The 144,179-nt window shown below is 44.9% G+C and overlaps 1 long non-coding RNA gene across 1 annotated transcript; it reads right to left on the bottom strand.

Annotated features, from left to right (window-relative positions):
- Nucleotides 1-56,456: 56,456 nt before the first annotated feature.
- Nucleotides 56,457-143,873, bottom strand: LOC144772038 (uncharacterized). Its single transcript, XR_013599610.1, has 3 exons — nucleotides 143,739-143,873; nucleotides 91,235-91,340; nucleotides 56,457-58,779 (listed from the first exon to the last, which is right to left on the bottom strand). It is a non-coding gene; the product is annotated as an uncharacterized LOC144772038 (long non-coding RNA).
- Nucleotides 143,874-144,179: the final 306 nt, after the last annotated feature.

The raw sequence follows: 144,179 nt of genomic DNA, 5'->3' as shown, positions 1-144,179 counted from the left end.
TCTCGATAAATCCATTTACTTCTATCCCCCATGTTGTAAAATATCTGAATCACATAATGTGTGATCGGTTCTTATACCTGAATTTTAAATAGGTTTTGGAGTATTCATTTTTTGTGCTCATAGGTGAGAAAATCACCAGGGGGAATATTATAACCCTAAGTGTTGGAAAATCTAATAATTCACCACTGACAAACTAATCCCTTACTGTGGACAGACCCAAATCACTACAGGAGTGAGCCTGACCAGGGTGAAGCCACCCAATCTGTGTGGAAAGTTCTAGCTGAGGAACTGCCCGGACATAGGGCAAAACTGGGTTGGCGATCACTCAGGTACGATTAAAACACGATAGTGCTATGCCAAATAATGTGAGATGGCGCAACTGAGGATATCTGGTGGAAAATAACGACAAGTACAGTGAGACATCACTGTGTTTAGATAGATAGATAGACCCACGTTTGGGGATGAGATCGACCCATCAGCCATTGAGAAACCCATTGTAGCTGTGCAGCAAGATAATATTGTTAAAATTCCGGAAGGCCTAGATGCCTGCCTCCACCGATAATTTAAAGGTAGATAGAGCCACCGTACTGCATCACCTCCCCAAATTAAACTACCAAGCAACTTATCAATGTCTCAAAAAATGAACATGGTATAAGTAATGACAGATTAGTAAAGTAATATAACAGTCGGGGTAGTACCGACAGTTTAATCAGAACAATTGGACCCTTAACCACCAGGGGAATAGTGGGCTATACAGTCAATTGTCCTCAAAAAGCTCGTACTGCTCTGCTCAAATTACCATCCCGTAGGTCTTCAGGTGAGTGGTAGACATTGATCACCAGGTATCAAAATGATACCGATTTATGTTTTTACCTGGGATCTAATTGCAGAGAGAAGAGTGATTAAAGCCTGACCTTAAAGGGAAAATATATGATGTGTGAAATTTACACAGAGACCAGAGATCTCTGCAGATTTGTTCAACAGTATTGCGCCAAGGAATAACTCCAACCTGGTCTTCATGTTTTAAATGTGGAAGTATGGGTAATAAACGAGTGGCTAGCAATTTATCTAAAATCTTGTAATCTGTATTCAAGATAGACAGGAAGCCATATCTGTAGGATCTTTATGGGATTTCAGCATTGTGGAAATATTTGCTTCATTCATAGTTGGAGGACGGGCAACCATTTTAAAGGCTGGTTCATAAAGTACCAATAATGTAGGTACTATCTGCGGGGATAAAGTTGAATAAAACTCAGTCGTAATGCCGTCTCAGACAGGAGTCTTGTTGCGTGGGAAACCCTGAAGAGCCTTTTGTCACGACGTCAATGGTGATATACCACTAACCTCTGAGAGATGTCAGCAGGAACGATGGATAGATGAATATCCCCCCTCCTCTCCAGGACGCACAACACACAGTGTAAGGAAAACACAACTATGTATGTATGCCCCCCGGGGAAAAGGGAAGTGGATAAAATAACAAAAGGTTGTCCAGAGGGGCTTCTGAAGGGATGTAGTATGCCGTCCACCCACTCCCTCGCCGGTCTCTTAGAACCCGCGATGGTATACTGCAGGTGAGGGAAGAACAAACAATTAGAAGCCCAGCACTTTACAGTCAGGAAAGTAATATAACATAACTCGAAGAGCAAGTACTAACTGTTGTGGTGGACAGGAGCGCCTGTAACCCTTCAATGAAGCAAACCACGAACAGCAGATATCCTGGACAAAGTAACTAGCCTCCTCGGCGGTAGCCGGATAGTTGGTGAATGCAATATACAGCAAGGGTTCCCCAACGTAGGCAAAATCAGCAAGGAATGAAAACAAAGAAAAAACAAAATCAGCAAGGAGTCTCGTGGACTTGCACGTACCGGTACCGGCACGCCAGGATACACAAAAGGTCCAAATGAAGGCACACAGTGACGGAGACGACAACGCGCTCCTGCGCGGGTCTCACAAACGTCACTCAACACAACGCGAGGCCACCCGTCTTATCAATGCGGGGGCTCGCGTATCTGGAAAACAAACGGCAGTCTACGCGAAGTGCAGAAAAGCAGATCCTTCTGCTCAAGGCCAACTAAGCACCAAAATCCACTCCAAGAAACAAGCAAGGCTCCGTCCCGGCCTCACTCACGGTCCTGATTGACAAGCCCCGAGCCGTTACCTCGGAAGGCTTTTGTTGACACCACACTTCCGCTTCCTTGGCTGCGGGGCTTCTGGGGATTGTAGTTCTGCAACCGCCAGGCTCCCTCCAGTGGCGAGTTGCGGTTAACACATCGTCTGACCATCGCAGTTTGTCCCTTTCCGGATCTAGTACCCCTGATAACCGCTACAGAGCCCCCTCTCGAGGACCGACGTCCCGGCGGTCGACCAGGCCTGCCAGGATTCGCTGCATGAAACCGTTCCACCAACAAGGGACTATGCACATTGGCGGAAGGCTCCCAGGTCCTATCCTCCACCCCATACCCTTTCCATGCCACAAGGTACTGCAACCTCCCACGGTTCAAACGGGAATCAAGGATCTCCTCCACCTCGTACTCCTCATCACCATCCACCTCAATGGGACCAGGACGCGAGGGAAGACGCATACCCACCCGACAGGGACGAAGGAGAGACACATGAAACACTGGGTGGATACGCCAAGAACGGGGGAGAGACAAACGGACCGCCACAGGGTTGACCACCCCCTCAATGCCATAGGGCCCAATAAACTTAGGCGCCAACTTCCCTCTCCCTTTCAGACGCAGGTTCTTAGTTGACAACCAAACCTTATCCCCAACCTTATACTCGGGTTCGGGGACCCGCCTCCGATCAGCATAACGCTTTTGGGCCGCCTGAGACAGAGCCAATTGGCTTCGGGCATCAATTAAGACCGCCCGAAGGTGAGCATGATGCTCCTGAATGGAAGGGTGAGAGGAGGTGACTGGCCACTCGAAGGGGAGCATATCAGGATGGAACCCATATAAACAAAAGAAAGGGGAGCACCCTAACGTGGAATGTTCAGCGTTATTATAGGCGAACTCCGCCATCCATACCAAAGGGAACCAGTCATCTGAGTTCTGCAGTGTGAAGCAACGTAAGTATTGTTCCAGGGACTGGTTAAGCCGCTCGGTTTTACCATCAGTCTGGGGATGAAAACTGGTCGACAACCGAGCCTCAATATGTAATGCCTGACAGAGAGCTTTCCAGAAGCGAGAAGTGAATTGGGATCCTCTATCAGTGATCAGGACTCTAGGTATACCATGAGCTCTTACTACATGCTGGAGAAACACCAAGGCCAATTCGGAAGAGGTAGGTAGTTTTTTCAGAGGAATGAAATGACCCATTTTTGTCAAATTATCAATCAAAACTAGGATCGTGGTATAGGTCTCACAAGGGGGCAATTCCACTATAAAATCCATCGATACTGTATGCCACGGTGAAGGAGGGATCAAAATGGGACATAGCAACCCCACAGGTTTGGAATGACTGGATTTACTCTGAGCACAAACAGCACATTTCTGTACATAGTCTTTGACGTCTTTTCACAGCGAAGGCCACCAAAAGGACCGTTCTATACTGGCGATGGTCTTATATTCTCCCAGATGGCCTCCCAACGTAGAATCATGACACCACTGCATGATCTGTTCCTGGAGCGTGCTCGATGGAATATATAAAGCATGGTAATGGTACAACAGATCATCCTTGGTGCTTCTGTGTACTGGTTCTTCTTGAATCCATGAAGCGCCATCAATCCCAGACACCGCGACTTTGACGTCTTCCAGGAAGTCGTTTGAAATCACAAAAGCCAGCGTCGTTTCTGGAAAAGCCGAGGGAGAAAGGATGGTAGGAGGTGCTGTATCGTCATCGAGAGGGGGTCCTGTGAGGTCGACCCTTCGGGAGAGAGCGTCTGCCTTACCATTCTGGGGTCCAGGTCTGTATTTAATGATAAAATCATAGTCCGAGAAAAAGAGCGACCACCTTAGTTGCCTTGGTGTCAGTGCTCTTGCAGTTTTCAGAAACAACAGATTCCGATGATCCGTATACATCTCGACGGTATGCAGGGCCCCCAACAAGTGATGCCTCCATTCCTCACAGGCCCGCTTGATAGCCAGCAGTTCTTTGTCTGTGATAGAATAGTTCACCTTCCATGGTGTAAGTTTTCAGGAATAGAAGGCCACTGGATGTAGTTGCCCCGTATCTGGATGTCGCTGTGACAACACCCCACCCAATGCATACTGTGAGGCGTCCGTTTCCACCACAAATGGCAGCTTGGGATCTGGATGCCGCAGGATAGGAGCTTGAGTGAAACGCCTTTTTAGCGTTTCGAATGCCTGGTCTGCTTCAGGCGTCCACTCAAAAGGTACATTCTTTCTCAGCAGCCTGGAAATTGGAGTGATAATGCGAGAAAAGTCTTTGATGAATCGTCTGTAGTAGTTAGCAAACCTAAGGAAACTCTGTACAGATTTGACATGTGTCGGGGCTGCCCACTGTGTAATCGCTTCCACTTTGCTCATGTCCATTTGGAACCCCTGGGCGTTAATGACATATCCCAAAAAGGCCACCTCGCTGACATGGAAGAGGCACTTGTCCAACTTGGCGAACAGGGAATGGACCCGAAGACGATCCAGAACCGTTTTAACATGGCAGATGTGTTCTGAGATGTTACGAGAATAGACCAAGATATCATCGATATACACGATGCATATTGTTTCCAATAGTCCTCTTAAAACTTCATCCATGAAGTACTGGAAAGCGGCAGGAGCGTTGCATAACCCAAAAGGCATCACTTGGTACTCGTATAAACCGAACTTGGTACGAAAGGCAGTTTTCCATTCATCGCCTGGCTTCACTCGTACCAAGTGATAGGCCCCACGAAGATCCAATTTGGTGAACACCTGCGCCCCACGAAGCTGGTCCAAGAGTACGGGTATGAGGGGCAACGGGTATCTGTTCTTGATGGTCACTTTATTTATAGACCTGTAGTCTATACACGTGCGGAGTTCGTCGCAGTCTTTCTTCGATATGAAGAAGAGTGGAGAAGATGCCGGAGAGGTGGAATGACGAATAAACCCCGAAGCAAGGTTTTCCTCCAAATATGTCTTCAAGTAACGCGTTTCAGGCTCAGTAAGGGCATACACTCGACTGCAGGGGATGTCCGCCCCTGGAACAAGATCAATCCGGCAATCATAAGGTCTGTGAGGTGGTAACTGAGTTGCTTTCCTTTTCAGACCCTCCAGTTTATCGCGATTTCGCGATTCACCAAAAAATCGCGAAATCGGCAGATTACCGCGATGGCCGCGATAAAAACCATATTGGCCGCGATATTAACAAGTGAGACAGCAAAACAAAGAATGCCTGGCTGTGCGCGCCCCCCCCCCCCCCACTCGTGTGTGTCAGCAGCTTCCCGGGACACACACAGAGAGTCAGACTAAGCCTCATTAACAAGTGAAAGGTCTTTAAATGACCTGTGAAGTACTCGGGTGCGGCTGGCAGTTCAAAACTGCCAGCCGCACCCGAGTACTTCACAGGTCATTTAAAGACCTTTCACTTGTTAATGAGGCTTAGTTTTTCACGCCCCCGCCTGTTATCCTCGGCTCTGGCAGGTGTCATGGGATTGCGGTGGTGCAAGCTTTCATCAGACAGTCGGCTTCCTGCACGGAGGATCACAGACCGGAGGGAGAGAGAAAGAGGGGTTGGAGGTACGTGTGAGGAGAAGAAAGGGGTGAAAGAAAGGAGGAGTGGCTGGGGGCACATGTGTGAGGAAAGGGGTGAAAGCAAGGGAGAGTGGGGCGTTTAGAAGGAAAGGGAAGGGGTAAAAGAAAATGGGAGGATAAAGGTGAAAGGTGGAGCGCAAAGGTAAAGAGGGGGGCAAGAATGAAAACTGAGGGTATGGGGCAGGTGAGACGAGAAAGAAGGGGTGAAAGAGAGGGGAAGTGAGTAAAAGAGGTCAGAGAGATGGAGAAAGAAGGAAAGGGTAGGGGTGAGAGAAACTGGGAGGATGAAGGTGAAAGGTGGAGCGCTAGGTAAAGAGGGTGAGCCAGAATGAAAACTGAGGGTATGGGGCAGGTGAGAAGAGAAAGAAGGGGTCCAAGGGAGAGTGAGTAAAAGAGGTCACAGAGATGGAGAAAGAAGGAAAGGGTAGGGGTGAGAGAAACTGGGAGGATGAAGGTGAAAGGTGGAGCGCAAAGGTAAAGAGGAGGAGCAAGAATGAAAACTGAGGGTATGGGGCAGGTGAGACGAGAAAGAAGGGGTGAAAGAGAGGGGAAGTGAGTAAAAGAGGTCAGAGAGATGGAGAAAGAAGGAAAGGGTAGGGGTGAGAGAAACTGGGAGGATGAAGGTGAAAGGTGGAGCGCTAGGTAAAGAGGGTGAGCCAGAATGAAAACTGAGGGTATGGGGCAGGTGAGAAGAGAAAGAAGGGGTCCAAGGGGGAGTGAGTAAAAGAGGTCACAGAGATGGAGAAAGAAGGAAAGGGTAGGGGTGAGAGAAACTGGGAGGATGAAGGTGAAAGGTGGAGCGCAAAGGTAAAGAGGAGGAGCAAGAATGAAAACTGAGGGTATGGGGCAGGTGAGACGAGAAAGAAGGGGTGAAAGAGAGGGGGGGGTGAGCAAAGAAGTCATAGAGGTGGGAAAGAAGGAAAGGGTAGTATGGGGTGAGAGAAACTGGGCGAATGAAACTGAAAGGTGGAGAAAAGTAGAGAGGAGTGAGCAGGAGAGAAAGAGGGAGGGTGAATGCGCGAGAAAGAGGGCGAGAGAGGAAGGGGAAGAAAGACAGTGTCTGGAAGAACGAAAGTATGAGAGTTAGAGAGAGAAGAGAGGGCGAGGAAGGGAGAGAGGGAGACAAGAGAGAACTAGAGAGGCAGGGTGCTAGAGAGATCCGAAGATGGAAAGAGAGAGGGACAGGGGATAAGAGACTGGGCTGATGAGAGAGATATCGATAAGGAGAGAAAGATGTGTGTGTGTGTGAGAGAGGATGAGTGAATGAGGCACAGAAAGGAAGGGGCATGAGAAACAGAAAGCTGAATGGGACAGTGGAAAGAGTGTAACAGGAAGGAAGATAGAGGAGCTAAAAGCGGCAAAACACAACTAAGAGAGGGAGAAATGGGAGGCAGAAAGAGTGTAAGGAAGGACGGGTGACAAATGGGGTCACTGGAGGCCGCTTTATCAAGGTCCAGGGCCAAATAAAATGCCGCAAAATTGCCGCTAAATTTCCATTTTTGTGCCGCTAAATTTCCATTTTTGTGCCGCTAAATTTGCTAATCCATGCCGCTATATCCTGGGGGGTCTGCCTTTTGTCAAAGACATCTTGGTAATTCGCGTACTCTCCTGGAAGAGTGGTAGCGCAACAGTACCTTCCATCTATACATCCCTGGGCGAGAAGAGTTGCCTGTGTTTCATTGGTTTCATTGGACACCTCGAGGGGGCAGCAATGTTCTTGACAGTACTGGGATGTTAAAGACACAGAACGTGCAGCCCATTTCACCACTGGATCATGTAAGGTTAACCAGGGCATGCCAAGGATCAGGCGAAACTGGGGAGCGTCAATGATATCAAATTGGATGAGCTCCTGATGGTTCGTACCTACATACATTGCAAGGGGTATTGTATGATATCGGACTGGTCCTGAGGTCAGTGCCTTTCCATCCACGGCTTTCACCATTTCAGGGACCTTTTTCTTCTCATAGGGAATGCTCATTCTCCTGGCATACTGTTGATCAATGAAATTCCCTGTGGCCCCTGAATCCAATAAGGCAGACACTGTAAACGACTTATCCTCTGTTGTTTTTAATGCAACTGTAATGTTCATATGAGCCACTGAAGGTTGCATGGTGTTAGCAAGATATAATGGGATCTTTTCCTCTTCCACCGAACCCAAGACGGGGACCCCGTCCATACTTGGGCTCTTCAGTTTTCCGACTCCTGTGTTACAGCAACTTGTTTTCGGGGACCCATACCAGGGTTTGACGTTTTTCCGCGTGCTCGGCATTCTCTGATGAAATGGCCGCTTTTCCCACAATAGTGATACAGCTTTTGTAGGCGTCTTTTCTCTCTTTCCTCGGGAGTCAAAGGACCCCTGACCCCTCCAATTTGCATGGGTTCCACTCCCATCCCAGGTTTGGTGTAGTCCTCCGGAGGAGGGCGAGCTTTAGGAAAGTAAGACGTATTTCCCCTCTGTTTTTGTCGCCTTTTCGGTCTTGCACTCTGTGGTCAAGCTGAACAGCAAGGTCTATCATTTCATCGCATGTCTTGGGTAATTGCACAACTTGGGAGAGCACATCTTTCAATTCCCCTCGTAATCCTTGATAAAACAGAGAGGTACGTTTCTCAGGAGGCCATTCCGTTTCCACTATGAGCCGATTGAAGGTGGTGATATAAGTCAACAAATCCTGTGATCCTTGACGAAGAGTCATTAATTCACGGTCTAGGGACAGCATGTGTGTTTTCCTATCAAACAGCTTCCTCATCTCACTACAAAAATCCTGGAAGTTGTGTAGCACTGGGTCATTCCTTTCCATCAACGGAATAGTCCAACTGGCAGCGTTGCCCCCATGTATGACATTATGAATGAGGTTTTGGAGGCATCGTCCATGAAAACAGTTGGTTTACAGAGGAAATGGAGTCTACATTGATTCAGAAATGTTTCAAACTTCTTGGTGTCCCCATAGAATCGTTCAGGAGGTGCTAAAGGTATACCAGGGTTTTGGATGACATGGCCTGTGGGAACGGAACCTGAAGGAGAGGGAGTAGTGGGTTGCGTAGCAAAGAATCCACCCCCCACAGACGCCCCATCCGGGTTTTGTGTTGGGGGGGGGAGTGTTCCCTCTCTGATGTAACTCCTCCCCTTCCGAGCGATGCCAGCCACCTCTCGTCTCAGAGAACCTACTTCGTTTCTAAGGTCATGGTTCTCCTGTCGTGTGGCGTGTACCTCCTGCTGGAGAGCAGACAAACTCTCCAACAGGGAAGTCAACACAGTATTCGTATCCATTGCTCAGGCTGAAAACGTTCGTGGGCTTGTCAATCTGTCACGACGTCAATGGTGATATACCACTAACCTCTGAGAGATGTCAGCAGGAACGATGGATAGATGAATATCCCCCCTCCTCTCCAGGACGCACAACACACAGTGTAAGGAAAACACAACTATGTATGTATGCCCCCCGGGGAAAAGGGAAGTGGATAAAATAACAAGAGGTTGTCCAGAGGGGCTTCTGAAGGGATGTAGTATGCCGTCCACCCACTCCCTCGCCGGTCTCTTAGAACCCGCGATGGTATACTGCAGGTGAGGGAAGAACAAGAACAAACAATTAGAAGCCCAGCACTTTACAGTCAGGAAAGTAATATAACATAACTCGAAGAGCAAGTACTAACTGTTGTGGTGGACAGGAGCTCCTGTAACCCTTCAATGAAGCAAACCACGAACAGCAGATATCCTGGACAAAGTAACTAGCCTCCTCGGCGGTAGCCAGATAGTTGGTGAATGCAATATACAGCAAGGGTTCCCCAACGTAGGCAAAATCAGCAAGGAATGAAAACAAAGAAAAAACAAAATCAGCAAGGAGTCTCGTGGACTTGCACGTACCGGTACCGGCACGCCAGGATACACAAAAGGTCCAAATGAAGGCACACAGTGACGGAGACGACAACGCGCTCCTGCGCGGGTCTCACAAACGTCACTCAACACAACGCGAGGCCACCCGTCTTATCAATGCGGGGGCTCGCGTATCTGGAAAACAAACGGCAGTCTACGCGAAGTGCAGAAAAGCAGATCCTTCTGCTCAAGGCCAACTAAGCACCAAAATCCACTCCAAGAAACAAGCAAGGCTCCGTCCCGGCCTCACTCACGGTCCTGATTGACAAGCCCCGAGCCGTTACCTCGGAAGGCTTTTGTTGACACCACACTTCCGCTTCCTTGGCTGCGGGGCTTCTGGGGATTGTAGTTCTGCAACCGCCAGGCTCCCTCCAGTGGCGAGTTGCGGTTAACACATCGTCTGACCATCGCAGTTTGTCCCTTTCCGGATCTAGTACCCCTGATAACCGCTACACCTTTTTAGTCTCTTGCTGTGTAAGTGGTAGTTCCAGGGCCTGTCTTCATTCCTCAGTTGAAGGGGCTGGGTGACAGAATTGAAGCAATGAAGATGTTAATGGTGATATCCAAAGTTGTGATCGGGGCACAATAGATCTCTTTATAATATGCATAGAAAGCATTGTTAATTTCAGACTAGCTGGCAGCTACGGAACCTGATGGCAGTGTTATAAGAACAGCGATAATGGCAGAAATGCAGAGGTTACCCAAATGGGCAAGCAGTTAACTGGATTTATTTCCCCTCATGGTGCACTTTATTCCAGTAAGAAGAAGAATGATATCCAAACTTTTCCTATCTATCAAAATAAGTGGAACATAGAGCGCAAAAGAGACTTTTCTTCATATCTGAATGAATACCATAATCTCCAGGGTAGGGGGCAGAAATAAATCATTTACATACTACTTTCCATGATGGTGGTCTGTCCATTGCAGGATGTTTGAGTCGCCGGGTCCAAGATGTTGCAGTTCCTGTTTTAAGTACATATAATGGAGGATTTCTGAGAGGTAGTTGTAGCACAATGAAATTTGTTCCCTGATTTTCCGTCGCTATTTTCACCCCTTCATACTATTTTTGTCCCTGATTTTTGCTTCAGGCTGGTTGGATAATTTTCCTTCTGCAATCTTCTCTTGGCATAGCCTGGCTCTTTTGTTCTTCCTGATATTAGGAGGAATTTGGTGCCTTGTTCATTTCTCCAGTGCTACCTCCATCTTCATAAAAAATTGCCAAAAAGGTTTTTCCCCTTTTGTGAGTTTTCCTGTATCTGTGACCTGTAAAAGAGACACATAACACCTTTCACTTATATTATTCTGTGCATGGTGGATACTGGAATCAGTTGATCTTTCCTTTGCCAATCTATAAAGGTAGTACTCAACAGACTTGAGTGTCCAGACCTTGACACAAACACATTTTCTGTTCTTCGGAAAAAGAGAAAGTGTCAGGAGTGTCTTTCTTAATGAGATCCTAAATGGATGTTTTATGACATTAGCAAGTCCATTGATGGCAATAGCCCTCTCTATTCTCTTATTTTCCAGGGCTCAGGCATGTCTTTGATAAAATGAAAGGAAAAGTGGAAACTGGTGCACCAATACCACGTGGTCAAGTTTATGCGCAGAAAAAGAATATATAAAACAGAATTTTGATGAGCATCTGGCTAAAAGGTTCATAAGGAACTCACAATCACCCTCACATCCTCCATTATTTTGTATTCCGGAGAAAGGGGGTGAATTAAGAACATGGACAGATTAAAGAGTCCTCAGCTGAATCTTAATGAAGAATCATTACCCATTGCCATTGATATCTCTTTTGATGTATCAGATCCATAATGCAAAGATATTCACAAAATTATATCTCAAAGGAGCCGCCATAATATGCAGGACATGCTTACCTTTGCATGTGTAGTTTCATTAAGACACATCACTCCGAATCGATTGAACATATGCGTCTTCAGGAACAGAAGAGGATGTCAGGGTGCACAAATAATAATAATAAGAAGTCCAGATTTGTAAAGTGCGATTTATCATCCCTAGGGGTATCCAGGCGCTGGGGGCCGTCAGGGAGGTTAAATGAGCTATTGCCTAAAGTCACATGATGCTGAGCTGAGCTGCCGCTGGTGCCGGGGATCACACCACGGACTCCTCATTCTGGAGCCAGCCGCTCTGCCTGCTGCGCCACACCTGCACCCCACTTCTCCCATACACAGTGTGTCCACAGTCTAGAAAGATGCTACCTATGTGTGAATTGCGACTTTACACTGAACACATGAGTGAAGACAGGAAGGACTGCATGTCCCATGGAGCCACAAGACTCTGAAAAGAGTTGTTATAGTTACAGAATTCTTGAATGCTAGGGGGCCTATTCAAACACTGCATGCTGTAGTATGTAAAACAGTACTACAGTACTAGTACTCATGTACTATCAAATGCTAGTCACGAACCCACATGCATCCACCTTTCCTATCTTCATTGTGTTTCGATCCCTGTCCCTGGGGCAAAGATCACAGCAAACATAGGTATATGTGACAGTAGTAAACATAGGAGGGATAAAGAGGAGGGGCTGGACAATGGGGAATACTTACTACTAATTCATAAGAGTTTAGGGAAATCTAACGAAGTGTTTAAGAAAAGACATACTAATACAAACACACATCTGCAAAAGAGAAAGACCATTGCTATTCAGAGACTAAACTTCTAAAGTTAGTACAGCCCTCAAGGTGTCAAAATAGCTGTAAATGAACTCCAGTCAATCCTTGGAGAAAGTCAAGAACCACACATAGCCACTCACGAGTACTACAACACACTTACATAGAAAACAATAGCGGCAGGACAATAAAACAACCCCTCATGGGAACTAATGGTAATATATATATGTATGTGTATATATATATATATATATATATATATATATATATATATATATATATATATATATATATATATATATATCCAGCGAATCGCTGCTAGAGCGGTTCCCCTCCTTGCGACGTTGGCGCCTGCCAGTGGCAGCAGCAGCCACTTTTCTTATCGTCAGGTTTTCCAATTCAAAGCCAGATGACTGAATTAAAAGGCGGCACACCAAAGAACTACCATCATTCACTTTCTTTTATTGTTCAACATATAATGATTTTCAAATGTACCATTGAAAATTATTGCTTTTGTTTTTAATTATTGTCGTAGTCATTAAGATCTAAAGTTTTTTTAATATAACCTTTTCGTGAACTCCTTGTCTTACATTGCCTATGTTCCACACTGCCTGGGAATGTTGTTTTTCACTGGACGGCACAGCAAGGAACTGCACAACAAGTTTATTGTGCATCAAAACATATTGTGTGCATAATAGCAGAATAAAGCTCAATAATATTGAATCGCATAAAAAGCCGAAGTCAGAAAAATCGAAAGCAAGGAGTGAACTGCGCATGCGCGGGTTTGCTTCAAGAGTCCATAACAGTTGACCCGAACACAGAGTTATAAATCATGGTTTTTCTGAAATGTATAAAATGAATTATTGCACATGATTTCAAGGGAATTCAGTGAAAGTATAATTACCATGTTTCACAACTAATGAAATGGTGACGTGATCGGGTATATACTGTATCCATTGACAATAGCGGTATGGTTTTTTTATGTCTATGAGCAATTGTATCTATTTCTATGGATGGTAGAAGTAAGGAAATCGACTTGACAAAAGCAAAACGCCGAAACGCGTTGTCCCTAAACGTTTTGGTGCACAAGAAACTTGTTGTGCAGTTCCTTGGTGTGCCGCCTTTTAATTCAGTCATCTGGCTTTGAATTAGAAAAACGGACTATATATATATATATATATATATATATATATATATATATATATATATATATATTCTCACATCAACAAAGTTACCCTTGTGAAGACGCCACACACTTAGGGGAGCTTGAACCTTTCGTTTATTAAGGATCGCTGGTAAGTCGCAAGTGCTGACGCCCCTTGGGGCGGGGACATTGCTGCTTTGCGGATACTTAATCAACCAAGCATGCAGGTGACTGGACAATGGAGCCTTCGAAAAAGAACGAATGCCGTTCGAAACGCGACAGGCTTTCTTGGTGTGAGGAAGCACTTGCGACTTACCAGCGATCCTTAATAAACGAAAGGTTCAAGCTCCCCTAAGTGTGTGGCGTCTTCACAAGGGTAACTTTGTTGATGTGAGAATTTTTTGCGGCCAGCCCGGTCGCGAAGACGCCCCACTGCCACGGCGGATCCAGCGGTGACTCACTGGGGTTACTGCAATTGGAGCAGGGGAGTTCCGGTGTTAAGGACTTGTAAAAGCAAGAAGCTGCTCCGTGTCTCCTCATCCCTAACCCACATGGGTAATACTTTGCATTGCCTTTCCTGCAGCACTCACTGGAGAAACTACGAGTACCAGCGGCACTAGCAGTGCTGACGCCCCTTGGGGCGGGGACATTGCTGCTTTGCGGATACTTAATCAACCAAGCATGCAGGTGACTGGACAATGGAGCCTTCGAAAAAGAACGAATGCCGTTCGAAACGCGTCAGGCTTTCTTGGTGTGAGGAAGCACTTGCGACTTACCAGCGATCCTTAATAAACGAAAGGTTCAAGCTCCCCTAAGTGTGTGGCGTCTTCACAAGGGTAACTTTGTTGATGTGAGAATTTTTTGCGGCCAGCCCGGTCGCGAAGACGCCCCACTGCCACGGCGGATCCAGCGGTGACTCACTGGGGTTACTGCAATTGGAGCAGGGGAGTTCCGGTGTTAAGGACTTGTAAAAGCAAGAAGCTGCTCCGTGTCTCCTCATCCCTAACCCACATGGGTAATACTTTGCATTGCCTTTCCTGCAGCACTCACTGGAGAAACTACGAGTACCAGCGGCACTAGCAGTGCTGACGCCCCTTGGGGCGGGGACATTGCTGCTTTGCGGATACTTAATCAACCAAGCATGCAGGTGACTGGACAATGGAGCCTTCGAAAAAGAACGAATGCCGTTCGAAACGCGTCAGGCTTTCTTGGTGTGAGGAAGCACTTGCGACTTACCAGCGATCCTTAATAAACGAAAGGTTCAAGCTCCCCTAAGTGTGTGGCGTCTTCACAAGGGTAACTTTGTTGATGTGAGAATTTTTTGCGGCCAGCCCGGTCGCGAAGACGCCCCACTGCCACGGCGGATCCAGCGGTGACTCACTGGGGTTACTGCAATTGGAGCAGGGGAGTTCCGGTGTTAAGGACTTGTAAAAGCAAGAAGCTGCTCCGTGTCTCCTCATCCCTAACCCACATGGGTAATACTTTGCATTGCCTTTCCTGCAGCACTCACTGGAGAAACTACGAGTACCAGCGGCACTAGCAGTGCTGACGCCCCTTGGGGCGGGGACATTGCTGCTTTGCGGATACTTAATCAACCAAGCATGCAGGTGACTGGACAATGGAGCCTTCGAAAAAGAACGAATGCCGTTCGAAACGCGTCAGGCTTTCTTGGTGTGAGGAAGCACTTGCGACTTACCAGCGATCCTTAATAAACGAAAGGTTCAAGCTCCCCTAAGTGTGTGGCGTCTTCACAAGGGTAACTTTGTTGATGTGAGAATTTTTTGCGGCCAGCCCGGTCGCGAAGACGCCCCACTGCCACGGCGGATCCAGCGGTGACTCACTGGGGTTACTGCAATTGGAGCAGGGGAGTTCCGGTGTTAAGGACTTGTAAAAGCAAGAAGCTGCTCCGTCTCTCCTCATCCCTAACCCACATGGGTAATACTTTGCATTGCCTTTCCTGCAGCACTCACTGGAGAAACTACGAGTACCAGCGGCACTAGCAGTGCTGACGCCCCTTGGGGCGGGGACATTGCTGCTTTGCGGATACTTAATCAACCAAGCATGCAGGTGACTGGACAATGGAGCCTTCGAAAAAGAACGAATGCCGTTCGAAACGCGTCAGGCTTTCTTGGTGTGAGGAAGCACTTGCGACTTACCAGCGATCCTTAATAAACGAAAGGTTCAAGCTCCCCTAAGTGTGTGGCGTCTTCACAAGGGTAACTTTGTTGATGTGAGAATTTTTTGCGGCCAGCCCGGTCGCGAAGACGCCCCACTGCCACGGCGGATCCAGCGGTGACTCACTGGGGTTACTGCAATTGGAGCAGGGGAGTTCCGGTGTTAAGGACTGGTAAAAGCAAGAAGCTGCTCCGTGTCTCCTCATCCCTAACCCACATGGGTAATACTTTGCATTGCCTTTCCTGCAGCACTCACTGGAGAAACTACGAGTACCAGCGGCACTAGCAGTGCTGACGCCCCTTGGGGCGGGGACATTGCTGCTTTGCGGATACTTAATCAACCAAGCATGCAGGTGACTGGACAATGGAGCCTTCGAAAAAGAACGAATGCCGTTCGAAACGCGTCAGGCTTTCTTGGTGTGAGGAAGCACTTGCGACTTACCAGCGATCCTTAATAAACGAAAGGTTCAAGCTCCCCTAAGTGTGTGGCGTCTTCACAAGGGTAACTTTGTTGATGTGAGAATTTTTTGCGGCCAGCCCGGTCGCGAAGACGCCCCACTGCCACGGCGGATCCAGCGGTGACTCACTGGGGTTACTGCAATTGGAGCAGGGGAGTTCCGGTGTTAAGGACTTGTAAAAGCAAGAAGCTGCTCCGTGTCTCCTCATCCCTAACCCACATGGGTAATACTTTGCATTGCCTTTCCTGCAGCACTCACTGGAGAAACTACGAGTACCAGCGGCACTAGCAGTGCTGACGCCCCTTGGGGCGGGGACATTGCTGCTTTGCGGATACTTAATCAACCAAGCATGCAGGTGACTGGACAATGGAGCCTTCGAAAAAGAACGAATGCCGTTCGAAACGCGTCAGGCTTTCTTGGTGTGAGGAAGCACTTGCGACTTACCAGCGATCCTTAATAAACGAAAGGTTCAAGCTCCCCTAAGTGTGTGGCGTCTTCACAAGGGTAACTTTGTTGATGTGAGAATTTTTTGCGGCCAGCCCGGTCGCGAAGACGCCCCACTGCCACGGCGGATCCAGCGGTGACTCACTGGGGTTACTGCAATTGGAGCAGGGGAGTTCCGGTGTTAAGGACTTGTAAAAGCAAGAAGCTGCTCCGTGTCTCCTCATCCCTAACCCACATGGGTAATACTTTGCATTGCCTTTCCTGCAGCACTCACTGGAGAAACTACGAGTACCAGCGGCACTAGCAGTGCTGACGCCCCTTGGGGCGGGGACATTGCTGCTTTGCGGATACTTAATCAACCAAGCATGCAGGTGACTGGACAATGGAGCCTTCGAAAAAGAACGAATGCCGTTCGAAACGCGTCAGGCTTTTTTGGTGTGAGGAAGCACTTGCGACTTACCAGCGATCCTTAATAAACGAAAGGTTCAAGCTCCCCTAAGTGTGTGGCGTCTTCACAAGGGTAACTTTGTTGATGTGAGAATATATATATATATATATATATATATATATATATATATATATATATATATGAAAACCAAGTCTTCAATACCGCAAAACTCCTGCAACAGAAGACACGGACCCCAGGCTGCAGTAAGGTAGATTTTATTCACCTCTCAGGCGACGCGTTTCGAGCAACTAGTGCTCTTGATCACACACCATACACCTGGTCAGCACACATTTAAATACATTTTTTTCCCTTTGCAGTGCTCCACCTCCTAAGTGAATCACGTGGTGCATAGACATAGACAAAATACTTTTCTATGTTATTGATCACCGCACCCACCATCATTAAACTAGAAGGGCAAGGAAAACAAATATAACTGCATGAATGCAAAAAATCCAAATTAGTCTCATATATCACTCTTTGTCTATAAATTCATACAAAGATTATATTGTCACCTCCTATAAACCATACCAAAAAACAATAATATAGATTGTTAAAACCATATATATACACATAGAAAAATATATATATATTTCCTATATACATATATTTACATATGATGCATCCCTATACATCTATATACAACATCTACAGATATATACATCTAAATTTTGTGACTTTTATGCCAAAAAAGAATTCTAAATTATTATTGAAATTGGTCTATAGGATGGATATACGAGAACAAAAATTTCGTGGATTAAATATATTTAACAGTTCCCCTAAAGCCCATACTGAAACCCTAAGTGACAACACATACTGAGTGATATTAGATGGTTAAAAAAACAAAAAAGTATAAAAAACACCTTTGTGTTTAGTAAATAACAAAAAAGTGACTATTCTCTAAATTGTACATGATTGTTGGATGAGAGTTTTACAATTTTATCCGTTCATTATCAATTTCATTGTCTTGAAAGATGTAATTTCACAGCTAGTTCCCAATAGGTGCAACTTGATGCAGTTAATGTGCCTGTATTTCATAAAATGTTTTTGAATCCGAAAGACCCTTAAAAAACAAAAAGAACAAAAATCCACATAAGGATTTATTTCATGTTTTTTATATAAAAACATTTCCTGTATACTACGTAACACAACACAAATAATGTGAATAATTATAACAAATGATGTAAGTCTTCAGTTGTATTCAGCCCATTAGGATATTTACTATCCAGCTCCACTATGTACTCTGTTTCTTTTTTCCTTAAGAGTCCCTCTCTGTCACCTCCCCGACTAAGAGGAGCCACCACATCTATAACAAAATATGTCAACTGTGACAAATCATTGTTATGGGTTGATTTGAAGTGGCGTGCTACTGGGTATGTGTTATCATTGTTTACTATTGCACGTAAGTGTTGCAAGATCCTGACATGCACCTGTAACTTGGTGCTGCCCACATAACGCAGACCACAGGTGCATGTCAGGACGTATATTGCAAACTCACTGTGACAATTAAAATTACCCCGAATAGTCTTACTGATGGGACAAAACGGCGTGCTGTAGTGAGTAGTGTTCACACCGAACTTGCACGCCCTACATGTGGAGCATTTGAAAAAGCCTTTGTATTTGAGCCAGGTACTGCCACTACCTGACTCTGGGCTGGTTTTCACTAGACTGTTGTGCATGCTGTATGATTTTTTATAGGTTATCGTTGGAGTAACTTGTAATAACTCACTATAAAAACCATCTGTCATCAAAATGGGCCAATGTTTTCTAACAATAGACCTAATTTGTCTTTCCTGTATGCTATAGGTCAGAATCAAGCGAGGAGTATTATTCTCAGTTGTGGGTTTTGGTGCCTCAGGTCTAAGTAATGATTCCCTGGATTTTTCTCGGCTTCTTCTCAGAGCATTATTCAAAACCTTATCACTGTACCCTCTGGCTTTGAGTCTATCGAGAGTGTTTCGAGCTTCTCGTTCAAATATTTCAGGGGTACTACTTATTCGCTTGACCCGCACCAATTCTCCATATGGGACATTATTAATCACATGTTGCGGATGGTTGCTACTGGCATGTAATATGCTGTTTCCAGCTGTCGGTTTACGGAAAAGAGAGGTGGTCACAGCATTATTTTCAATGATTAGATGAACATCTAAAAAATCTGCTTGTACCTTACTGATATTGGAGGTGAAGAAAAGATTTTCTTGATTATTGTTAAGTGCATCAACAAAAACCTGAGCACTAGCCTCATCCCCTTCCCATATGCAGAAAACATCATCTATAAACCGTTTCCAGTATCGCACATGTTGAAATCCCGGTGTGGCAATGAGGCCGCGCTCCTCCCATCAGCCCACGTGGAGACACGCGTAGCTGGGGGAGAAGCATGATCCCATCGCCACACCTCGGACTTGTCTCCATATGCTTTTAGCAAACATGAAATAATTGTTATGCAAGCACCAATGTATTAATTCACATAACATTTTGTTGTGAGCATAGTATTCACATGATCGTAGACCTAGATAATGTCTGATTGCTTCTAGACCTTTAGAATGATCTATTGACGTATACAACAACTCTATGTCTAGAGTAAGTAGACACCAATTCTCTTGCCACATAATGGAGGACAGTTTCTTCAAAAAATCCCCTGTGTCCTTGATATAACTCGGTAAGTTTTTTACAATGTCTTGTAGAAAAAAATCAATATAACTAGAAATGTTTTCTCCTACACTGTTGATGGCCGCAATGATAGGTCGGCCAGGTGTTGGAACTTTCTGTTTGTGTATTTTAGGAATCAGATATAAAATGGGTATCACTGGATGTTCAACATGTAAAAAATCAAACTCAGTTTGTGAGATCAAATTGTTTCTTTTGTATGACATCAGCATCTTTTTTACATCATCCTTTGCTCGCTTGTATGCCATTCCATTTGATCTATCATAACAAGAGGTGTCATTTAATTGTCTCATGGCTTCTACAATGTATTCTTCCTTATTCCATAACACAATATTTCCACCTTTATCAGATTTGTTGATCACCACTTCTTGATTCTGACTTAGTTTTTTCATTAATATGTTATATTGATTTACTTTGGCATTGTTTTTGTAAGTTTGAGCCTGCACTGTGCGGTTTAATTTTTTAAGATCTTCTATGACACATTCATGGTAAATGTCTACCGCATCTTTTGGCATTACAGGCAAAAACGTGCTTACCGGTTTGAACGGGCTGTCACCAGCTCCTTTCTGGCAGATGTCCACGTTGTAAAGTTCGCGTTGCGTAAATGGAGCAACATCATCCTTTGTAGTTAAATTCCCGGATTCCCCCAGGTCACACAGGGTCAGAAGCAATCTGGCATCTCGTGCTGCTGGCGCTGTTGCATTGCCAGCAGTTTTCATCGTTCGTTTGGCAGTCTTTTCTTTGTCTTTAATTGCCGGTTTTGAAGAAAAGAATTTCTTGAGTTTCAATTTGCGAATGAACTTAAAAACATCCGCTCTGGGGTTAGTGTAGTTAAAAGAACTCTCAGGACAAAAGTTTAATCCCAGGGCTAAAAGTTGTTCTTCAGCCGCTGATAGAACCACGCTGGTGAGGTTCGTAATGGTACAGTCCCTTATTATTTCCTTTTGTTGTACCATTGCCTCTTCTTTTTTTGTGGCTGCTGCTGAGGCTTTTCGTTTTTTTCGTCTTGCGTGACGTTTTGCATTGCGCCTTTTGAATTGTGATTCTTTCGCACTCTGGGTCGCAATGTTTGCAACCGGTCCTCCACTAAAAAATCAATCTCTTCCGCAAGGTTGAGGATTCTACCCATATTGCCTCCTTCTGCATTGCTGAGCTCTGAAAGCGAGGTGCTCGACGTGCTGGCCAGAGAGAGCGATTCTACATCAGAGTTCTCACTCTGTTCAACCACTGGGTTGGCACTTGCTGCGCCGTCGACCCTGACAGTTTTCTTGGTCAGTTTAGATTGCCTCGCTTTATCAAACTTGCGGGAAAATGTATATATTTGGCCAGTTGTATAGTCATTCAGATCCCTCGCAAATTTGTGAATTTTTCTCACTTTAATGCGCTCCTCATGTTTATGGAGCCGTTCACTTATTTCCTTGCGTGATGTCGTTACCAACGATTTAGTGTCAGGATCGGTGATAGCGTCCAATAGGTCATTCAGACTTTTAATCTCCTCCAGTAATTTTCCCCGGTCTATCACAGCATATTCTATGAGAACTTTCACCAGGTTCATTGAAGCATCCAGATTCAACTCGCCCCACTTCTTCAGCATTGCCGGGTTGGGGTCTTCAAAACTAGGCGCCAGCATGATTCGCAGGCCACGTGGAATCCTGCCTGCCTCTACGTATTTGGTGAGCGATTTGTGCTCCCACCACTTCGTAATTTCCGACTTGGTCTTTTTTTCGAGGGTCTTTAGTAACTGCTTTGCATTAAGTTGTGCACTGTTAGGCTGACTGACAGCTGCGGTAGCATTCGAAGCGTTTTTCTGTACATTGTTAAACAGCGCTTCTGCCGCGTCTTCACGCTCTCTCTCCAAACTCGCTGACATGGTGATTACGCGAGGGTTTCGATATTGTTCACCGATGACAAACGCCAATGTCGGTCTTCTAACTGCCTTACGCCTTGCACTCGTTACCTGGAAATCCCGGAATGACACCACCGTTGTAATTGGACGACACCCGCTCTCAGCTCACCTATCCGACCAGCTGCTAGCGCGTCTTCCTCCAATACTCGTCGTGGTTGTTATATATATATATATCCACAACACTCGGTCCCTATCCTCGGACTGTTTTCCAATAAAGAGCACTGAAGCTGTTTTGCGCAGTTCACATGCCATATTTATTCATAGCATTTGCAGTTTTCAAAGGGGTTTAACAAACGCGTTTCGGCGTTTCCGCCTTCGTTAGTGTAAGCCTACTTTACATTCAGTGTGCATTAAATAAAGTTTCATTGTGACATTCAGTCACGTGGATTAAAGGAAATAAAAAACGGCACAATCTATACAATTCATTCATTGTGGCGGACATCTTTCAATGGTCAAAAAAACACTTTGTAAGTATCAGTGTCTTCATCTACTGTCTACTATTTATACATCATACATCTGTGACATTTGTCATACTGAGACTATATTACATTATACAATTCTTTTGCAATTATCATTTTGTTATTCTGATTTCATAACTTTTACTACCTTGTTGGCCTAAGTTTGTTGTGCCATTAGTTAACATTCTGCCTGTACTGATGTTGCCCTGAATGGGCTGTGTTATTTTGGGTAGAGTGTAACATTATTAAAATTCGGACTTGGGTAAGGGAGTTCAGCTGGAGGGATGAACAGAAAAGGTATTGATAAGGCAATGTTATTGATAATACCGGAGTCTATCCTATGTGTGTCCACATCTCTTCTTCATTATTTAAGCCACCTGGGGTCTTAGTCTGAAGCATTATGATAAACCTAGACTCTAGGGTTCTGAGTTTTTTGACCCAGTCTCCCCCTCGTTCTGTTTTTACCAGTTGATCTAGGACAAAGAAAGTAAGTAAATTACTGTTGCTTTTATGCATTAGTCCGAAGTGACGAGCAACAGGATAGCTCTGGTCCCTTGTAGTGATTGCTCTCATATGCTCCAAGACTCTCAATTTCGTTTGTTTCGTAGTGCTCCCCACATACTTTTTCCCACATGGGCACATCAAGCAGTACACAGTGAACTCCGAATTGCAATTTAGCAATTTGGGTATCACTGTTCTGCCTATTTTTCCTGGTATTTGGTAGTCTTTGACTTTATGTGAATTCTTGCATGCTTTGCATTTCATGCATGGATAGAATCCAGAAGTGGCAAGAGAAAAAGGAGGAGGGGCAGGAAAAGTCGGAATGGGGCGTTCAACCCCAATGGTAACCCGGAGCAAACGGGGGGGCCGAGGCTACTGAATGAATCAACAGTCATTCATAAAACAATAGTGAATCTGTCAGATAGGGAGCTATCGGACAAGGAACGACAAGTATTGCAATTAGGACTGACCTTCTGTCCAACACCAGCTTTCAACTATACACAAACTCGCATTGACCTGTACAAGTTCATAAGGAAAGCGAAATTGATGAAAATTCATACCTTACATCCGAAAAAGAACACACTAGAAGTACCAGAAGAGGAAAGCATATTTGATCCCTTGACATAGATGGATCTGGGAGCCATCGCCGCAGCACACATATTGACAGATGAATTGAATGTCACAAAGAATTGGGAAGAACAACCAACACAGATGTTGGAGGAAACAGGAATCCAACAGCAAGGCTGTAAGAGCCTAATGACCTTCAAGTCCAAATTCATTCCTAGAAGCCCACACGACGCAATAGACACCTTCCAAGAAGTGATGATTGAGGAAATGAAAAATCTACAAAAAAAGAAATTCAATGGTGAAAAAAGGAATTTAAAAAGAGACGAATGGGAAATAATCAAAAGAGTCAAGGAAGATGAAAATATAATAATCAAGCCAAGTGACAAGGGGGAAACGTTGTGATTTTGAACCGCCAACAATATGAGGATGAGGCACTTTCACAATTGGGGAGAAAGGACCACTATGTTGTCATTAAGAGAGATAAATATATGGAGAGCATTTCAAATTTAAATAGCCTCATCATGAAATGGAGAGATGAGGGTATTCTGGACCAGAAACATTGGCAAAATTTAAAATGCGAGCATCCTCAACTGGCAACGTTCTATCACTTGCCTAAAGTGCACGAAAGCAAAATCTGGCCACCAGGACGGCCGATTGTGTCGGCAAAGAACAGCCTACTAGAGAACACTTCAACCTATATTGGCAATTTTATTTCCCCACTAGTGAAGGACCTAAGTTCCTACTTGAGAGACACTAAAGACTTCTTACGGATTATCCAAGGAGTGAGATGGGAGGATGACATGATTTTGATAACATTGGACATCTCAAGTCTCTATACCTCGATTAAACACGAGGATGGACTCAGAGCTATGACATTTTTTCTGGAGAAAAGAGCCCTAAAATATAGGACCCACAACCGTATGTTGGTGGAATTGACGGAGTTTTGTTTGCAACATAATATTTTTTTGTTTGCAGGTCAGCTCTATCTGCAGCTCCGGGGTACCGCGATGGGCACGCGCTTCGCCCCCAGCTACGCAAATCTATTCTTGGGCTGGTGGGAGAACCATGTGGCCTGGGCGGGAACCAATGAGAAATGGATGAACAAAATTACGCTGTTGACCCGCTACATTGATGATTTGTTCATCTTGTGGCGGGGACCACAGGATGAGGCAGAAGAGTATATCAAATGCTTGAATGTAAATCAGCTAAACCTCAGCTTTACTAGCAACATCAGTAAGAAAGAAGTCTTCTATCTGGACCTAAGAGTCTATGTGGAAGACATTACTATCCAAACTGCCCTATATCGAAAACCCACGGCGGGAAATACCATCCTGCATGCCGGGAGCTGCCATCCACGAAGTGTGGTTAACAATATCCCACTGGGAGAGTTCCTTCGAATGAAGCGGAACTGCTCCACAAATATGGAGTATGAAAAAGCAAGAAGTGAATCAAGAGAAAGGTTCAAACAAAAGGGGATATTGTAATGGGGTTTTAGATCAAGCTGAGGCCAAAAGCAATGCAATGAATTATTAATTGACAAACCAAAGAGTGGAGATTCGAAACTGAGATTAATTACCAACTTCTCAGAGAAATCTCCAGAGATGTTTCAAATCCTTAAGAAAAATTGGAACATTCTTAAATCAGACAATGTTGTGGGAAAAGAACTATCAGATTACCCACTAGTGACGTATAGGAAAGGAAACTCTCTTAAAGATCATTTGGTCAATAGCCATTATGAATGCAAAAAGAAAAAGAAGCCACCAGTTGTAGGATTCTATCCATGCACGAAATGCAAAGCATGCAAGAATTCACATAAAGTCAAAGACTACCAAATACTAGGAAAAATAGCTAAATTGCAATTCGGAGTTCACTGTGTACTGCTTGATGTGCCCATGTGGGAAAAAGTATGTGGGGAGCACTACGAAACAAACGAAATTGAGAGTCTTGGAGCATATGAGAGCAATCACTACAAGGGATCAGAGCTATCCTGTTGCTCGTCACTTCGAACAAATGCATAAAAGCAACAGTAATTTACTCACTTTCTTTGTCCTAGATCAACTGGTAAAAACAGAACGAGGGGGAGACTGGGTAAAAAAACTCAGGACCCTAGAGTCTAGGTTTATCATAATGCTTCAGACTAAGACCCCAGGTGGCCTCAATAATGAAGAAGAGATGTGGGCACACATAGGGTAGACTCCAGTATTATCAATAACATTGCCTTATCAATACCTTTTCTGTTCATCCCTCCAGCTGAACTCCCTTACCCAAGTCCGAATTTTAATAATGTTACACTCTACCCAAAATAACATCCGCCCATTCAGGGCAACATCAGTACGGGCAGAATGTTAACTAATGGCACAACAAACTTAGGCCAACAAGGTAGTAAAAGTTATGAAATCAGAATAACAAAATGATAATTGCAAAAGAATAGTATAATGTAATTTTTTTTTAAAACAGATTTTATCGAGGTTTCAAGCAGTAAAAAACATACATCATTTTCAGAGTATCCCCAGAGGCATGTTGCTCGATTTATGTCCTATGTGACTATGCAGACATAATAGAATATTGCGTCACCCTTCTGCGAGTCAGTTGCACTTCCGGTAATCTCAGTGTGCAGTGCCCAGCCGTTTTGGTGACAGGTGTCACATCGTCGCCACCTAGCAGCACATTTCCTCAGGGCACCAGCCGTTTAATCCTCAAGCATGGTAGACATAGTTTCCTTGCCTTTCAATAGACCAAGTAACCGAACATCCAACTCTCTCTCCCCCCTCCACTCAACATACTCACACCCGACCCTTCCCCACCCCTCCCCCTCCCCTCCCCCTCCCCTCACCCCTCAGACATGCCGCTTCTCCAGCACTACGTGTGCCGCCCACAATGTATTCCACCCTCTCCAATGGAGTCCTGTGTCAGTGGCCTAAGCGTCCTCCGAGGGAAAACGCCCGATCACAAGACCTCACCGCCCGTCTACTTGGTCATTGCACTGCCCATACCCTGGGTCCTGCACAATCTACATGGTAGGGAAGTTCAGGGAAATCCGTCCTCGTCATCAGTCGGGTCCTTAAGTAGGTCTGTCAGTGCTACCCAGGCTCTGGCTGTGTCCCACAGCTTGTCATTGTCAGATCTTCGAGCTAGTTGGAGTTAGAGCGTCCCCTCATAGTCCGCCCACTTAAGGAATTCTCTGAGCCAACGCCCCGCATTAGGGCCAGCAGGCGCTTTCCAATGACTGGTGATCTTGCGCTTGGCCAGGACCAGCCCCAGATCCAAAAACCTGCTGGTTGTTTTGTTGCGGGCAGTGTGGGGGAACCAGTGCAGCAGGCATACAGCCGGGGTACTTTGCAGGTCCCTCTCTGTTACCTCAGTCAGTTTGGTCAAGATTCCTCCCCAGTAGTCCCGGAGCATAGGGCAATCCCAGAGCATGTGTATGTAACCTGCATCCTCCAGTCTGCATCGTGGACAGGCGGCATGGGAGTCGAAGAACTCATTGAGTTTGGAAGGAGTGAGGTACGCTCGATGGAATACATAGAATTGGATGAGTTGGAACCTGGCGTTCCGGGAGCATTTTCACGCTCTTTCCATCAACATTTCCCATGGCTTAGGTTCGATGGGGATTCCCAGGTCTGTTTCCCACTTGGCGCGCAATCTCTCCAGCGGGGTCCTCAAGCCCTGTGTTAATCTGCGGTACAGGCACGTGACCGCCTTAATCCTGCCTGCAGAGGTGACTACATATTGGCAGGGGGGGAAAGCACGCTGCTCCTCCAGTCCACCCTTCCAGTGTTTGCGAACCGCAGCCGCCAAGGCCGCGTGTAAGAGAAAGTCCTGCGCTGGCAGTTAATGCCTGTCCACCAGGTCTTGGGATGGTAAGAGTGCCCCGTCTTCGTATAGATCCCCGAGGGTGGAGATCCCGAACTCTTCCCACTCATGTAGCCGCTGCCAATTCCTCCATGGGGAAGCTCCATGCAGAGCCATATCGGGATCTCAGGTGAGTACGCCAAACCACCTTTCTGGTGTCGTAGGGCCCTCTTCCAGCAGAGCCTCATGACCCAGAGGTCCCCAGGGACCTCTCTAGCCCGCAGGGGGAGGCATAAAAGGATCCGCCCTAAATGGTGCATCTCTGCGTCCCAACCTCTCTGTGCTATGTCCAGACCTAATCTCCCCACTAATCTTTGGGTAAGAAAGAATAGTATAATGGAATATAGTCTCAGTATGACAAATGTCACAGATGTATGATGTATAAATAATAGACAATAGATGAAGACACTGATACTTACGAAGTGTTATTTTGACCATTGAAAGATGGCCGCTACAATGAATGCATTGTATAGATTGTGCCGTTTTTTATTTCCTTTAATGCACGTGACTGAATCTCACAATGAAACTTTATTTAATGCACACTGAATGTAAAGTAGGTTTACACTGACGGAGGCGGAAACGCCGAAACGTGTTTGTTAAACCCCTTTGAAAACTGCAAATGCTATGAATAAATATGGCATGTGAACTGCGCAAAACAGCTTGAGTGCCCTTTATTGGAAAACGGTCCGAGGATAGGGACCGAGTGTTGTGGATAGTAATACGCACTCCACCGTGTGGTAAGAGGCACCCGTGGTGAAATGGAGCAGCGGTTGGTGGAAGAGAGTCAAGGAATATATATATATATATATATATATATATATATATATATATATTCACTGAAAAAACCATAGGTTATAGACCATATATAGTTAGGAATTAGCATTTACAAAACCTTGAAAATTCACTGAAAAAACCATAGGTTATAGACCATATATAGTTAGGAATTAGCATTTAGAAAACCTTATTTTACTCACACAAAACCATTGAAATTCCATATATAGTTAGTTGCACTAACTATATATCGCGCACCCGCAATCCACTGCTGATGATGTCACATATTACATCATTCATGACATGGTCAGTGACATCACTGATGCATCGCGTGATACGTCATATGACGTGCTACGTTAGCGAACTGGTACGCTTACCGAGTCGCAAAGCACAGGTTTCTGGAAGCAAACCAGGAGGCCCTGCAAAGCGCTTAACGTAAACACAGCAGGTCATGTGACTTGGTAATAACACTTTTCATTGGTTCATTTCACTTTTGGTTTCCTAATGATGTAAGACTAGGTCATATAATCTAAAATGAACACTTTTCATTGGTTGAGAACTATTGTTTTTCCCAAATGATGAAAACCCCTCCTTCTTTCCTCACTCTGACTTTCATCTTTGTGAGAGAAAGACCCTTTGTTACCAGTGAGCAATGGCTTCTTTAGTAGCTTCAGCTGGTGCTTCCCCACCACCTCCACCACATCCAAGGAAGAGTGGACCACCTGCTCAAGTTATAATTCAAATGAAGGGAATGAGGCGCATGTCGCCCCAACCAAACGCACTGCCGAATCAGCCGCATTATAATTCAGCAAGAAGAGGAAGAAGAAGAACAGGACGACGAGCACGAAGAGAGGCACTTTTTGCCTGAGGAGCCCAGGACGTCTCACCGGAAAGAAAACTTCATTTGGCAATTTTTTAAAATTCCCAAAGGTCAGAAAAAAGTAAATGCAAGATACGTAACTTGCCTTATATGTCAAGATAGACTGTCCAGAGGGACCGACAAAAAATACAGTTTCGGAAACTACACAATGCATCGCCATATGACTAGGTGGCATCCTAACAACTACAGTGCTGCACAGTTTCGTAACGACCTAGATAATCTCCCTATTATGGCCAGAAGATCTGTTGTACCGGAAGTAACGGGACCAGAGGGCAGGGAGATGGTGCCAAATATACAAACGAGATTTCATGAAGTAAAACAAGTCTGCGTACATTGCAGTGGATTCATTTGCTACGGAGAAAGAAGCATCACTCTGATCAACAGAGCTATTGACTATCATATGCAAGTTTGTACGAAACGCCCCAAATAATAAATACTTTTTTTTTGTTTTGTTGCTCCTGTTGAGCCCTTTACAATGAATCGTTTTCATTGCCCCCTCCAAGAAAACCCCCCAAAAATATAAAACTGTTCAGAAAAATTCAAAAAAAGTAAAAAAATGTTCAGAAAAATAATAAAAAAAATATAAAACAACAAAAACAATAAAAAAAAAAGTTCTTTTCAGAACTACCTCCCCGTTATTAAAAAATTGGTACAATATTTTGAACTGTGCCAACCTCTATTTCTCGTAGTTCGCTTCCCAGTTCGCTCGCCGGTACGCGAACCGGAAGTGAACCAAAATTTTTTTAAAAAAAAAAGAACAGTAAGTGTAAGGGAAGGAAACAGACACTTATGTTAAAAGAAAGACAGCTATAGGGGAGTAAACTAGAGATACTATTACCCGTAATCCACTGCTGATGATGTCACATATTACATCATTCATGACATGCTCAGTGACATCATCAGCAGAGGATTGCGGGTTTTTTGGCAACGTGCCTTATCCACGGTTTAATAACGCTGCCTTTTGCTTTATATAAGTTTTCAAATTGTATGAAATATATACCAATAGGTCGTTATGAACCTTTAGGTAGTGCTTTTCTTCATGAGGTCTGGTCGCTTCCATACACATACAGATGTTTCAAAGATGATCAAGAAGTTTATCTGAATGGAGAGGAATGCACTGAGACGCCAGATCATTCACTAATGTGTAGGCACATACAGTTACACGGTTCATGCAACAAACACCGACCAAATATGGCTTGCGTGTTGCAAGGCACGCCAGTTCCTGCTATCATCCCCACGTTCAAGTTGTTGGAAAATGGTAGTTATTTGATGCTCAATAATGAAGATTGTTCTGGGTTAATTAAAAGTATTCCTTTTATCGTAACAGTAAGTGAACGGCTTATTTGCTGCAGAAATGTTCTATTTCCTCCCACACATGAACATAGGGAGTTTTCAATCTGGCCACAAATACCAACCTTGGGAGCAGATTTCAACGGCATGGCAAGAATAAGAGCTCTTTTGTCTCAGAGAGAGGTGGCCTTGAGTTCGGCCCGTGAAACTTTCGTGCTTCACATAGCGAACACCCGTACAGAGGTGCAGACCCTTTTCAATACTGATTCGCCTTTGCATTTCAGCAAGATGGTTCGGACTATCTTTAACGCGTCCTCCACAAAGGCCCTGGCGCACTTTTTTAAAGTTGTTACCAGTGGTCTCGTGACTTCATTTGAGAAAATCTTTGGAGTCATCCCTGCTTTCTTTCATTCTATTTTCTCCACTGTGCTTCGTGGATTCCCATTTTTACTTGCATTACCAGCGGACGCTCTTGTGCTTTTTTACATTTTTAAATATGGATGTCCCTCCTGTGCAAGCTCCCGCCCTGCAGCTGCTGACACTGTTCCGCAATCGCATGCTAGAATATTATGGCACAATGCCGTTGGCGATATTAAGCACGGCATATGGATTATCTTTTCGATTCTCCTACTTCACCTGTGTCCAGCCTGTATTTCACTGCCTGACCTGTGATTTCGATTGGGCCATTGATTTGTGTCTCTGCGGACCGGTTTCTCCTGACGTCGACTTTAATCAGCTGATGGCTCCTATCATTACTCACGAGTTGGTTTGTCCTGTCGAAAGGATTATGGCTGTGGCATTGATGCATGGACTAATTGGTCCCTGGAATTTACTGGCGGCAACACAGTCTTTCTTGGAACAGAGCTTTCTTGAAAACCCACCGAGCTGTCCTCTGATGGTGATAGAGGATCCGGTGCTGGGAGAGCACGTATGTTCTTTTCCGCTTTTAAATTGGATGGCTGAACTCTTTTCGGATGAAGACGGTGACTTCCTATTGGAGGCTGTTGCAGCTTATTTTGCATACACAGTTATGTCATAGACCTTTTTCATGTTTGATATGCTGAGTACTAGCATTTCATTGACAATTCATTGAGTTATTTGTCAAGTTTTTATTATTTAGCTTGCCTATTGCCTTAAGACTCGATAAAGTACTTGGCTGTTTTATTTTTCTTTAGCATTAAATTTTCCTAGTTTTTAATGTTTTACCTTGCGGACCGTCCACATATAAAGTTGCAATCTGCTCTCATGAGATGGCACTTCTATTATCTTATTCAGTTCGTTTCCGGATCATGGGGAGGTGTCATCTAGGTCCTGGATATCTTTACACCGTGTTAAGTTAGCATGGGCTCATTACCTGTTTAAACGCCATTTTTCCTTTTTTGCAACTTCTGCACACGACACTTAGTTGTTGCTTTAGCTTTCAACCTAGTAGTTCATCGTGGTTTACATAAGAATAATATGTTATTGCTCTACTATCTGCTTTGCTTGTTAAACTATATCTGTACAGCGAGTGCTGAAGTTTCAAGAACAACACAATACAGAATTGTTATGAGGTCTGATCTCCACGACTTCATACTCATAACATAAGTGCAGCTTCTGCCAATTCTGGGCATGAGGCGGGTTTTATATTGCTTTGCCGAACACACATACACAACAGTTGATGCGGTTCACATGAAGAGAGAGCTGGTGTATGCTGATGTGATTCCTTCAAATCTAAGACACTAAAGTATGGGCACGCCCTAAACCAACACAAACAGACCTTCTTAGCAAATAATATAATATGTGTATTAGGGAGGGTGAGATATAAGCAGCCGCGGGCCGTGGAGGGAGTTACGGTGGGGCAGGGAGGCGGGGAGGGGGAGGGGCAGGGTGGAGCCCTCTCCACCCTGCCCCTCCCCGCCTCCCTGCCCCACCGTAACTCCCTCCACGGCCCGTGGCTGCTTATAAGTGTTGCTAACTCTTATTCATTTACAGCATGTTAACATACTGTCACCATTCGCTTTTTATGTACTAGTAACTATGCTGGTAATTTTGCTACTGATAATATGTGTACTTGTATTATCTAAGATACTACGCCTGAGAAGACGGCATTAGTAAATAAACATTTCAAATACACATGTGTTCTTCTTAACTCCATGTTCTGGTTTCTAAGAAATATATAACGACCGACTGTTCATGAGTTCCACGTATCCTGAGGTACTATAAGTTCATATTCTGGATTGTCTAAACATTAAGAGTTTGTTATATCCAATGTGACACTGTACCTAGCTTGCTAAGGGGTTTTTGATTACTAAGGTGAGTTTTGGGGCACCCTAATTCGCCGAGGTTCCAATCCTCTGTCCACAGTTCTGTGTGAGAACAGAAACCCTGCGACAGGGGCACCCCGACCCTTGCTGGAGCTTCATCACACTTGCGATACAACTCCAGCAATGCGCCACCTTTACGGCACAGATACATCACGCATCTGTGCTGTTTTTGCCCCATGATGCGTCGCATTGTAAATGCAGCACACCATAGGTGACGGAACAGCGGCACAGAATGACTAACACATCCCTGGTGATGCGCCAGTCATCATAAATCTATCCCTATGCTTCTTATCTTGTTAGAGATGAACCGCCATATGTATCATCAAAGTTTTTTGCATTTCCTAAATAGCGAACTTTAAGGAATAAATAGCGATTCTTTACCATTCCTAGTTTGCGATGAGCTATTTGCTAATTACAAATTACCCATTCATTTCCTTCATTTCCATAGGGCGGTTGGACTCACTTTTAGCTCGAACGGCTGAATGGATTTCCACGAAACTTGGCAAAATTGTAGGGACTGGTAGCCCGATGTGCCTTTGCTATGTCTCAAGATATATGCTCCAGTGGTTTTTACGAAAATTAACTTTGAAAAATATATATTGGGCTACATTGGCCTATATATATGTCGGAGCCCAAATGTAGCCCAATGTAGCCCAATGAAGCCCAATGAAGCCCAATGTAGCCCAATGTAGCCCAAAGATGGCCGCCAGAGACAAAAAAACCAAATGTAGCCCAAATATCAGCCAGATGTAGCCCAACTATAGCCCAGTGACAGAATGACCAATCAGCTTCGCAAACCTCCGTTACGCGAAGCGGAGCGCTGTTACAGATATATATCTTTTTTTGAACGTTAATTTCTCAAAATCCACTGGAGCACATATATTGAGACCTAGCAAAGGCACATCGGGCTACCAGTCCCTAATTTTTTACCAAGTTTCGTGCAAATCCATTCAGCCGTTCGATTATTATTATTATTTTTTTTTTTTGCCCCGCGGGGCCCTTTTAAAACCTCCACATCAAACCTAGGGGGTCAGCGAGGATCTACTATGCCCCCTTATGGTCATTTACCCCTTCGCTTTGGCCTCCTCTTGTCTCTCGATCCTACCGAGAGACAAGATGGCGGCCGCTACGGACTGTTTGGAATGTTTACAGACGCCGGAGAACCAATCAGCTTCGCTTCACAAAGCTCCGTTGCGCGAAAAGTACGCGTACTGGAGCGCTGCCCGGTCCGCTGTTACAGATATATATCTTTTTTTAAACGTTAATTTCTCAAAATCCACTGTAGCACATATATTGAGACCTACAAAAGGCACATCGGGCTACCAGTCCCTACAATTTTGCCAAGTTTCGTGCAAATCCATTCAGCCGTTCGGGCTAAAAGTGAGGCCAACCGCCCTATGGGAAACTCAATGTTTTGGGACCCCCCTTTTTTCTCGGCCCCCCCTTGACGAAACCCCCCCAAATTTTCAGGGGCTGCTCAGAAACAAAATGTTCCATTTTCCTGAAAATTTCAGCCAATTCCGTCCACAAACGCCAAAGTTATTAGACATAGAATTTTCAAAAATCCCATAGAGAAAAAATCCTAACTATATATACCTACTGGCGACCGCCAGTAGGTAATATATATACATATATATATATATATATATATATATATATATATATATATATATATATATATATCAAAGCTCCAAGGTTCCCACCAGTTGGAGACGCACCCTGACATCCACTGAAGCAACCTTCAGGAGGTAAAAGCCGGATCGGCGAGCGGATCCAGTTTACAGCATGCCTGTCGATTCACGCCGGACGCGTTTCGTGCTCATTGCACTCTTCAGCGGCGCGACAGTCATTTTGGCATAGAGGCCACACCTCCCACTTAAAAATATGAGCCCTCCAATGGGCAACTCAAATGAGTCCGCGTTGGTTTGTGGGTCTTGTAGTGAGTGCCTCAGTTATGTACCGCTGTCTGATTCAAGCCCACCAATGGGCCTCCACGCGCACATCCGGCATGCTGTAAACTGGATCCGCTCGCCGATCCGGCTTTTAACTCCTGAAGGTTGCTTCGGTGGTTGTCAGGGTGCGTCTCCAACTGGTGGGAACCTTGGAGCTTTGATATATTACCTACTGGCGGTCACCAGTAGGTATATATAGTTAGGACCTAGTTACCATAGGAAATTCCGAACATTCTATTGGGAATAACTTTGGTGCCGATTGAGGGATCTGCCTGTAATTTCCCTTAAATTTGCCTCGCTGCGCTCCGCTCCTTCCCTGAAACATTCGGGGGGATTCGTCAAGCGGGGGCCGAGAAAAAAGGGGGGTCCCAAAACGTGTTTTCTCCATGTTAATTTCCATAGGGACATTCTGACAAGGCTACAGCTCGAACGGCTGAACGGAATTATACCAGATTTGGCAAAATGGTAGGGACTGGTATGCAGCAGTGCCTTTTGTATGTTTGGTGTAAATCCCTCCAGTAGTTCTTGAGAAAATTGAATTTGAAAATTTTCAAATGGCATTTTCTATGGGACCTTTAGACACAGCTACAGCCCGAACGGCTGAACGGAATGACACCAAACTTGGCAAAATGGTAGGGACAGGTATGCAGTAGTGCCTTTTCTATATTTGGTGAAAATCCCTCCAGTAGTTGAGAAAATGAATTTGAGCAAATTATATATATATATATACGCGCTCAACATTCTATTTGGAATAACTTTGGCGCCGATTGAGGAATCTGTGTGTAATTTTCCAGAATTTTGGCCAGCTCCGCTCTGCTCCTTCCCTGAAAGTTTCGGGGGGATTCGTCAAGCGGGGGCCGAAAGGGGGGTCCCAAAACGTGTTTTCCCAATGTTAATTTCCATAGGGACCTTTAGACACGGCTACAGCCCGAACGGCTGAATGGAATTACACCAAACTTGGCAAAATGGTAGGGCCTGGTATGCAGATGCGCCTTTGCTATGTTTTGTGAAAATCCCTCCAGTAGTTCTTGAGAAAATTGAATTTGAACATTTTCAAATGGCATTTTCTATGGGACCTTTAGACACGGCTCCAGCCCGAACGGCTGAACGGAATTACACCAAACTTGGCAAAATGGTAGGGACAGGTATGCAGTAGTGCCTTTTCTATATTTGGTGAAAATCCCTCCAGTAGTTGTTGAGAAAATTGAATTTGATCAAATTATATATCTATATGCGCTCACCGTACGCGCACCGTACGCGTACGGTACGCGTACCGTACACGTACGTGCCCGTACCCTTACATTCGCGAGCGAGTTTCTGATTAGCTGGAAGTCGACTGTCAACATTCCAAACTGTCCAAACCAGGAAGTGTTGGCCACCATCTTGTTTTTCAGGAGAACTGAGGCACAAGAGAGCCCAAAACAAGAGTGGAAAACACGAAAAGGGGGCAGGGTAGAGACCCCCCAACCCTCTAGCCCTTCTCAGGGGGTCCCAAAAGGACCCCCAAGGGCAAAAAAAAATAATAAAAAAAAATAAAAAACGCGGGGTACGCGCACCGTACGCGTAGGGTACGCGTACTGTGCGCGTACACCGCGATTTAAAAAAAAATACAAAAATTATTTTCACTTGGTGGTCCTTCTGGGACCCCCTGAGAAGGGCTAGGGGGTCAGGGGGTCTCAACCCTGCCCCCTTGTCACGTTTTCCACTCTTGTTTTGTGCTCTCTTGTGCCTCACTTCTCCTGAGAAACAAGATGGCTGCTGAGGTGGTCCCAGAAGGATAATAACATATATAAACGTTATCCGCTAATAGAATTAGCATTTACAAAACCTTTGAAATTTATTGAAAAAAAATATAGGTTTCACGCCTGATATAGTTAGAAATTAGCATTTAAAAAACCTTGCGAATTCACTGAAAACACCATAGGTTTAAGCCTTATATAGTTAGGAATTAGCATTTAAAAGACCTTGCAAATTCACTTAAAAAACCAATGGTTTCAGGACTTATATAGTTAGGAATTAGCATTTAAAAAACCTTGCAAATTCACTTAAAAACCATAGGTTTCATGCCTTATATAGTTAGGAATTAGCATTTTAAAAACCTTGCAAATTCACTTAAAAAACCATAGGTTTCAGGCCTTATATAGTTAGGAATTAGCATTAAAAAAAACATTGAAATTGCTCCTATATAGTTAGTTGCACTAACTATATTTCGCGCACCCACAATCCACTGCTGATGATATCACATATTACATCATTCATGACATGGTCAGTGACATCACTGATGACATCACTGATGACATCTCAAATGACATCACTGATGACATCACTGATGACATCTCATTTGACATCACTGATCACATCACTGATGATATCATTCATGTGATAATACGGTGCACCTCCTCACACTCCAATATAACCTTTGATACACCCAGTGTTAAATACAGACTATCATTCTTGAAACCATTGACACACCAATACCAGTTACTACATACACACTCACTGATTCCTAGGTCTACACACACATTCACTCATTCACCCATAGAATCACTCATACATACAGTCACTCATCAATACAACACTATCATATGCACTCATACACCTATACAGACACTCACACACTGCCACTCATCCATGGAGTTACTCACACACCTAGTCAGTCATGCAAAGAATCAATCACACTTCCATTGCCTCAACTATACAGTTATACACACAACACCTTACTTATTCAAACATATACTAACACATACTTACTCTCTTATACAATCACTGATACAAGTACACAATGATCCATATAGCCACTCGCACATTCACTGGCTCTCATGTATAGTCATTTATAAATGCCAACTCTCACATGCACTGTGTTTTACATATGTACTTACTTGCACATGTAGCACTGAGATATCCATTCACTCACCAACACACCCATGCACACAGTCAACCGCCCATATAGCTGTTTCCACATGCACTCTTGAACTCATACACCTAGTGAATCAACTGCTCACACATCTATGCACAGAGTCACACACCTCCTGCCACCCACACACACACTCGGTCTCCCAATCAAATACTTGGGCAACCAATCAATAACCCATATAGCCACTCATATAGCTACTGATCAACACATGCAGCAGCTTACACAACAACAGACATACTGATGCACACATTCAGACAGTTTAGTCACTAACCCATGCATTTAGTAAGACACATTTAATCACTCACTCATACAGTCAGTCACACACCTACTAAATCCTTCAACCAGACACTTATACATCCACTCATTCTTCAATATGTAAAACATATTTAAACTTTACTGAAACACACAGTCACTGGATGATGTCATCAGTGATGTCATCAGTGATGTCAAATGAGATGTCATCAGTGATGTCATCAGTGATGTCATTTAAGATGTCATCAGTGATGTCATCAGTGATGTCACTGACCATGTCATGAATGATGTAATATGTGACATCATCAGCAGTGGATTGCGGGTGCGCGAAATATAGTTAGTACAACTAACTATATAGGAGCAATTTCAATGGTTTTTTAAATGCTAATTCCTAACTATATAAGGCCTGAAACCTATGGTTTTTTAAGTGAATTTACAAGGTTTTTAAAATGCTAATTCCTAACTATATAAGGCATGAAACCTATGGTTTTTTAAGTGAATATATATATATATATATCCAGGGCCGGTCCTAGCCATGGGCGGTATGGGCAGCTGCCCAGGGCCTCGCGCTCAGGGGGGCCACGCCGCCGGCCCCGCAGTTGCGGGAATAAAACTGATAATCATGGGGAAAAGCCTGCGCACAGCGCTCGCCTCGCGCAGGGGCCGGGCCGGGCCGCAGGCAGTAAGTAAGTAATAGTAAGTAAGGCAGGAACTGAACACTATCTCGCACGCACGCAAACCTGACCGTGACGCCTGCACGCACCCCACCACCTAGCTTAGTGGTGGTGGTGGTGCCTTAGTGGTGATGACGTGACGCCTGCCTTGCCATGATGCGGGTGACAGTGGGTCCTAGGGCCGTCAATCTGGTAGCGCGCGAAAGCGCTACCAATGACGGCCCTGGACATGATTTTATGGCCAGCCCCCGCTCAGTGTGACGCACTCAGCATGCGCACAAGCCATATGTGAGGCAGCAGTCAGTCACTACTCGGATCGGGCGGGTCGCGTGGGCAGGGATGCTGCAGGCAGGAGTCGGTCGTCGCATTGTTGAGTTCTGTACGTTAAGGTAAGAGACCTGCGTCACCTGCTTCAATCGTATATATTATATTATTATATTAAAATGTTTCAGTTTCAGACAAGACACCGTCAGCACATTTCAAAATTATCAGTGCTTTGTGGACCTCTTCGTTTATGAGCAAAGACATGGCAAAACAGGAACCCTAAACATCTTGAAAAAACTTATTTCTTACTATCTCTGTCAGCCGAAGGTGCCTGCAAAACTAAAATGGCACCCGATGGCCGATATTTTGGCCCTAACTACTCAAAACCTTTGACATGTAGTTAGGTAGTCAAAACCAAGAGCCCCCCAACCAATCAGGGCTGCCACTTGCCCGCAAAGCCTACCACCCACCCAAAAATCCCGGGGGTAGGGCCTTCTGCCCACCCCCCTAAAACTGCAAAGTCTTTGACGTGGAAGTTCTATGAGGATATATAGTCGTGTTCAGTGTTCTTCTTCTTTTGCACAATACCACTTAGGAAAACTCTGGAAAAGTAAACTTGCAGAGTAAAAAGGCCACACACATTTAACCAGTGGTTCAGTTCCAGTGAAAATCGTCTCACTTCGTGGTAACACACATAGAAAACGTTTGCACAGGTGAAAGTAAACTGGGTAATTACCAGGATTCATGAAAGGTGAAAATGGGAATCTTCACAAAACTTCGTCAGCAGCCAAAACTCGTTCACACTACAAAATCACATCTGTAGCATAGATCCACTTGTCTATATCACTCCCGATGGTAAGCATGGCTCACCAAAGTATACAAAAGGGACTATTTCTTCACTTCAACGTAAACCACATGAATACATCTGATCTGAATAGTATTGCTTGCTTGTTCTAATCACAGCCTGGTCGTGAATGTCATATTTTGAGCAAAGGTGTTTACCTTCAGATACTGAGGTGCACGAGTTCAGCCACTTCAGAGTCACCCCACACATTTGACTCAACTCCTGGGGTGCCAATCCACCATCATCACCAAATACCAGCGTTCAAAGTCAGATATAATACCACTTTGGTGACTCTAAGATAGGGTAACTCCCTCACTCGATAGGGGCACTGTCACTCGTTACGGTCACTCCCTCCAGCCCTGGCCATTGTTTTTTGTGTGTGAGTCTAATTAGTGTATTGGTAACAAAACGAGACTAGTACTACAATACCCAGAATGCATAAGGCTATCACACAAAAAACATCCAGGACAGTAAAAGAGTGTTGCAATGACCTAGAGGGGGGTGGTCGCCCTCAATGTCCTTTCCTTTGACCCTCCCATCTGCCCATATCGCCCTCCACCAACCCCCACCCCAGACTCTTTGCCAAATGTCCCCTAGATTTTAGTTTGAGACTCGCACTCTGCTCTGCCGGGCAAAATCTGCTGTGGTTTTGTGAATTATCATACTCAGCTCTGATAGCCAAGGAGGCTGTTGTCTTCTCAATCAACTACGATGCACAGCTGAGAAATAAACTGGTATTTGTGAGCCATGCTGCACTTCAAAATGGAACTGAGCAGAATATCAAATATTGTGAAGGTGCTCTGGAGTGGAATGCTTTTGGGACACAGGTGTTCAGTGGGAGGGTCTGTTTTAATTATTCATTTAGCTATATAAATATGCAGAACCACCTTGGGAACAGCACACATTACACATTAGATTTAGGGCAGCGTGGTGGGCATGTTTTAGGAGCGAGGGAACCTAATTTTGACCTGCGTTGAGTCAATATCAGGTAAGCTGAAGCTCAAAAAAGAAATTGGAAAGATTGCAGCTGTTGATTGTACTTTCGTTTTTTATCTAACGGTGTCAATCATTTTTTGTTTGATGGGGAGGAAGTGGCTGATAGTTTCATAATTCACACGCACATTTATATATTCCCTTAGGATGCATGATGCATTTTCTGCAAGTGAATGCTTGTTAGTAGTGTTTTATGTAGAGTGCAAATAGCCCTTTCTCTACCATACTGGGTGCATCTGAGCACCATGTGTTTTTAAATATTGTCTTTTATTTCAGCTTTTTAATTGTATATTCGGCACACCTGTAAGCACTATTTGCCACTACACTGTGCTTCATAAGAAAATGGGTTATTTACCACAAATGGCAGGTTTTGACACTACTTCATCTTTAAGGCTACTGGAATACTAAACTGGAAGCTTTCGTGGTTGAGTAAAGTGTCTTGCTGTCCTCTTGTCGGTGTCTTTAAATTCAGTGCCAGTTTATGCATTTTTTCTGCCAACGAGCCTTTGTCTTTAATTCTAGTTGAAGCTTATCCATGTCTTTCAACAAATGCTGACTGGCATCGCCAGCACTACCGGGAGAAATGAGGCTTTATTTGCTTGTCTGTGTTATGTACTTTAGAGGCCTTTAAGGCACTGTTTCGGATTATTTTGGATTTTCAGCTACACTACACTGACATGTTTGCAGCGGGAACCAGCAATCTGTTCTTCAAAATGTATTTCTTTTTCATTAATGCAAGGGGAAGCTTTTCTGAAAGGAGCTGTACATTATTACAGAAAATTACATAATACAGGATATTAGGTTTTTTAGGCTATTTTTGCTGCATAGGAAAAGAGGTCACTGCATTGGTATTTATTTTTCTCTGTTTTATGACTGAGTGCTGGTACAGAAATCTCAATTCCCACATGACAATGTGCAGAGTGTGCTGTGCTAAGTAGACACTGTGGGATTCAGCTACTCAGCTGTTCTGCGAATATCCTTTGTAAATCAGACTATATAGGCTGGTTTTGTTTTGGCAAATGAAATATCACTGTCAGCTCCTAAGTGGCCTAATCGATGCTGCAACGTGTATGGCCTAAATCTGACTCTTGCCCAGGATGGTTGGTTGTCTCATGTCCTAAACCCCAGAAGTATGTAGAGTAGGTCATGATGTATAGATTAGCATGATATACCAACTGGATGTTTCGAATAGTGTATCCTTTGCAGATGAAGTAGAGTAAGAGTTGACTGTGGAACATGATGAGTGCTAAGCACGTGTCTCAAGGCCACTAATGTCATAAATACACCTCTTTGCTTGTAGCTTTAGGTGTGTGAGGAAAAAGATGACAGTGTGTGCCACGTGATGCTTGAGTATGTTGGTGATTTGCCGTACATTCTCACCAATTAATTTGCGAAGTTACTTTCTGTGATGTCACTTAGAGGGACCTCACATCTTCCCTTTCGCCCAGGGCCTCAGAAGGCCTAGGACCGGCACTGTATATATCTATCAAGCAAACTCCTTGCGCCTTCTCTCCTCGCAGCGCTTCAAGGACGGAGGACGGACCACAGGTAGGTGCAACAAAATGTATTGTGCTCCCTTACACCACATTGCCAGCATGACGCGTTTCGATCCCTACAGGAATATATATATATATATTACCTACTGGCAGTCGCCAGTAGGTAGTTATAGTTAGGATCGTTTTCCATAGGAAATCTGCAACATTCTATTGGGAATAACTTTGGCGCCGAATGAGGGATCTGCCTGTAACTTTCCTTAACTTTGCCTCGCTGCGCTCCGCCCCTTCCCTGAAAGTTTCGGGGGATCCGTCAAGCAGGGGCCGAGATAAAAGGGGGGTCCCAAAACGTGTTCTTCCCATGTTAATTTCCATAGGGCGGTTGGACTCACTTTTAGCCCGAACGGCTGAATGGATTTCCACCAAACTTGGCAAAATTGTAGGGACTGGTACCTCGATGTGCCTTTGCTATGTCTCAAGATATATGCTCCAGTGGTTTTTACGAAAATTAACTTTGAAAAAATATATATTGGGCTACATTGGGCTATATATATGTTAGAGCCCAAATGTAGCCCAATGTAGCCCAATGTAGCCCAAAGATGGCCACCAGAGACAAAAAAACCAAATGTAGCCCAAATATCAGCCAGATGTAGCCCAACTATAGCCCAATGACAGAATGTCCCAGAGTGTTCTAAAGAACAACTAGAGCGCTAACAGTCTTACTTATGACAAAAGTATGGCACACCTGAAGTCATCTTGATTGGAATAAAGTGGTAACACTTAAAACATTAAATTTGCAAAGGAACAAAATGAGGGGGTTCATTTTGCCATAGAAATTATGATTAGTGCTGAAGAAAGAAAAATTAGGGCACATTTTGAGTGACTTCTCAAATCCTCTTATATTTCATTAAAAAAATTCTGATATGCAGTCTCCCAAGATGGCCACCAGAGACAAAAGAGCCCAAATGTAGCCCAAATATCAGCCAGATGTAGCCCAACTATAGCCCAATGACAGAATGTCCCAGAGTGTGGTACCCCGATGTGCCTTTGCTATGTCTCAAGATATATGCTCCAGTGGTTTTTAGAAAATTAACTTTGAAAAATATATATTGGGCTACATTGGGCTATATATATGTTAGAGCCCAAATGTAGCCCAATGTAGCCCAATGTAGCCCAAAGATGGCCACCAGAGACAAAAAAAATGTAGCCCAAATATCAGCCAGATGTAGCCCAACTATAACCCAATGACAGAAAGTCCCAGAGTGTTCTAAAGAACAACTAGAGCGCTAACAGTCTTACTTATGACAAAAGTATGGCACACCTGAAGTCATCTTGATTGGAATAAAGTGTTAACACTTAAAACATTTAATTTGCACATTTTGAGTGACTTCTCAAATCCTCTTATATTTCATTAAAAAAATTCTGATATGCAGTCTCCCAAGATGGCCACCAGAGACAAAAGAGCCCAAATGTAGCCCAAATATCAGCCCGATGTAGCCCAACTATAGCCCAATGACAGAATGTATGGCACACCTGAAGTCATCTTGATTGGAATAAAGTGGTAACACTTAATACATTTAATTTGAAAAGGAACAAAATGAGGGGTTTCATTTTGCCATAGAAATTTTATATATATATATATTCACTGAAAAAACCATAGGTTACACACCAGTTATAGTTAGGAATTAGCATTTAAAAAACCTTTGACATTCACTGAAAAAACCATAGGTTTCACACCAGTTATAGTTAGCTGGAAATTTTACTCACATAAAACCATTGAAATTCCCACGTTATAGTTAGTTGGACTCACTATAACTTGCACATCTGCAATGCACTGCCGATGACGTCACATATTACATCACTCATGCATAAATTTAAATATTTAAACATTACTCGTTAATATATGTATTCACTAAGATACACTTAATAAGCCAGTTAACCAATCAATTTTTTTTTAAAAAACACTGTCATGAGTGATGTAATATGTGACGTCATCAGCAGTGCATTGCAGACGTGCAAGTTATAGTGAGTCCAACTAACTATAACGTGGGAATATATATATATATATATATATATATATATATATATATATATATATATATATATATATATATATATATACCTACTGGAAATCTGCAACATTATATTGGGAATAACTTTGGCGCCGGTGGACGAATCTTCGCGAATTTCTCAAAGAAGATGGCCCGCTCCGCTCTGCTCCTTCCCTGAAAGTTTGGGGGGGATTTGTCAAGCGGGGGCCGAGATAAAAGGGGGTCCCAAAACGTGTTTTTCTAATGTTAATTTCCATAGGGCGGTTGGACTCACTTTTAGCCCGAACGGCTGAATGGATTCCCACGAAACTTGGCAAAATTGTAGGGACTGGTAGCCCGATGTGCCTTTGCTATGTCTCAAGATATGTGCTCCAGAGGATTTTGAGTAATTTAGGTTCAAAAAAATATATATATCTATAAGCGCGCCCCGGTACGCGCACCGGGGCGCGTACCAGCGCGCTACGCGAGTTCACGACCGGAAAGCTGATTGGCTCTCGGGTGTCTGTAAACATTCCAAACAGTCCGGAGCGGCCGCCATCTTGTGTCTCGGTAGGATCGAGACACAAGAGGTGGCAAAAACAAAGGGGGAAATGACCATAAGGGGGCAGAGTAGACTCCCCCTGAACCCCTAGGTTTGATGTGGGGGCTATAAAAGGGCCCCGCGGGACAAAAATAAAATTACTTTTTTTCTCGATTTGCGCGGGGGGAGCGCCCGGTACGCGCACCGGGGAGCGTATCATGGGGAAAAAAGAATGACAGATTTTTTTTAAAATTTAGCCTTTTTTTTATAAATTGGAGGTAGTTCTAAAAAGAACTGTTTTTTTTTTCTTTTTGTTGTTTTATATTTTTTTTAATGTTTTTTTGAACATTTTGTACTTTTTTTGGATTTTATGAACTATTTTATATATTTTTTGGTTATTTTTATGGGGAGAAACAAAAAACAGGGAATAGTAAACGGCTCAACTGGAGCAAAAAAAAAATAAGGAAAAAATTATGGTTTTTTGGGGCAATTGTGGTTGTCACCAGCACGGTTGATGAGCATTATGCTCTGTTCACCATAGGTGATGGTCTTACCACAAAAAATACAAGTGATCTTGAATTCATCAAACTGTGGTTGTATGTTTGGGACCATCTCCCTTGTCTCTGGTCCCGATGGAGTGGGTTGCTTTCTTTTGGAGGTGCTGGGTGAAGATTGGGGAGGGTTACTGGCCAGTTCTCTAACCTCTGCCGCAGCATAGTTGTTGGGATGCTTGCGCTGCATGTGCCGAATCATGGTGTTATTGCCAAATGAATATTTCTTATTAGGGTTCCCTCTTGAAAGTTCAGAACCACAGATTTTGCAAGTCACCTTTGGCGCATTCACTTTCTTCTTGCCCTCAGGGATGGAAAAAAACTCCCATACAATGTGCTGCTTTGGCCTATATGGGGTATTGTCTTCTGGCAGGAATGTCCTACTCCCCTCCTCCTCCTCCTCTTCCTCTTCTTCTTCTTGACCACCAATGTGATGTTGTGGTGGTCCTCTTGGTGGTGGTGGTGGTGGTGGTGGTGCAGATGCTCCAGCTGCTGCTGCTATTGTAGCCATTTTAAAGTACAAAATATTAGTCACAGATTTCCAAACAGGTCTTCCTCAGTCAAAGGACAAACTCAGAATAAGGAAAAAAGGTGGGGGCTTTCATCATTTGGAAAAAAAAATGTCCTGGACCAATGAAAAGTGTTATTTTCAGGTCACGTGACCCGGGCTTTCATCATTTGGAAACCAAAACTGTCCTGCACCAATCAAAAGTGTTATTTTCAGGTCACTTGACCCGACGCGCTTACGCTACGTGACCCCGGGGCGCGTCGCGTAAGCGCGTCGGATGCTTACGTTGCGCGATCGTATGCGCTCGAGTGCTTTCGGGTACGCTTACGCCGTGCGTATCACGCGGACGCGGCTACGCGATACGTCACAATGATGTTTTCGTTCGCAGCAATAGCGGAAACGGGACGCTCCCCGGTATGCGCCGCAAAATTGCGCTGACCGGGGCGCTCCCCGGTACGCGCCCCGGGAGCGCTGCACGGCAAAAAATAAAATAAAAATAGTATTATGTAAATATACAATATAGGATTCATTATAAAAAATATTACATTTCATAGGTTTGAGGCCCTATATATAGTTAGGAATTAGCATTTACAAAACCTATGAAATTCACTGAAAAAACCATAGGTTTCACACCAGTTATAGTTAGGTATTAGCCTTTAAAAAACCTATGAAAATCACTGAAAAAACCATAGGTTTCACACCAGTTATAGTTAGGAATTAGCATTTAAAAAACCTATTAAATTCACTGAAAAAAACATAGGTTTCACACCAGTTACAGTCAGATGGAAATTTTACTCGCATAAAACCATTGAAATTCCCACGTTATAGTTAGTTGGACTCACTATAACTTGCGCGTGCAATGCACTGCTGATGACGTCGCATATTACATCACTCATGACATGGTCAGTGACATCACTCATTTTTTTTTTAAACAGAATTTTATTCATTTTGTGCAAACAACTTACAATCACGCACCATGTGTATCTCCAGCGCCATGGTGCTCATCAATGCAGCTTCCATAATACCCCACATTAACTATGCCCTAACCAACCCTCACCCCCTGCCCTCCCTACCCCCACCCCCCCTTGTCAGTGTACCCTCTACTGTTTCTTCCACAGTGCATCATAAATCTACATGGAATAGCGTGTGACTCCTCCTTGGGCTTCCTAATCCTGGCTCCCCAGCTGGGTGGACATCCAGATGTTGCCCATAGCAGTGCAAGTTACCCAGTCCATCCTCCACATCTCTTGACATAAGCATCCAAATCCTCACCTGCTGCAGGGTACGCAGGCCTAGCATGCCACATCCCCAGCCAAAGTCCCCATACTCTCCGCCCCTGTCCTCCCCTCCTGACTCGCCGGCGCTTCGTCCTCACCATCCCCAGCGGCTTCTGACAGCGATTGTAGGTCCACCACCAGCGCAATCCACGCCCTGGCCGCATCTAGCGCTTTATCATTAGCGGCGGGCCTGGCTAATTGTAATCTAAGAGTCCCTTCACTAGTCGCCCATTGCTGGAAACACCCCCACCATCTCAGGAAGCTGGGGCCCCCCCTAGATTTCCAATGCAGCGTGAGCTCCCTCTTGGCCAGGATTAACGCCAAGTCGAAAAATTTACTGGTAATCTTTGTAGCTGGGGTGTGTGGAAACCAGAGTAAGAGGCAAGCCCCCATGTCCGTGTCAATTTGACGTCCTGTAACCTCATTCAAGCAAAACATAACATCAGCCCAATACGTGCCAAGCCCCGCGCATGACCAGAACATATGCCCAAAGTCAGCACCCTCCGTATTACAGCGAGGACACACCGAATGCGCCCCTCCAAAGACCCGTTGGATTTTGTCCGGCGTCCAATACGCCCTATGTAGTGTGAAGTATTGGACCAGTTGAAACCGAACATTGCGCGTGCCTTTCCAGGCCCTACGCACGAGCTGGGGCCAGGTCGTCTCTGGTATCTGCCGGCCGAGGTCTCCCTCCCAGCACTCCCGCAACCTATCTGGGGGGGCGGTCCATCCAGCGCCAGTCTCCTGTACAGACAGATGACAGCCTTGAAGGTGCCAGCGGCCATCATAACGTACTGGCAGCCCAACGACGTGGGGGGTTCCGCCAGGCCCATCTTCCAGCGTTTCCGAATCCCAGACACTAGAGCCGCATGGAGCAAAAAGTCACCCCTCGGCAGATCGAAGGCCTCTTGCAGGTCGTGAAACGACATCAAAGCACCATCCCTATATAAGTCCCCTATCATGTGGACCCCACGGTCCTCCCAAGTGGCCAGTGCCGACCAATCCCCGCCATGCGGGAGGGCAGTACACATGCCCAAGGGGATCTCCGGTGCATAAGGAGTATGAAATCCCGCCCGCTTCTGGCTGCGAAGCCAGCATTGGCGAAGGGTGCGCTCCTCCAAAGTCAGCTGATCCAGCCGAAGCCCCTGCTGGAGCACTATGAAGGACAGGACATGTCGCTGTATAATCCTGCCCAGTGGGCCGCCTGGGCCCCGAAACTCCCGCGCCACAGTCTGCGTGAGCCACTGTAGCTGCGCCGCCAGATAATACCATTCAAAATCCGGTACCGCTAGGCCTACTTCCTCCCGTGACCTAAGCAGAGTGTTCAAAGCTACACGTCTCCTGCCAGAGCCCCAGATAAACCCTATCACCATCGACCGCAGCATCCGGAAGAAAGAGAGCAGAAGCCACACCGGTAGTGTGCGAAAAAATAAAGCAAGAGCGGGAGGACCACCATCTTCAGTAGCGCTATTCGCCCGGCCACAGACAACGGAAGAGTGCGCCAAAACCCCACACTACCTCTAACGCCTCTCATCGCTCTGCCCACATTCCCCTCATACAGGAGCGAGTGGGTGTGATAAATGTAGACCCCGAGGTACGGTAGACATTCCGATTCCCAGCGTAAACCCTCGAGCTCCGCAGGCTGGGTACAGCGGGGGGTCAAGGGGAATAAACAGGTCTTGGACCAGTTAACCCGTAGCCCTGACAATGCACCAAACTCGAGGTGTCCACATCAGCCAAGTACATCAGGAGGTCGTCGGCATATAAGGAAATATAGTGCAGAACGCCGCACAGTAGCACCCCCTCATAAGACTGTCCCTGTCGAGCCCGTGCTGCCAGTGGCTCAATCGCCAAAGTGAAGAGGAGCGGGGATAAAGAGCAACCCTGTCGGGTGCCTCTTTCTACCGAGCAGGCGTGGTCAGCGACAGTATCGTTGCACCCCTAGATTGGGGGTTGGCCAACCACGCCAAGAGCGAACCAACCCGGTCCCTCTCGGCGTGGGCCCGGACCATGTACTCCCGGTAATCATGGCAGCGAAGCCTCTCCACTTGGGTGGCTACCCGCTCCTGAGCCGCCAGCGCTTCCTCCCTATTGCCCCCCTCCGCGTGGCTAGCCCTCTCCACCCGCCGCAAGGAGGCCTCCTCTCGCTCTACATCAGCCAGCAGTGTCCCACGTACCCCCACCGAGGACGAGAGGCACGGGCCTCGTACCACCACCTTAAAGGCGTCCCACTCGATCGCCCTGGTAGTCGCGGAGCCCGTGTTCTCCAGAAAGTAACGCTCAATGCACCCCTGCACCTCTGTGTGAAACATCGGGTCTTCCAACACCAGTGGGTTTAGCCGCCACGTGGAGATCGGCTGCCGCTGTCTGGACCAGAGGACTGTAAGTAAGCAAGGGTTGTGATCCGAGATGGTTCTCGCCAGGTATTCGCTGCTGCGCGTGAGTTCCTGGGCCCCAGGCGTACAAAGAACAGTGTCAAGGCGCACGTGGAGCTCATGAGGGGCGGAATAAAACGAGTAGTCCCTGTCAACGGGGTGATGCGTCTGCCAGGCGTCCAAGAGTCCCCACTTCTCTTGCCAATCCCTCCGACCCTTGGCCACCCTGCGCACCACCGATTGAGCCAACGGGGGATGAGAACGATCAATCTCCACATCTACCACCGAATTAAAGTCCCCCCCCCCATAAACACCGTGCCCACCAGCATAGACGCCAACCTCCTCGATAGCGCAGAGAAGAACGCGGCCTGATCAAAGTTTGGGACATAAACACTGCAAAGCATAACGTCTCGACCGTCCAGACGCCCTAGTACCGCCACAAACCTCCCATCTGAATGCACCCTCATCGTCATGGGCTGGAAGGGGACACCTGCTCGCACCCAAATCAACGCCCCCTCTAGCATGAGCGGAATAGGTAGTATAAAAGAGTTGCCCCCTCCATCGCCGCTGCAGTGATTGCCCCTCTGCCAGAGTTAAGTGCGTTTCCTGAAGAAAAGCTACCTGAACCCCCCTGCGCACCAGGTAAGCATGCACCTTATATCTCTTCCTCATGGAGTTGAGCCCCCGCACATTCCAGGTAACACATTTCAGTTCCAATCTAGCCGCCATCTATAGGCCTATAGCGGAGTCCAGTCCCTGACAACCCCAGCGGCACACTGACAAACCCCCGCAACATGTAACAACCCCAGCCAGCCCCCAACCCACCCACCCCCATAACAGGCGCCAAATAGTTGTTACCCATCCAAACCTTACCCCCGTCTACGAGGGAAACTCTGGGAACTACCAGAGACTCACAAGTAATGTGAGATAGAGGGGGTGACTCCACACCAGCCAGGCCGGACAGCAAGAGACCCACCACACCGTGACAGGCCGATCCCGACTAATATATGGCCTCCCCCCCACCCCCCCCAGCAGCACCCCCGCCCAATTGAAGTCACAGTTCACTAGGGCCCCCGTGCGCTCCGGCAATACCCCGGCAAAGCAGGGGAAAGCGTCAGTCCCAGCGCCCCAAATAGCAGGCCCCCATCATCCCCGGTAATGTCATCCCCACAGGCTGAGCATACCCCCTTACTGTCCTTCGTTCAGCCTCCTGAATATCATTCGTCCATTAGTCCATCAGCCGTCTGTGGGGTGACCTGAGGCAGCTCCCCATGGTCCTTCTCCGAGCCCCCATCCGAACCTCCTAGTTCCGCCTCATCAGAGCCCAATCGGGAGCCCGAGTCCATCAATGGGGCCTCCGTCGCCACTCCAGAGATGATCGGCACCGCCTGCAGGGCAGCCTGCCTCTCCAGTTCCGTCTGCGACGCCGATGGGGACCGCCTGTTCTGCTCTCGCCTCCGGTTGCACCTGCTCCTACGCGGCTTCTGTCGGTCCTCTGTAGCCTCCGCCCAGGTACCCGTGCCATCCTTGCCCGCTCGGTACCGTTCCAACCACTGCCAAGCGTCGTCCGGTGTGTCGCAGAACGTCGCCACTCCATCCACCAGCACCTTCAGGCGCGCCAGGAACAGTAGAGAGTACTGCACCCCTTCGTCGCGGAGGGCCCTCTTGACAGCGATGAAGGAGAAGCGGCAGCGCTGGACCTCCTGGGAGTAGTCGGAGAAAAGAGACACCGATGTGTTGTCCACCTTGTATGGGCCCGCCGACCTAGCTTGCCACAGGATAATGTCCCGGTCTCTGAAATGTAGCAGCCGGGCTATCACTGGCCGCGGAGGACGGCCCGGGGCTGGAGGCCGGGCCGGGACCCTGTGAGCTCTCTCCAATGTGTAGAAGTGCGTCAGGCCCTCAGGGACCACCACATCCCACAGCCAGGTTTCCAGATACGAGACCATGTCGCCCCCTTCAACATTTTCGGGCAGACCCACCACTCGGATGTTATTGCGCCTGTTGCGCCCTTCTGCATCAGCCGCTCTCCTTTCCAGTTGCTGCACCCTGCGCGCTAGGTCCTCCAATGTGGCGTCCGCCGCTTTCCGGGCCGGTTCTAGCGTCTCCAGCGCCAGCTCCGTAGATTTGACTCGGTCAGCGAGCTTGTCGTGGTCCGCCTTCAAGAGGCCGAGGCCCGTGGAGACCTGCGCAATGTCCTGGCGCAGCGCTTCTCTCGTGTCCCCTATGGCTTTGAGGATCTGGTCCATCTGTTGCTGTTGCAGCCCTGTTGTCTGGCCGTCCGCCGGATGTTGCCCGTGGGCCTCAGGGGAGTCCTCAGCCTGATCCATTGGCGCCGTGCCCGCTCCCTTCCGTGGCTTCCCCATGGTGCACCACCGGGTCTCGCAGTTACGCCAGACGCCAGGAGTCTGTCACGTGGTGGGCCCCGGGCTGCGATGGGAACCGCCGGCCCACGGGTCCGGCCGAGCAAGGAACCAGGACTGCGTCTGCAAGCTATCTCATGGCGGTGCTGCAGGCCCACAGGTGCTCGTTGCTCCAAAAGGGGGCTCCACTCGCTAGGCCCCACGTCCGCTGGCCAGGTCCACCAGTGTTAAGCCGCCCCGGCCCCCGATGAGCGCCGGGAAATCCAGTCGGCAGACCCCACACCTAGGGGAGCTCCAATGCGACCCCAGTCCTCACACCCGTGCACATTGGGGACCGCGGCAGGAAGTCCGTGTCAGGGGGCTAACCCTGTTGTTGCAGGACGTCCAGAGGCCCTCTTAAGTTCGGGTCCCCTGGTGCAGACACCAAAGCGCCACCACCCGCGTCCGCACCGGGCCAGGGGCAGTGCCCCCTTCAGCTCGATCTTGGGCAATCCTCGAGCGCTGGCCTCTAGTCCTCCAGCACAACGACAGTGTCCCCAGTAGGCCGAGCGCCGCTCACCGCTCCTGTCATCAAAGCGGCTCCGCTCCTAGGTTGGGACCCGCGGCACCGGCGTGCCAGACAGCCGGCCACAAAGTAGAGGCACACCACACAGCGTCAGCCCCGCCGGGTCCGCCGTAGCCGATGTCCCCCTCCGGGAGCACTCCACATCGCCGCAGGGCGCGATGACGCCACAACCCTTCCTCGCCGGGGCCCTCCGCTCTTGGCCGCCGTCCAGTTGACACTGCAATTACGCGGGCACTACCGCTGGGTGCCCGCGTCTGCCCCCGCCAGAGGGCCGTCTCCCGGGCCGCACCGCCCTCCGCACACCTAGGCGGCACCTCAGTAATCGGGGCCGGGGATCCGAGGCCAGCAGTGGGCCCTCGGCAAGATGGCCGACCGCCGCTGACTGGGCTCCTTTGTAGCCGCCGATTTCAAGGCTGCTGCGGATCCCTCCTTATGCCCAGCCGCCGCCGAGGCGCCCCGTGTCTTCCAGGAACCACGCCGGGTCAGTGGCGCCGCCGGGGAAGGTCTCGGACAGGATAAATACCGAGATCGGCCCGGAGCTCGGGGCTCAGGCGACCATGCTCGGCGGAGTCCAAGCCACGCCCCCTCAGTGACATCACTCATGACATCACTGATGACACCATCCTTGTGACAGAGTGACAGACCTCCTTTCACTGAAATGTAACCCTTGAAACACATATTCAAAAATAAAAACTAACATTTTCAAAAAAATGGAGATAGCCATACCAGTTACAACAACCAATTCAATTATTCCACCATCTATATACTCATGCACTCATTCACCAACAGTTCTATATAGTCACTCATACATATAATCACTCTTCATATGAAGTGATACACCTATACATCCTCTTACACACCGACAGTCATCCTAAAGATACTCTCACACATACTCACACATGCAAATAAACTATTGAACATCCATTTATTTGCATATACAGCTACACACACACTACCACTTTACTTCTAAAGAAACTTACACATACTTGCTCTCTTAAACAATCACTTATAGAAACACATACTAATTTAAACAGGAACTCTTACAATTCCTCACTCTCACATATACTCACTTATATAGATCAATCTTCACATATACTAGATTAAAACATATGTAGTTACTGATAAACACACTAGTGAGACAGTCATTCACTCACTAACACACACATATACACACTCATCCACCCATACAGTCCTGCACATATGCTGTCTTCAAAACACATACAAAGAGAGAGTCAGTCATTCATGCATCTATGTGCTAAGTAATACCCCCACCAAACCATACAAACACTCATACTGATATTAAAAAAAACATCTAATAACCCATATACATACACATGTAGCAACTCACCAACCCATGTAGGCACTTATACACAAAGTGAAACACTAATACATATATTTAAATATTTAAACATTATTCTCTAATATATGTATTCACTAAGATACACTTAATAAACCAGTTAACCAATCAATTAAAAAAAACCATCCATGTAAACACTTATTTAAACATTTATTCTACCATCAACTTTTATATATACATATATAACACATATTTATTTTAAAAAAAGAGACACATTCACTGGATGGTGTCATCAGTGATGTCATGAGTGATGTCACTGACCATGTCATGAGTGATGTAATATGTGACGTCATCAGCAGTGCATTGCACGCGCAAGTTATAGTGAGTCCAACTAACTATAACGTGGGAATTTCATTGGTTTTATGCGAGTAAAATTTCCAGCTGACTATAACTGGTGTCAAACCTATGGTTTTTTTAGTGAATATATATATATATACGGCAAATATAAGTACAGCAAAAGAAAAAGGAAAAGTTTTTTAAAGACACATGACTTTTGATTTATTGACACTGCACTGAAATTTAGAATTTACTTGAAAGACTGATTTAGAAGCTATTATAGCGACGCACTTTGATACTGCAATCTACCAAATAATGCTATTTCATCACCAGTGCATTTTGGGAATCGTAGGAGCATTTGCCAGTCACGTGTTGATAGGATTATAAAACGTGAACACTGACCTGTTGTTCCTTTGATACTGTGATGGATTTTGGGACGCTCCATGCCCTTAACCGAAGCCGCCCTGCAGGGTGGAGGCTCCCATCAACATGGATACTGTTGCTGAGAATTATTGAAATTAGGGAGCAGGCCCGCTCTTCCATCTTGGGACACCATGGATTTTCCTTGTATTTCGGCATGGAGGTGAGAGAAAGGGAGACAGGCGAAGAAGTCAATTGAGTAAGTACGGCAAAAGAAAAAGGAAATGTTTTTTAACCCGTTTACGGCGGCCGCAAGTTTGCGGAAGTGCGCACTTCAGCAAAACGGACAGGGCCGCGTCGGCCATTGGCCGACGGCAGCACTGGGGAGGTAGTGCCGCCGTCGGCCAATGGCCGACAGCAGCACGGAAGAGGTTAATGACAAGTGTCTTTTGATTTATTGACACTGTGCACTGGAATTTAGAATTTACTTGAACGACTGATTTAGAAGCTATTATAGCGACACACTTTGATACTGCAGTCTTCCAAATTATGGTATTTCATCACCAGTGCATTTTGGGAATCGTAGGAGCGTTTGGCAGTCACGTGTTGACAGGATTATAAAAAGTGAACATTGGCCAGGTATTTGACTCACCTGTGAACAAGGTTGAAGGTCAGCCGAAACGCAGCAGGACAATGACATGTTGCCACTGGATTACTGAATAAACATCCGTTTTTCATAGAGTCGGGCTTCGGTATTGTTGCTTTGTGTACTGTGATGGATTTTGGGACAGTTGTATCTGCAAACACCAATGGATGCAATTGACATCTTCGCAGATAGAGTAATTCAAGATCTTCTCAGGCTACGGGAGGAGAAGGACAAATTGAAGAATACGTTTAACATCACTTATGCACAAAGACAGGCCCTCAAGAATCTTGAAGCAGACGACTCAATTGTGATTAAGCCCTCAAATAAGGGAGGAAATTTAGTGTTGCAAACCAAAGAGAACTATTGTAAGGAGGCGTATCAACAACCTAGAGAACTATTTACCAGTCATGATCACGGAATACGCAAGTAGTATAACAAAGTAGGAGAATGATTTCGAAATGGTATGCAAGGGGGATGCTCTCCACAGAGCTAGAGAATACACTACAGCAATATATTTAAGAAGGCATTCAAAGCTGTCCCATTAACGGGGTGATGCTAGTGGATACAACAAAACAAGTAAATGACAGCTTTTACTGGTTGCAGCGTAAACTGCTCTTGAGGATTCCAGATGTTCTCTCAAAGGTACAGCGTGTGGCTCTGTAAGCGCTGTTATACCTCTGCTCCCCTGCAGTGGCTGGATTCAGGTACGGAGTCAGGATGAAGTCATGTACAGCATACGCACTGTCACCTGCAGGGTGACAAGAATTAGGTTAAACACAGTCCTACCACTTCAGACCTTTACTGATTGTGTGAATGGAAGCCGTGCATTTACCTAACAGGTAGCCCTCACCAAACTCGCTATCTGTGAGTCGTTGGTGTATTCCACTGTGGCAAAAAATTAATGAGTTGTGTGTGCTGCCCGGGTACTTAGCAATAATATCAATGATGACATATTTGGCATTGCACACTACCTGTATGTTAAGAGAATAATAAGATTTGCGGTTCCTGAACACATACTCATTCTGTGATGGGGTGAGAGTGCGACAGGGGTCCCATCTATGCAGCCAATTACGTGGGGGAATTGGGCTATCTGGTAGAAGTACAGTTTGGTCTGATCTAGTGCCTGTTGTGTGCTGGGGAATTGGATGTGGTGATGCAGCCTCTGTACCATTGCATCCAGGAATGCGTGAAAGAAGCATGACAGGTCACTCTGGGAGAAACCTCCTGCTGCAGCTATCACCCCCTGAAAACTCCCTGCTGCCAGTAAGTGCAGTGAGCACAGGACCTGTACATGGGTGGGAATGGTGTGTGCCCTGCGTGTGGGGTGTTCTAGTGTGGGTTTGAGATCCTCTATTAAGTCCATGATGCTGTCTGCGTCCAGCCTATACTTCACATGGATCTCCTCCTCGGTCTGCTGGAACAGAGTGATGCGTGCTCTGAAGGTCCTTTCCTGGCGTCTCCTTCTCTGTGCAGCAGCTCTGATTCGCAGCCTCCTGGCCATCACATACAGCACAGCCATTGGGTATCCCCCTGTAGCATTGTGGTCCTGTTTAAATAGGCTGCACCTGGTTACCACCTGCTCAGAGTTGGTGGTAATTGCGATGTGCAAAATTGCGAAATTCACATAATCGCAATTTGCAATTTTTACATACATCTGTAACGACTGTACTCCCAGATCTAGCAGACTACCAACCGTAGCTGACCCAGTCGTCACGTAACCACACTCTTCTCAGGGCACTATTTACAAGATATCAAGATATCTAGAAGACTCACCTGAGAAGGTGAAAAGAAGCTATTTACAAGCCTATAGAATCAAACATACCACTAACATCTAATGGATTCCATATCTTATCCTATAATTACCTCATCTTATATTCTTCAGCGTCTCCCGACGATCTCTTTAACGTCACCCAACGATTCTTTATAGTCTCCCGACTTTTATCTTTAACGTCACCCGACGATATCTTTAACGTCACCCGACGATCTACACTAATGGAGGTTCATCTTTATAAGTTATTTTCCAAATGAAGTTCACACTCTCCCCCCATCTCAGTTACCTTTTCAGAAGGGCATATCCCATCCTTCTGTATGTCAGCACCTGGTTAAAAGGAAAGGCCAATCTCATTCATAAAAACAACATTCAAAGATATTTAACATTGAATCTTTATTATAAAATGAAGCATGACAGAATGAGCCAAACAAACATGATTTAGCTTAGTAGCTACCTATAACCTAAAAGGGTCAAAATAAGTGATTAGATGTATTCTACACTAACTCAGAATGCCTCACCTTAGACGTGCGTCTTTCCATCTCAGCAGCGGAGCTGATCCCTCTCTCGCTCTTGCTTTTGTCTTCAATATGCTCGGGACTCTGTTCTCCCTCTATGGCTCACGAATACAGGTCTGCACCGCTACGCCTCGTCTACGCTGCCATGGTTCTGAAATACTCAAACCCTCTTCTGGACTCAGTCTCTGCCACTCCCGTATGATATCACTACAGGACCCTTGATCACCTTCCTTCCTTGTCTCAGGATTTTACTCAGCTGATGGTATCAGTCTCTCGGCACCAGCGTTTGGACCAACTTCTCCTGTCTGCTCCACACGTTACTTTCTCTCATCTCACTGCTTGCTCTTTGATAATATAGAGCTCTCTTTCTCTATGGAAAATTCCGGTATCAGGCCGACTACCACCAAATTCCTGTACCCATCCCCGGCTCCCTCCGCCTTCCACAGTGGCCACCTGTGTATTGCGTCTAGAACCGAAGAGACAAATACATTCCTTCGATAAGGGTCAGTCTTGACCGGTTTCTTACTAGCAGAAAACAGGCTAAGCTCTAAACATTACCTTTACCCTGCAAGCGACTCCGACAGTCGAGGCAGAAGCACAAAATGGCTTCTCTCTAGCTTTCGGGCCGGTAGGCCCACAGAAGTGATAAAAGGCACTAAACCCTGTCAAAGGACACAGGTAAGCCCTACAAATGAATTCAAATGCAACTAGGACTGAGATGGTAGTGGATTATAGTCACCACCAGTCTAAAAATAGAATAAAATTACCCTGTCGTTACATTCCACTCCTGACTAAATGTACTAACATCGAAAGTCAAAAATCAAAAATAGAAAGGGGAACTCAAACAGGACGTATATCATTAGAAGAATAATAGGAAACAAAACTAAAAGATCTAGTTATAACTCGTGGAAGAAACATATGGAAAAAGGATGGTATATACTGGATACAGCAACAAATGATAATCAAAAAACTAACTGCCAAGAAACTTCCACCTAACACCTGGCGTAAAGAATGTAAATCTGGTAACCAATTAAAAAGCCAATCAAACCACCCTACATCTAAATGTTCCCTCACTTCTTGTGTTAGCTCGTGTAATTTATTAAGATGGGACCTGGTAGACTTAGAATGATCGGATAGATTGAAGCAACATAGGCCCTCAAAATCTGAACAGCTATAGTCATGTTTTAGTAGTAAGTAATCTATTGCGGCTCTATTCTGTAAAATAGCACGGCGCTCACCTTGAGCGTCCAATAATAAGTCAGTCAAAATAATGGAGGTGCTGTTTAGGGATTTCACCATCCAGCAAGCAAGTTTGCCTACAGTTTTAGCATTATATACTGATAGTGCAGGAACACCAATAATAGAAGTAGCTAAACTAAGATATTCGGATTTAGAAAACAGTTTTAAAGAAGAATCACAATCACTGGAAAGTGGTGGTGCATCACGCACTATGCGGGATGATGCAGCTTTCTCAGGGGAAAACATTAAAATGCTTAATCGCGGTAAAGCACATGGACCTCCAGAAATATTTGCAGGAATATAGGACCAGGATACATTGCCACGTGAAAAGAGCCATCCGGACGGTAATAACACATGATGATAATGGCTCGCAGTCATTATAAGACGTTTGCAGTACATATGATTAGAAACTGAAGTGCACGCAGCAGGAGTCCTAGTGACACATAAAATTCTCTCATGAGCAGAAAGTGAATTGGAATGTTCTAATCGGAGTTGGGCACATTTGCCTATATATCTACGATCACAAGTCATACTGTAGCAAACTTCACTGTCTGTGATATTATAAGTCGAAATTGGAAAAGTTAGTAGGGGTTCTAGTGCATCCAGAACAGTACATGAAACATAATAATCATATGCCGAAAAATCCGAATGAATAAATTCAGGGTGAACTTCAGATACATTGAAAAAGTGTAGAAGGAAAGCTGTCGAAACTGGGACAGTCACAAGGCACGTTGTAAGGAGATCTTTTACAGACCTCATAGATGCTAAGCAAAAATGTGTTGAATTTATTAGGGTGGTGCCAAATGCATCCAAAAGTTAGTAGTAATGTCCCACGAAGCAATGGAACGATGTTCTTTGTCCATATGATTAATCCGGTCCAGGGCGCTCTCTTGACTCTCGGCGCAGCAGACCAAAGGGAGTCCAACGACGACACATCCGGCAGCAGCAATCCAGGCAATGAACTGCAATTCAAAGAACAGGCATTACTCATTCTCGCAAGTAACATTTATCAGCCGGGACTACATCCCAGCTTTCCTGCTGGTCTCATTACTAACACTGTGTTGTCATATCCTGTTGTTATAATTTCGGCCTGTTCAGGGGGATTATTTGGCGACTGTACCCACACTCTGGCTCCAGGATTATCAGTTGAACCAAATCCACCGGTTCCACGCATTGTTAACAGAGTTGGAGCAGTGCCCTTTTGAATCACACCACTGAAAACAGGCATAATGACCAATTGAGCAATTTGATCAGTTTTTTGAATCGTTATATCAGAATCGCCACTATTTAACAGGATGACTTTGATCTCTCCTTGATAGTCACTGTCAATTACACCACCAAGCACCTGGATGCCTTTTAAAGCTAAACCAGATCTTGGGGCAATCAATCCGAAATATTCTGCTGGTATTTGAACACCTATTCCTGTCTCTATAATAACGATTCTACCAACTTTCAGAACAATTGTCTTTAAAGAATGCAGGTCTAAACCTGCAGATCCAGGGGTAGCTCTGCGTGGAGCCAAAGCTCCGGGAGTGATTTCCCAATACAAAATTGTACTTTTGATTGAATTTGGTTGTGCATCTACAACAGGGGGAAATAAACGCATCAAAGGAGAATTTGCATACAGGTAAGGTCTGTTATTCAAAATCAATAAAGCATCAGATAAATGATCTCTTCAGTTCTTTAAGGTACCATCCGACAATTTGCGTAACTGATCTTTTAACAACCCATTCATGCGTTCAATCAGGCCTGCGGCCTGTGGGTAATATGGAATATGAAATACCCAATCAATATTGTGCTCGGCACAATAATTTTGTACAAGTCTTCCTTTAAAATGTGATGCATTGTCAGATTGCACCTGAAGTGGAGTACCATAATGCAATATAATCAAATCCAGTGTCTTCATTGTATTTATTTGAGTAGCTCTCTTACATGGAAAAGCGATTAAAAAACCGCTGTAAGTATCAACAACAGTACAAACATGCTGACAATTTTTACTCATAGGCAGAGGACCAATATAGTCGATCTGCCAAATTTGTGCAGGCGATTTGCCTCGATGCAAATGGCCTTTAATTATTCCAGGAACCTCTCTGTGTCGGGAATGTTGACATATAGGGCATTGAAGTATTGCTGTTTTAATCAAATCAAGGGGAATATAAATGCCTCTATCAGTAGCCCACCTGCTAGTAATTTTCTCTCCAAAATGTCCTGCTTTTTGGTGGGCCCATTTCGCCAATCCCGCCAAATCAGAATTTTGTTCGTCCACCATTGCCTCAGAAATTTTAGATTTCTCATCTGCAATGTTATTAAATAACTTCTCAAGAGAAGTGATGCGCATATGGGCATCAACATGAAAAACTGTCACATTACTTTCAGGGAGTAATTCACAAATTTCTTGCCATAATTCTTTTCCCCAAATATTTTTAGTATGGACTTTCCAATTATGGGACTGCCATGTAGGCAACCAGACAACCAATCCATTCGCAGTCGACCATGAATCAGTGAAAATATGACAGGTCCCTGGCAATTCTTGTTTCAAAACTTGCTACACAGCATACAGCTCTGCAAATTGACTGCTTTGTCCTTCACCAGTAGTGCTCAACAATTTCTGGGTAGTGGGATTATACGAAACTGCTTTCCAATGTCTCTTTTCTCCTATGTACCTGGCTGAACCATCCGTAAACCATACATGTTTTCTATCCTCCACGGACAGATCATCGAACGGCCTACCCCATTTAACAGGAGACTCCTGTACTATAGGTACGGAGAATTCTTTCTCTCTCTCTTCCATTGGCGCCTGCGCCACCTTCTCATGCAACATTGCAACTCCTTTTGGGCCCACACGAGCCCGGTCTTGTATATACCACTTCCACTTTATGATGCTCACCTCCTGAGCATGACCAATTCTAGAGTTTTCGGCGAACTCAAAACCCACTGCATAATAGGAATTTCTGGTCTCAAAATCACATCATGTCCTAATGTTAACTTGGAATATATGACGTAATCCCGCATACCATCAGTCCGCATACCATCAGTCCGCAAAAATAATCCCGCATATACTATTAGGCCGCAAATTAAAATAACGAAAATCTTTAGAACAAATATGCCTTTAGCAGGCATGCCTTTACAACGTAAAGGCATGCATGTTAAAGGTATACTCGTTGTAAAAGTTGTAAAGGTAAGTAAAAGTACACTACCCTACCCTACCCTACACTCTAATGTAATACCCAGCACGACCCCCCAACATTACCATAAAGCACTTTACTACCCTACACAAACACTACAACAGTACCTTAATACGCTACCCCCAGCATGACCCTACACAAACACTACAATACTACACTAAACCACTACACCCCCTAAACCCTAAAACACTACCCCAGCATGACCCTACACTACAACACTACCCAAACCCTAAACCACTACACCCCAGCATGACCCTACAATACACAAACACTACAACACTACCCTAAACCCTAAACCACTACACCCCTGCATGACCCTACACTACACAAACACTACAGCACTACCCTAAACCCTAAAACACTACCCCTGCATGACCCTACACTACAACACTACTCAAAACCCTAAAACACTACACCCCAGCATGACCCTACACTACGCAAACACTACAACACTACCCTAAACCCTAAAACACTACCCCCAGCATGATCCTACACTACGCAAACACTACAACACTACCCTAAACCCTACAACACTACCCCCAGCATGACCCTACACTACGCAAACACTACAACACTACCCTAAACCCTAAAACACTACCCCCAGCATGACCCTACACTACGCAAAGACTACAACACTACCCTAAACCCTAAAACACTACCCCCAGCATGACCCTACACTACGCAAACACTACAACACAACCCTAAACCCTAAAATACTACCTCCAGCATGACCCTACACTACGCAAACACTACAACACTACCCTAAACCCTAAAACACTACCACCAGCATGACCCCACACTACGCAAACACTACAACACTACCCTAAACCCTAAAACACTACCACCAGCATGACCCTACACTACGCAAACACTACAACACTACCCTAAACCCTAAAACACTACCCCCAGCATGACCCTACACTACGCAAACACTACAACACTACCCTAAACCCTAAAACACTACCCCAGCATGACCCTACACTACTCAAACACTACAACACTACCCTAAAACACTACCCCCAGCATGACCTTACACTTCGCAAACACTACAACACTACCCTAAACCCTAAAACACTACCCCAGCATGACCCAACACTACGCAAACACTACAACACTACCCTAAACCCTAAAACACTACCCCCAGCATGACCCTAAACTACACAAACACTACAACACTACCCTAACCCCTATTACACTTTCCCCAGCAGGACCCTACACTAAACAACCACCACAACTCAACACTACACTAACACAGCACTACACTACACAATCACTACCCCAGCACGACCCCCACCCTTAAAAATTAACCCAAACCCCCTTACCTCTCTCGACATCGTCATCGTTTACAACGCAAATACATTTACCATACATGCCTTTACAACGTATTTCGTTGTAAAGGCATGCGTGATAAAAGCACATGCGTTGTAAAAAAATGCGGGATGATGGTATGCGGGATGAATGACATTGCGGATTAATAGTATGCGGCCTGAAAGTATGCTGGGAAAAAATGCGGGATAAAGGTTGATTACCGTTAACTGCTCAATATCCACTAAAGCCCAATAGCATGCAAGCAGCTGTTTCTCAAAAGGTGTATAACGCTCACCAGCCTCAGGTAACTTTTTAGTCCAAAAACCTAAGGGTACTCTAGTTATACCTTGCTTTTGCCACAAACTCCAATTTGCATACATATCTTGTACAGATACATTCAGATCCACATCACCATCACGCACTGGCCACAGATCTAAAGCATGTTGAATTGCTTCTTTCGCCAAATCAAACACATCTTGCTGTGCTCTGTTCCATTCAAATGCATTCTTTTTACGTGTAACTTTGTACAAAGGGGCAAGAATCTGACTCAAATGTGGAATATGTTGGCGCCAAAAGCCAAATAAACCAATAAATCTTTGGGCTTCTTTTCTGTTTTTAGGAACTGCAAATTCTGCAATTTTCTGTTTCACTTGTGGAATTACTTCTCGATTCCCTTCATGCCAATGAATACCTAGGAACTTCACATGCTGTGCAGGACCCTGTAATTTATCAGGATTAATCTCCCAGCCTTTGCTTTGTAAATGTGCAACAATTTGTTCTAACTGTGTTCGTACCTGATCTTGTGTCTCACCTTGAATTAGTATATCATCTATGTAATGACACACTTGAATATTTGGATTCACAATCACCTCATCTAAATGCTCTGCCACTATTCGGTGACAGATCGTCGGACTATGTACATAGCCCTGGGGAAGACTTCTAAACGTCATTTGACGGTCATTTCATGTAAAACTGAATTGTTCTTGACATTCGGGGGCAATTGGAATAGAAAAGAAAGCATTAGCAATATCAATGGTTGCATACCATGTTCCTGAATGTTTCTGAATTCTTTCAATTAAGGTAATAACATCAGGAACTGCCACAGTCAAACAAGGTGTATGTTTGTTTAATTCTCGATAATCAACAGTCATACGCCAAGAATTATCACTTTTACGCACCGGCCAAACAAGATTGTTCCAAGCCGATGTAATAGGAATTACCACTCCTGCATCCATTAAGTCTTGAATGGTAGCACTTATCTCATCGTGCCCACCGGGGATACGATACTGTTTCATGGAAACCACCTTTGAAGCTTGGGGAATTTTAATCGGAGGTATTTTTAAATGTCCGACTCTCACAGATTTTGTTGATATATAATACTTATGTCAAAATTTATAACATCCGTCATCTAAATACAATGTCATACCTTTTAAAATATCAATTCCAATTATATATTCATCAAGAGGTACCACCAATACATGATACTCTTTTCGGGGGTTTCTACCAATTCTCAATTCAAGTTTGGTTTGTACTGCAGGGGTTTCTTTACCACCTAATCCAGTAATCGTATAGCCTTGTCGTTTAAACTTTTTGGGATTTCCAGAAATTAGAGTGGCCTCCGCTCCAGTATCCACTAATGCTCGGGCCCTCTGTATGTTTCGATGTCTCCAATAAATGTCAATATCTACATAAGGCCTATAATCTTTGTGAGCCCATGTGGGACTTCAGGGGGGGTCTCAAACAGATTCGCACACACAGGTTGTCGGGGTAGTGCAGGTTTTATTATTTTATAAAGTCTGCGTTTCTGTACAGGCACACGGTAAAATGGTAGGGGTTGTTCTGCCGCCTCCGTCGTGGTTCTTCCCCCTCCGGAGCGTCGATCCCAAGGTCTCCTGGGAGTTGTAGGCCTTTTCCCCGCCGTCTCGATGTCCTCGTTGTGCCGGTATAGGATAAAGAAAAGAAAATCCGTCTCAGTACAAGAGTTCGGTAAGACACTTCTTGTAGGGGAAAGGGGGTGAGGAAAACACACGTGCCCGCCAATACCCCTGCTCAGTGACGTGACCCCTTGTGCTCAGAAAACAACAACAAGGGTGTGCAGAGGGGGTTTCGAGTATTTAAGGGGGCTTCCCTCGCCTGATGCCTGCCCACCCTGTGAACTTGGACCGTACCTGGTCGAGCCACACTTCCGTGTTAGTGTGGCTGGGCGATGCGCGTTCCACAGAGCCTCCTGGCTTATAGCGGTAGCCGCCCTCAGCTTCGTCCTCCGGTCCTGTCGACGCCTTCTCTCCTGGAGTGTCCTCGTAGCTCCGCTCCGCCTCTGCTTCTCTCCCCGTCCTCCTCCGAGGTCGCGCTGGTATTCCCTCGTATGTCCTCCGATGTTCCTCCACTTCCTCCGCTTCCGTACTACGCTCTCCTTCCTCCTCGTCCTCGGTTCTCAGTCCTTCCTCCGTCCTCCGATCGCCTTCCTCTTCCGTCCACTCCGCTCCGCTGTCTCTCCACTCACGCCACCAGTCTCCTACTCCGCCTCCGGGTGTCTCGCACACCTGGATCGATTCTGGGATGGGTTTTACCTCTTTGGGGAGGGCGTGCCGCCATTCCAGATCCGCCCCCTTAAAGGGGTAAGCTTGTCGGTTCTCCGCGTCGGGCCGTCTTCGTATGTCATCAGGAGTATTCCATGCCTCTGTATGCTGGACAAAAAGGGTAGAAACATTAATAGGCATACCAGGGGGCCCCTCATCCGGGTCCCCCACGTCACAGCCCAATTTTGTACTGGAGCTTGACCTACTTCCTAGTCTCGTTTACTGTGGTCTGTCGCCCAAGTCAAGTCAGGATAAAGACTCTCATATCGTTTAGGTAATGTCACCTCTCGTTCATACTCTCGCTCTTCATGAAAAGGATTTTTGTCATTTGAAAAATATTGTGATCTCCGTTCAAGGGATCGTGATCGTTTATCTCTCAACTTCACCTCAAGGGATTGATCTCTCTCTCCTCTATCTCTACGTTCAGAATGGGCTCTTCTCTCCTCTCTATCTCTTCCTTGCTCTCTTCTAGAATGAGTCGATTCATCTCGTGTCCTATCCCACTCTCTCTCTCTCCCACTCTCTCTGCCTTTCACTCGATGCGGCAAATCATCATCCCCACTGTCATCAGAGGGATTAAGATCATAGTCCTGTTTATGGACTTTTCTAGCTCTTTCCTTCTTGTCCAAACCACGCTTACGGAACATTGCCAATAACACATTATTAGGCATATCATGAATGTCATCACCTTTCACACCATCTTTAATCAAAGCTAGGAACATGTCACGTCTAGTGAACTTGTAATCATTAGTGCGACCTTCCGGTCGGGACTGTCGTTCAGGTTTAATCCATTCACCCAACTCACCTAGTTCACGCACAGCCTCAATCACCGCAGACAAAGCATTACCAGTCTGATTAATCAACAAAGTCATCATCACTTGTTTGTAAGCAGCGGGAGCAGTACGAATGATTCTGTTCCTCACAGAGGCATTGACCGCACCATCCATCAATCTATGCGCCGAACCCAAAAAGATCGCTGTCTTCATAACTTCCTCTTTCAATCGCTGAGAAGCATCTCTCAAAGTATACCACGGATTGTCATCAATAGGCCAATCAGATTCAGTAGGGTTTTTGTGATTACATCCGTCCACTGCCAACTGCAGTAGACTAACCTGATTGTTAGTATTATAAGAACGAAAACGTTCTTGAACAGTAGGATCAGAACACAAAGTACAAAACTTCACAGCATCACCTTGATCTAATATGATCCCTAAAGCACCCAAATCAAAAATACGGACCATCCAAGTAAGCAAGGATTCACCTGACTTTTGCCGGAACCTTTCCAAAATGTCATTAATTTCTTGTTGAGTAAAATCTTCCAAGCTATCAAGCGGAATACCCTGGGGAGCATTAGGATTACCTTGTAGTTTACGTCGATAAATAGGCTGAGCAGAAACCTCAGTACAGTCTCTAGATTCAGAGGCAAGTCTCGGGCTAGAAGGCGCACGCGTAACATTCTCTTCAGCCGAAGAAAATGAATCTGATGAATTCCAAATGTCACCATCCCATTCGTCAGGGTTCCAATCGAGCCCTTCCTTTGCAATAACCATACGCACTTTCCTGGTATTAACCCTTCCACGTCTGTGTCTATATTTGTATTTTGCAATATGCACCGCAGCCCTTTCGGCTACTGCTTGATACGTCTCTAACTTGTCAGCAAGCAATTTATTCTGACAACGTAAACGAGTAACATCATTTTGAACTTGAACCAACTGATTTTTCAAAGTTTTATTCTCACGTTGCAATTGAGAACATTTCTCGTGTACAAGCCTGTACGCGTTCAATAAAATCCAACCTCTATGTCCCAATATGGGAAGCTGATCACCTTTCGCAACTGGAACCTTCTGCAAGCACGCAACTACCTGAGCTGGCTCAGCAGCCTCCAAGCATGAATTCCAGTTCTCACTCAGACCAGTAGAATTAGCCCATTCATGAGCAAGCGCTTCATAAGCAGTCGCCTCCCAACCAGGAATTTCCAAAGGTAACTGAAAAGTGTGTTTCGATTTTCTCGAAAACATTTTAGAATCTTATCACACAAAGAAAAACAAAGAAAAACAATATAATACAAGAAAAACTTTACAATCAAAGAAATATATACAAAATCACTCACGGCGAGAACCCACTGATCCCCATACGAAATCACGAAGGCATACCAGCACCCAACAATCGAAAACGGTTCGTGACGCCAAATGTAACGACTGTACTCCCAGATCTAACAGACTACCAACCGTAGCTGACCCAGTCGTCACGTAACCACACTCTTCTCAGGGCACTATTTACAAGATATCTAGAAGACTCACCTGAGAAGGTGAAAAGAAGCTATTTACAAGCCTATACAATCAAACATACCACTAACATCTAATGGATTCCATATCTTACCCTATAATTACCTCATCTTATATTCTTCAGCGTCTCCCGACGATCTCTTTAACGTCACACGACGATTCTTTATAGTCTCCCGACTTTTATCTTTAACGTCACCCGACGATATCTTTAACGTCACCCGACGATGTCTTTAACGTCACCCGACTATATCTTTAACGTCACCCGACGATTCTTTATAGTCTCCCGACTTTTATCTTTAACGTCACCCGACGATATCTTTAACGTCACCGGACGATCTACACTAATGGAGGTTCATCTTTATAAGTTATTTTCCAAATGAAGTTCACACTCTCCCCCCATCTCAGTTACCTTTTCAGAAGGGCATATCACATCCTTCTGTATGTCAGCACCTGGTTAAAAGGAAAGGTCAATCTCATCATAAAAACAACATTCAAAGATATTTAACATTGAATCATTATTATAAAATGAAGCATGACAGAATGAGCCAAACAAACATGATTTAGCTTAGTAGCTACCTATAACCTAAAAGGGGCAAAATAAGTGATTAGATGTATTCTACACTAACTCAGAACGCCTCTCCTTAGACGTGCGTCTTTCTTTCTCAGCAGCGGAGCTGATCCCTCTCTCGCTCTTGCTTTTGTCTTCAATATGCTCGGGACTCTGCTCTCCCTCTATGGCTCACGAATACAGGGCTGCACCGCTACGCCTCGTCTACGCTGCCATGGTTCCGAAATACTCGAACCCTCTTCTGGACTCAGTCTCTGCCACTCCCGTATGATATCACTACAGGACCCTTGATCACCTTCCTTCCTTGTCTCAGGATTTTACTCAGCTGATGGCATCAGTCTCTCGGCACCAGCCTTCGGACCAACTTCTCCTGTCTGCTCCACACGTTACTTTCTCTCATCTCACTGCTCGCTCTTTGATAATATAGAGCTCTCTTTCTCCATGGAAAATTCCGGTATCAGGCCGACTCTCACCAAATTCCTGTACCCATTCCCGGCTCCCTCCGCCTTCCACAGTGGCCACCTGTGTATTGCGTCTAGAACCGAAGAGTCTTCACCGGTTTCTTACTAGCAGAAAACAGGCTAAGCTCTAAACATTACCTTTACCCTTCAAGCGCCTCGGACAGTCGAGGCAGAAGCACAAAATGGCTTCTCTCTAGCTTTCGGGCCTGTAGGCCCACAGAAGTGATAAAAGGCACTAAACCCTGTCAAAGCACATAGGTAAGCCCTACAAATAAACGCAAATGCAACTAGGACTGAGATGGTAGTGGATTATAGTCACCACCAGTCTAAAAATAGAATAAAATTACCCTGTCGTTACAACATCGCTTTGCGATTTCGCTATTTGCGATTAGGTTATTTGCGAATGTCGCTAATAGCATGCCGCAGATAGTGAAATCGCAGATTTATCGCAAATTCACAGACTCACAAAATTGCTATTCGCTAATGTTGCGATTGGCGTTTTTGCATGGCGGGTCACTTTCATACATTGGAACACCCTGTTTTGCGATCGCAAATGCTGTTTTTTTTTGCAATTCCCAGTGTTTGCGATCACAAATTAGCTTGATACATATGGCCCCTGGTGAGATATTTGCTTACTGATTGATAGCAGCGCAAAGCTTGGGTTCCAAACTTTTAAATGGCTCTGGGTGTCCGCAGTCAGTCAATTTATTTTGCGTAATCTCAGCTTGTTTACTTTTAGTGATAGGGTAGGAGTGCATTAATGAGTGAAGTCAGTATTTATTATTTATGTTTGGAGGTCACCTGCTGCAGGTTATGATTGGCATCACGAGGCGCATATCACAGCAACGTGGTTTTAGGCAATGTGAGAGCCAGGTCTTGTGACTTTCTCTACTGCAAACATTTGGGAGAAACTGCATGGTATGTGTCCTGTGCTGTTGCATAGTGGGTTGTTCAAAGTCATGTTTGACAAAGTATGGACTTTCATGTGTTGATGTTTAAATTATGTTGCGTGGAGTTAAAGGCATGATGGTGTGAAAGTGTGTCGATAGTAGGCTATGATGTTTGTGACAAATCATAGTAAGACCTTTTAGGTAGTACTTGAGTGCAGTCATTTCACTCACAAATGGGTTTTGAAGAACTATTGCTGTTACACCAGACTTCACATGTATGCGTACATGTGTGCGTGGTGCTCTGTTACTAACATATATTGCACTGTGCAACAAACTGCATTGTTTGCATAGATGAAGGGAATGTGGCATCTTGGCTGTATTAGTGTGCTGGTGTAGGTGGCATGATGAGGCATGTGAAATTGTGGAGCATTGAATGGAGTGGTGGCAAACACAAAAGGGATCCAAGTGGAGGTGCCATACAAGTCCTACAAATAATTATGAATGTCCAGACTCTACCAGTGTGTCTTTTTTGGGTACTAGTAAGACTCCCAGCACGGGGACTGATATTAGAACCGCAGCTGGGAAAGACAATATTACCTATAAACTAGCCACGCCCTTGCCACCATCTTTTCATGCTTTGAGGACATTGGATGATCTAGCCACAATTATAAAAGTCACTTCTGCTGCTTTGCAGAGTAGTATGTGAAAACAGACAGTAGGACTAGCAGCAGCAACAAACTTTACAAAAGCAGATTCCAAAACAGACTACCAAAATGTCCATAGAAATAAAATTTCTCCTTGCACCTAAGCCCTGTATCAGGCACCTAAATGCAAATATGTAGCGATTCGACTTAAACTGTCAAAAAGAGAATTAGGCTGATTTCAACAATTAAATGCAGGTCGAATTTTTAGAGAGACAGGTTTACGTACGGCCCAGATTTTGGCAGAATGTATTTCTAAGACAACGCAAAAGATATTTAAACAGTTTATATTTATTCATGGGACCAACACTGCTCTTTGCAGCTGTGCTCACTATGGAAGGGTCGGTGGTCTAAAAATAGGTATCTCGAACATTCAGCATGCTGTGTGGAAGCGGCTGTCTAACTACACATCTGTTTCTCTAGCGAGGAACACATGCACATGTATACATAGGAGCATGTGACATCGGGACAGAAAGTCAGGAAGGCGCAAGTGTTATTTAATGGTTTGTGTTTATGTTATTTAATCTCTGAAGCTTCCTAGAAATCTTACCTCACAAAAACACAGATCAAGAGTGCACTGCTGTACACTGAAGGCTTCTTCAAAGGCACCAGTAGTTACCATACTGTGCGCTTGGTGCGCGGCGCCCAGGCTAGTTTTTATGGCGCACTGGGGTGCAGTGGCGCACAGATTGAGACCCACTGGATTTAGGATATGGTTTTCAATGTAGAAGGGTGGCCAGATTTTTGGTGGCATAGCTGCGAATTTGTGAATCCATAAAATGAATAGAAAACAGAGATAGACTTGGGCCTTATTTATGAAAATTGTCGCATCGCTATGGTGAAACAGCGATGCAACACTTTTCAGTGCGCCATCCTTACGACACCATAAATTCGCCATATTTACTGTATGGCGCTCCATGTTGCAAGGATTTACAGATACATCAGGAATCCTGACATATTTGTTGGGGTAAAAATGGAGCATTGCTGGAGTGTGTGTGGAAACAGACGCAACTCCAGCAATGTATCATTTCACATGGGGCAAGCCCTATGTAAACAAGCATAGGCATAGCCAATAGGTCTTGCCTTTGAGACTTATACGTTTTTAGCCATGCAGCACATTATCCCCAATAACATGCCCACCCACTCCAACATTACACTGTTAGGACCTCACCTTCAATACTGCTTGTGCACGTTAGTGAGATTATCTTGAATATTGTTTGCACTGAGTAGTGAGGCCTTCTTTGCTGCATTGTGTGCACACATAACTAAAAAAAATTCTAGGGTGATGTGTGTATTCATTGGAGAGATCTCACTCACAGTATTATATGCAGTCACTAGTAGGATCTTACCTTCCGTACTGCTTGTGCACTTTAGTGAGATTACCTTGAATATAGTTTGCACTGACTGCCTTCTCTGCTGCATTGTGTGCAGTCACTAGTGAGACTTCACCTGGACTGTTGTGTGCCCTTCTTACTGAGACCGCATGTGTACTCTCTGCATGCATGAGCAAGGTTTCACCACTATTGTGAACACTCACTAAAGATACCTCACCAGGAGGATAGTGCACAATCTTTAGTGAAACCTTGCCTCCAAGCACTATCTCCACACAAAGATGGCGCCAATGTAAGGGGACTTTGTGCACGAATTTGCCCAGCACTCCCCTGGACTGTTGTGTGCACATATAACTGAGTTTTGGATTACAAGACGATTGTGCACACTCGTGAGTGGGACCTCCTTTTAAGTAGTGTCTACACTCACAAAAGAAACCTTATGACTGGGTTATTTAAGTATATCACGTGGGTGGTTGTCTGGCATGAAGTTGTGCAAAACATTGCATCGATTTACTTGTCCTAACAAGGTCAAGCAGACACAGAGTAAACTAATATGTGCATTTGTAAACTCAGCCTTAGCGTGAACAGTATCCTGGCGCTGAAAAAAGCAGACATTGTTGACCTCGTATGGATGAACGGCTGAGTGGCCCCTGATGCTACGGTGATTTGTGCCCTGCGGTGTGAACTGTTTCTCGGGCGCCAGCATCGAAATAAGGACGCTCCGCACGTCTAAATGAGGTGGGAACCACATAGACGGCGGACAAGGCCTACAGCATTTTTTGTCAGATTTCTTGAACACCTGTGCCTCTTAATTAATTTCGAACCCTCTGCAGTAACAGGGTCATTCTTCTGCTTCAAGGCACTTAGACGATGTCATCATTCGACAAAACAGAACCCAACGGAGCACTAAACCAGCAGAAACGCGCACTAGTAAAAAAGTGATGTCTCACAATTATTAAGAGCTTTTGATTGGGGAAGGGGAAGGGGGAGATAATAGACTGCTCTTGGCGCAGAAACAGAATCCGATATGTGTGAGCAAGAGAGCAAATATATGCATCAGGAGATAGAAATTGTGCAATAGAATCAATATTTCAGTGTGTGCGAGTTGTACACCAGGTGGCTTCCCAGGTCCCTCGAGAGACACGGTAAAATGTGAGAACGCGGAAGTGGGGCTGGTAATGTGAAAACGGGGAAGTGGGGCTGGTAACGATTAGCATACTCTGTGTGAATCCCCAGAAAGGGGGGAATTCTGGTGGAAAAATAATGGAATGATTAATTGTTCGCTGCCTCTATCTGGCCGGAGCAGGAGTGCTCAAGGCTCATCAGTACCAAGACGGATCCGCATAGCGTTAATTACCCATGGGCTCAAAGCAATGGAATGAGCCTTCCGCAACGACTTTAGAAGAGAAATGCGTTTAATGCTTTCCTCAAGGACATATGCAGGGCCATATTTCTGAAGTGCCTGGTGGATTATTCCAAAGGGCAGTGGATTTGGAAGAAACAGCCAGAATGCCAGCTCGAAAAGAGTGGTGTGTGCGCGAGGACAGTAATGAATGCAGCTGGCATCCTGGCTGCCGATGCACGCAAAAGTGAAAGCAGTGCCACATGAACCTGATCCACGATGAGGAATACAGCGCGCCGCTGCTCGCTCCCGAGAGCCTTAGGCCGTGGGAGTTAACTTTTGGAAGAAAGGCGGGACATGCTGTGGTCTTTGGCCATTTGCATTACTGAAAGCAACACGCAAAGGCCAATAGAATATAACTCCCACGGAGAAGTTTAGGAACAGTGTGGAGTGCTCACAAGAAGCCTCCCATAGAGCAGCGCATGCGCGCTGCGCTAGGCTCGACCTAAAAAGGACTGCGTCACCCCTTCAGGTGAAAGGATTTAACACAGTGACACTGTAGAAGTGGCACAGTAAAATCTAATAGATTGTACAGCACCACTTCTACGAGGCTTTTCATTGTCAGAATACTCACCCTGCATACATTACACCTGTTGCAGGTATAATGTAGCGCATGGATTTAAAACGTGACATATCTGCCTAAATGTGTCACTTTGGCAATATGACCCTGTGTGGTGCATTTTTTACACCACTGCAGCATCACAAAAAATGACGCAACAACGGCGTAATGGCTTCCTAAGTGAGGCTCTTTGTGTTTTGCATTTGTAAAAAGTTTAATAAGTTATGTTAATTTGTTAATTGTTTGTTTTAAATTGTGTAATAATAAATGTGTTCATAAAATGTATTTATATACTTGTAAAAATTTATATAAATAAATTGAACTTCAAAGTAAAATTGTAGTAAAACAGGTGGAATGCACTAGAAAGCCAAATAGTACAGGGACATTATAATTAGGAAATAGAATTTAAAAAACCTTAGAAATTTACTGAAAAAACAAAGGTTACAGGGACGTTATAGTTAGGTTCAGATTTTACACACAATACCATAGAAATTTAGCAGTTATAGTTACCTAAACCAACAATAACTTACCCCGGAATGCACTTTTTATGACCTCACTGAAATACGTGACATGATCAGTGACATCCCTGACAAAATCACAGATGACAGCTCAAATGACATACTGATGATAGCAACCAGCAAAGTAAATTTCAATACACGTCGTAACATAAAATTTACATTTTTTTAAAGTAAGAAGAAGACACAAGTGAGAGAGAGAAGAACAGCATAGAGCTCACTAGAACCATATCAACTTCTACACTTACTTATCATGTAAGAGACAGTTCTCAGCGGAAAGTCCTGTGTTTTCTAAGCCACTACTGTAAACACTAAAGAACAAAGTAAAACATATATGCTGGTCTATTGCAAACCACAACATATTTCATGAACCTGTAATGAGGTTTTAGTGCAAATGTCAGATTTACACACACCACTACAACATACAACCAGTAAGGAGGTATTAGCGGACAGGCCACTTTGCAACAAACCACTAGTAAAATAAGTCTTTATCCTAGCAAAAGGTATGAGCAGAGAGGTAAGTCTGTTGTAAATGTCTACATCACTCAGCCATCACCCTAGAGAAAGGCCTTAGTGAACAGATGCATTTATTAGAATCTACTACTCCAGCCATTCATCACAATTGAGAGAGGTCCAAGGTAACTGGTCAGTATGTCATAAAACAGAACTATACTCAGCCATCACTGTGGAGTGAAGTATCACCAAACAGCTTAGACTGTCGCAAAGCACAACCATACACAAACATCTGCAGGGGGGACATGTGTCAGTGTAGAGGCTAGTTTAGAGATAGCTAGTACACCCGCTTTAAAAACAGGATTATAGATCAGATTACGTATGTTAGAAATAGTATCACTCATTGGTAGTACAGAAAGAATAGTAATTTAACTTATGCAGTAGCTTAGTATATATCTTTAAGTCTCAGAAACCTTTGCAAAACACTTACACTCACTGGATTATATTATTAGTAATGTCATTTGAGATGCCATCTGCGGTGTCACTGACCATTTCATGAGTGATGTAATATGTTAGGTCATAGCCAGTGCATCGCGGGGGAATATGTTATAGTTAGTTTAGGTAATTATAACTGCTGAATTTCTTTATGTGTGTAAAATCTGACCCTAAGTATAACATCCCTGTAACCTTTGTTTTTTTGGTGGCTGCCTGAGGGGGTTTCTCTGCTATGGCGGAGGAGCGTCGCCCCCCCTGCCAGAACTTTAAAATATAAAAATAAAATGATAATAAAACGGGTTTAAAACCTGTTCTATTATCATTTTATTTAGCTTGTGCCAGGGCTTGGGGCAGGGCTAGGGTTATGATAGGCTGGAGGAGGAGTGGTGGGCTCTACCTACACTGCGCATGTGTTTTTTGGCCGACCGGCCATAAAATACATGCGCAGTGACCCCTCCCCAACCCCAGTTGCATTGCTGGGGCTGGAAAGAGAAGGCACAGACTCCCAATCTGTCTTGGATGCACATCATCTGCACTCAGGCTAATCCTGAAGCTGCTCTCATGTAAGAGCAGCTTCAGGATTGGCCTCAGGGCAGGGTGGGAGCCTGTGCCTGCCTGCAGCGGCGGAGAGGAGTGGAAGAGCAAGACACAATGCTGGAGGGCAGCAGGTAAGTTTTATCTTTTTGTCTTAGTTATCCCCTGCCTATTTTGTAAAAAAATAATTGACTCCGCTGTCCCCCTTTTCCCCTCCTCTTTCCCAGAAATACGAGCCATGGCGGATGGCACTGTGCTAGTCCTATGCTTAAAGACTTTGCTGTAGAAATGGCAAAATACTTTGTCCCTTTCTATCTCGGCGTGGATGGCACTGTGCTAATCCTATGCTTAAAGACTTTGATAGAAAAGGTATTTGAGGTGAGCAAATCTAGAGTATCGCTGGTGTTGAGGGTGCTCTATACAGGAGCGTCTTTCCACCTAAACTTGATAACTGCCTAGAGTTCTCTGCTTCTTTTTTGCATATATATATATATATATATATATATATATATATATATATTCAGCGTACAACTTCAACTACTTCCAACCCGCAGCGCCGGCGGCGAAGGAGACTCGGACCCCACATCTCTTCAGGCAAAGTAGTTCTTTATTTCACCACAGCCTACAAACAACGCTTTTCGGCTACAAGAGCCCTTGTTCATATATATATATATAAAGCCCCTGCTCTTTTTTTGGAAGGAGGTTTTGGACATTTTATCGCGTCAGCCAGAGACGCGTTATGGAGGCCCCCCTTCGCTTTGGGCACGGACCTTACTGGCTCTGCTACAGCCGTGGCAGCTTACTAACCTCATGTTGGGCACTGTGCACTGTCACGATAGCCCCCGCCACAAGAATTCCTGGTTTCAGGGGCTGAAGCGGTGAGGGGGCCTGAGGAGGGACTTTGTTTGGACTTACAAGCAGGAATATTTTAATTGCACGCATCGCCTCCTACATCCCCGCACTACCATTTGGTTTTAATTTCACCCCCTTGCATCACCTACCTGGAGCCGCAACACAGGATTCTGGGCTGTGTAGTTCACCTCCATTCCCGTGATACTACACAGGTGAGCAGGCAATCATCAGGGGGCGGAGCGGATACGTTATTTCAACAAGCAGGAGGCAGAATTCACCATTACTTGGCTGCTTATATCCCTGGACGCTTGGGCGCTGAAGAAGGCAAAGGTTATGCCAAAATGCATTCACCAAAACACAAATAAAGTGCTTCCATAAGGTTTTCCCCTCGTGTGGCCCCTGCTCTTTTTTTGGAAGGAGGTTTTGGACATATATATATATATATATATATATATATATATATATATAGATCCCCAGCCGCGGAGTGCAGCCCACTGCTGATGAGGCGGGCCCTGGCTAGCGCACACCAGCGCTGCTATCACGGGAGGAAGGGGGTTGGCGCCTTGCAGGACGGTGTCAGCCTGGTGTTCATCCTTGAAGACTACAAAGCAGGGCGGACAGAGTGACAGTTCCCGACACAACCCACTTGGGAAAGAGTTTTGTTTTAATTAGTACAAGTTGAGCAGCAAACCCACTGGGGAATTATTGTGCGCACTACATTAACCAGAAAACCTGTGATTAACAGTCACGGCCACGCCCACTGATGGAAGCAAGGTTAAATTAAAAAATGCACGGACATTGCTGTTTTCACTTGTCATTTACTGCCATTGAAGAAGGGAAAGAAGGATTCCCGAAACGGTTTGGCTTACTGATTAAATGTTGAAGGGAGCCATTTCTGTGTCTGCTGGCGAGTCTTCATTATACCTGTTTGAACTATGATCTTCCGGCTGGCTTGCACTCCTTGGGGCTTACCTGTTGTGTTTTGGATATATATATATATATATATATATATATATATATATATATATATATATATATATATATATAGTTGAGCAAATGCGCACCTGCGCTACCAACAGGCACTCGCAACGCTTCTGGCCATCCGGCTTGAATGCCGCTCATGTGCCCTTGAGCTCTCGTTTCTCCTTTCTATTCCTCATCGCCCGACGCGTTTCGAGGCTTGCCGCCTCTTCTTAATGGGGCTTCTTTCAATAAAACAGGCAATGCTCTCATCTTTCTGTTACCAACTTTATTTCATTGGAAGGGAACCGCCCTCAGTGGGCGTGGCTTGATCGTCTTTTTGCCACCAAGAATGATGGTTATCGTAGTCCAGGATGGGAGTACCAGTGTTTACCTTAAGTAGGTCGCCTGTTTGATGAATCATTACGTCATTGTCTTTATTCCCTTGAGTAGGGGGAGAACTTCCGAATCCCAGGGCAAGTATTATCTTCAGAAACGTTGCACCCTAACAGCCTTGCAAAGTTCAATGCGTTGGCTTCTCCGCGCTGTGTGTGAGTTTCACTGCAGCCCGTGATGGTGCTCTACTGCACGGCCAGGTGCAGCCGTAGAAATATGGTTGAGAAAATGCGCACCTGTGCTACCAACAGGCACTCGCAACGCTTCTGGCCATCCGGCTTGAATGCCTCTCATGTGCCCTGGAGCTCTCGTTTCTCCTTTCTATTCCTCATGCGCCCGACGCGTTTCGAGGCCTGCCGCCTCTTCTTCATGGGGCTTCTTTCAATAAAACAGGCAATGCTCTCATCTTTCTGTTACCAACTTTATTTCATTGGAAGGGAACCGCCCTCAGTGGGCGTGGCTTGATCGTCTATTTGCCACCAAGGATGATGGTTATCGTAGTCCAGAATGGGAGTACCAGTGTTTACCTTAAGTAGGTCGCCTGTTTGATGAATCATTACGCCATTGTCTTTATTCCCTTGAGTAGGGGGAGAACTTCCGAATCCCAGGGCAAGTATTATCTTCAGAAACGTTGCATCCTAACAGCCTTGCAAAGTGCAATGCGTTAGCTTCTCCGCGCTGTGTGTGAGTTTCACTGCAGCCGGTGATGGTGCTCTGCTGCACGTCCAGGGGCAGCCGTAGAAATATGGTTGAGCAAATGCGCACCTGCGCTACCAACAGGCACTCGCAACGCTTCTGGCCATCCGGCTTGAATGCCTCTCATGTGCCCTGGAGCTCTCGTTTCTCCTTTCTATTCCTCATGCGCCCAACGCGTTTCGAGGCTTGCCGCCTCTTCTTCATGGGGCTTCTTTCAATAAAGCAAGCAATGCTCTCATCTTTCTGTTACCAACTTTATTTCATTGGAAGGGAACCGCCCTCAGTGGGCGTGGCTTGATCGTCTATTTGCCACCAAGGATGATGGTTATCGTAGTCCAGAATGGGAGTACCAGTGTTTACCTTAAGTAGGTCGCCTGTTTGATGAATCATTACGCCATTGTCTTTATTCCCTTGAGTAGGGGGAGAACTTCCGAATCCCAGGGCAAGTATTATCTTCAGAAACGTTGCACCCTAACAGCCTTGCAAAGTGCAACGCGTTGGCTTCTCCGCGCTGTGTGTGAGTTTCACTGCAGCCGGGGATGGTGCTCTGCTGCACGGCCAGGGGCAGCCGTAGAAATATGGTTGAGCAAATGCGCACCTGCGCTACCAACAGGTACTCGCAACGCTTCTGGCCATCCGGCTTGAATGCCTCTCATGTGCACTGGAGCTCTCGTTTCTCCTTTCTATTCCTCATGCGCCCGACGCGTTTCGAGGCTTGCCGCCTCTTCTTCATGGGGCTTCTTTCAATAAAACAGGCAATGCTCTCATCTTTCTGTTACCAACTTTATTTCATTGGAAGGGAGCCACCCTTAGTGGGCGTGGCTTGATCGTCTATTTGCCACCAAGGATGATGGTTATCGTAGTCCAGGATGGGAGTACCAGTGTTTACCTTAAGTAGGTCGCCTGTTTGATGAATCATTACACCATTGTCTTTATTCCCTTGAGTAGGGGGAGAACTTCCGAATCCCAGGGCAAGTATTATCTTCAGAAACGTTGCACCCTAACAGCCTTGCAAAGTGCAACGCGTTGGCTTCTCCGCGCTGTGTGTGAGTTTCACTGCAGCCGGTGATGGTGCTCTGCTGCACGGCCAGGGGCAGCCGTAGAAATATGGTTGAGCAAATGCGTACCTGCGCTACCAACAGGCACTCGCAACGCTTCTGGCCATCCGGCTTGAATGCCTCTCATGTGCCCTGGAGCTCTCGTTTCTCCTTTCTATTCCTCATGCGCCGACGCGTTTCGAGGCTTGCCGCCTCTTCTTCATGGGGCTTCTTTCAATAAAGCAAGCAATGCTCCCATCTTTCTGTTACCAACTTTATTTCATTGGAAGGGAACCGCCCTCAGCTGGCGTGGCTTGATCGTCTATTTGCCACTAAGGATGATGGTTATCGTAGTCCAGGATGGGAGTACCAGTGTTTACCTTAAGTAGGTCGCCTGTTTGATGAATCATTACGCCATTGTCTTTATTCCCTTGAGTAGGGGGAGAACTTCCGAATCCCAGGGCAAGTATTATCTTCAGAAACGTTGCATCCTAACAGCCTTGCAAAGTGCAACGCGTTGGCTTCTCCGCGCTGTGTGTGAGTTTCACTGCAGCCGGTGATGGTGCTCTGCTGCACGGCCAGGGGCAGCCGTAGAAATATGGTTGAGCAAATGCGCACCTTCGCTACCAACAGGCACTCGAAACGCTTCTGGCCATCCGGCTTGAATGCCTCTCATGTGCCCTGGAGCTCTCGTTTCTCCTTTCTATTCCTCATGCGCCCGACGAGTTTCGAGGCTTGCCGCCTCTTCTTCATGGGGCTTCTTTCAATAAAACAGTCAATGCTCTCATCTTTCTGTTACCAACTTTATTTCATTGGAAGGGAGCCACCCTTAGTGGGCGTGGCTTGATCGTCTATTTGCCACCAAGGATGATGGTTATCGTAGTCCAGGATGGGAGTACCAGTGTTTACCTTAAGTAGGTCGCCTGTTTGATGAATCATTACGCCATTGTCTTTATTCCCTTGAGTAGGGGGAGAACTTCCGAATCCCAGGGCAAGTATTATCTTCAGAAACGTTGCACCCTAACAGCCTTGCAAAGTGCAACGCGTTGGCTTCTCCGCGCTGTGTGTGAGTTTCACTGCAGCCGGTGATGGTGCTCTGCTGCACGGCCAGGGGCAGCCATAGAAATATGGTTGAGAAAATGCGCACCTGCGCTACCAACAGGCACTCGCAACGCTTCCCTTCCCTTCCAATGAAATAAAGTTGGTAACAGAAAGATGAGAGCATTGCCTGTTTTATTGAAAGAAGCCCTATGAAGAAGAGGCGGCAAGCCTCGAAACGCGTGGGGCGCATGAGGAATAGAAAGGAGAAACGATAGCTCCAGGGCACATGAGAGGCATTCAAGCCGGATGGCCAGAAGCGTTGCGAGTGCCTGTTGGTAGCGCAGGTGCGCATTTGCTCAACTATATATATATATATATATATATATATATATATATATATATATATATATATATATATATTGCTGTCCTTGATATGTTTGCACTTTAGAAATTGATGTAATTTGCACAACTATTTCCGCTCATAGCAGAGGTGGTGTCATCTAAGTGCGCTGCTTTGAACGGATAATTGTTGGATCTTTTGATAGGCAAATGGAGCCCATCAAAGAGTTTAACTTCAAGGAGGTCACTTTACTGGAACCAGGAACTGTGGAGTGTTTTTGTTTTTCTTTTATGGGATTCACTATGAATTATATTGCACTGATTTCGTTAAGCACTGTATAAGGTTTCACTGGTTGGACATAGTGAAGAACTGAAATGGTTTATGCATTTATGCTATTATTGTATATTATATATAGATATGTACAATTATGCCTTTTTAATTTTGAAAGGGCATAGGTTTTTAGTGGTCATGCTCGCACGTTTATGTACAGTATTAATGGCCATTTGACATACCAAATTTAGAAGGGTTTCCTCTATGTCCATGAAAATGCCAATTGCACCTGCACTTTAAAAAGCGAGCAAAATTGCCGATGAGTTGTCATGTAATCAAGGGCGGGATCACCCGAAACACGTAATGGCGGACTTGGCTGAATAAAAATATGCATAAGATACCTGGGACCACGCTCGTTTGTTCTTGAAGCAGGAGAAGTGAAGATGAGTTTGATAATATATATATATATATATATATATATATATATATATATATATATATATATATATATATATGTATTCCAACACCGTGAACAAGCTGTGAGTGTAACAGCGATACGCGTTGGGCACCCGTTGCAAAGCTGAATACAAGCGTTTATTTACAGAGGCCGCGGCACCAGTGTGAACCTATTTTCAAATTGCTGGATTGTTTTGGATATATATATATATATATATATATATATAACACACAAACAGGAAACCCTTTGAAGATACGTGCCACACGAAGGTAAATCAGCTCTTCTTTATTGTGGTAGCCTGCCGGCAGGAATTACTGAGGGACAGCTTTTCGGAATAGAATGCCATTCTTCAGTGGCATGTGGTTATGAGAGGCTGCAAGCGCAAGTAGAACTGCACAGTTTATAATTTCCAGCACCTGTCCTTGTGGGCGTGGTCATTCGCATGGCCTTGTGGGTGATGTAGTGCAATTCATGGTATTACCCCAGTGGGTTCGCTGCTCGAAGTCTCTGAGTGAACTGATAAATCTTGCATTGTCCAAAATAGTGCCTGCCCAGCTTTAAGACTGCCAAAATGTAGCTTGCGAGTTGGCTCCTTCCCTGCAAAAGGCTCCAGCTCTCCTTCGTTCACAAATGCTACAGCACCCGCGTGGTGCCGCAGCTGACCCGCAACAGCGGTGGGCTGCGGCTGGGCAGGCACTATTTTGGACAATGCAAGATTTATCAGTTCACTCAGAGTCTTCGAGCAGCGAACCCACTGGGGTAATACCATGAATTGCACTACATCACCCACAAGGCCATGCGAATGACCACGCCCACAAGGACAGGTGCTGGAAATTATAAACTGTGCAGTTCTACTTGCGCTTGCAGCCTCTCATAACCACATGCCACTGAAGAAAGGTCTTAACCTGAAACGCGTCTGGCATTCTATTCCGAAAAGCTGTCCCTCAGTAGTTCCTGCCGGCAGGCTACCACAATAAAGAAGAGCTGATTTACCTTCGTGTGGCACGTATCTTCAAAGGGTTTCCTGTTTGTGTGTGACATTAAAGGCGGCTGTACCTGGTCGCGAAGAGAAGCCCACCGCTGTTGCGGGTCAGCTGCGGCACCACGCGGGTGCTGTAGCATTTGTGAACGAAGGAGAGCTGGAGCCTTTTGCAGGGAAGGAGCCAACTCGCAAGCTACATTTTGGCAGTCTTAAAGCTGGGCAGGCACTATTTTGGACAATGCAAGATTTATCAGTTCACTCAGAGACTTCGAGCAGCGAACCCACTGGGGTAATACCATGAATTGCACTACATCACCCACAAGGCCATGCGAATGACCACGCCCACAAGGACAGGTGCTGGAAATTATAAACTGTGCAGTTCTACTTGCGCTTGCAGCCTCTCATAACCACATGCCACTAAAGAAAGGTCTTAACCTGAAACGCGTCTGGCATTCTATTCCGAAAAGCTGTCCCTCAGTAGTTCCTGCCGGCAGGCTACCACAATAAAGAAGAGCTGATTTACCTTTGTGTGGCACGTATCTTCAAAGGGTTTCCTGTTTGTGTGTGACATTAAAGGCGGCTGTACCCGGTCGCGAAGAGAAGCCCACCGCTGTTGCGGGTCAGCTGCGGCACCACGCGGGTGCTGTAGCATTTGTGAACGAAGGAGAGCTGGAGCCTTTTGCAGGGAAGGAGCCAACTCGCAAGCTACATTTTGGCAGTCTTAAAGCTGGGCAGGCACTATTTTGGACAATGCAAGATTTATCAGTTCACTCAGAGACTTCGAGCAGCGAACCCACTTGGGTAATACCATGAATTGCACTACATCACCCACAAGGCCATGCGAATGACCACGCCCACAAGGACAGGTGCTGGAAATTATAAACTGTGCAGTTCTACTTGCGCTTGCAGCCTCTCATAACCACATGCCACTGAAGAAAGGTCTTAACCTGAAACGCGTCTGGCATTCTATTCCGAAAAGCTGTCCCTCAGTAGTTCCTGCCGGCAGGCTACCACAATAAAGAAGAGCTGATTTACCTTCGTGTGGCACGTATCTTCAAAGGGTTTCCTGTTTGTGTGTGACATATATATATATATATATATATTATCAAGCAGCAGTCGGCATTAGATATAGTTTGACGAATGTTCATGAAACCTTGCAAAACAAACGTTCATCAACCTCAGCTCCTTCCTGGAAAGTTTTGGGGTGATCTGTCAAGCGGGGCTGACAAAAAAGTGGGGGTTTCCATAGACTTCTTTAGGCAGGGTTACAGCAAAAACTGGTGAACATAATTACACCAAATTTGGTATGATGCTAGATCTTGGTCCGCAGATTGGGCCTGTTTGTGAATTGGTGTAAATCTGTTCTGTAGTTTTTCAGAAATTGAGGATGATAATAATTGTATACTTTGGCAGTTGGGCTTGCGAGAATCCTGTGAGCTTCCCGCGAGAGCGCAAAATAAAAAATGGAGCACTGTGATTAGTCGAGAGACCCGTTTTTCCCATGAGCCTTCATACTCTCGCAGGAGGCTCCCATGAGAGCGAGCGCTCTATTTTGTTGGCTGTTGGAATGTTAGAAATGAAATGGCCACCATCACAGTTTACTGTGAAAAATCAGAGGTGCTGGGGAAATGAAGTAAAAACGCTATATAAGGCGGCAGCAGAAAGGCATGCTGTCCCCTTGATATCGAGAGGAGGTATCTAAGGTATAACTACTGTGAAGATAATAAATGTGTATGGTTTTTAACCAAATGTTATGATCTCAAGGGACTCTCGCGGGATAATGAATAGTAAAAGGAGTAGATGAGTTCTCAATATACTCTATTAGTAGAAATCCATTTTGTGGTGCTTGGATTTGAGAGGAATTGTGTCACAGATAAGTAGTGTGATGAGTAAATAGTTCATTCTTATTTAAAAAAAAAAAGTTAAGATCTTGCAAGACTCTTGCAGGATCGTGAAAAGTAGGAAGGAGTAGGGAATATTTAAATACACTGCTATGCACACTTGTTACTGTGGGAAGGAGTCTTACTGGAGACTACTATTTATGCCTAATGGCTTGGGAAGAGTTATAAGTAGAGTTAAGGCTTATCCAAACACTCTACTACACACACCTGTCACCTGAGAGAGAGGGGTGAAGGGAATGGCCAGTCTCTCTCCACACCCTACTATGCACACCCATCTTACAGAGAGAGGTTTCAGCAGAGAGGCCCGTCCCTCAACACAACCTACTACACACATCCGTCATCTTAGAGCTAGGTATGACAGTAGAGGGTAGTCCCTCTCCACGCCCTGCTACACACTCCCATCATTGCAGAGAGAGGTCTCAGCAAAGAGGCCAGTCCCTCCATATACCCTGCCATCCAGATCCATTCTTTGAGAGAGGGGTTTGAAAGGAGAGGCTAGTCCTTCCCGCACCCTACTACGTACATCCATCATCCAAGAGAGGTCTGAGTGGACAGGCCAGTCCCTCTCTGCACCTTGCTATGCACACCTGTCACCTTAGAGGAGGGTCTGAAAGGAGAGGCTTCTCCCTCCCCACACCCTACTACACACAACCGCCATCCAAGTGAGAGGTCTGAACAGACAGGCCAGTCCCTCTCCACACCCTACTAACTACGCACACATGTCACCTGAGAGAGAGGTCTGAAAGGAAAGCCCAGTCCCTCCCCATACCCTACTACGTACACCCATCATTACAAAGTGGTCTCATAAGAGAGGCCAGTCCCTCTATATACCATACTACACACACCCATCACCTGAGACAAAGGTCTGAAAGGAGAACCCAGTCCCTCCCCACACAATATTACACACATCCGTCATCCAAGAGAGAGGTCTGAGCAGGCAGGCCAGTCCCTCTTCAAACCCTACTTCACACACACACCCATCAACTGAGAGAGGACTCTGAAATGAGAGGCCAGCCACTCCCCACACCCTACTATGCACACCTATCATTTAAGAGCAGATCTGAAAGGAAAGGTTATTCCATCCACACACACTACTATGCACACCCATCATCTGACAGCGAGGTCTGAACGGAGAGGCCAGTCTCTTCCTACACCCTACTATGCACACCTGTCATCTGTGAGAGAAGTCCCAAATGAGAGGCCAGTCCCTACAAACACTCTATTATTCATACCTGCCATACGAGAGAGAGGTTTGAAAGAAGAGGGCAGTCCCTCCTTACACCCTTTTATGCTCACTCATTATGCAAGAGATAGTTCTCATTGGAGAGGTAGTTCCTAGCATATATTCTACTATTTCCCTGCGATACTGTTGTGATCTCGTCAGAGTCTTGCAAGAGTAGAATGCAAGCTTCAGGGAGTGAAGCTTGCTGCATGAAGCTCATTTGATCCTGCGGGTATCTCGAGAAACCTGCATGGACATTTTTTCGGCCTGTCATGAAGTGTTTTATGATCCCACTAGAGTTTCGGAAGATCGTATGGTGAGAAGTAAAAAGAAAAAAGTCCCAAGGGTCAACCAATAGTTACCATTCTTATTACATGGTTGAATAAATGCTGTGATGTGATTGGGTACAGAACCAGAGATAGCTCAGTTTGTCCTTGGTGGTTTGGAGGAGAAAGAAGTCTGTTTGAGTTGTGCTCAGCAGAAGTGAATTTATGTGGAGCTGAAAGAGATTGGGGTCTTCATCTGCATTTAAGAAAGCACCTCAAGTTCAGGTATTTAATAATGTATATGATAAGCTTTGTTGTGAAGTGTCAGTAAGTGTACTAATGTAGGTAAACCTATTCTACAGTGTGTTTACAGAGTGAAAAGCAGTCTGGGGAGTAGTAGAGCTCTTAATATAGCTTTGGAGAGGTAGGAATTAGAATGTAGAGAGATGTTAGCAAGTATGCAGATTGTGTTGAAAAATGAAATGTTCCAACTCTATATAATTGTAAGTAAAGGAGGCAGTGTTCTTTGTACATGTCCTGAGGGTGGCTGACACGACGGTTAAGAGAATCACTGAGACTAGCGCGGTTTGAAGGCATCAAGTCGTGTCCTTAGAAGACGGTGACCAATTATGGGAAAATGATGACTCTCATAAAAAACCTTTTTTTTAAATAAAGTGTGACCGGAAGCATTACCAAGCCCCCTCAATTCCACATCATTCATCCCTCGGAGGCACTAGAACACAAAATGAACCTTAACAACAGTTGGTTTCTTGCAAAGGATCCTCTTTGACAATTGGATTCCTACGTTTTTAATGCTGTTTTGCCTTCTTGAAAATTTAGAACCTGGTCCGTTGTGTGTACGAGTCCCTGTGCAGTGCAAACGTATATCTGGAAAGGTCCTGAAGAAGGTGGTTTTGCCACCGAAACGCGCATCGACCTTGTGCGGAATCTCATGTCATCCTTTGAGATTTAACTCTGGGCAGAGATTTTTCTTTGTCACATATAACTCGTCCATGTACAGATATAGAGTGAATGGATTTGATGAGAGTATGGATGGATGGTATGTTTGCTGAGTGATTGTTTTGTATCCAGGGGCATGTGTTTATTGTAGACTGTGTTTGTTTTTTATTGTTTATTCAATCTAAGTCATGTATTTCTGATAAGGAAATTCCTGTTATCTATGTACATATTATATTTATGATGGAATATGGCAAAATGAGAAAAGAAATATCTTTTGATACAGATAATGCATGAAATAAATATATAAACAAAAAAGTTTCCAACAAAAATGAAATAAAAAGAAATGTTTTGAGAAAATGAAATGTAGAATGTACTGTTCTTTGGCTGTCAAAAGTGTACTTGAAAATGGATTGTGATAAATTTCTTCAGTGAAGTGCTATGGTCAATGAGGGAAATTCTATATTTTTTAGTGTTTCCATAATACAAAGAATACTGACTGTGTTAATACAAGCCCTAGTGTTTTTATGAACCTCACTGTACATACACTTTAGTCCTATGAGATGTTTGAGTGGTGATATTACTATCTCTAGAGTGAAACACTGTGCTCAGTGTTAGCAAATGTGTCTCTAGAGGAAGGTGTTACTTTATAAACTTTTATGAAATCAGGTTTGATGGCATATTATAATTTGTTTGTGAAAAGAATGCACTGGGTGAGGGTGTGGAAGTTTTCTTGATAAAGGAATAACTAGTTAGTGGTGCACTAGATATAAACGTGATTTTGAGTAAAAGATGTAGAAACCGTTACAGAATATAGTGAAGATTGACTTTGGGTTATTTTTTCTTTTTATAGGAGCAAAATGGAAAATAGAAGTTGTGAACAAGAAAACAAGTTTTATGCACTTTTGAAAAAACAGGAAAGAATTACTCAGTGGAAAGTGAGAAACAAAGAATTAGTTTGAGAAGTGATAATGTTTGTACTGCATAAGGGGACATTTGTGACCATGCACAAGCTTGTGCTATGTAGGTCCACTCACCTCCGAGGAAATAATTATCTGCTTATGTGAACAGCAAAAATGAGCTTTGCTAAGATAAACCGGAGTATTGTCTTGTTCAGCAGTGAGTACCTGAGTAGGCACAGTATATCCAGGTTGAAAGATGTGAAAGCATGTGAAAAGCAATGTTGTTAAATTGTTTATTTGTAATAAAAAAGTTTAAAGTTACTACTGATTTGTTTGTTTAATAGATGTTATAGATTTGAATTTTGTTACAGTATGGTAAAGTTGACTAAAACTGATAGTTCCATCTTCAGAGAGTGCAGAAGTGCTGCTGCATATATATATATCTATATGGTATGCATATCGTTTATGCTACAGAGAATTGTTGAAGGAGAAGACAATTATTTGAATACTCAAGTATGGTGACTTCTCATCCAACTGTGAGGTATCACTATAGAAATCCGTCCTTATACTCACTGTAGTATACAGACATCCCCATAAAAGAGAAAGGTTTTGGCACAGAGACCAGTGCCTCCTTTACGCACTGCTATCAGCTGGTGGAGATGTGATTGTGGAGAGGGCATTTCTTTTGTACATGTTACCATATATGCTTGTGACTGGAGAGAAGTTTTAGCGGAGTAGTCTGTCCCTGAGAAGATGCAAGAAACAGAAGAGGGGCCCTGAAATCTAAGAACCACTACGAGGGGAACAACCCGCCAGGGCGAGATAAATGTCAAGAAACATGGAAGGGGGGTTCCCAATAGTAAAAAAAGGAATAATTCCAAAATATACAGGAAAAGCCCAAAGAACACCTGAATAATATCAAAAATATTTCTTTTTATTAACATAAACAATTATTTTAGTTCAAGAAGATTAGAACATAATGCATTCCTTTATCATAATTTTGTTTGAAGTTATCATAAAACACACATACAAAAAGGTTATAGCAGCAGCATTAGGACAAAACGGGACAATAAAAATTAGCACACAATTCACTCACTCTTACAGTCAAACCAAAATCATACCCATACCAATCCACACAATCACATTCAAACAGCAACCAGGAAAAGCGCCGACGCGCGTTTCGGAAAAATGCCAATGAAATCTTCCTTCATCAGGGCGCAGATATAATTTTGCGAGGTCTCTCAAGGTCCCTGTGAAGACCCTACTATGCCTCATTGTCCCCATGGAGAGATGTCTGAGAGGGAGGTGAGTGTCCTCACAATCCACTATCCACACCATTCAGCCAAGACATAGTACTGAGCAGAGAGGATACTCCATTTCTATACCCTACTACCCACCGTTTACTTTGTACATATATTACTCTGGAGAGATGTCTCGGCTGACAGGGCAGTGTGTTTAAACATCATAGTCTCTATAGTTGGAATGCAAGACAAAATTCTCAGCATAGAGGTAATTTCATTCCCACACCTTACTTGTACATCTGTCATTGTGGGGAGAGCTGTGACAGCCTAATTTGCACACCCATCATCCAAGACACAGGTCACAGTGAAAGGGCCAGTCTCTACCCACACTGTACTAGGAAGACCTATCATGCAGGAGAGATGTGTTAGCACACAGGGCACTTCCTCCCCACAGTCTACTATGCATACCTGTCAGCATGAGAAGCAGTATGAGAAGAAAGATACATTTTTCTCATACCCTACTACAGACACCTATCACCCTGGTAAGCAGTGTGAGTGGACAGGTCACTCCCTTCCTAGCCACCACTGCATATCCCTGTTGGCCTATGGAGAGGTGTCAACAGAGAGGCCACTCCTTGCCAACACCGTACTGCATAGCATGTTATTCTGAAGGCAAGTGTTAGTGGAGCGGAGAATGTTTCCCTACACACTGTTGTATATGTCTGTCATCCTGGGAGAGCTGTAACTGGACAGACAAATTCATTCCCACACCCTAACATATATAGTCATTTTCCTGGGGAGCGGTCTCAGTGGAGACACCTGTACTTGCTATACTTACTGTGGAATACTAAGGTCATACATGTGAGGTGTGTACCTTCCCTACCCTACTATGCATACTGCTGAGTCTGGGGAAAGGTGTGTGTGGAGAGGCAGAGTCTCTTTACACCCTACTCTACATACTGGTTACTTTTATGCAAGGTCTCACTGGAGATACCAGTCTCTCCCCATAGTCTACTATACTTAGTTGTTAGGCTGTTGAGTGGAGTCAATGCGATCCCAGTGCCTCCTTACACCTTACTGTGCACTGTTGTTATACTGTGAAAAGCTCTCATTTGAGAGTCTACTTTCGCTCAACACCCTACAAGTGAGGAATATAAGGCATAAGTACTGTAATAAAGAAAAGAGTTATTTTTTGCTCTAAAAAAGGTTTACAATCTCACAAGTCTCTTGTGGGATCATAAAACTAGCAGCGATCAAACATTTTCTAATAATAATAAATTAGCGTACAACAAATAAATGAGTATCATTGCGTGCTATGTCCCAATGTTTGCAGATAAAACAGTGTTTTTTCATAAATCTAAGTAATTAATTTTCCCCTCCAACTATGTAATAGATTGCATTTCATTAAACTAAACACATTGTTACTATTCTGGTGTATAAAAATCATACATACTACACCAGGATATATTCTGTGTAAATCCAAATTCCATTTATAAAAAGTAAGCTCTTACGAGAGGCTCACTAGAGTAAACTAGGAAACACTACCCCCTCTGACTGCACACAAGGGATTGCCTTCCTTGCTCTCATGAGAGCCTTGGAGAAGGGAAAAAAGTGAAACATAGTACAAACAAGATAGATCATGAAACTATAGGGTAGCTCTGAAAAGAGCTGTTTTTCTTAGCAGTTTTCAACAGCTATAACTTTTTTTGTGTTTTCCAAATTTTTTTGTATTGTTTTGATATATATATATATTTTTTAAGTGCATGACAAAAACCTAACCTTGAAGTGTTAAACGAACACCAACAGCATCCCCTTAAAAATAAAAGGTGAAAAACTTACAAAATCTGTTAAAAATAAACTACTGACTAGGGGGGCACTTGAGCTCTTGGATAAGCTTCTCCTGGACAGACCTGCTTGTCTCTAATGAAAAAAAGTATCTGCTTGTGCACTTAGAACCTACCCAGATGTTTTGATACTGTGGATTAAATGAATTAAAAAAATACAACCTACGCAGGCACAGTATCCCCTGGAGCAAATGATGTTGAAGCCACTGTAAAGTTGTCTAGCTCGGCAGCACGACCCAACTCTGCGCAGGCAAGCCTTTACGGATGCATTGGCCTCGGGTGTCTCCACATCCCTGTGGTACTCATGCTATATTGTTTATTTCTGCTTCCCTGGCTGAACTCTTTACTACAAAGTTTACAGGTAACGTACTTTGCAGAAACTTTCTTGGCAACTTGCCTCACTTCAAAGAATTGCCACACCAAGGATTTTTTGGATGGCTAAGATGGCTGAGCTGGTGCAGAAGGCCCTGAATCTGATGAAGACATCATTCTGAACAGAGGCAAACAGGAAAGAAGGGAAAGTCAAATATGTCTACTCTCACCAAAATTCACTAGTGAAATAAAACAAAAAGAGTGGAATCTTCTTCTTCTAAATAAAGACATCCATATGAACCAATCACAATCCTTCCTTAGGGTGTAGTTCCTCTCCCGGATGTCTCGCGAGATACCCGTGAGTGTCTTGCGAGATTGTAAAAATAATTTTGCTTTATATATTCAATGGAACAAATCATAATCAATTTGACTAATATATTCAACTTCTGTAATATGTTACTATGTTAAGAATTACCTAATTCCAAAAGTACGTGAGTGTCAACCAGGAAGTACATCTCCCTAGGTGTTCATGCAGGGGATTGTGTGTTCGACTCCTGGGAGCGTCTCGCGAGAGTCACCATCTATTTAAAAAAAAAGAAAATGAATATTACCAACATATTTTAATGGCTCTCTTTTTACAGATTTACATTAAAAAATAACTGGGAACATGATAAAGAACGCTAAACACTAGATTTAAGCAAAATATAGAACTCTAGTGAGTAATCACACATAAAAAATAGATTTATATAATTAAACTTAATACTATACAATATACAACAAATGTAATACTCTATCTGAATTATAATTAGGGCTCCCGGTTTAATGGTATTTATTTTTTTGCCATTTCCGTCTGTATTTATCCATATTTATTTTTGGGGCATTTTTTCTGTATTTTTTGCCACAAGCAAAGGACGACACTACAGCTAGTATTTTTCCACATTTATTTAAATTGACAATGTATGATTATTTTCAGTAATATATATAAATAAATGCTGCTGTGTTACAAAAATATTGAAAACACACCTCACTCTCCCAGAATAATCGATGTAAACACATTTAGAATTTGAAGGAGTGTTCCTGTGCGCTCTAATGACCTGGCAAAAGAGGGCACAAAAAGCTGAAACACATGCTGGTTCCATATTAAAAAGAAATTACATGAAAACTGTAGTTAAGCACTCTTTTAAAGACATATTCAAGTTCATTAGGGCAAGACTCCAGAACAGAGCTGGCTCTGTCAGGGGGCCCATGAAAGATTAAAGTAAGGCAACAGTTCAAATTGCTGTTAGACTGCAGGGTAAGTAAGAGGTCACAGGGATGAATGGGCATGCAGAGGATTTCGTGTGGTCTGGAACTAGGGTGCTGACCATGAGCAACCGAGGCCAATGAAAATGATAGAATGGGGAAATACTGTGCCCAAGAAAATTTGTATAATGTTGATGTATAATGGTACCAGTGTTCTCTTTTATTAACATATTTATTTTCCAATTTCTTTCGATACCAATATAGACAATACCTATAAAATCAACTCAGCAGTCAAAACATTAATGCATCCCGTGGGGAGTACCAGAGGCGCAACTAGAATAAAATTTCAGGAGGGGCTAATAAAAATTCCGCGGGGTGGTGCTGATTGTTCCAGCAATTGGCACAGTGAAGATTCAGGGGTTCTAAGAAGGGGGGAAAGAAAAAAGCAAAGCCTCGTTACCAAGTAAATGGTCTTTTAAAGACCTGTGAAGTACTCGGGTACGGCTGTGTGTGAGCCTGGGAAGCTGTCTCCGCCAGGCTGACACACACGAAGGTGGGTGGGGCTGAAGCCCTTTGAACCCAATGCTTGTTGCGCATTTGGGGAGTACAGTAAAAAGGCAAAATTCCAACATTTCTAAACCATATGTAAACACCTTTTCCCCTCAGCTAAGTTCTCCATGTATAGCACACTACCTTTGTAAATCAAATAGACATGCTCTGACGAACTGGAGACCCTTCTCGCTCTTTCCATTTCGACCCACTTCATGAGGATGACATTCCCACACAATGCAACTGAGAGGCCGGAACATACCAGACTCTGCGCCTGCACCACCAGCGGTCGTCCGACTGATCCTGGCCGGCCTATGCTGCCTCTAACATCGATTATGGCCGATAATGATGGAGGAAGCAGGCTGAATGGGGCCTGAGAGAAACCCGCTAGGCGCCCCGCCCCAGGACGTGTGGTCGGCCCCTTGCCCAGTGGAGAGACATCGCAGGAGCTGGGCAGGCCCGAGAGATGAAAAACAGGCCGGGCTGCCCTGAGCGCCGGAGTTTAGACATGTGCCCTAAGGAGGGCCCCTAGAGGTAGAAAGCTCTGAGCAGATCGGGCCACGGGGCCCACCACGCAGAAGGTGAGACGACGAGCCGGCCAGACAGCACTGACGGTGTAGTTGGTATAGCGGGTGGGGATGTTGTTAGTGTAGCTGTGGCACAGGGGTTGCTCAGCTGTAATAGTGGTACAGGCGTTATGGCAGAGGTGGCAGAGAGGACCCTGGAGTGCATGTTTGGTGTGTGGAGTTTGTTTGCTCCCTCCCTCCCCCTTCGACCTCCCAGGGGCGTGGCGAGATAACTCTGGATTCGAGCAGGCAGCCCGACAAAATTTGCTAGTATTTTGCCGTTTTTACATATAAATACAGACAAAGGAAACATTGTTTTCCGTCTGTTTAAACTGAAAACCGGGAGCCCTAATTATAATTATGACTATAATGTGAAAACACGTACAAAGGCTATGAAAAGTATACTATTACAATATTAATGAACTTGCTGGTAAAATTTCTCTATATAAGAGGCAGAAGAACTGAGGAGATAGACAAACTCATCACAAATATTGTCATGTTACTCTTTTTTTATACTCAAACATAATGCAAAGTGTGCACCCTGTCCTGTTAGGTTACAATACGAAAGCAATTCCCTTTCAGAATAATGTCTACACACAGGATATATTATTCAGTTATTCTACCATACATATACTTAAATAAAATATATATTTTTTAAACTAGAAATTCACGGGAAAAAAGTTAAAGTAATGTCTTGGTAAGGTGTGATAAAAATATATGTTGTTTTTTTAAACCTTAGAAATTCACTGAAAAAACAAAGGTTAAAGTAATGTTATAGTTAGGTGAATTTATCAGTGACAATATTAACATTTTGAACCAAAAAAACAAAGACATTCACCAGTAATAGTTAATGGCACTAACTATAACTCTTGCCCAGACATGCACTGCTCATGAACTCACATACAACGTTACTTTTGACATGCTCTATAAAATCATTTATGGCATCACTGATGACATCTCAAATAACATAATTAATAATGTCATCCAATGAGTGTGCTAGTTTGTTTTATAGTTTATATAATGACAGGTAGCTGCCATATTACTTTTTGACCTAACTTTGTACAGCTTGGATTCAGCTAATACCTGTAAGTGTTTACAAAATGAATGCATTTCTAATGCACCATAGCTGTGTAGAGGTATTGAACATGTTATAATTGTATTTATTAAAGAGTAACTCTGTGCGCAGGTGACAGTTTACTTGTGTTAATTATGCTTCAGACAAGTTTTGTGGTTCTAAAGAAAAGGTTTCCTACAGTAGAAAGATTCTACATAGTAGATATTAACTTTGGTAAGCTGCTTCGAGTTATCGGAGAGAATCTTGTCAGCAAGATAATTTGTACCTAAAATAGAACACTGTGTATACTAGGAATTAAGATATGCACGTCTACTGGTTTTGTTGGTTAGATGACCTATCTGCAAAGTTTTCACCACAATGTGAAGGGTAAGTAGTATGTACTTTAGCACCTTCATATTGTGGCTATGTTTAGCAAATGGTGTTTTTTGACAACTGTTGTATAGATGGTACACTTTTCTTAGTAGATGTTTGTAATACTCTCTGGTGCATTTTGCATGAGTATTCAACTGTCTGCAAACAGTGTGATACAGAGTAAACTCTCACTAGAAAGGGAAAAACGATTTACAGTACCTACTTTTCAGCTCATATCAACTTCATTTCTCAATGTAGGTTTGGTGGAGTGTCAAGAATTTGCTATAGATAAAAGCTGACTATAGTAGGGCATTTATTTTTTTAACTGGCATTCACTTTTTTGCTTTCTGTCAACTATTGTGTAGATGGAACACTGCAGTCATCATCATCATAAATATTGATTCAGATTAACAAGAATCCATACAAGAATAAAAACAGAATAAAAATACTATACATTTGTCACAAAACATTGTCACTATATGAATTTATAGATCAGCATTGTATCTTAATCGATAAAAAGCAGTGCATTATTTATATGATGTGCATATAAAACATAAATTACAGTACAATAGCATGTGCAAAGAATCGCAAAGATAAAAGCAATGTAATAAATTATTTTCCAATACCTTCACCTTGTTGGCTTCATATCACAATCAAATTAAAAATAAGTATTTTAAGGTTCAGTATTTGCATAGAATGTAGGTAGTGCAAAACTATCTCATGTACACAGATCACATGAGTGAACATTGTCACAATATGAATTTATAGATCAACATCATGTCATGATGGATGAAACAAGAGACATTATCAGCCTGGGATGCATAAAAGACACTTCATGTACAACAATCACGTGTGCAAAAAATTGCAGAAATAAAAATGAATATAAAAACTTATTCCAGCACCATCATTTTGCCAACTTCATATAATGATCTTGTCGAAGGTACAAAATCACAAGAGTTAAAGATAGACTATAAAAGTAAATGCATTTAGAAAAAAGAGAATATAGAAGATCGTGTAAGTGACAGGGTAAAAAACATAGATGTATTGTCAGGGTGAAAAAGTCTTCATTATTCAGCCTCATATATTATGCATTCTAGCTATGAATAGGGTTTCCTTCTCTTAATAGCAGACAAAATGTATAAGGAAACTATGTGACATTGACCAGCATCGTCCAGTTTACACAGAAAGTTAAAAGCATCTAGATCATCCTGATGGTAAACACATTTTAAAGGCAAAAATAATGTTTCCTTATATCATTATAGAACTTACAGAATAAGATAAAAGGCAATGTAGATTGTGTGGTTTTCCCATCGCATGGGCATTTGGGTAATTTTTCAGCCCAGGCCCCCATTTTGGGGAAGGCCACTGTGGTGTACTTTGCATCTCTCTCTGACAGCCTCAGCTTCTATAATGCTAATTGCCTGGAATGCTGGTTGCCTACTGCTGTTTGAAGCTTATGTCAGTTGTCCTCAGCTCTCTTCTGGATAGGGTCTCAATATCATCTTGTTCCAGAATAAACTACCTTTAACCTACTCATCACGTCTGAGACTACTCCTTGGAGAAGACTTACTCTCACATTTGGGCAACGAGGATGGGATTTGAACCCACGGGGGCATAGCATCTGAGACCCCAACAGCCAACTGTTTTCTTAAAAAGCAAAACTCTACTTACTGTTTACTGCCTTCATGGGATCACCTCGAATCAGCATCTTCCATCTCCAGTGTTTCAGCTCGTTTGTGGGTCCTTGTGATGTACATATACAAGAAGGACGCCAAGAGCACACACCGTGTACGAGGAAACAAACGCAGAGTGAGACGGTAGGATCTTTCCACATACTGTCTTCCGTGTTTTTGATCCTGTCTCTCGGCGTAAACTTCCGGGGGAGATGTTTCGTGACTGCAATCATTCAAATAACTTTATTTAAAAGCTTTTACTTCCCAACGCATTTCTTCTCACTGCGCATGCTCAGAGGCAACCTCACTGCCTTTTAAGTGTTGCTGGAACGCAGCGCTGGAACGCAGCGGTCATTTTGCAGGTCATCTTTGGCAGACATCTTAAGAAGGTGTTCCAGTAACACGACACCATCACGCTACTGAGTCTGTTGCGCTGGGATGCCCTAGGGTAGCCATACACATTACAAATGCGTATTCATTCATTACTTCTGTTAAGTTTCTTTTGCTTACAGGATGCAGAATGTCACTGCACCTCCATTTTTTTACCTCTCCAGGTGATCCTCCTCTCTCTTGGCAGAAATGGAAAAAGGTTTTTATTCGTTATGCCCGGGTCTGTAGGACTTCTTTGAGTGCGGAGACCAAAACATCGCTTCTCATGCACTGTTTAGGCTCTGAAGGCCAGGAAGTATTTGAACAACTCCCTGAACTCTCTGATAGTGACTGCTTCACTCAATGAGTATGAGATCTGTGTAAAAAAACTGGACTTACACTTTCTTCCAAAAATAAGTACTGTTCTTGAACGTTATCATTTTGGAAGGCGAATGCAGAGAGAAGAAGAGTCTGTCCAACAATATATAACTATATTACCGAAATTAGCCTCAACTTGTAATTTTGGTTCCGCCCTGGAAGAACGGTTGAGGGATCAGTTCATGTTGGGTTGTGTTCAAGACAAGACTAGGGATGCTTTATGGCAAAAAGACAATCCTACTCTTCAGGAAGTCATAACAATAGCTAAGAGTCATGAACATTCAAAGGTTTGTGTTGATGCCATAAAGAAAGACTCCTCTAATGAAAAGTAAGAGAGTTCGAATGTGAACGTGGTGGGGGATAAGTCAGCAGACAAAGCTGTTAGATCCAAAAATACTTTAACTCAAAAGACAACCATTTAAAAGGCTTTTCAAGGAAAGTGTTTTAGGTGTGGTGATTCTGGCCACATGGCTAATTTCAAAGACTGCATCTTGATGGGGTTATATTTTTAAACCCAAAAACAGTTGCACAGCCAGTGTTGCTTTTTGCAAATGTTCCTTTACTTTTAGCTTTTAACTCTTGTTCACTCTTTCAGTTCCATGTTTCATACGCTCTTTCTCTGTTATCTTTTAAAATCCACATGCAACTGACTGCAATTTCCTGGGTTTCTCATGTTTACGTGGGCCATCCGAACCTCTTCTCCATAAACACGTACAAAGGCAATTTCCATCTAAAAGCAGTTTTATTAACATCCAATGCATTTCAAGCCTCTCGGGCCCTTCATCAGGGATAACTGAAATTGACAATGAGATATACATTACAATCTAAAAATTACGCAATTTTAATGTGTTCTATAAGTATACTAATAATGCTCAATCTCCTAAATATGGACGCCTTAAAACCTCAGTCTAAATAAGTGCAATTTTCTTAAAAAAGGGCACTAATGTTCACTAAACTGTAACAATACTCTCTATATGCATGTCTCCATTACAATCAATCATGAACTCCTAGCTCGAACTTTCTCATCCACGTTTTAAACCTCTTGCTCAGCCGCCTCACGTGCTCATTGATCATAGAAAGTAATCCTCCCAGTTCATCATATACCAATGTCATCCATTTTCTTCACCTTGCATTACAACCCTCGTTTACCTCCCTATTTTTATTTCCTTCGTGCTCTATTCCGCCCGCTTCCTTCCTTCTTGATCTCACAAGTTCAACCCTCTGTAATCTATAACCATGCGGAAAAACAACCTCCCCTTTCTTTAGAACCCACTCGTCCCTGCTATGACAAACTCGTTTTCCTCACTTCACGCACCGAAAGTTTTACTGGGTGTTTACCCCACCTCGATTTAAACAGACTCTTTGCCCCTCCCCTTCATATCACGTGATAATCTCACACCTGGTCCTTTGAGAATGAACTAACCTTTCTACAACACTCCTCGTCCCATAATGCAGTTCCAACTGCTTACTCAAATTTATTACCGGATATTTAATAGGTGTGTCGTATTTATACAGATCGCAACACATACATCGTATTTTCTTTTCCAAACTGTTTACAGACTTATAGACATAATAAATAAAATCATAAGGTGTCCAAAATTCTTTTGTGTTATTTCAATGTTCATCCGACTCCCGTCGACTCGTTATAAACATACTCGATGAAAAACGTTGTTCCGACTTGCATGGGATAATGACTTAATTTACACATATTTCTTCAAAAAGTTTGGTGTGCAACCCGATTATATATGAAGTTGTTATTTTCAAAGACTGCCCAGGTTAGAAGTCTATATGCAAAATTTGTAACAAGAGAGGTCATGTTTCCAAGTGTTGCAGATCTGGGAAGATTAAAAAGAAAGTGAGGTGGATTTCTTTGTAGAAGATGTAGAAGAAATTGTTGTTTCCCAAATTTCAGGGGATTCATCTGATGGTCCATATGAACTTGTACTAGTCAATGATGCGCCTGTTAATATGCTGTTTGACTCTGGTGCCAAGATTACGTAGGAACCAAAGACATTTTATGAGAAAAGCTTGCTTGGCAAAGTGACTCTTTCAAAACCTGACATCAGACCCAAAGGGTATGGTGGTGTTACGATTGACTTATTAGGTTACTTTTGGGGAACTATTGATTTCAAAGGAAAAATCATTCCTGGGAAAATGTATGTTTCCATGAAAGGTGATTCACTTATTAGTTGGTTTCATCAGAGGGATCTTCATGTCTATCTTGATCCTAACAAAAAGCCATCAGTCTGTTTGAAAGAGGTGCCACCTGTCAGTGTGGTTGATGATTCAAATCATGATTAGATCAAAGCCTTTCCCGCTGTCTTTGGAAGTGATCTAGGCTGCTTAACAAAATATGTTCATCGCATTCTTCTAAAGAAAAATGTTGTACCGAAAGTTGCAAAGGTGCGAAATGTGCCTCTCTTGGTAAGGAAAAGTATGAAATGTGAACTGGATAAACCTTTGAAGAAGGGAACTATTCATGAAGTTGAAGCAACTGAGTGGGTCTCTTCGGTTGTGATGGCTCGCAAAGCCAATGGAGCGGCCAGGGTTTGTGTTGACCTCAGAGAGCTCAACAGAGCAGTGATCATAGATAACTATCAGTTACCCAACATCACTGAGATGTTGTGCTCTCTTGAAGGGGCAAGACATTTTTCTTCATCGGATTTAACCTTGGTGTACCACCAGGTTAAACTTCACTCTTCTTCTCAAGATCTCACAACTTTTGTCACTAACTTTGAAATTTTTAAGTTTTTAAGGATGCCATTTGGCCTCATTTCAGCGGCCTCCGTCTTTCAAAGAGTGATGGAGAACATACTGGGAGGTCTTCAGGGGTCAAAGTATATCAGGATGGCGTACTCAATTTTGGGGCTGATCTTTGTCAACATGATGCAAGGTTGAGGTCTGTCTTGAACTTATTACAAGATGCGGGTCTCACACTTCCAAAAGCTGCTCTGGTTAATTCCATTCTTAATCTACGCTCACCCTCGACTAAAGATGAGTTAGTCAAATTTCTAGGAATGGCAGGGTTTTATCCCAAATTTGTACCCAACTTTACTGGGAAGATGCTATCGTTGAGGTCTCTTTTGAAGAAAGGGTGTGAATTTGTGTGGTCTAAGTGTTGTGAGGAGGAGGTTGTTTGCATAAAAAATTATCTTAATAATACTTCGTGTCTCAGTAGCTTCGATCCTGCCAAGACCTCTTATCTCATGACAGATGCAAGTGCGACGGGACTAGGAGCTGTTTTGTTGCAGAAGATTGATGGGGAAGAGAGAACAGTGTTGTTTATCTCCAGACCTTTGAGAGGTGCTGAATGTGATTATTCAGTTGTGGAAAAAGAGGCTCTTGGTATGTTTTGGGCAACACGCATGTTAAGGAAATATCTATGGGGAAAGGAGTTTAGGGTTTTGTCTGACCACAAACCTCTTAAAGAGGTTTTTACAAAGAAGGGTATTGATTTTGTTTCCCATCGCATTCGCAAATGGGTAGTAGCCTTCCAAGAATTTGAGTTTGAGTTATCATACTTACCAGGTGCAAATAATGTTTTCGCTGATTGTCTTTCTAGACTTGGTTCGGTTAATGATGACACAGTTAAGGATGTAGAATGGTTTGGAGAGGAATACATTGAAGAAGAAGTGAATGTTTGTTTGATCAGTGAGCGTATAATAACAGAAAGTGAATGGAAGGAATGCCTTGTGGGTGATGATGTTTTACAAACGGTCATTACCATGGTAAAAAGTGTTTGGAGTGAGAAGAAGGACTGTAGTGATGTGCTCAAAGGTTTTTGGCATGTAAAATAAGATTTGGCTGTAGTGGATGAACTTCTCTTGCGTGAATGTCAGCTTGCCCCGCCATTTACGTTCAGGGATAAGCTAGTCAGAAATGCTCATACATCGCATATGGGCATTGCAATGCAAGAGGCAAGATCCTGTGGTGAGAATTGGGAGGTGGCATTAAGAAAGAAGGTCAGGGAGTATCGGTTTATTCCCCATTCATCTACTGGTGTGGCTCCTTTTCGTCTGTTCAAAGGAAGAATGGCGAGTACTGAAACTGTTCCCTCTTCCTTGTTTGACAAGAGGTCCTTGGTGTGTGACAATGTGAGCAGCACAGCTGGCTGGAGAGAAGGGAGAAAGGTATAATGGATGAACGGAAGGTTCAGTATGATATAAGAAAGGTTGTCAAGAGTACTGTTGTCAATATTGGAGACTGGGTCAAAATTAAGTCTTCAAGGAAAACTGGAGGTATTTCCAAGTTTAGTAAGTCATTTCAGGTTATTAAAGTGTTTAAGAATGTCATAAAGACTAGTGATCACAAGATTTGGAAGCTAAGCAGGGTTGCAAAGTTTCGTCCTGTGCCTTCTATTGATGCAACTCGTGGGACTCCCATACGTGAGGTGGTTCCGGAGTCTGATGCTGAAGTAAGGGGTTCTACACCACTTCGCAAGAGGCGAGTTCCCCTATCGTTACAAGATTGTGTTTCATGATGAATTTCATGCACTTTAGTTTTCTTATGTTTCTTATTTGTTTTATCGTTTGCAAAAGCTTATTTTTATAGGTTGTTGATTTGTGAAGGGGGAGGTGATGTGGTGTTCTTAGCATCTCCCTCTGACAGCCTCTGCCTCTAGAATGCTAGTTGCCTAGAATGCTGGTTGCCTAGTGCTGTTTGAAGCTTATGTCAGTTGTCCTTAGCTCTCTGCTGGATGGGGTCTCAATATCATCTTGTTCCAGAATAAACTACCTTTAACCTACTCATCAAGTCTGAGACTACTTCTTGGAGAAGACTTACTTCCACAGCCACCATAAAGTGCAAAATGCCAAACTGTAAACTAGTGACATAAAATCTACACATTTGGCACACCTATCAAATATCTTTGGATGCCTTGTTGCACATATCCTGGGGGATATCTACAAACTGTAGTTTTACATATCTCTCTATTTTCCCTTTTGCCATCCTTTTTCCCCATGAAGACCACTTTCAATTCCTTTTTGCTACACTGCAGAAAACTTTTCGGTCCACTATACTAATGTTATTCATCCATCTCCTTTAATAAGTAATTCACATATGCCAGCCAGAGAATATTGTCACTGTAGTCAAGTGATAGGCAGTCTTTTATAAATTCCTTGGTGAACTTGGTATCTGTTTTACTCCATATACCATGCCAAATAGTGATCAGACTTATCTGAATTGCCTCTTCTAGATAGGAGATAGGATACATCTAATACATTGTGACCAATGCAGGTCGATGTTGAGCGTGGACCTGCCAGGAGTCTACACAAAAATAAGTTTTGCTGCATCTGTAGAATTGTACTGTTTGCCATGCCTCACAAGAGCGCCCCAGTAGTAGCACCTGATCAGTATTTGTGTTTGCATTATTGCAAGATTTCTTTAATGGGTTTATTACCAATTTTTGTGGCAAATCGAAAAAGGGCTTCAGATGACCTTATAAATTTCAATTCCGCACTTCTCCGCTGGGGGCCACATTGTCAACTGTGTGAGAAGTGTATACCCAATTATGTGAAGTTTTGTATTTCTTCTAACTCATGACCTATAATATAATGGGTTTTCTTTTTTGGTTTTCCTTTACTGCATACCATTATAAAGTTTTTCATTAAATTTAGTTTCAAATCTTTCTCCTCCATATAAGCGACAAAGTTATCTATCAGGTGCAGTTCAAGATAGCAGCACTGCATCGTCTGCGTAGAGGAGGACAGGGGTTGCTTGCTTGCCAACTCTCGGGGCATTGGCATTCATCTGTTGCAATATCTTGTCCACCCAGTAAATGTAAAGTGAAAACAAAAAAGGGGCAAGAACGCATCCTTGTCTGATGCCTCTTGTGACCCTGCAACTTGATGTACAAGTACTGGTTTGTTCTGTACCATACTAAGGCAGTCAAGGGGTCATACAGCTGTGACAAGTGTGAGGTAATGTCTATGGATGGCGCCCATTTTTGCTAAAGTCGGCCACAACTTGGTATATTTACAAAATCGAAGGCACTACTCAAGTCTGCAAAACAAAGATGTATATCACCTTGCTTGGCTATGGTATATTTACTGATAAGGAGGTTCAGATTAATATACACTTTGCCACCGTGCCAGTATCCCTCCTGAACCATACTGCGAATCAGTAAACACTGATTGCCTGTTGCCCTGGTTTTCAACCTCTTCAAGATAAATCTTCCCATTAGTTTGCCTGATGAGTCCAGAAAGGATACTGGGCGGTAACACCTTATGTCCCCTCTAACCACCTTTTTGAAGATTGGGACTTTTATGCTCTCAGTCCAGGTTGCATGGAAGCAGACTTAGGCTTCAGCGTTACATACTTGAGTCAAGATAGGTGCCCAGAGTGTGAACTTAAATGCGAAAGGACTCTATCATAAACTGGTGCCTTCGCTTTAGCAATCTTTTCTGTTGCAGTATTTACTTCTTCAGTGCTAATTGGTTTTAGATGTGATGTCCCTGATGAATATATATATATACTAGCTGTGGGTGACTCTAAACCTTAATTGTTGTGATTTAAGATCCCGCCAAAATGATTGATCCAATCTGCTTGAGGGGCAAGCCCCTCAATGATAGGTACTGAAATATTCTTAAGGAATGGCATATTATTTTTTTTCCAAAACAATACAGTGTCTCTTGTTTGGGCTAGTTTGTTTTTTCCTCCCACCCAGTGCTTAACCCCTAACGTTTTAAACTCCTCCTATTTCTAGGTATAGACTGCAGGGCTTTCATAAGATTTGGGTTGACTAGCGTGCAATGATGGTCAAAACAACCAGTGTTCATTTGGTTGGGACACTTTTTTGATACTCTTAAGTTGTCGCCAATTGCAGAAGTTATTTTACCAAAATGGGCTAGAATCTTGCACGGGTGGCATGAAAGCGCCCTTTTTGCTAAATGGTGTATATCCGTTCATACTTCCTGAGAAATTTAAAGAAATTTCCAGTTGTACATAAAGGGTCAAGGTGGATCCACGACCCCTCCTGATCTCATGCCAGAGATCTAATTAGCTGAGAAAACACTTCAAACCAGGAAGTACTGGCAGCCATCTTGTGACTTGGTTGAACCGAGTGACAAGAAAAAAGGTAAAAAAAAAAAAGGGCACAGAGTAGAAACATCATGACCCCCTGGGCCTCTAGGCAGGGACCCCAACAGGGTCCAAAAAGCACTTTTTGGAACATTTTCAGCAGAAGTCACGTTGGATCCGTAACTCCCGCTGAACGTTTGTTTTCAAATGAAGTGCGGACTCCGCAAAAAATGACGCACGGTCTGTCATATAAACTGCCCTTGGGCAGTTTACATGGTAATTTAGGGGGTGCCTATGCGACACCCTGTGCCCCGGGTCAAACATAATGAAAGAGGGGGGCTCCCCGCATCCCTGGGGACCACTACCTCCCCAAGGCTAATTATTTAAAAAAAAGTGTGAGGGGAGGCCCTATGGCCTCCCCCACAGCCGCAGGGACCACCACCTCCCGAGGGCTCATGTAATGGAGGAAACTCGAGGACCCCCCTGACCCGGGTTTCACCACCTCCCGGGGATTTTTTATTTTCATGTGGGGGGCCTCACTGACTAACATTAATGTCTCTGTAACATTTGTTTTTTTCTGTGAATACAGATGGTTCAGAATACGGCGGCATACTGCTATTGGGCATTTCGGCAAGGAACAGCACGCACCATCAGTTGCATTCTCTTCACTGGCTCCCTGTGGTGGACAGAGTCAAATTTAAATCATTGGTTCTGGCCCATCGTGCTTTCCACGGGTGTGGCCCCCTCTATCTGCAGAGACGCTTTTCTTTCTATGTCCCTTCGCGAGCTCTTCGATCCATGTCCCTTCGCTTTGCCCAGGTCCCTCGTTTCAAGTATCAGAGGTTAGGGGGCAGCTCTCTTGCTGTGAAGGCCAGCGCGGCCTGGAATGCCCTTCCACTTGCCTTGCGGTCTATCCAGGATCCAGCTGTGTTCAAAAGGAAATTGAAGGCTCACTTCTTTGCTTGATAATCTCCCTCATTATCCCTCTGGCATTGCGCCAGGACACTCATGAGTATTCGAGCGCATTATATATGGATGTAACATACATAACATAACATATATAACATATATAAGTAGAAAACAATTGATCGAGCAATTGTCCCGGCAAATGAGAAATCTAGAGAATCGATCGATATTATGTGGGGCGATGGAGTTGGCTGAGCAAAAACAGGATCCCACAAATGCCAGTGAAATTAACAAGTTAGCAGTTAGGCTGATTACGACCTACAGCAAACAGGAGAGAGCTATTAGATCTATTGTAAAAATAGCAATGGCCAATAATACTCACTGATTCTACATTAGGACCCATTTTATCGAAGCAACCTGTCATAACGTTCTGTCGTGCATTTTCGATTAAGGACGCACTTGTCAGAAGAAGCCCTGAAGTGATTACTAAAACTAACTGATTGTCGGCTAGGAAGGGGTTTTCCAAATGCAGTACATGTAGGGCTTGCTGGTTTGGGACTGACACTACCCAATGTGGAAATAGAAAGATTGTATACATGTAGAACAGAGAATGCTGTTTATGTGTTGGAATGCACCTCTGGGCTTAGGTATGTGGGAAATACCAAGCTACAGGTGCATTTGAGAATATTACAACACTTGGGAGCTATTGTTTACTCTGATCCTAAATACCCGGTGGCTCGTCACTTTAAACAATTTCACAATAACAATTTAAGTCATTTGAAGTATTATGTTATTGATGACGTCCCTAGTTTGAGAAGAGGTGGCAATCGGAAGAAACTACTATGACAGCTAGAACCCTACATATTAGAAATTGATTCCAATACCCAAAAGGCCTTAACATTAGCGAGGATTTGTACAATTTGTTATAATAATAAAGTGTTTGTTAATATTTTTTTATAAAAAAAAATATAATTAGTTGTACAGGTTTTATACTCAATATCAGTCTATGCCAAGTAATTATGGTTAATTACTAGGGGGAAAGGGGAGAACAGTTAGGTAACTAAGTACGGAATGAATTCAGAAAATATAGACACAGCTGCTGTTCTATTTCTATTTAATTTTGTTCAGCACAAGTACATTATATGGAAGCACTTTATATATTTAGCACTTAAGGTTAAATTGTTACAGTGCGGACATTTGCCTATCAATATAACAATATGTTTTGAATTATGGATATGGCATTTATGAATTAGATATGATCTGTTTAAACATAACAATGTTATATGATTCTATACATCAGTCTCAAGAGAACATTAGTTAATGAGTTTGTAAGCCCACTAGGGGCTAAAATTTGATGACCAACACATAGTAAGTACACAATGGTTATACATTTAAAAAGTTTCTTTAAACATTAGTTTAAATTCATATTCTATGGAGCCAATGGTTTATCCAGTAGGATGACAATAACCTTTGAATCAATGGCCGCGGGACCTGATGCCCTTCCTAATGAATTTTACATTGCATTAAAAGAACAGCTAATCGAACATCTAGCAGAAGTAATGAATAAGACCTATATGGATCACGAAAAGATACCCGATTCATGGAACGACGCAACTATTAGTATTATATTAAAACCAGGAAAAAATCCAAAGCTATGTGAGTCTTATAGACCGATATCATTACTTAATTGCGATTACAAACTGTTCATGAATATAATAGCTAAAAGACTATCGAAAGTAATGCCGAAATTGATCAACCTGGATCAGAAGGGGTTCATAAAGGGCAGACAAATTCAGGAAATTACACACGAGCTAGTGGCAGCAATCGATGTTGCTATCTGTGAAAAACTACCCCTTACAATCATTACGTACGATGCAGCAGTTAATTGGGCTTTTCTAAACAACATTATAGGAAAAAATAACTTAGGAAGAAATTTTGGCCATATGGTGAAAGAAATTTACACGAATCCAAGAGCGAGAATAGCAGTGAATGGGAATCTCACCGGTAACATCGAGATTCAGAGGGGTACTAGGCAAGGTTGCCCCTTGTCTCCGTTGCTTTTTAACTTATATATAGAACCCCTGGCCTGTTCCATCAGAAATCATCCACTCATAACACCCTATAAATATCAAAACTGGTAAAAGAAAGTGGCATTATACGCAGACGATCTGATGGTGTTCACCGACAATTACAACCTCTCACAACCAGCAATTGAGGATACAATGAACAGCTTTGGTAAGGTTTCAGGATATTTGATTAACAACAGTAAGACAGAGGCAATGAGCTGGAACACTAACCCAATTTCACCTTTCACAAAGGACAAAATAAAATATTTAGGAATAACTATAACAAAAGAGTTGGAAAAAATTCCACAACTAAACCTAAATTTGGTGGCTAAAGAAATGAGAAGACTTCTCAAAACTTGGTCAGGTTTACCGTTAAGCTTTCTGGGCAAATCTAATGCAATAAAAATGACAATCATCCCAAAATTCACATATCTCTTCAACACCATTCCGTTAGAGTTTAAAAAAGAAGCCCTAAAAAAATACAAGGAGAAATATCTAGTTTTATCTGGTCAGCAAAAAGTACAAGAATATCATGGAATAAACTCAGGAGAAGAAAGGAACAAGGTGGAATAGCTAGCCCTAATGTACATGAGTACTACAGATCTTTTCAATTTAAAAACTATAGAGTCATGCTAAGGGAAACGCTTACCCAAATTTTCTACAACATTTAACGAAAGGAGAAGACCATTTCCTCTTCAAATTTGGCCATCCAAAAATATTCCAAAAAGTAAAACTGAAGATCTTAAATAACGCTGGTAAACTTTGGAGCCAGATAAGAAATGTAATAAAGATACCATACTATAGCAATATGGCCCCAATATGGGACTCTCCTGGCACGCCGGAATGTTTGAAAGATTCATTGTCCAGACCACTTAGACAATCAGGAATTGGAAAATGGGGACAACTTCTGGTTGAAAATGTTTTAATATCTTGGGAACACCTGCATACAATTACAGGAGGAAAAGTATCAAAGTTCAAATATTATCAACTGAGCAGCTGGGCTAACACCATCCCAAAAGGGGCAAAAGACATGGGCAATTTTGAAGAAGAAATGATAAAAGAATCCCCAATAAAAAAGGAAGTCTCGAAATGGTATTGGGCTTTAATTGAATCTGGAGAAGAGGATCTAACAATACCGGAAAAATTATGGAGAAAAGACTTACCAAACGAACTCATGGACTTTAATCTAATCTGGAAAAAATCAGTAGAAAAATGCTGGTCATGTGTAAGGCCGGCAGCTCTAAAGAGAAACCATCTTTTCACTATTCATAGAGCATACTGGACCCCAAAAAGATTGTCAAAATTTAAAGGCGCGTCGGTAAAATCATGCAGTAAGTGCGGAGAAGAGAAAGTGAATGATATCCACATGTTCTATTGCTGTCCAGCACTCGCGCCTTTCTGGCAAGAGATTGGTAAGTCAATAACAGCGGTATTGGAATCACCTATAACTGTAAGTACGACTTTAATTATTTTTGTGATCCTTTCTAATACTCAACCAGGCACGATACGGCTAAGTAAACACCAAGAAAGTTTAATATTTGTTCTGATTTTGTTAGCACGAAGAGAAATTTGTATTAATTGGCTAAAACCGGTAACACCAACCCATGAAAACTGGCTAAATTCTGTAATAAAAACGTGCAGACTAGAAAGAATAGGGAAACTCTCCAAAAGATCGCTATACTGGGAGATTTGGGAAAACTATATCACTTCTAGATGACATCCTAAAACTTTTCTTTTTTTTTTTCTTTTTTTGAGATTCCAATGATTAAAGCGGAGACAATAATTCCAGGCAGGATCTGAACTCTGCCGAGTGGCCTTATAGGCTAGCTCTTGCCAGGAACAACGGAATTATTGGGTATGATAAAGGTACTAATTAATCAGAAGGAGGGATAAGGGATCGGAATCTCCGTTTCATTCCCCAAGGTTAGTTACTAGTTATCAAAACAGGAAACGGACACTAGTTACACCTTATGACCATTGGCATAAGGAATAAAGGTCAGAGTAGCCTCAAAAAACTCTAAGTAATGGTTGGAAAAAGGTGCGGTATATCTGATTCATCCGCCCCACATTAGAGTTGTGGCAGTTATCATAGGCTACTCCGAAGTAGTGAATTTGCCAGCCTCACCCGAGGCGCCTCTGGTCTAGGGTGCAGTGTCCAGAGAATTCAAGTGAAAAAACTCAAGTGAAAAAAGGGGAGTGTAAAGGAAACTGTGCAAAAAAGGAAAAAATTGTTAAAAGTGGCAAACGACCCAGTGGTTCTTTAATGAGGGTTATTTTTACCACGTTAAAAAATTTGGTGATACGATTTTTAGACCGAGTAATTGGGTCTAATAGTATAATTAATAAGGTACGTCGACATGTTTCAGCTCCTTGGGCCTGGAGGGGTCTATGGAGCTTTCGTCAGGACTAACAAACATCAAATAAATTGTACTTACACAATTTGTGTAGTGGTATTTCACATATAGGTACTCTTATTTTGGTTATATAGTTCGGATATTCTCCTTCATAATCTGCAATGAGACGAGATAATGTACACAGATTGCACACACACACACACCTTTCTTATCTTCTTAAAACATATCATTATTATGATCTTGTCTGGTTAAGTGACATTTTCCTTTTACCAAAACATCTTCACTTTTTATAGGGCAATACAAATGGAGAGTGGCAATGCTAATATTGTTAGAGGTTAAAAGATACTGGTCTACGGCGCTAGTTTAAAATTCATTTACAAATGTACAGAATTTAATGGCCTGTAGATCTCATATTACACAAAACTATCCACAAATGTACAGGGATCAGAAGCCTGTAGTACTCATGTTGTTTACATAAACGCTAGGACGCGCTGAGCTTTTTGTAGTATGCCGCATTATCAATTCTAACCGGGTATTATAGTGCAGTCAAAAAGAAAAATTGCAGTGCTATTGATTCCTCAGTCGCTCAAAAGTCGTATTTTTATGAGATTACATAAATCTGAGCGTTTTTTGCAAGTATTTTCCGGCGTTTGTTAAAGCGGGAGGAAGGGAGGTGCTGGCAAACACTTTAAACTGTGCAACAATAAACGGAAATAAGCAACGGTCGTTTTTCGCCTACCTGAAACCAAGAGCACTCCTACTTCACCAGGGTCTCGCTTGCAGTATCAAGCACAGAGCTGTTTGTAAAGGAGATTCCATTAGGCTAATGATAGACATTCATCTTACCGGAATTACAGGAGCTCAGGGGTGCCGGCGCCATTACCCGCGTGTATGGAGGATTCCTGCCTTGTGCTGGCTCTGCCCCCGGGGTGTGGCTTAGGTTGTGAGCCCTGATCTTTAAAGGGCCATGGGCAGCCGTAAAAACGTGTCGATTTTTTTTTTTTTTTCAACAGCGTCTAGTTAATCATGCAACTTTATTTGTCCATCTCAGGCATTTAGGCTGAGGGGAGTATACTTGTGGGCTCAGTTAGCGTTGTGAATATGAGTTAGGGCAGATATGAGACAGGCACCAAAGGTATATGAAGTTATGCATAGTCTTTTTTGGTTCATAAGGATACAAGGTTACACACAGTTATTACCATGAAAATCAGTTAGCAAATCGGTGCCAAGGGATGGCATCGTTCAACCCCTGTTCGCATGTTTTAAGGCGGTCCACCCACCTTTGTTCTTTTTCGAACAACCTGCGTTCACAGTTATTGTTTTTTTCGGCAAGCATTTCGAGTACTGTCCAGTGGAGCTCTTCGCAGGAGTGGCCTATCTCTACAAAGTGGGCACAAAGTTTGGTGGTGTTTTTCTTCAGCCTGATGTTACTTTTATGCTCACCAATCCTGAGCTTAATTTTGCGACAAGTCATCCCGATGTATTTCTTGTTGCATGGGCAACTGACCATGTAGATGACGTGTGTGGAGTTGCAATTCGTATGCTGACGCTGTGTCCATACCAGTGTGTCCGTCAGCTGTAATGTTTTTGATGCCGTAGTGGTTTTACAGGCTACACAGGAGCCACAGGGGTAATGGCCAGTCACAGGGTTCATGGTCACATCCCTCGTGGTTAGTTGTTGTTGTTTCCTCACTGGGCGAGTATGGACCAAAACGTCCTTGATGTTCTTTGTTCTGCGATTTGCAAATCTAGGCTTAGGCCAGTTGAAGACTCCAGTATTCAGGATATGCCAGTTTTTTTTGATCATTTTGTTTACCTCATATGTTGATGGGCAAAAGGTGGTAACACAGGTAGTCAGATCTTGTATTTGTGTCTTGGGATAACTTTGTAAGAGGCACTCCTTGGGTTGATTGCTTGCTCTTTTTTTACAGTACTTCACTGTTTTGGCGTTGTAGTTCCTTTGTAGCAGCTTCTGACTTAGATCTTGTGCTTGAGTCAGGTAATCTTCATTCTTGCTGCAGTTACGCTTCAGCCTCAGAAACTGGCTGAAGGGAAGATTGTCCCTTAAAGGCTTGGGGTGGTAACTCTGATATGAAAGCAGACTGTTCTTAGCAGTGGGTTTTGTGTAAGTTTTTGTCTGGAGGGTGCTGTTTTCCACAAAAATTGTAAGGTCCAAAAAGTCTAAGCTGTTGTTGCTTGAGGAGTGGGTGAATTTCAGCCAGGGGTCAAGATGGTTAAGCCAGTGTATGAATTGTTCCAAATCGTCTGTGGTGTCCCAAATCAGGATCACGTCATCTATATATCTCTTCCAGTAAAGGATACTGGAAGAGAAGGTGTTCGCTGCGTTGTGGATGAACTGGCGCTCGAAATTGCTCACATACAGCCCCGCTACCGACGGGGCGAAGGCACTGCCCATCGATGTGCCGTGTGTTTGGAGATAGAGGTCTTGCTCATAAGCAAAAAAGTTCTCTTTCAAAGCTAGTTTGCAGCACTCGAGGATGAAATGTCTCGGGGTATTATATTGCCACTCTTCAGAGTAAAGGATATCTTCCAAAACTTGCAGTGTGTCATCTTGCGGCAAACTTGTGAACAATGATTCCACATCCAAGCCCACTAGGAGCATTGTTTCTGGATCAAATGCTTTGGCTTGGATCTGTACCAACAGGTCTCGGGTATCCTTTAAATAAGAGGGCGTTCGCTGTACTAGAGGTTTTAAAAATTCGTCCGCAAATTTTGAAAGCGGCTCAAGGACTGACCCTATTCCAGACACTATAGGTCTCCCCGGAGGAGGGGACCTATTCTTGTGAGTTTTCGGAAGGGAGTAGAAGTAGGGGATTTTTGGTTCTTGGGTGATCAAGTAATCAGCTTCTTTTTTGGTTACCCATCTCTTGGTCTCTGCTTCATGGACCATAATCAATATTGTATTTTGCAATCTTTGTGTTGGATCAGTACTGAGTTTTCTGTAGAATCTTGTATCTGACAGGAGGGTAAGGCATTGATCATTATAGCCGTCTTTACTTAAGATTACAATGCCCCCCCCCCCCCCCCCCCCCTTGTCGGCAGGTTTTACCACTATTGACTCATTCTGTCTCAAAGAGTCAAGGGCTGCACGCTCCTTTTTGGAGAGGTTTTGAAAGGTTTTTTTGTCTTTATCAAGTTGGTCCACTCCTTTCATTAGGGATTGCTCAAAAGTGTGGAATTCTGGAGGGACACTGGCATGTGGTGGATTAAAAGTTGATTTTCTACATAATGCAGTGTCACCTTCGATTTGGCTGTTGGTAGTATTGTGAAAGAATGCTTTCAGCTTGAGTGTCCTACAGAATTCTGCTAGCTCACTTTTCAGTTTGAAAGTATCCAGTCGAGGTGTTGGCACAAAACTTAGGCCTTTATTCAGGATTTCTATTTGGTCTTCATTCAATTGTAACTCAGAGAGATTCACTATGAGGGATTGGTCTTGCTTGTTGATGGTTGGGTTGCTGCCATGCTTCGGGTCTGGACGTTTCTCTGTTGATCCTGCCACCTTAACGACTTTTTTCGGCCTCTTGGTTGGTTTTGGCCCCTGGATAAAAAAGGTGGCTTTTGTTGGTGCATGTTAGAGTTTGCTGCCATTTGTTGTTCTCCCAGCTGGGGCATTTATTGTATGCCATGATTGAAAGGGTCCATCCACCCTCCTCCATATTGTGGTACAAACGGCGGATAGAAAGGCATATTAAAGCCTGGATAAAAAGGTCTCTGTCATCTGTTTCCCCTTCTCGGCCGTTGATTCCTATAGTTATTGCGTCCTCTTTTGGGGGTGTAGTCATCCGTACTTGTGACAGAGTTGTTTGAAGAATTATTCCCAGTTGATTCGAGATAATGTACACAGATTGCACACACACACACACCTTTCTTATCTTCTTAAAACATATCATTATTATGATCTTGTCTGGTTAAGTGACATTTTCCTTTTACCAAAACATCTTCACTTTTTATAGGGCATATTACACAAAACTATCCACAAATGTACAGGGATCAGAAGCCTGTACATTTGTGGATAGTTTTGTGTAATATGAGATCTACAGGCCATTAAATTCTGTACATTTGTAAATGAAATTTAAACTAGCGCCGTAGACCAGTATCTTTTAACCTCTAACAATATTAGCATTGCCACTCTCCATTTGTATTGCCCTATAAAAAGTGAAGATGTTTTGGTAAAAGGAAAATGTCACTTAACCAGACAAGATCATAATAATGATATGTTTTAAGAAGATAAGAAAGGTGTGTGTGTGTGTGCAATCTGTGTACATTATCTCGTCTCATTGCAGATTATGAAGGAGAATATCCGAACTATATAACCAAAATAAGAGTACCTATATGTGAAATACCACTACACAAATTGTGTAAGTACAATTTATTTGATGTTTGTTAGTCCTGACGAAAGCTCCATAGACCCCTCCAGGCCCAAGGAGCTGAAACATGTCGACGTACCTTATTAATTATACTATTAAACCCAATTACTCGGTCTAAAAATCGTATCACCAAATTTTTTAACGTGGTAAAAATAACCCTCATTAAAGAACCACTGGGTCGTTTGCCACTTTTAACAATTTTTTCCTTTTTTGCACAGTTTCCTTTACACTCCCCTTTTTTCACTTGAGTTTTTTCACTTGAATTCTCTGGACACTGCACCCTAGACCAGAGGCGCCTCGGGTGAGGCTGGCAAATTCACTACTTCGGAGTAGCCTATGATAACTGCCACAACTCTAATGTGGGGCGGATGAATCAGATATACCGCACCTTTTTCCAACCATTACTTAGAGTTTTTTTAGGCTACTCTGACCTTTATTCCTTATGCCAATGGTCATAAGGTGTAACTAGTGTCCGTTTCCTGTTTTGATAACTAGTAACTAACCTTGGGGAATGAAACGGAGATTCCGATCCCTTATCCCTCCTTCTGATTAATTAGTGTATAAGCAGCGCACAGCTGCGGGATTACAATTTATATATTTCTCAATATCCAAAGAAGCAATGGAAGGCAATCCTGGTTTGAGTTTTGATGCTAAAGATATTGATGAGATACTGGCAGCGCAACCTCTGTTACAGAATACAGAACTCACAGAAGTCCTAGCACAAACCAACGATTGGGACAATCTGACAGACAAAAAAAGAGAACAGATCCGCACTTCCATCCATGGAATCATAATGACGGAGTACCGAAGGTTTAAGACAGCACCAAGAGGACTATGGGTCAACAATGCACCTAGGATTTTTCTGCATGATCTAGCTTTCAGAAAAGACTGGTCGTCCATTTCATGGAAATGTACCCTAGATTACCTTATCCTAATTGTCAAGACGGCAAGAAGATTATCGGATGCCCTATTAAAGGAGATTGAAGAATGTGAAAACGAATTAAAGAGAGGTATCAATCCCGCTATCCTTAAGAAGAGATTGGAAGAAATAAATAAAGAAATGGATGAAACCCGGGAATTCATTATGCAGAGCAAATTGCAGAAACTTGGCAAAGACCTGAAGAAATTCAGCCAAGAAAAAATGCACCCATACACATCTGATGAATATACTATACCAGATACTGGCTCTGATCACGAATCAACTGGGAATAATTCTTCAAACAACTCTGTCACAAGTACGGATGACTACACCCCCAAAAGAGGACGCAATAACTATAGGAATCAACGGCCGAGAAGGGGAAACAGATGGCAGAGACCTTTTTATCCAGGCTTTAATATGCCTTTCTATCCGCCGTTTGTACCACAATATGGAGGAGGGTGGATGGACCCTTTCAATCATGGCATACAACAAATGCCCCAGCTGGGAGAACAACAAATGGCAGCAAACTCTAACATGCACCAACAAAGCCACCTTTTTTATCCAGGGGCCAAAACCAACCAAGAGGCCGAAAAAAGTCGTTAAGGTGGCAGGATCAACAGAGAAACGTCCAGACCCGAAGCATGGCAGCAACCCAACCATCAACAAGCAAGACCAATCCCTCATAGCGAATCTCTCTGAGTTACAATTGAATGAAGACCAAATAGAAATCCTGAATAAAGGCCTAAGTTTTGTGCCAACACCTCGACTGGATACTTTCAAACTGAAAAGTGAGCTAGCAGAATTCTGTAGGATACTCAAGCTGAAAGCATTCTTTCACAATACTACCAACACCCAAATCGAAGGTGACACTGCATTACGTAGAAAATCAACTTTTAATCCACCACATGCCAGTGTCCCTCCAGAATTCCACACTTTTGAACAATCCCTAATGAAAGGAGTGGACCAACTTGATAAAGACAAAAAAACCTTTCAAAACCTCTCCAAAAAGGAGCGTGCAGCCCTTGACTCTTTGAGACAGAATGAGTCAATAGTGGTAAAACCTGCCGACAAGGGGGGGGGCATTGTAATCTTAAGTAAAGACGGCTATAATGATCAATGCCTTACCCTCCTGTCAGATACAAGATTCTACAGAAAACTCAGTACTGATCCAACACAAAGATTGCAAAATACAATATCGATTATGGTCCATGAAGCAGAGACCAAGAGATGGGTAACCAAAAAAGAAGCTGATTACTTGATCACCCCAGAACCAAAAATCCCCTACTTCTACTCCCTTCCGAAAACTCACAAGAATAGGTCCCCTCCTCCGGGGAGACCTATAGTGTCTGGAATAGGGTCAGTCCTTGAGCCGCTTTCAAAATTTGCGGACGAATTTTTAAAACCTCTAGTACAGCGAACGCCCTCTTATTTAAAGGATACCCGAGACCTGTTGGTACAGATCCAAGCCAAAGCATTTGATCCAGAAACAATGCTCCTAGTGGGCTTGGATGTGGAATCATTGTTCACAAGTTTGCCGCAAGATGACACACTGCAAGTTTTGGAAGATATCCTTTACTCTGAAGAGTGGCAATATAATACCCCGAGACATTTCATCCTCGAGTGCTGCAAACTAGCTTTGAAAGAGAACTTTTTTGCTTATGAGCAAGACCTCTATCTCCAAACACACGGCACATCGATGGGCAGTGCCTTCGCCCCGTCGGTAGCGGGGCTGTATGTGAGCAATTTCGAGCGCCAGTTCATCCACAACGCAGCGAACACCTTCTCTTCCAGTATCCTTTACTGGAAGAGATATATAGATGACGTGATCCTGATTTGGGACACCACAGACGATTTGGAACAATTCATACACTGGCTTAACCATCTTGACCCCTGGCTGAAATTCACCCACTCCTCAAGCAACAACAGCTTAGACTTTTTGGACCTTACAATTTTTGTGGAAAACAGCACCCTCCAGACAAAAACTTACACAAAACCCACTGCTAAGAACAGTCTGCTTTCATATCAGAGTTACCACCCCAAGCCTTTAAGGGACAATCTTCCCTTCAGCCAGTTTCTGAGGCTGAAGCGTAACTGCAGCAAGAATGAAGATTACCTGACTCAAGCACAAGATCTAAGTCAGAAGCTGCTACAAAGGAACTACAACGCCAAAACAGTGAAGTACTGTAAAAAAAGAGCAAGCAATCAACCCAGGGAGTGCCTCTTACAAAGTTATCCCAAGACACAAATACAAGATCTGACTACCTGTGTTACCACCTTTTGCCCATCAACATATGAGGTAAACAAAATGATCAAAAAAAACTGGCATATCCTGAATACTGGAGTCTTCAACTGGCCTAAGCCTAGATTTGCAAATCGCAGAACAAAGAACATCAAGGACGTTTTGGTCCATACTCGCCCAGTGAGGAAACAACAACAACTAACCACGAGGGATGTGACCATGAACCCTGTGACTGGCAATTACCCCTGTGGCTCCTGTGTAGCCTGTAAAACCACTACGGCATCAAAAACATTACAGCTGACGGACACACTGGTATGGACACAGCATCAGCATACGAATTGCAACTCCACACACGTCATCTACATGGTCAGTTGCCCATGCAACAAGAAATACATCGGGATGACTTGTCGCAAAATTAAGCTCAGGATTGGTGAGCATAAAAGTAACATCAGGCTGAAGAAAAACACCACCAAACTTTGTGCCCACTTTGTAGAGATAGGCCACTCCTGCGAAGAGCTCCACTGGACAGTACTCGAAATGCTTGCCGAAAAAAACAATAACTGTGAACGCAGGTTGTTCGAAAAAGAACAAAGGTGGGTGGACCGCCTTAAAACATGCGAACAGGGGTTGAACGATGCCATCCCTTGGCACCGATTTGCTAACTGATTTTCATGGTAATAACTGTGTGTAACCTTGTATCCTTATGAACCAAAAAAGACTATGCATAACTTCATATACCTTTGGTGCCTGTCTCATATCTGCCCTAACTCATATTCACAACGCTAACTGAGCCCACAAGTATACTCCCCTCAGCCTAAATGCCTGAGATGGACAAATAAAGTTGCATGATTAACTAGACGCTGTTGAAAAAAGAAAAAAAAAAAAAAAATCGACACGTTTTTACGGCTGCCCATGGCCCTTTAAAGATCAGGGCTCACATCCTAAGCCACACCCCGGGGGCAGAGCCAGCACAAGGCAGGAATCCTCCATACACGCGGGTAATGGCGCCGGCACCCCTGAGCTCCTGTAATTCCGGTAAGATGAATGTCTATCATTAGCCTAATGGAATCTCCTTTACAAACAGCTCTGTGCTTGATACTGCAAGCGAGACCCTGGTGAAGTAGGAGTGCTCTTGGTTTCAGGTAGGCGAAAAACGACCGTTGCTTATTTCCGTTTATTGTTGCACAGTTTAAAGTGTTTGCCAGCACCTCCCTTCCTCCCGCTTTAACAAACGCCGGAAAATACTTGCAAAAAACGCTCAGATTTATGTAATCTCATAAAAATACGACTTTTGAGCGACTGAGGAATCAATAGCACTGCAATTTTTCTTTTTGACTGCACTATAATACCCGGTTAGAATTGATAATGCGGCATACTACAAAAAGCTCAGCGCGTCCTAGCGTTTATGTAAACAACATGAGTACTACAGGCTTCTGATCCCTGTACATTTGTGGATAGTTTTGTGTAATATGAGATCTACAGGCCATTAAATTCTGTACATTTGTAAATGAATTTTAAACTAGCGCCGTAGACCAGTATCTTTTAACCTCTAACAATATTAGCATTGCCACTCTCCATTTGTATTGCCCTATAAAAAGTGAAGATGTTTTGGTAAAAGGAAAATGTCACTTAACCAGACAAGATCATAATAATGATATGTTTTAAGAAGATAAGAAAGGTGTGTGTGTGTGTGCAATCTGTGTACATTATCTCGTCTCATTGCAGATTATGAAGGAGAATATCCGAACTATATAACCAAAATAAGAGTACCTATATGTGAAATACCACTACACAAATTGTGTAAGTACAATTTATTTGATGTTTGTTAGTCCTGACGAAAGCTCCATAGACCCCTCCAGGCCCAAGGAGCTGAAACATGTCGACGTACCTTATTAATTATACTATTAGACCCAATTACTCGGTCTAAAAATCGTATCACCAAATTTTTTAACGTGGTAAAAATAACCCTCATTAAAGAACCACTGGGTCGTTTGCCACTTTTAACAATTTTTTCCTTTTTTGCACAGTTTCCTTTACACTCCCCTTTTTTCACTTGAGTTTTTTCACTTGAATTCTCTGGACACTGCACCCTAGACCAGAGGCGCCTCGGGTGAGGCTGGCAAATTCACTACTTCGGAGTAGCCTATGATAACTGCCACAACTCTAATGTGGGGCGGATGAATCAGATATACCGCACCTTTTTCCAACCAGTACTTAGAGTTTTTTGAGGCTACTCTGACCTTTATTCCTTATGCCAATGGTCATAAGGTGTAACTAGTGTCCGTTTCCTGTTTTGATAACTAGTATGATAAAGGTAAACAGGAGTAAATTAACTGGTCATAACTGAGCATTGTAGGAAACTCCCCTTGGATCCTCGATAAACATCATGGGGCAGTGAAGGCATAGATCTCGTAAAAAAAAAAAACGTCAAACTCCTAAACACCTTCCTATCTACATATTTGCAATATGAGGAAAAAAAAACAGATTACATCGATTTTGACTATGCATATCATTAATTTGGAAACTGAAGTTTACATATGGTTAAAATATTGAAAAATTCATGCTTTGATTTTGCACTGGGCGATAAGATTTTTCTGAAACAATGTTTTTAGTGTATGTATGCTTTGAATTCATGATGATTTTTAATTTATTAGGGATGTATAGTCTTTCCTTTATGTCCATAGTCTTTATTGATGAGTAATAATCACTAGGTGCTTAAGATGTATAAAAAAAAGTGGAATGATGATGCAGCGTGCATGTAATCAAGGCCGCTCTTAGCGGCCGAAATGCGCCATGGACATGGCAACAATACAGAAATAAAAAGCACATATAAAATTGGAGTCCTCTTGTATGCTAAGAATTTCGGAATTGGAGTTGTATATATATATATATATATATATATATATATATATATACACACTCACACATATATACCATGGCAGGGAACATAAATGTGCCCCATTTACATTTTATTGCATTATTTAGAGCAATTTTATTATTAAATGCAGATTCACACATTTAGTACTACAGTGCAAAGGTCAAATTCCATGTTATTGCCACAGTACAGCAACATTTGCAAGAAAAACACTTTTTACTGTTTCCCAAATTTATATTTCAATGACATCGGGAAACAAGGCTCCTAAAAGTCATGAGGCCTCTACAATGTGATTTTTCTTACCCCATTGCATCCTGGTTTTGGCTACATCTTTTTTAATAAAACAAATAACCATGAGAATTCCATTAAATAAACTGCATATGCGGACATGTACAGTGTAATATGCATATATTTCCATTGTTGATGGAGGGGAGAAACATTTTGACCCACTCAAATCATTGCCTCATGCATGGCCACTCAACAATGATAATAAATAGCATTTATATATAGCGGTCGTCAGTAGATAGTGATAGATAGGACACTGTTTCCATAGGACAAGCGTTTTTCGATGGCCTATATCTTTGGCACGATTTGATGATTCTTCACAAAATTGTTGCGCTGTGATTTGTCAAGCGGTGGGTGAGAAAAAGGAGGGGGTTAAAAAAAGTGTGTTTCCCAATTTACATCCTATAGAAGCTTTGGATATGACTACAGCCCGAACCACTGGACAGTATTGCACCGAATTTGGCAGAAAGGTAGATTTGATTATGCAGATCAAGCTTTCAGTTATTTGGTGTAAATCTGTTCAGTAGTTTGTGAGAAACTAAAGGAAATCCAAATTTGTATTTCTACAATTGTGAAGCCTTCCCGGATAATAGCGAGGTCATGCAGCGATCTGACAGCTCTGATTGGCTGCCAACACTTTAATCAGGAAGTGTTAGCAGTCATCTTGGGACTCGGCTCCAGCTGAGTCCCAAAAAAAGGTGAAATAAAAGAAATGGGGGCAGGGGAGGAATACCCTGATCTCCAAACCTTTGTCATGGGGATCCAGAGGGACCATGGCAGGGCAAAAAGCATTTCTTTTTAATTCACTGTGATTTCACAAAATATTTGTGAACATTGCCATGAACTCAGAATAAAAACAGAGGTCCCCTGACTTTGCTTTAATTGTAGCCCCTGTGTGGGCCAGGTCCTGGGGGCATGCAGTTCATAATAAAATATTGGGGGGGGGCTCACAGGGCTTCACTCCAAGGGCTTGAAAATGCCCCAGGGACCACAACCTCCTTGGGCTGATTTTAATATTTGGTATGCGGGGGAGCGTCGAGGACCCCCCGGACCCTGTGGACCACCACCTCCCGGGGCTACATATTAAAATGATATAGGGGGGTCACGCAGAACCCCAAGGACTACCACTTCCCCAGGGCTAAAATAAACATTAAAGGGGGGATCGCACGGCCCCCCACCAGGGCCATATACAGCCCGAGGGCAATCACCTCCCCGGAGCCGGCCCACTCACAGAGATGGAGGGGGGCCCTCCTGAAGCTATTAATGGCTCTGGGACTGCCACCTCCCATGGCCGGCTCCTGCTATGTTCCGGGGTGCCCTCCCTCGGGACACAGCTGTTTGCTTTTGCTTGGTGGGAGCTGACAGCTCCACCAAGCAAAAGCAAACTAACTTGTTCCAGCAGGCAGGAGCTGTCAAAGTGCTCTCACCCGCTCGAAGCAGAGGTTTAATTTCTTTCCCTGCCCGTAGACATGAGGGTAGGGAAAGATATAAAACTATTGCTCTTGCACACAGGGAGCTGCATTGCCATTTTTACCTTTTTTTTTTGCTCCTTATAAAATGGGGTGTGGAAATGTATCCAAAAGTGAGCACACTGGTGCAGGGTCACCCTTTCGTCCATGGGTTCAAAGACCAACAAAATAGAGATTGGCAATGGAGCTGAAGTAAAACCAATCAAGTTTATTATTCACTCATGAGTGGGACCACATCCACGCAACACTCTCAAGTGTTGCAGGAGGAGGTACCCTGAACTCACAGATGGTTGTCTTTATATACTATTTTTCTGCAATGTAAGCATGTGGACAGAAAAGGAAGGAACGAGTTTACAAATAGCTATCAGCAAACAAGGGCAGATGGATAACCACTGGGTCAGCAAAAGGGAGGGGGAGCAGGAATGCTTATGGCAGCAGTAAACAGTCAACAGATAACATCTAAGATGAGGTGTTACGGCAGCTACAAACCCCCAGCATGTACATTGCTTAGCCATGTCAGGAGGTCAACTAAAATAGATGACACAAGCAGAGTGAAAAGGCAAACAGTAAAGTATGAAAGAATTATGAAGGAAACAAAATGGACACCACAGTCAAAATGCCAGGGGGAGGGGGCAGCCATAATTTCAATGGAGGAGGGGGACCCACCCTGTGCTGATCTCAGCTCCAGGAACCCATTCGCCAGGGCCCAACCATGTTTCCCTGGGTGCCATGGAGCCTACCCAGGGCACCCAGTGTGCTATGAGACCATGGGGAGCCTCAAGGCCCGTCGGTCCCAGCCTGCCCCCGGCCTCCTGTGTGAACTGGCATTACTATTGCACACAGGGAGCTACTAGAAATGCCCCGAGAAGGTGGTGGTCCTTGGGGCCATATGACCTGGGAGGGCAGGCTGTGCTGCCCCCCTTTTCCATGCAACACCTCTATATCATTTTAATTTGTAGCCCTGGAGATATAGTGGTCCCCAGGGCCCGGGGGGTGCACGGCCACCCCATATCATTAGTAATTTCTAGTACCTGGTAGGTGGGGGTTACAAATCCACACAACCACTTTCATACCCATTCACACATGCACTCACACATCTTCTCACTTACCCGTACAGCCACTTTCAATACACCCACTCCCACACCCATTCACTCACTCATGCAGCCACTTACACACCTAGTCACTCATCCATACAGTCACTCACTCAGACACCCACAGCTGCCCATGAAGCCACTTACACAGCACCTCACTCACCCATACATATACTCACACATCTACTTAGTCACCCATACAGCTACTCACACACCCATACAACCACTCACACAACCATTCACATACCTAGTCACTCACACATCAAATCACACACGGATACACATAGTCACTAACATAATATATGTTGGAAATCGTATCACTCATTACTAGTATACAAAGTAGGAACATTTAACTTTTGTAGTACCTTAGTATATATGTTTTACACTCATAAACATTTAGAAAACACTTAATCAATCAATCAATCAATCAATCAGTGGTTGGTAAAGCACGCTACTCACCCGTGAGGGTCTCAAGGGGCTGGGGGGAGGGAAAGGCCGCTCTGGTCTGTCGAAGAGCCAGGTTTTGAGGGCCCGCCTGAACGAGTGCAGGGTTACATTTGCTGGATGATGACACAAGTGATATCACTGACCATGTCCTAAGTGATGTAATACGTGAGGTCACAAGCAGTGCATTGCGGGTGCATAAGTTATAGTTACCTCTGCTAACGATACCTGCTGAATTTCACCAATTTTGTATAAGTGAAATTTGAGCCTAACTATAACGTCCCTGTAACTTTTGTTTTTTTCAGTGAATATATATATATATATATATGTCTATATATGTGTACATGTTATCTACAAACTATGTTGTTAATGACTGTGTTTACTGCACTGATGCCTCGCATTGGACCTGGTCTATGTTTTTTAAATCTGAAATAAAAAGGTCCTACTCATCCTTCAAACATTATTTGCCTTTTGAGCCATGATCTCATTGATCGATGAAAATGGATTGCTCTTGCAGTCATTGCATTACTAATTGATGACATCAAATGCCAATCTGGTGATCATTGTGCTACTGAGAAGAAGAAATGATGAGAACAGCAGATCAGGTTCTTAACCCACTGTGGTGCAAGAATGAGAAGAAGGCTGACGCTGCTGCTAGGAAGTTACTCACATTGTACATATCCAAACAACAGATTTAGAAACACAGTATACCATTGGTGAAAGAAATGTTACTCGGTATTAGCTACTGACTCTTCAGTTTGCAGCTCTCAGAGGATGACCGTGAATGATAGGGTCTGCTTTAGAGTTGAGTCGTAATGGTAAATCCATTTTATGCAGGAAGTGCTAAATCTTAAGAGAATCCGCCATCTATCCCTGTTGTGGAGTAAATTCTCTCTCTGGCCCAGATGCCAAGAGGGCGCATATCAAGTTCTGGGACTTGTAGTTTCACTTTTAATATTATAAATATGGTATCATGAATGACATGGGGAAACGTGGCAGCAATGCTGTGTATTTTCTCACTGGCAGTAGATATTTATCAATCTATCTGAGGATTTTCCAAATCCTTTACAGTTGTGAATGAGGTCCTTTGAGATTATGGGCCACATGCATCAAGCAAAATACCGGTCTCAAATCGGTCCCTTTGCGACCGGTATTTTGCCATTTGTAATGCATCAACCCAAAAGCAATTCGCAAAATAGGTCATCGCAAATTTTGCAATTACCTTGTTTGCGAATGCAGTTATGGAATCGCAAATTACGATTCCCTAAATGAGATGCATTATGCATTCGCAAATTGCGCTTTCCAAATTTGGAATTGCAAATTACCTTCAACTTTAAGTTGAGGTTAATTTGCAATTCCTTTGAAAAATGCAAAAAAATGCATTTTTCAAAGTGCATTGTGGTGCATATATTTTCCCTTAGGGCATGTGTGTGCACCACATGTGCGTACTGACCTTTTTTGGGGGTGCATCATGGTGGCCTTTTGACCCCCTTGCACCCTTGAATTTGCATGTGCAATTTGCGAGTACCTATTTGGTACTCGCAAATTGCGAATGCAATCCAATTCATTCCTATGGGCCTTTAGGCCCTTAGGAATGAATGGGAAGCCATTCCTTAAAAATTGCGATTCGCTATTAAGGAATATGTAGGAATTGCAATTTTTTTTACATGCATAGGTAATTGCGAGTCCTTAATAGCAATTCCTTAATAATCGCTATTAAGGTCTCGCAATTCCTACCTTTGATGCATGTGCCCCCATGAACTATCTAAGAACCAGGGGTTATCCTCACAAGGTCACCTAAGAGCCGGTAAAATAATTTTGCTCACTCTGAATCAAGTAATATTTTGCTGCCACCCTTCCATGGCAAAGAGGTTGCATGTGCTGGTTCAATAGGTCACGGTCTTGTATTGCTTTGTCCTCGATCAAACCTGGCTCACCCACAATTCGTCACACTACTTCTGAATCCGAATTCCAATTCTGATTAATGCTGTGCTTTAGTGCTTTGGAAAAGTGTTTTGTTTCATAACAACGACTTATATGGTTATGGCCAATTTTACCACAAACTATATGTATTTCATTAGGTACATCAACATTTTAGAGTAAATGTCAATGTCGCTAAGATAGAAGATATAATTGTAAGTCTGTTTCTTTGATTTGTACATTATAGTAAAAACCATAAAACAATAAATGAGTGTCAATTCAATTTGCTAATCTCAGATGGACCGAAATCAACGAAAAACCAAAGGTGATGATGGACGGAGCGTTGGAAATACAAACACTCACCCCCAGTCAACTGATCTGGGTTTAATCCATCACCGCTCTTTAGCTCACTCCGCCACCCCAGTTCAGATATGGCCATATGCAAATCAGTCTGCCCCTGTGCCTCATGGGAACAGTCCAGCCCGAACTGCCAAGCCATGTCTTCCCTGGACCGGAATCAAGCTTCCCAGGACCGGTTTCTTGCATCACAGCCGTCTTCAGCCGGGCTTGCTTGACTCCAGTGGCAAAGTGAGCAAGGGACTCACGTCTGAGCATACCCTACCAACTTAGGGCGAACAAAGAAAAACCAAAGGTGATAATGGACGGAGCGTTGACAATACAAACACTCACCCCCAGTCAACTGATCTGGGTTTAATCCATCACCATTCTTTAGCTCACTCCGCCACCCCAGTTCAGACATGGCCATATGCAAATCAGTCTGACCCTGTGCTCATGGGAACAGTCCAGCCCGAACTGCCAAGTCATGTCTTCCCTGGACCGGTTTCTGGCATTACAGCCGTCTTCAGATGGGCTTGCTTGACTCCAGTGGCAAAGTGAGGAAGGGACTCACGTCTGAGCATACCCTGCCAACTTAGGGCGAACAAAGAAAAACCAAAGGTGATGATAGACGGAGCGTTGACAATACATACACTCACCTCCAGTCAACTGATCTGGGTTTAATCCATCACCGTTCTTTAGCTCACTCCGCCACCCCAGTTCAGACATGGCCATATGCAAATCAGTCTGACCCTGTGCCTCATGGGAACAGTCCAGCCCGAGCTGCCAAGCCATGTCTTCCCTGGACCGGAATCAAGCTTCCCAGGACCGGTTTCGGGCATTACAGCCGTCTTCAGCCGGGCTTGCTTGACTCCAGTGGCAAAGTGAGCAAGGGACTCACGTCTGAGCATACCCTACCAACTTAGGGCGAACAAAGAAAAACCAAAGGTGATGATGGACGGAGCGTTGACAATACAAACACTCACCCCCAGTCAACTGATCTGGGTTTAATCCATCACCGTTCTTTAGCTCACTCCGCCACCCCAGTTCAGACATGGCCATATGCAAATCAGTCTGACCCTGTGCCTCATGGGAACAGTCCAGCATGAACTGCCAAGCCATGTCTTCCCTGGACCGGAATCAAGCTTCCCAGGACCGGTTTCTGGCATTACAGCCGTCTTCAGCTGGGCTTGCTTGACTCCAGTGGCAAAGTGAGGAAGGGACTCACGTCTGAGCATACCCTGCCAACTTAGGGCGAACAAAGAAAAACCAAAGGTGATGATAGACGGAGCGTTGACAATACAAAAACTCACCCCCAGTCAACTGATCTGGGTTTAATCCATCACCGTTCTTTAGATCACTCCGCCACCCCAGTTCAGACATGCCCATATGCAAATCAGTCTGACCCTGTGCCTCATGGGAACAGTCCAGCCCGAGCTGCCAAGCCATGTCTTCCCTGGACCGGAATCAAGCTTCCCAGGACCGGTTTCGGGCATTACAGCCGTCTTCAGCCGGGCTTGCTTGACTCCAGTGGCAAAGTGAGCAAGGGACTCACGTCTGAGCATACCCTGCCAACTTAGGGCAAACAAAGAAAAACCAAAGGTGATGATGGACGGAGCGTTGACAATACAAACACTCACCCCCAGTCAACTGATCTGGGTTTAATCCATCACCGTTCTTTAGCTCACTCCGCCACCCCAGTTCAGACATGGCCATATGCAAATCAGTCTGACCCTGTGCTCATGGGAACAGTCCAGCCCGAACTGCCAAGGCATGTCTTCCCTGGACCGGAATCAAGCTTCCCAGGACCGGTTTCTGGCATTACAGCCGTCTTCAGCTGGGCTTGCTTGACTCCAGTGGCAAAGTGAGGAAGGGACTCACGTCTGAGCATACCCTGCCAACTTAGGGCGAACAAAGAAAAACCAAAGGTGATGATGGACGGAGCGTTGACAATACAAACACTCACCCCCAGTCAACTGATCTGGGTTTAATCCATCACCGTTCTTTTGCTCACTCCGCCACCCCAGTTCAGACATGGCCATATGCAAATCAGTTTGACCCTGTGCTCATGGGAACAGTCCAGCCCGAACTGCCAAGCCATGTCTTCCCTGGACCGGAATCAAGCTTCCCAGGACCGGTTTCTGGCATTACAGCCGTCTTCAGTTGGGCTTGCTTGACTGCAGTGGCAAAGTGAGGAAGGGACTCACGTCTGAGCATACCCTGCCATCTTAGGGCGAACAAAGAAAAACCAAAGGTGATGATAGACGGAGCGTTGACAATACAAACACTCACCCCCAGTCAACTGATCTGGGTTTAATCCATCACCGTTCTTTAGCTCACTCCGCCACCCCAGTTCAGACATGGCCATATGCAAATCAGTCTGACCCTGTGCCTCATGGGAACAGTCCAGCCCGAACTGCCCCATGTCTTCCCTGGACCGGAATCAAGCTTCCCAGGACCAGTTTCTGGCTTTACAGCCGTCTTCAGCCGGGCTTGCTTGACTCCAGTGGCAAAGTGAGCAAGGGACTCACGTCTGAGCATACCCTGCCAACTTAGGGCGAACAAAGAAAAACCAAAGGTGATGATGGACGGAGCGTTGACAATACAAACACTCACCCCCAGTCAACTGATCTGGGTTTAATCCATCACCGTTCTTTTGCTCACTCCGCCACCCCAGTTCAGACATGGCCATATGCAAATCAGTCTGACCCTGTGCTCATGGGAACAGTCCAGCCCGAACTGCCAAGCCATGTCTTCCCTGGACCGGAATCAAGCTTCCCAGGACCGGTTTCTGGCATTACAGCCGTCTTCAGTTGGGCTTGCTTGACTCCAGTGGCAAAGTGAGGAAGGGACTCACGTCTGAGCATACCCTGCCAACTTAGGGCGTACAAAGAAAAAACAAAGGTGATGATAGACGGAGCGTTGACAATACAAACACTCACCCCCAGTCAACTGATCTGGGTTTAATCCATCACCGTTCTTTAGCTCACTCCGCCACCCCAGTTCAGACATGGCCATATGCAAATTAGTCTGACCCTGTGCCTCGTGGGAACAGTCCAGCCCGAGCTGCCAAGCCATGTCTTCCCTGGACCGGAAGCAAGCTTCCCAGGACCGGTTTCGGGCATTACAGCCGTCTTCAGCCGGGCTTGCTTGACTCCAGTGGCAAAGTGAGCAAGGGACTCACGTCTGAGCATACCCTGCCAACTTAGGGCAAACAAAGAAAAACCAAAGGTGATGATGGACGGAGCGTTGACAATACAAACACTCACCCCCAGTCAACTGATCTGGGTTTAATCCATCACCGTTCTTTAGCTCACTCCGCCACCCCAGTTCAGACATGGCCATATGCAAATCAGTCTGACCCTGTGCCTCACAGGAACAGTCCAGCCCGAACTGCCAAGCCATGTCTTCCCTGGACTGGAATCAAGCTTCCCAGGACCGGTTTCTGGCATTACAGCCGTCTTCAGCCGGGCTTGCTTGACTTCAGTGGCAAAGTGAGCAAGGGACTCACGTCTGAGCATACCCTGACAACTTGGGGCGAACAAAGAAAAACCAAAGGTGATGATGGACGGAGCGTTGACAATACAAACACTCACCCCCAGTCAACTGATCTGGGTTTAATCCATCACCGTTCTTTAGCTCACTCCACCACCCCAGTTCAGACATGGCCATATACAAATCAGTCTGACCCTGTGCCTCATGGGAACAGTCCTGCCCGAACTGCCAAGCCATGTCTTCCCTGGACCGGAATCAAGCTTCCCAGGACCGGTTTCTGGCATTACAGCCATCTTCAGCCGGGTTTGCTTGACTACAGTGGCAAAGTGAGCAAGGGACTCACGTCTGAGCATACCCTGCCAACTTAGGGCGAACAAAGAAAAACCAAAGGTGATGATGGACGGAGCGTTGACAATACAAACACTCACCCCCAGTCAACTGATCTGGGTTTAATCCATCACCGTTCTTTTGCTCACTCCGCCACCCCAGTTCAGACATGGCCATATGCAAATCAGTCTGACCCTGTGCCTCATGTGAACAGTCCAGCCCGAACTGCCAAGCCATGTCTTCCCTGGACCGGAATCAAGCTTACCAGGACCGGATTCTGGCATTACAGCCGTGTTCAGACGGGCTTGCTTGACTCCAGTGGCAAAGTGAGCAAGGGACTCACGTCTGAGCATACCCTGCCAACTTAGGGCGAACAAAGAAAAACCAAAGGTGATGATAGACGGAGCGTTGACAATACAAACACTCACCCCCAGTCAACTGATCTGGGTTTAATCCATCACCGTTCTTTAGCTCACTCCGCCACCCCAGTTCAGACATGGCCATATGCAAATCAGTCTGACCCTGTGCCTCATGGGAACAGTCCAGCCCGAACTGCCAAGCCATGTCTTCCCTGGACCGGAATCAAGCTTCCCAGGACCAGTTTCTGGCTTTACAGCCGTCTTCAGCCGGGCTTGCTTGACTCCAGTGGCAAAGTGAGCAAGGAACTCACGTCTGAGCATAGCCTGCCAACTTAGGGTGAACAAAGAAAACCCAAAGGTGATGATGGACGGAGCGTTGGCAATACAAACACTCACCCCCAGTCAACTGATCTGGGTTTAATCCATCACCGTTCTTTAGCTCACTCCGCCACCCCAGTTCAGACATGGCCATATGCAAATCAGTCTGACCCTGTGCTCATGGGAACAGTCCAGCCCGAACTGCCAAGCCATGTCTTCCCTGGACCGGAATCAAGCTTCCCATTACCGGTTTCTGGCATTACAGCCGTCTTCAGCTGGGCTTGCTTGACTCCAGTGGCAAAGTGAGGAAGGGACTCACGTCTGAGCATACCCTGCCAACTTAGGGCGAACAAAGAAAAAACAAAGGTGATGATAGACGGAGCGTTGACAATACAAACACTCACCCCCAGTCAACTGATCTGGGTTTAATCCATCACCGTTCTTTAGCTCACTCCGCCACCCCAGTTCAGACATGGCCATATGCAAATCAGTCTGACCCTGTGCCTCGTGGGAACAGTCCAGCCCGAGCTGCCAAGCCATGTCTTCCCTGGACCGGAATCAAGCTTCCCAGGACCGGTTTCGGGCATTACAGCCGACTTCAGCCGGGCTTGCTTGACTCCAGTGGCAAAGTGAGGAAGGGACTCACGTCTGAGCATACCCTGCCAACTTAGGGCGAACAAAGAAAAAACAAAGGTGATGATAGATGGAGCGTTGACAATACAAACACTCACCCCCAGTCAACTGATCTGGGTTTAATCCATCACCGTTCTTTAGCTCACTCCGCCACCCCAGTTCAGACATGGCCATATGCAAATCAGTCTGACCCTGTGCCTCGTGGGAACAGTCCAGCCCGAGCTGCCAAGCCATGTCTTCCCTGGACCGGAATCAAGCTTCCCAGGACCGGTTTCGGGCATTACAGCCGTCTTCAGCCGGGCTTGCTTGACTCCAGTGGCAAAGTGAGCAAGGGACTCACGTCTGAGCATACCCTGCCAACTTAGGGCAAACAAAGAAAAACCAAAGGTGATGATGGACGGAGCGTTGACAATACAAACACTCACCCCCAGTCAACTGATCTGGGTTTAATCCATCACCGTTCTTTAGCTCACTCCACCACCCCAGTTCAGACATGGCCATATACAAATCAGTATGACCCTGTGCCTCATGGGAACAGTCCTGCCCGAACTGCCAAGCCATGTCTTCCCTGGACCGGAATCAAGCTTCCCAGGACCGGTTTCTGGCATTACAGCCATCTTCAGCCGGGTTTGCTTGACTCCAGTGGCAAAGTGAGCAAGGGACTCACGTCTGAGCATACCCTGCCAACTTAGGGCGAACAAAGAAAAACCAAAGGTGATGATGGACGGAGCGTTGACAATACAAACACTCACCCCCAGTCAACTGATCTGGGTTTAATCCATCACCGTTCTTTTGCTCACTCCGCCACCCCAGTTCAGACATGGCCATATGCAAATCAGTCTGACCCTGTGCCTCATGCGAACAGTCCAGCCTGAACTGCCAAGCCATGTCTTCCCTGGACCGGAATCAAGCTTACCAGGACCGGATTCTGGCATTACAGCCGTGTTCAGACGGGCTTGCTTGACTCCAGTGGCAAAGTGAGCAAGGGACTCACGTCAGAGCATACCCTGCCAACTTAGGGCGAACAAAGAAAAACCAAAGGTGATGATGGACGGAGCGTTGACAATACAAACACTCACCCTCAGTCAACTGATCTGGGTTTAATCCATCACCGTTCTTTAGCTCACTCCGCCACCCCAGTTCAGACATGGCCATATGCAAATCAGTCTGACCCTGTGCCTCATGGGAACAGTCCAGCCCGAACTGCCAAGCCATGTCTTCCCTGGACCGGAATCAAGCTTCCCAGGACCAGTTTCTGGCATTACAGCCGTCTTCAGCCGGGCTTGCTTGACTCCAGTGGCAAAGTGAGCAAGGGACTCACGTCTGAGCATACCCTGCCAACTTAGGGTGAACAAAGAAAAAACAAAGGTGATGATGGACGGAGCGTTGACAATACAAACACTCACCCTCAGTCAACTGATCTGGGTTTAATCCATCACCGTTCTTTTGCTCACTCCGCCACCCCAGTTCAGACATGGCCATATGCAAATCAGTCTGACCGTGTGCCTCATGCGAACAGTCCAGCCCGAACTGCCAAGCCATGTCTTCCCTGGACCGGAATCAAGCTTACCAGGACCGGATTCTGGCATTACAGCCGTGTTCAGACGGGCTTGCTTGACTCCAGTGGCAAAATGAGCAAGGGACTCACGTCTGAGCATACCCTGCCAACTTAGGGCGAACAAAGAAAAACCAAAGGTGATGATGGACGGAGCGTTGACAATACAAACACTCACCCCCAGTCAACTGATCTGGGTTTAATCCATCACCGTTCTTTTGCTCACTCCGCCACCCCAGTTCAGACATGGGTATATGCAAATCAGTTTGACCCTGTGCTCATGGGAACAGTCCAGCCCGAACTGCCAAGCCATGTCTTCCCTGGACCGGAATCAAGCTTCCCAGGACCGGTTTCTGGCATTACAGCCGTCTTCAGTTGGGCTTGCTTGACTCCAGTGGCAAAGTGAGGAAGGGACTCACGTCTGAGCATACCCTGCCAACTTAGGGCGAACAAAGAAAAACCAAAGGTGATGATAGACGGAGCGTTGACAATACAAACACTCACCCCCAGTCAACTGATCTGGGTTTAATACATCACCGTTCTTTAGCTCACTCCGCCACCCCAGTTCAGACATGGCCATATGCAAATCAGTCTGACCCTGTGCCTCATGGGAACAGTCCAGCCCGAACTGCCAAGCCATGTCTTCCCTGGACCGGAATCAAGCTTCCCAGGACCAGTTTCTGGCTTTACAGCCGTCTTCAGCCGGGCTTGCTTGACTCCAGTGGCAAAGTGAGCAAGGGACTCACGTCTGAGCATACCCTGCCAACTTAGGGTGAACAAAGAAAAACCAAAGGTGATGATGGACGGAGCGTTGACAATACAAACACTCACCCCCAGTCAACTGATCTGGGTTTAATCCATCACCATTCTTTAGCTCACTCCGCCACCCCAGTTCAGACATGGCCATATGCAAATCAGTCTGACCCTGTGCTCATGGGAACAGTCCAGCCCGAACTGCCAAGCCATGTCTTCCCTGGACCGGAATCAAGCTTCCCAGGACCGGTTTCTGGCATTACAGCCGTCTTCAGCGGGGCTTGCTTGACTCCAGTGGCAAAGTGAGGAAGGGACTCACGTCTGAGCATACCCTGCCAACTTAAGGTGAACAAAGAAAAACCAAAGGTGATGATGGACGGAGCGTTGACAATACAAACACTCACCCCCAGTCAACTGATCTGGGTTTAATCCATCACCATTCTTTAGCTCACTCCGCCACCCCAGTTCAGACATGGCCATATGCAAATCAGTCTGACCCTGTGCTCATGGGAACAGTCCAGCCCGAACTGCCAAGCCATGTCTTCCCTGGACCGGAATCAAGCTTCCCAGGACCGGTTTCTGGCATTACAGCCGTCTTCAGCTGGGCTTGCTTGACTCCAGTGGCAAAGTGAGGAAGGGACTCACGTCTGAGCATACCCTGCCAACTTAGGGCGAACAAAGAAAAACCAAAGGTGATGATGGACGGAGCGTTGACAATACAAACACTCACCCCCAGTCAACTGATCTGGGTTTAATCCATCACCGTTCTTTTGCTCACTCCGCCACCCCAGTTCAGACATGGCCATATGCAAATCAGTCTGACCCTGTGCTCATGGGAACAGTCCAGCCCGAACTGCCAAGCCATGGCTTCCCTGGACCGGAATCAAGCTTCCCAGGACCGGTTTCTGGCATTACAGCCGTCTTCAGTTGGGCTTGCTTGACTCCAGTGGCAAAGTGAGGAAGGGACTCACGTCTGAGCATACCCTGCCAACTTAGGGCGAACAAAGAAAAAACAAAGGTGATGATAGACGGAGCGTTGACAATACAAACACTCACCCCCAGTCAACTGATCTGGGTTTAATCCATCACCATTCTTTAGCTCACTCCGCCACCCCAGTTCAGACATGGCCATATGCAAATCAGTCTGACCCTGTGCTCATGGGAACAGTCCAGCCCGAACTGCCAAGCCATGTCTTCCCTGGACCGGAATCAAGCTTCCCAGGACCGGTTTCTGGCATTACAGCCGTCTTCCGCTGGGCTTGCTTGACTCCAGTGGCAAAGTGAGGAAGGGACTCACGTCTGAGCATACCCTGCCAACTTAGGGCGAACAAAGAAAAACCAAAGGTGATGATGGACGGAGCGTTGACAATACAAACACTCACCCCCAGTCAACTGATCTGGGTTTAATCCATCACCGTTCTTTTGCTCACTCCGCCACCCCAGTTCAGACATGGCTATATGCAAATCAGTTTGACCCTGTGCTCATGGGAACAGTCCAGCCCGAACTGCCAAGCCATGTCTTCCCTGGACCGGAATCAAGCTTCCCAGGACCGGTTTCTGGCATTACAGCCGTCTTCAGTTGGGCTTGCTTGACTCCAGTGGCAAAGTGAGGAAGGGACTCACGTCTGAGCATACCCTGCCAACTTAGGGCGAACAAAGAAAAACCAAAGGTGATGATAGACGGAGCGTTGACAATACAAACACTCACCCCCAGTCAACTGATCTGGGTTTAATACATCACCGTTCTTTAGCTCACTCCGCCACCCCAGTTCAGACATGGCCATATGCAAATCAGTCTGACCCTGTGCCTCATGGGAACAGTCCAGCCCGAACTGCCAAGCCATGTCTTCCCTGGACCGGAATCAAGCTTCCCAGGACCAGTTTCTGGCTTTACAGCCGTCTTCAGCCGGGCTTGCTTGACTCCAGTGGCAAAGTGAGCAAGGAACTCACGTCTGAGCATAGCCTGCCAACTTAGGGTGAACAAAGAAAACCCAAAGGTGATGATGGACGGAGCGTTGGCAATACAAACACTCACCCCCAGTCAACTGATCTGGGTTTAATCCATCACCGTTCTTTAGCTCACTCCGCCACCCCAGTTCAGACATGGCCATATGCAAATCAGTCTGACCCTGTGCTCATGGGAACAGTCCAGCCCGAACTGCCAAGCCATGTCTTCCCTGGACCGGAATCAAGCTTCCCATTACCGGTTTCTGGCATTACAGCCGTCTTCAGCTGGGCTTGCTTGACTCCAGTGGCAAAGTGAGGAAGGGACTCACGTCTGAGCATACCCTGCCAACTTAGGGCGAACAAAGAAAAAACAAAGGTGATGATAGACGGAGCGTTGACAATACAAACACTCACCCCCAGTCAACTGATCTGGGTTTAATCCATCACCGTTCTTTAGCTCACTCCGCCACCCCAGTTCAGACATGGCCATATGCAAATCAGTCTGACCCTGTGCCTCGTGGGAACAGTCCAGCCCGAGCTGCCAAGCCATGTCTTCCCTGGACCGGAATCAAGCTTCCCAGGACCGGTTTCGGGCATTACAGCCGTCTTCAGCCGGGCTTGCTTGACTCCAGTGGCAAAGTGAGGAAGGGACTCACGTCTGAGCATACCCTGCCAACTTAGGGCGAACAAAGAAAAAACAAAGGTGATGATAGACGGAGCGTTGACAATACAAACACTCACCCCCAGTCAACTGATCTGGGTTTAATCCATCACCGTTCTTTAGCTCACTCCGCCACCCCAGTTCAGACATGGCCATATGCAAATCAGTCTGACCCTGTGCCTCGTGGGAACAGTCCAGCCCGAGCTGCCAAGCCATGTCTTCCCTGGACCGGAATCAAGCTTCCCAGGACCGGTTTCGGGCATTACAGCCGTCTTCAGCCGGGCTTGCTTGACTCCAGTGGCAAAGTGAGCAAGGGACTCACGTCTGAGCATACCCTGCCAACTTAGGGCAAACAAAGAAAAACCAAAGGTGATGATGGACGGAGCGTTGACAATACAAACACTCACCCCCAGTCAACTGATCTGGGTTTAATCCATCACCGTTCTTTAGCTCACTCCACCACCCCAGTTCAGACATGGCCATATACAAATCAGTATGACCCTGTGCCTCATGGGAACAGTCCTGCCCGAACTGCCAAGCCATGTCTTCCCTGGACCGGAATCAAGCTTCCCAGGACCGGTTTCTGGCATTACAGCCATCTTCAGCCGGGTTTGCTTGACTCCAGTGGCAAAGTGAGCAAGGGACTCACGTCTGAGCATACCCTGCCAACTTAGGGCGAACAAAGAAAAACCAAAGGTGATGATGGACGGAGCGTTGACAATACAAACACTCACCCCCAGTCAACTGATCTGGGTTTAATCCATCACCGTTCTTTTGCTCACTCCGCCACCCCAGTTCAGACATGGCCATATGCAAATCAGTCTGACCCTGTGCCTCATGCGAACAGTCCAGCCTGAACTGCCAAGCCATGTCTTCCCTGGACCGGAATCAAGCTTACCAGGACCGGATTCTGGCATTACAGCCGTGTTCAGACGGGCTTGCTTGACTCCAGTGGCAAAGTGAGCAAGGGACTCACGTCAGAGCATACCCTGCCAACTTAGGGCGAACAAAGAAAAACCAAAGGTGATGATGGACGGAGCGTTGACAATACAAACACTCACCCTCAGTCAACTGATCTGGGTTTAATCCATCACCGTTCTTTAGCTCACTCCGCCACCCCAGTTCAGACATGGCCATATGCAAATCAGTCTGACCCTGTGCCTCATGGGAACAGTCCAGCCCGAACTGCCAAGCCATGTCTTCCCTGGACCGGAATCAAGCTTCCCAGGACCAGTTTCTGGCATTACAGCCGTCTTCAGCCGGGCTTGCTTGACTCCAGTGGCAAAGTGAGCAAGGGACTCACGTCTGAGCATACCCTGCCAACTTAGGGTGAACAAAGAAAAAACAAAGGTGATGATGGACGGAGCGTTGACAATACAAACACTCACCCTCAGTCAACTGATCTGGGTTTAATCCATCACCGTTCTTTTGCTCACTCCGCCACCCCAGTTCAGACATGGCCATATGCAAATCAGTCTGACCCTGTGCCTCATGCGAACAGTCCAGCCCGAACTGCCAAGCCATGTCTTCCCTGGACCGGAATCAAGCTTACCAGGACCGGATTCTGGCATTACAGCCGTGTTCAGACGGGCTTGCTTGACTCCAGTGGCAAAGTGAGCAAGGGACTCACGTCTGAGCATACCCTGCCAACTTAGGGCAAACAAAGAAAAACCAAAGGTGATGATGGACGGAGCGTTGACAATACAAACACTCACCCCCAGTCAACTGATCTGGGTTTAATCCATCACCGTTCTTTAGCTCACTCCGCCACCCCAGTTCAGACATGGCCATATGCAAATCAGTCTGACCCTGTGCTCATGGGAACAGTCCAGCCCGAACTGCCAAGCCATGTCTTCCCTGGACCGGAATCAAGCTTCCCAGGACCGGTTTCTGGCATTACAGCCGTCTTCAGCTGGGCTTGCTTGACTCCAGTGGCAAAGTGAGGAAGGGACTCACGTCTGAGCATACCCTGCCAACTTAGGGCGAACAAAGAAAAACCAAAGGTGATGATGGACGGAGCGTTGACAATACAAACACTCACCCCCAGTCAACTGATCTGGGTTTAATCCATCACCGTTCTTTTGCTCACTCCGCCACCCCAGTTCAGACATGGGTATATGCAAATCAGTTTGACCCTGTGCTCATGGGAACAGTCCAGCCCGAACTGCCAAGCCATGTCTTCCCTGGACCGGAATCAAGCTTCCCAGGACCGGTTTCTGGCATTACAGCCGTCTTCAGTTGGGCTTGCTTGACTCCAGTGGCAAAGTGAGGAAGGGACTCACGTCTGAGCATACCCTGCCAACTTAGGGCGAACAAAGAAAAACCAAAGGTGATGATAGACGGAGCGTTGACAATACAAACACTCACCCCCAGTCAACTGATCTGGGTTTAATACATCACCGTTCTTTAGCTCACTCCGCCACCCCAGTTCAGACATGGCCATATGCAAATCAGTCTGACCCTGTGCCTCATGGGAACAGTCCAGCCCGAACTGCCAAGCCATGTCTTCCCTGGACCGGAATCAAGCTTCCCAGGACCAGTTTCTGGCTTTACAGCCGTCTGCAGCCGGGCTTGCTTGACTCCAGTGGCAAAGTGAGCAAGGGACTCACGTCTGAGCATACCCTGCCAACTTAGGGTGAACAAAGAAAAACCAAAGGTGATGATGGACGGAGCGTTGACAATACAAACACTCACCCCCAGTCAACTGATCTGGGTTTAATCCATCACCATTCTTTAGCTCACTCCGCCACCCCAGTTCAGACATGGCCATATGCAAATCAGTCTGACCCTGTGCTCATGGGAACAGTCCAGCCCGAACTGCCAAGCCATGTCTTCCCTGGACCGGAATCAAGCTTCCCAGGACCGGTTTCTGGCATTACAGCCGTCTTCAGCGGGGCTTGCTTGACTCCAGTGGCAAAGTGAGGAAGGGACTCACGTCTGAGCATACCCTGCCAACTTAGGGTGAACAAAGAAAAACCAAAGGTGATGATGGACGGAGCGTTGACAATACAAACACTCACCCCCAGTCAACTGATCTGGGTTTAATCCATCACCATTCTTTAGCTCACTCCGCCACCCCAGTTCAGACATGGCCATATGCAAATCAGTCTGACCCTGTGCTCATGGGAACAGTCCAGCCCGAACTGCCAAGCCATGTCTTCCCTGGACCGGAATCAAGCTTCCCAGGACCGGTTTCTGGCATTACAGCCGTCTTCAGCTGGGCTTGCTTGACTCCAGTGGCAAAGTGAGGAAGGGACTCACGTCTGAGCATACCCTGCCAACTTAGGGCGAACAAAGAAAAACCAAAGGTGATGATGGACGGAGCGTTGACAATACAAACACTCACCCCCAGTCAACTGATCTGGATTTAATCCATCACCGTTCTTTTGCTCACTCCGCCACCCCAGTTCAGACATGGCCATATGCAAATCAGTCTGACCCTGTGCTCATGGGAACAGTCCAGCCCGAACTGCCAAGCCATGGCTTCCCTGGACCGGAATCAAGCTTCCCGGGACCGGTTTCTGGCATTACAGCCGTCTTCAGTTGGGCTTGCTTGACTCCAGTGGCAAAGTGAGGAAGGGACTCACGTCTGAGCATACCCTGCCAACTTAGGGCGAACAAAGAAAAAACAAAGGTGATGATAGACGGAGCGTTGACAATACAAACACTCACCCCCAGTCAACTGATCTGGGTTTAATCCATCACCATTCTTTAGCTCACTCCGCCACCCCAGTTCAGACATGGCCATATGCAAATCAGTCTGACCCTGTGCTCATGGGAACAGTCCAGCCCGAACTGCCAAGCCATGTCTTCCCTGGACCGGAATCAAGCTTCCCAGGACCGGTTTCTGGCATTACAGCCGTCTTCAGCTGGGCTTGCTTGACTCCAGTGGCAAAGTGAGGAAGGGACTCACGTCTGAGCATACCCTGCCAACTTAGGGCGAACAAAGAAAAACCAAAGGTGATGATGGACGGAGCGTTGACAATACAAACACTCACCCCCAGTCAACTGATCTGGGTTTAATCCATCACCGTTCTTTTGCTCACTCCGCCACCCCAGTTCAGACATGGCTATATGCAAATCAGTTTGACCCTGTGCTCATGGGAACAGTCCAGCCCGAACTGCCAAGCCATGTCTTCCCTGGACCGGAATCAAGCTTCCCAGGACCGGTTTCTGGCATTACAGCCGTCTTCAGTTGGGCTTGCTTGACTCCAGTGGCAAAGTGAGGAAGGGACTCACGTCTGAGCATACCCTGCCAACTTAGGGCGAACAAAGAAAAACCAAAGGTGATGATAGACGGAGCGTTGACAATACAAACACTCACCCCCAGTCAACTGATCTGGGTTTAATACATCACCGTTCTTTAGCTCACTCCGCCACCCCAGTTCAGACATGGCCATATGCAAATCAGTCTGACCCTGTGCCTCATGGGAACAGTCCAGCCCGAACTGCCAAGCCATGTCTTCCCTGGACCGGAATCAAGCTTCCCAGGACCAGTTTCTGGCTTTACAGCCGTCTTCAGCTGGGCTTGCTTGACTCCAGTGGCAAAGTGAGCAAGGGACTCACGTCTGAGCATACCCTGCCAACTTAGGGTGAACAAAGAAAAACCAAAGGTGATGATGGACGGAGCGTTGACAATACAAACACTCACCCCCAGTCAACTGATCTGGGTTTAATCCATCACCATTCTTTAGCTCACTCCGCCACCCCAGTTCAGACATGGCCATATGCAAATCAGTCTGACCCTGTGCTCATGGGAACAGTCCAGCCCGAACTGCCAAGCCATGTCTTCCCTGGACCGGAATCAAGCTTCCCAGGACCGGTTTCTGGCATTACAGCCGTCTTCAGCAGGGCTTGCTTGACTCCAGTGGCAAAGTGAGGAAGGGACTCACGTCTGAGCATACCCTGCCAACTTAGGGTGAACAAAGAAAAACCAAAGGTGATGATGGACGGAGCGTTGACAATACAAACACTCACCCCCAGTCAACTGATCTGGGTTTAATCCATCACCATTCTTTAGCTCACTCCGCCACCCCAGTTCAGACATGGCCATATGCAAATCAGTCTGACCCTGTGCTCATGGGAACAGTCCAGCCCGAACTGCCAAGCCATGTCTTCCCTGGACCGGAATCAAGCTTCCCAGGACCGGTTTCTGGCATTACAGCCGTCTTCAGCTGGGCTTGCTTAACTCCAGTGGCAAAGTGAGGAAGGGACTCACGTCTGAGCATACCCTGCCAACTTAGGGCGAACAAAGAAAAACCAAAGGTGATGATGGACGGAGCGTTGACAATACAAACACTCACCCCCAGTCAACTGATCTGGGTTTAATCCATCACCGTTCTTTTGCTCACTCCGCCACCCCAGTTCAGACATGGCCATATGCAAATCAGTCTGACCCTGTGCTCATGGGAACAGTCCAGCCCGAACTGCCAAGCCATGGCTTCCCTGGACCGGAATCAAGCTTCCCAGGACCGGTTTCTGGCATTACAGCCGTCTTCAGTTGGGCTTGCTTGACTCCAGTGGCAAAGTGAGGAAGGGACTCACGTCTGAGCATACCCTGCCAACTTAGGGCGAACAAAGAAAAAACAAAGGTGATGATAGACGGAGCGTTGACAATACAAACACTCACCCCCAGTCAACTGATCTGGGTTTAATCCATCACCGTTCTTTAGCTCACTCCGCCACCCCAGTTCAGACATGGCCATATGCAAATCAGTCTGACCCTGTGCCTCGTGGGAACAGTCCAGCCCGAGTTGCCAAGCCATGTCTTCCCTGGACCGGAATCAAGCTTCCCAGGACCGGTTTCGGGCATTACAGCCGTCTTCAGCCGGCCTTGCTTGACTCCAGTGGCAAAGTGAGCAAGGGACTCACATCTGAGCATACCCTGCCAACTTAGGGCAAACAAAGAAAAACCAAAGGTGATGATGGACGGAGCATTGACAATACAAACACTCACCCCCAGTCAACTGATCTGGGTTTAATCCATCACCGTTCTTTAGCTCACTCCGCCACCCCAGTTCAGACATGGCCATATGCAAATCAGTCTGACCCTGTGCCTCACGGGAACAGTCCAGCCCGAACTGCCAAGCCATGTCTTCCCTGGACTGGAATCAAGCTTCCCAGGACCGGTTTCTGGCATTACAGCCGTCTTCAGCCGGGCTTGCTTGACTTCAGTGGCAAAGTGAGCAAGGGACTCACGTCTGAGCATACCCTGCCAACTTAGGGCGAACAAAGAAAAACCAAAGGTGATGATGGACGGAGCGTTGACAATACAAACACTCACCCCCAGTCAACTGATCTGGGTTTAATCCATCACCGTTCTTTAGCTCACTCCACCACCCCAGTTCAGACATGGCCATATACAAATCAGTCTGACCCTGTGCCTCATGGGAACAGTCCTGCCCGAACTGCCGAGCCATGTCTTCCCTGGACCGGAATCAAGCTTCCCAGGACCGGTTTCTGGCATTACAGCCATCTTCAGCCGGGTTTGCTTGACTCCAGTGGCAAAGTGAGCAAGGGACTCACGTCTGAGCATACCCTGCCAACTTAGGGCGAACAAAGAAAAACCAAAGGTGATGATGGACGGAGCGTTGACAATACAAACACTCACCCCCAGTCAACTGATCTGGGTTTAATCCATCACCGTTCTTTTGCTCACTCCGCCACCCCAGTTCAGACATGGCCATATGCAAATCAGTCTGACCCTGTGCCTCATGCGAACAGTCCAGCCCGAACTGCCAAGCCATGTCTTCCCTGGACCGGAATCAAGCTTACCAGGACCGGATTCTGGCATTACAGCCGTGTTCAGACGGGCTTGCTTGACTCCAGTGGCAAAGTGAGAAAGGGACTCACGTCTGAGCATACCCTGCCAACATAGGGCGAACAAAGAAAAACCAAAGGTGATGATGGACGGAGCGTTGACAATACAAATACTCACCCTTAGTCAACTGATCTGGGTTTAATCCATCACCGTTCTTTTGCTCACTCCGCCACCCCAGTTCAGACATGGCCATATGCAAATCAGTCTGACCCTGTGCCTCATGCGAACAGTCCAGCCCGACTTGCCAAGCCATGTCTTCCCTGGACCGGAATCAAGCTTCCCAGGACCGGTTTCTGGCATTACAGCCGTCTTCAGCCGGGTTTGCTTGACTCCAGTGGCAAAGTGAGCAAGGGACTCACGTCTGAACATACCCTGCCAACTTAGGGCGAACAAAGAAAAACCAAAGGTGGTGATGGACGGAGCGTTGACAATACAAACACTCACCCCCACTCAACTGATCTGGGTTTAATCCATCACCGTTCTTTAGCTCACTCCGCCACCCCAGTTCAGACATGGCCATATGCAAATCAGTCTGACCCTGTGCCTCATGGGAACAGTCCAGCCCGAACTGCCAAGCCATGTCTTCCCTGGACCGGAATCAAGCTTCCCAGGACCGGTTTCTGGCATTACAGCCGTCTTCAGCCGGGCTTGCTTGACTCCAGTGGCAAAGTGAGCAAGAGACTCACATCTGATCATACCCTGCCAACTTAGGGCAAACAAAGAAAAACCAAAGGTGATGATGGACGGAGCGTTGACAATGCAAACACTCACCCCCAGTCAACTGATCTGGGTTTAATCCATCACCGTTCTTTATCTCACTCCGCCACCCCAGTTCAGACATGGCCATATGCAAATCAGTCTGACCCTGTGCCTCATGGGAACAGTCCAGCCCGAACTGCCAAGCCATGTCTTCCCTGGACCGGAATCAAGCTTCCCAGGACTATTTTCTGGCATTACAGCCGTCTTCAGCCGGGCTTGCTTGACTCCAGTGGCAAAGTGAGCAAGGGACTCACGTCTGAGCATACCCTGCCAATTTAGGGCGAACGGTGATGGATTAAACCCAGATCAGTTGACTGGGGGTGAGTGTTCGTATTGTCAACGCTGCGTCCATCACCACCTTTGGTTTTTCTTTGGACCGAAATCAACACCTACAATGCGGGACACAATCAGAAAGGTGCTATTTGCAACAGAAATTGATATTTTTACAGCTTATTGACTTGTTCCGGCCAGGATCAGCAATCAACTATCTGGACGCTGTTTCTACAATTACGTACATGTTCCTGGGTGCTTCCTGTAAGGATGTACAATTCTCTTTAATTCCCTCACATTACGAGCTTTATTGAAACAAGATTGATAAATAAAGTCATAAATCTGCACACACTACTGCCTTTACTACGTTGCATGAGTGCATATTAATGACTTTCTGGACTGATATATCGACATGAGGGGCATTAATAGAACTCACGTGTCATGTTTGCACTTCCGGGTCGCCAGAGAATTTGCACCATACATTGGACGGCTACATGTAGCTCGGCGTATGGCAACTTTAGCTGTTGTATATGTTGCTATTCCCTCTTCATTCAGTTTTCCATGCCTTACCTTGGTTTTCTTCCCCTTCTCCAATCCCTTTAGGTTAGAGTTTTGCATCAATGTCTGTAGTCATAAACTGCTTGTAGCATGTTGTGCCCTCCTGTCTGTGTCCATTACTTAGCAGTCTTCACTGGACTCCATTTTCGTTTCTGGGCTCAGGAGACTAGTTACAGGGAAGAGGAGAACAATTTATGCGGCAGGTTTGACTACATTATGCAGCATGAAAATGCTAATTATGCAGCACATTTTGTGAGAGTATTAGTTGATTATGTTGTCATTTTTACTCATTAGAACACTGTTTGGGAAAATATTTGACCTCATTAATACCAATTTAACACCAAATAAAGCAACAAGCAACTAATAGCTGACCAGTCAACCTTTGTGAAGGGACTTCTAGTCCTCAGAAATATGTGTCGCAATGGTTTTTTTAATAATAACTTTTGATCCGTT

The sequence above is a fragment of the Lissotriton helveticus genome, chromosome 8 (genome assembly GCF_964261635.1).
Source record: "Lissotriton helveticus chromosome 8, aLisHel1.1, whole genome shotgun sequence".
In the NCBI taxonomy this organism is placed as follows: Eukaryota; Metazoa; Chordata; class Amphibia; order Caudata; family Salamandridae; genus Lissotriton; species Lissotriton helveticus.
This window is presented reverse-complemented; position numbering and strand designations above follow the sequence as displayed.